At 36.1% G+C, this 123,205-nt stretch overlaps 2 protein-coding genes across 2 annotated transcripts; one reads left to right on the forward strand and one right to left on the reverse strand.

Annotated features, from left to right (window-relative positions):
* Positions 1–42,044: 42,044 nt before the first annotated feature.
* On the forward strand, positions 42,045–49,862 carry CSN2 (casein beta). Its single transcript, XM_061145572.1, has 8 exons — positions 42,045–42,137; positions 44,161–44,223; positions 44,957–44,980; positions 45,083–45,109; positions 46,734–46,757; positions 46,849–46,890; positions 48,178–48,675; positions 49,857–49,862. Exons 1-8 carry the CDS (start codon positions 42,045–42,047, stop codon positions 49,860–49,862), a joined length of 777 nt encoding a protein of 258 aa, XP_061001555.1.
* Positions 49,863–53,313: 3,451 nt separating this feature from the next.
* Positions 53,314–116,301, reverse strand: CSN1S1 (casein alpha s1). Its single transcript, XM_061145573.1, has 11 exons — positions 116,296–116,301; positions 88,223–88,285; positions 85,800–85,838; positions 85,341–85,364; positions 82,052–82,084; positions 81,088–81,141; positions 77,953–77,994; positions 77,050–77,076; positions 76,087–76,110; positions 75,142–75,296; positions 53,314–53,347 (listed from the first exon to the last, which is right to left on the reverse strand). The coding sequence occupies exons 1-11, from the start codon at positions 116,299–116,301 to the stop codon at positions 53,314–53,316; spliced, it is 501 nt and encodes a 166-aa protein (XP_061001556.1).
* Between the last annotated feature and the right edge of the window lie 6,904 nt (positions 116,302–123,205).

Raw genomic sequence — 123,205 nt, forward strand, 5'->3', positions numbered from 1 at the left:
AAAATCACTGCAGACTTGAAATTAAAAAAATGCTTGCTCCTTGGAAGAAAAGCGATGACAAATCTAGACAGTGTATTAGAAAGTAGAGGTGCTACTTTGCTGACAAAGGTCTGTGTAGTTAAAGTTATGATTTTTCTGTACTCATGTATGGATGTGAGATTTGGATCATAAAGAAGGTTGAGCATAAAGAATTGATGCTTTTGAATTGTGGTGTTGGAGAAGACTCTTGAGAATCCCTTGGACAGCAAGGATGTCAAGCCAGTCAATCCTAAAGGAAATCAACCCTGAATATTCATTGGATGGACTGATGCTGACAATACTTAGGCCACCTTATGCAAAGACCTGACTCATTAGAAAAGACCCTGATGTGGGGAAAGATTGAAGGCAGGAGGAAAAGGGGATGACAGAGGACCAAATATTTGGATGGCATCATTGACTCAATGGATGTGAGTTGAGCAAAGTTCAGGAGATGGAGAAGGCCAGGGAAGACTGGCACGCTGCAGTTGTTGGGCTTGCAAAGAGTTGGCCATGATGAGTGACTGAACAATAAGTACAGTTTATTATAAGACAGAAAACTGAAACATACATCTGGATCTCATAAAATGTAGCTCCACATGTGAGATATGAGCAGTATTCTATAGCACGAAAAGAGAAGTGAAGGAATCAGAGATCCTGACAAATTCAGTCTTGTAAGATGATGACAAATGGAAGAAGACATCTTAAGGCAGAAATGTGTAAAGTTTAGACTGCCTTTAACCCCTGGTGGCTCAGATGGTAAAGCATCTGCCTGCAATGTGGGAGACCCAGGTTCAATCCCTGGGTTGGGCAGATCCCCTGGAGAAGGAAATGGCAACCCACTCCAGTACTCTTGCCTGGAAAATTCCATGGACAGAAGGGCCTAGTAGGCTACAGACCATGGGGTCGCAAAGAGTTGGACACTACTGAGCAACTTCACTTCTTCACTTCTTATGCACCAGTGAAATTTTTAAACTTTTAATTTTTGTTGCTTTTGTATTTTCATCTATTTTACATTTGAGGGATTGTATTTTAGTTTGAATTTTTGTAAAGATTCATAAATGAACTTAATAGGATGTTTTTATAAGACGTCTGCAATACAGAGTGATCAAATGGCAGAGTCCATCAAAATGTCAATCCCAGTGTTAGTCTTGATGTGTGTAATATATAGGGCAAAGTAAGCTAGAGTAAACCAAGGTATAAAAGAAATGAAATAACAAAAATGTTTCTGTAGGACATTGTTTATCTTGCTCCATAAAATGGATGCCCTGGATGGAATAGGTTGTGGCAAAAATTACCATCTAATAAAAATGTTACCTTTGACTAATAAATGGTGATAATTGGCATAATGATTTGGAGTCTTCCTTTATCACAAATATGTGATCCTCAAATTATTAAATTGCTTTTAATTGCACTGACTTTAAATATTTTAGGGCTTAATATATATTCAAATATTCAGAAAACTTTGGTGATCTTTTAGGATTGCATACAAAGCATTCCTGTTTGTAAAATCAGATTACTATGGAGCTCAGTACTATATATCTCACCTCATAAATGTTTGCATTTGTGTTGGAATTGAACTTACTTTCTTTAAGTCTGTAGGGTTTTGTGTTCTTCAAGGGAAGCCATGTGATAACATGATTATAGTTGATAATAGAAACAAGTAGTTATCACTAAATACCTAAGGAAATTTGTATAAAATGTAACTTTTTGCTACTGGTTGGAAATCAAATGTTCTCAAAACTGAATATCATAACATCATCTGTAAATTTTAAATAAATTATATATTCTACTCCATTTTCAGTCAAAATATCATATATGAGTCTATCATAATGAGGGTCACCTGAGAGTTTGCTGGAAATGCAAGTTCATAAGTCATACTAAAATTTGAAAAATAATGTCATTACACCATTTATCATGACTTTCTGATTTTGTGTTTTTATCTAAATGTCTAATTCTATGCTTCAAAAGTTTTATGTTTAAAGAACTTAACAAATGATAAGAGGAAATATGAACTCAAGACTTGCAAATGCCTCTTAAGAAGAAAAGAAAGATCCATTTAAATTCTAATGAACAGACCCATAAACATTTAATAATTTTTAAGGTATTAAATTTAAACCCAAAGTCTGAAATGCTTGGTTTTCTCTACTACTTCTGTTGGTTCTTTATTATTTAAGAGACTCATTTACATGAAAGACATAAGGTGCTCCAAAAAGTCAAGTAAAATTGCCTGTGGCAGAACTTGGACTTCTGACTTCAAATTTTAATTTGAGTAAAATGAATCACCAACTTTCTGAGTTCTTGCTTCTGCTTGTTATAGTTGCAGTTTACCTAGTAGCTGATGATTAAATGTTTAAGCTTCAAAACACTGCTTACATTGTATTAGATTTACATGCACAAACTTTTGCTTTTAAACAACAAGGAGCAATTAGTGCATATGGAATTTCAAATCCATCTACAAAATAATTTCTTCTAAAGTCATGTTTCCTGTTATTCACAGGAACATAGCTCTCTGCAGTGATATACATAAGAATCACCAGATTGAAGATACTTAAAAGAGTAGTCAATATTCAATTCATGCATCACTTGGTACTATTAGCACACAACAAACGAAAGTTAAAGTTGGGAAAAAAATAAGAAGCACAACGAATGATAGAAATAGTAAACAAGGATATAAAATATTTATTGAAACTATATTTTACATATTTAAGTAGAGGAGAGCATGAGAATGCTTGAAAAATATTCTGTCTGAAATAAAAGCACAGTGAATGGAATTGTTAACATGTTTAGAAAAAAAGATGAGGGAACTCAAAAGATTACCAAAGAATAAAAGATTAGGAAGCTTTAAAATATAGCAATGAAATGATCCAAAATCACAGGGAGGAAAATTAAGAATTAAAATAAATAGTATTTCAATGAACTGGTTCAATGAGAATCTTAATATGATACTTGTACACTTCGTGTAATCCATATATAATAGATAAATAATTGTACTGAAGGTGAGGAAAAGAAAGAAGGCAACATCTGAATAAGTCAATGGGCAAATAATATTCAAATATTAGGAAACTTGCAAATCATAGAACAAGAACACAACAAATAATGACAGCAAGACCATGATAAAAAGACCACATCAAATCAGTTCAGTTCAGTTCAGTCACTCAGTTGTGTCCGACTCTTTGTGACCCCATGAATCAGCACACCAGACCTCCCTGTCCATCACCAACTCCCGGAGTTCACTCAAACTCATGTCCATCAAGTCGGTGATGACATCCAACCATCTCATCCTCCGTTGTCCCCTTCTTCTCCTGCCCCCAATCCCTCCCAGCATCAGAGTCTTTTCCAATGAGTCAACTCTTCGCATGAGGTGGCCAAAGTACAGGAGTTTCAGCTTCCGCATCAGTCCTTCCAATGAACACCCAGGACTGATCTCCTTTAGGATGGACTAGTTGGATCTCCTTGCAGTCCAAGGGACTGTTAAGAGTCTTATCCAAAACCACAGTTCAAAAGCATCAATTTTTTGGCACTTAGCTTTCTTCACAGTCCAACTCTCACATCCATACATGACCACTGGAAAAACCATAGCCTTGACTAGATGGATATTTGTTGACAAAGTGATGTCTCTGCTTTTAAATATGTGGTCTAGGTTGGTCATAACCTTCCTTCCAAGGAGTAAGTGTCTTTTAATTTCATGGGTGCAATCACCATCTGCAGTCATTTTGGAGTCCAGAAAAATAAAGTCAGCCACTGTTTTGACTGTTTTGCCATCTATTTACCATGAAGTGTTGGGACCAGATGCCATGATCTTAGTTTTCTGACTGTTGAGCTTTAAGCCAACTTTTTCACTCTCCTCTTTCACTTTCATCATGAGGCTCTTTAGTTCTTCTACAATTTCTGCCATAAGGGTGGTATCATCTGCATATCTGAGGCTATTGGTATTTTTCCCTGCCATCTTGATTCCAGCTTGTGCTTCCTCCAGCCCAGCATTTCTCATGATGTACTCTGCATATAAGTTAAATAAGCAGGTGACAATATACAGCCTTGACATACTCCTTTTCCTACTTGGAACCAATCTGTTGTTCCATGTCCAGTTCTACCTGTTGCTTCCTGACCTGCATACAGGTTTCTCAAGAGGCAGGTCAGGTGTTCTGGTAGTCCCATCTCTTTCAGAATTTTCCACAGTTTATTGTGATCCACACAGTCAAAAGTTTGGCATAGTCAATAAAGCAGAAATAGATGTTTTTCTGGAACTCTCTTGCTTTTTGATGATCCAGAAGATGTTGGCAATTTGATCTCTGGTTCTTCTGCCTTTTCTAAAACCACCTTGAACATCTGGAATTCCATAGTTCATGTATTGCTGAGGCCTGGCTTGGAGAATTTTGAGCATTACTTTACTAGCTACTTTATGTGAGATGAGTGCAATTGTACGGTAGTTTGAGCATTCTTTGGCATTGCCTTTCTTAGGGATTGGAATGAAAACTACATTTTCCAGTCCTGTGGCCACTGCTGCATTTTCCAAATTTGCTGGAATATTGAGTGCACCACTTTCACAGCATCATCTTTCAGGCTTTGAAATAGCTCAACCAGAATTCTATCACTTCCACTAGCTTTGTTCGTACTGATGGTTCCTAAGGCCCACTTGACTTCACATTCCAGGATGTCTGGCTCTAGGTGAGTGATCACACCATCATGATTATCTGGGTCGTGAAGATCTTTTTTGTACAGTTCTTCTGTGTATTCTTGCCACCTCTTCTTAATATCTTCTGGTTCTGTTAGGTCCCCAGCATTTCTGTCCTTTATTGAGCCCATCTTTGCATGAAGTTTTCCCTTGGTATCTCTAATTTTCTTGAAGAGATTTCTAGTCTTTCCCATTCTGTTGTTTTCCTCTATTACTTTGCATTGATCTCTGAGGAAGGCTTTTATTCTCTCCTTGCTATTCTTTGGAACTCTGCATTCGAATGGGTTTATCTTTCCTTTTCTCCTTTGTTTTTCACTTATCTATGCTTAAAAACTCTTATAAAGGGGAATATTTTAGAAATGAAGGTAATAATAAGTACATGGTGTGAGTTTTAATAAAGTAGAATTATGCCTCACCACAAACCCCTGGAGGAGGAAAACCGAAGGCTAATATTATAAGATTCCCTAATCCATCCTAAAAGAGATCAGTCCTGGGTGTTCATTGGAAGGACTGATGCTGAAGTTGAAACTCCAATACTTTGGCCACCTCATGTGAAGAGTTGACTTACTGGAAAAGACCCTGATGCTGGGAGGCACTGGGGGCAGGAGGAGAAGGGGATGACAGAGGATGAGATGGCTGGATGGCATCACTGACTTGATGGGCATGAGTTTGAGTAAACTTTGGGAGCTGGTGATGGACAGGGAGGCCTGGAGTGCTGTGATTCATGGGGTCGCAAAGAGTCGGACACAACTGAGCTACTGAACTGAACTGAACTGATTAGTATGGGTGTTAAAAAGAAAATAAATGTGGTTGAGACAAGAGAGAAGAAATTTCTGAGATATTATAGATATATAAATTGGAACCTCTAAGGAAGATATTATGGAATTACTGGAAAAAAAAATCTACCATCCAATTAAATTGTCTCATTTATGAATTATTATCAAAAGGAACTTAAATCAAAGTGTCCAAGTTAGATGTGCCCTTTCATGTTCTTCACATCAGTTTACAATAGCCAAGACTTAGAAACAGTTTGAATGTGGATTGACACGTAAATAGAGAGAGTAAATGTATTATGCACATCAAATAAATATTATTTTAGAACTAAAAAAGAGACAATTTGCATTTAAAACATTATAGGTAGATATAAAGGATATTTTGCTAACTGAAATAATCCATACACAGAAAGACTGATAGTGTACAATCTTATTTATTGGTAAAATTTAAAATTATCAAACACATAGAAGCATGAGGAGAACTGTGGTTGTGATTGGAAAGAAGGTAAAAATTTTAATCATGGACAATAAGTAAGTTCTGAAGGCCTATTATACAATTAGTGCTTATAGATGGCAGTATTGTACCCTCTGAATTCATATATAGGCATCCCAGGTGACTCAGTGGTAAACAATCCTCTTGCCAGTGCAGGAGGTACAGGAGATGCAGGAGACCCGGGTTTGATTCCGGGGTGGGGAGGAAATCCTGAAAGAGCGCATGGCAACTCAATCCAATATTCTTGCCTGGAAAATCCCATGGACAGAGGAGCCCGGAGGGTTACAGTCGATGGGGTTGCAAACTGTAGAACATGACTGAGCAACTGAGCAAGCAGACATATTTATATTATATATGTGAGTTAAATTTGTATTAATGTTGGAAGTAGGACCTACCAGATAAACATTGGTCATACACAGAAAGTGAAGGTCAGTGGAAAAAAACTCAAGGATTATTCTTGTGTTTCGAATCTGAGGAACTACACAGTGAAATGAACTGAAATGGGGGAGGGGCATGACAAAAAGTTCCGTATTGGAGTTGTTCATTTCCAGGCATCTTTCACACAGTGCAGTATGTAAGTGGGGAGTGAAAAGGCAGTTAAGGAGATAGCACAGACACAAGTAACTCAGTATCTACTTCCTTCCCTCACTCTCTGATTCTTTCATCAGCATCTGAGCCTGAGGCCTCTCCTTTTGTGTTCTGCAAATGTCCTCGATCCAGCACTAGGTCTGTCTGCTGTGTGCAAGCCTCTGAAGACTGAAGATTGTCCCTTAGTTTGGCTGATCTTCTCAGGAAGTGAAACGCTGTTTCCATGAATTTTGGTGAATAAAACTTTCTATTTCTTAAAATTATGACTGTTTAATTTGTAGAATTTTAGCTGCCAACATTTACAAGCAATACATAGTTGACATTTTCTTTCAAGCTACATGCTAAAATGAGTATTTCAGAAATAGGTGCATAGATAGAACTCAAATTTATGGTGATAAAAGGGAAAAGGAAGGGGGGTGGAAAACAGGAGTTAGGGATTAACATAGATACACTATTACATGTAATAGATAACCAACAAGGACTTATTCTATAGCAAGGGAACTCTATTCAATATTTTATAACAAGTTCTTAGGAAAAAGAATCTAAAAAAGAATGAATAAAGAACAAATATATGATTATACATATACTCATCCTACACATATATAATATATACATCACTGAATTACAGTGCTGTATATCTGAAACTAACTGGACACTGTAAATCAACTCTACTTCAATAGAGGAAGGAATCAGTTTCTTCTATAAGTACAATTAAACTGAAAGGTGAGATATTGATTAAGATTTCGATGATTTCATGCCAACTGCATGGATTGAAATGTTTTTAGTACAGAATATTTCAAAATTAAAATGACACTGCCTAGATGATTTTCAGCTTTTAGAATTGCCACCCCAATTTGTCATGCTTGATTTCTTTCATAATAAATGTCCCAGAAGATTATAAGAGGGCATTATGTGTCTTTCTTTAGAAATGTTGACATATCAAAAAACTTTATGAATCTAGGCATCATAGGTATAGAAAAATTGTACTGAGAATCCAAATAGACATGGATATTCTCTGTTCAGTTTTGTCCTACCATGAAAGGTGTGATGTTGCTCTCACCTCCAATAATACAGAGTATGATTTACTTCAAAAAATGGGTCACTGCATAATAATATGATAAAAGGAGGGCCTATTAGAATAGGATAGGCACTTAACCATATACGAATGTTGTATTTATGAGAACAGGGAGACACAGCAGTACAAGCTGGATTTGTGACAACATATAGAGACTGAAGATACTTTTACTAACCGAGAAATGCCAAGGGTGGACAATAGATGCCAAACTTAGAAAAACCCAAAGGACAATTATACTCTACATCCATCCAAACTCTGCCAAATATACTGTGTGGACATAAATCATTGTTAATTTTAGCAACCAATTTTCTTACTTTGTTATTGCAATCCAAAAAAATAAACACAATGGGATACCTGGTATGTGCTTAAGGATTAATTTATTATGTATGGTAAGTTTTTAAAAAATTTTTTTAAAGGATAAAACACAATACCCTTTATTTGCACAAACTTCTTAGAGTGAATGTTGTTCTCAATTGCTCAGGGAGAGAGTGAAGGACAGGGAAGGCTCAGTTCAGTTCAGTTGCTCAGTTGTGTCCGACTCTTTGTGACCCCATGGACCACAGCATGCCAGGCCACCCTATCCATCACCAGCTCCCAGGGTTTACTCAAACTCACATCCATTGAATCAGTGATGCCATCCAACCATCTCATCCTCTGTCGTTCCCTTCTCCTCCTGCCCTCAATCTTTCCCAGCATCTTTTCAAATGAGTCAGCTCTTCACATCAGGAGGTCAAAGTATTGGAGTTTCAGCTGCAGCATCAGTCCTTACAATGAACACACAGGACTGATCTCCTTTAGGATGGACTGGTTGGATCTCCTTGCAGTCCAAGAGACTCTCAAGAGTCTTCTCCAACACCACAATTTAAAAGCATCAATTCTTCGGTGCTCAGCTTTCTTTACAGTCCAACTCTCACATCCATACATGACTATTGGAAAAACCATAACCTTGACTAGACGGACCTTTGTTGACAAAGTGATGTCTCTGCTTTTTAATACGTGGTCTAGGTTGGTCGTAACCTTCCTTCCAAGGAGTAAGCGTCTTATAATTTCATAGTTGCAATCACCATCTGCAGTGATTTTGGAGCCCAAAAAAATAAAGTCAGCCACTGTTTCCACTGTTTCGCCATCTATTTGCCATGAAGTGATGGGACCAGATGCCATGATCTTAGTTTTCTGAATGTTGAGTTTTAAGCCAACTTTTTCACTCTCTTCTTTCACTTTCATCAAGAGGCTCTTTAGTTCTTCTTCACTTTCTGCCATAAGGGTGGTGTCATCTGTATATCTGAGGTTATTGATATTTCTCCCGGCAATCTTGATACCAGCTTGTACTTCCTCCAGCCCAGCATTTCTCATGATGTACTCTGCATATAATTTAAATAAGCAGGGTGACAACATACAGCCTTGACATACTCCTTTTCCTATTTGAAACCAGTCTGTTGTTCCATGTCCAGTTCTACCTGTTGCTTCCTGACCTGCATACAGGTTTCTCAAGAGTCAGGTCAGGTGGTCTGGTATTCCCATCTCTTTCAGAATTTTCCACAGTTTATTGTGATCCATATAGTCAAAGGCTTTGGCATAGTCATGCTGCAGTTCAGGGGCTCGCAAAGAGTAGGACAGGATTTAGTGACTGAACAACAATTACCAGACATTTCTTTCTGATAGATCAATTTCCCTTAAAAGTCTCTACTTGTCTTTGTTTATTTTGTTTTACCCGATCAAAAGAAGAGTTTTCTGCTTGCCTTTTAAATCCTTGCAGATTTCTTGGATTTGAGCATTCCCTATATTGAAATGCTTTATTTTGATTAAAGTCTCTTCTAATCTTAAGTTTGGGCTTTCCTGGTAGCTCAGGTGATAAAGAATCCGCCTGCAATTCAAGAGACCCTGGTTTGATTCCTTGATTGGGAAGATCCGCTGGAGAAGGGATAGGCTACCACTCCAGTATTCTTGGAGAAGGGAACAACTACTGGCCTGGAGAATCCATGGCCAGAGGAGTCTGGTGGGCTGTAGTCCATGGGGTCACAAAGAGTTGGATACAACTGAGCAACTAATACTTTCACTTTATCCAAGTTTGGATTTGTCTTTATTTGACACGACAAATGATTTTTTGACCATGCCTATTTAACTTCCTCTCTATATAAAAAATTTAGTAAAATAATTCTAAAATAGTTATATAATGAGACTTCTGCTGCTGTCAATACCACTCTTTCCTAGTTCAAGCTCTTATCTCTCACAGTTATTTTAATAGTGTTCCAATGGACTTTATTTTCTGTCTATACTCCCTCTCACTTGACCTGGCCAAACTCTACCTTATATAATATGCTCACATAAGCCATCCAGTCTTATCACTCCTTTATCACTTGATAGCTTACTTGATGATTAATTGTTTTTACAGCCATATTTAAAGTCATACACTAAGTTGTTTGGGTTTCCCTGTGGCTCAGATGATAAAGAATCTGCCTGCAATGTGGGAGACCCAGGTTTGATCCCGAGTCAGAAAGATTCCTTGGAGAAGGAAAATTTTATGGACAGAGAAGCCTGGTGGGCTACAGCCCAAGGGTCACAAAAAGTTGCTCACAACTGAACCACCTACGCCTTCACTTTCACTTTTTCACTAAGCTGTACAGAGCCTCTGGTTTAATGTTTTTTATATCCCCATTAGCTATCTAACGGCATGCGTATGTTTGGTCACGAAATATCTCTTGAATGAATGAATATAAGCTTCAGTGGGATCCTTCTTTCTAAAATAGTAACACTGTTCAACTGTTCTCTAAAATTCAGGAGAACTCCTATATTCTCATGGCTTCAGTCTCTATAATTAGAGAAACCGATTATAGTTGAAGCTGATATTATTTTTCCTGGTACTTCACAGATTTAAAAAATACTGAATGATTAGTGATAAATTTGGAGAATGATTTTTATCATCTTCCCCACCTCCCCCTGTACTTCTCACATGAGAATCAAAGGTTCAGGGTTGCATTTTAGCTCACTTGGACTTTCATTGTGAATACTATTCTCTTTCAGACTGAACACAGCCAAGGTATCTCCTTTAGCATCCCCTACATAAACAGGCCAAACAAAATCATAAACCATTATTCCCTGGAAGAAACAACAATCAAGATATAGATGTTAATGCTATATGTCTTTTCCAAAAGTCATAGTTCCTAGCACATTTATTTGCTAATCAAAGCCTGACAACTTTCCTCCATTTCTTTTTCCTCCTTCCGTGATTTGTTCATTCATTCAACCCATCACCAAACCTGACTGCCCTTCCTTAGGGCCTCTTTTTCAAATTTCTTTAAAATTTTTCTCTTCCTGACAGATTTCAGTTCCCCAGACTCTCCACTTAAAAACAGACTCCATATTTCATCCATGTTTACCTCAGTCAAGTAATATTTTTAATATATCTTTCCTTCATGAAAAACCTTCAGTGATTACCTCATACCTCAGAAATCAAGTTCAGATTCTCTGTCCTGCACCAGGAAATTCAATTTGAATAAATATTCTCCATGTATATAAAATAATTGAAAATATTTTGCAATTCCAGTTTGCTTGTTAGAATAAACTAAGTGTAGAAATGAAATGAAATGATTAAAATGTTTCTGTAGAAGATCATCTACCTTATTTCAACAAATGCATGCTTAAGATGGGTCAAGCCTATACAAAAAAATGAAACCATCTTTCAAAATTTTATCATTGTCTCATATTGAGGATAACTGGCATAATAAAATTGGAGTTATTTATTTCAAATGTGTGATCTCTAAATGATTGAACTATATTTATATTATTGATTTTAAGATATTTTGACTTAAAATATTCAAAAGTTTGTGAAAATTTGATAATTTTTATAATAGTGTTGATAAAGCAACTCTTATTTTTACAGTCAAATGACCATGGAGTTCTCTACTCTATTTTTCATATAAAAACTGGATGAATTTTTTGAAATTTAATTTATTAATGCTTACTTTGTATATATAGGGTATCATGTTCCTCAGTGGAAGACATGTGTTACCATGATTTTACTAAACAGAAGAAAAATATGTATCATTAACTCTTTAGGCAGATTTGTTTAAAGATATATCTCTTTGCTATGGGTTGGATAATCAAATATACTCAAAACTGGATTTCATAAAAACTTCTGTAATGTTTAAATTAAACCAAGATGGTGCAGTGGTAAAGAATCTGCATGCTAATGCAGGAGATAAAAGAGATGGGGGTTCGACCCCTTGGTTGCGAAGATCCCTTGGAGTAGATCTTTCCCCCAGGAAATGGCAACCTAGTCCAGTATTCTTGCCTGGAAAATTCCATGGACAGAGGAGCCTGGTGGGCTACAGTCCATGGTATTGCAAAAAGTCTGACATGACAGAGCAACTGAGCACAGTGCTTTTTAACTCAAAGTGTGATATATAGGACCATCAGGATGAGCATCACTTAAGAGCTTACCAGAAATACAAATTGGTAGGCTCTGTTTCCAAACATCCTTAATCAGAATCTTGGACAAATAGAAGGAGTCTCACTTTAACAGTATTTCCAGGCAGTTCTTTGTGTACCATAAAGTCTAGAAAGCCACATAGTAGATTCATAAATCTAAGTCTTTAGGTTTGACGCATAAATAGGACTTAAGATTTTATTTTGTTTCAGGTGTTTTAAGGAAATATTTACAAGTGAATCTTCTGTCCTTAATTTTGAACAGCTCCATTGGATGTTACTGCTGTCCTTGGGTGGGTAGTCTACAAAACAATATAAATGTTGCATTAAGCAAATAATAATGTAATTCAAATTTAATTTATATCTTATTCTTTTTTATTGACTTCAAGCATTAGAGATTTATAATTTTTCCACAAATGCAAAGCAAAAACAATCTTTATATATTCTCAAAAGAAAAGTATAGTGTTCACAAACTGTAAGAAGTCTTACTTAAAAAAAAAAATCCTTACTTTATTCCTTTTGAAAATCTGGCCTGATTTTCTTCCTTCATTCTTTTCTTCTTTCCTTCTCCCTCCCTTACTCACTTAATTCCTTCCCTCCTCCATTCCCTCATTTATTGCTCACTGATTAATTGAATTTCCATTCATAGGCACTATTTTAACAGAACTATGGTCATCATAATCTGGTGAACAAAATGTAAACTAATGTTCCAAAGGCCCTACAAAACAGCAACAGCAATAAACACAAACCATTACACTCAAAAAAGAGGCAGATGCTAATATATGCATTTAAACCTACAATTAAACTTAACTCACCTGAATTTCAGATTGGGATGCCAAAATGTAGGCATTATTCCACCCATAATTTTCTGCTTCAACAGAATAGGAAGTTGAGGATTATGTGTGACAGTAGGAAACAAGAATAGAAGACTCTAAATAAAGAGTAGCCCTCTTATGTGATGCTAGTCATTCAGTTGTGTCTGACTCTTTGCCACTCCATGAACTGTAGTCCTTCAGGCTTCTCTGTTCATGGGATTTTTCAGGCAAGAATACTGGAGTAGGTTGCCTTTCCCATCTCCAGGGGATCTGCCTGACCCAGGGACTGAAACTGGGTCTCCTGCATTGCAGGCAGGTTCTTTACAATCTGAGCCTCCAGGGTAGCGCCTAATCCTCCAGGAACTGTAGGTGATTTTGGAAGACTGATGGACTGGATCATGTCCTGACATTTTATTATTAAGATAAACACATATTATGTGCTCTGTAACCAACCACCACACTGCTTGAAAATGGCAGGGTATTTCATTTGAAAGGGAACATGTCTATAAAAGATGGCTACTGCATCACAGGTGTGACATTAAACTGGTGTCATAAGAATGCCACTTGTGAATGGGTATTTTATGATGATTTTATCATTAGATTTTCTTCTCCTTCTCTTGTTTGTCTTCTTCATGTTTGAAATTAGATTTTCCAGCCACATCCATTCAGAAAAAGGAAGTAACAAATTGTATCTAAAATTTATAATTGTGTAAATGCACATATATTTTGCTTATCAGAGAAGGTATTTACAGATTAATTACTTATAGATAATGTTTATAACATATATATGTAAATACTCTTATGTATTTACATCTATGTAAATCTATGTATGTATGTATGTATATGTAAGTATGTATGTAGTGTATGTATATTTTATATATATATATGTATATCTCACATCTGACTATACTGTTAGTGTATGCTATTACCCAAATGGGACTTTTTTTTCATTTATTTTTATTAGTTGGAGGCTAATTACTTTACAATATCATAGTAGTTTTTGTCATACATTGACATGAATCAGCCATGGATTTACATGTGTTTCCCCATCCCGACCATTTGGTGGCTCAAATGGTAAAGAATCTGCTTGCAATGCAGGAGACCCGGATTTGATCCCTGGGTTGGGAAGATTCCCTGGAGAAGGGAATGGCAACCCACTTCAGTATTCTTGCCTGGTGAATTCCAAGGACAGAGGAGCCTGGTGGGCTACAGTCCATGGGGTTGTAAGGAGTCTGACATGACTGAGCAACTAATGCTTTTACCATATTAGTACCTGAGTAGAGTATCTAATATTTCTATTAAACTAGTAACTAAGCAATTAAAAATTATCTCACTTTTGCAATGTATTACAAAAAGATTCACTATTACATATTGTTAATTATACTAATTTTTCCTAGTTTAGTAAGCATCAGAATAGTCTACAATGTGTAATGAGAATAAGTGGACCTAACTGAAATCTTGACTCATTCTAAGAATTCTGCTAGCAAAATAATTTTCAACAAACTACAAGCGACTTCAAACATAATTTTAAAAAGTTATCACTCAAAAAAATAGAACGATGCTAGTCTTTCCCTCCAGATTGCTTCTTAAGAGCCTTGTAAAGATTATAGGTTTCTGCTTGACAATGTCCTACTGAAATTTCTAATTATCCTACAAGAAACATGATGAAAGTATGTTTCTAAGCAGAGAACAAAAAGGCAAATCTGGAAATCTGAAGTTATAAAAGGAAAATTGTCATCAGTAAAGGCAAAAATACAGTGAAGTCAGGAAATTAACCAATTAGAGATCTAGTTGGAAGTTTAAAAGACAAAGGGAGTCAAATCATCTATATCCACAGTAAGTAGAGAAGCAGATTTGGAAATGGAATGAAAACTGACCTTTTCCAGTCCTGTGGCCACTGCTGAGCTTTCCAAATTTGCTGACATATTGATTGCAGCACTTTAGCAGAATCATCTGTTAGGATTTGAATTAGCTGGTTTTGTTCATAGTACTGCTTCCTAAGGCCCACTTGACTTCAGACTCCAGGATATCTGGCTCTAACTGAGCAATCATACCATCGTTGTTATCCAGATTAAGACCCATTTTAATAGTTCTGTGCATTCTTGCCATCTCTTCTTAATTTCTTCTGCTTCTGTTAGGTCTTTACTGTTTCTGTCCTTTATCGTGTTCTTCCTTGTGTGAAATGTTCCCTTGTGTCTCCAATTTTCTTGAGAGATCTCTAGTTTTTCCCATTCTATTATTCTCCCTATTTCTTTGCATCACTCATTTAAAAAGGCCTTCTTATCTCTCCTTGCTATTCTCTGGAACTCCGCATTCAGTTGGGTATATATCTCTCTCTTTTTCCTTGCCTTTTGCTTCTCTTCTTTTCTCAGCTAGCTGTAAAGTCTCAGACCACTCCTTTTCCTTCTTGAATTTCTTTTTCTTTGGGATGCTTTTGGTCATTGCCTCCTGTATGATATTATTAACTTCCATCCATAGTTGTTCACACACTCTGTCTACTAGATCTAAACCCTTGAATCCATTCATCATCTCCACTGTATAATTATAGGGCATTTGATTTAGGTCATACCTAAATGGCTTAGTGATTTTCCCTACTTTCTTCAATTTAAGACTGAATTTTGCAATAAGGAGCTCATGATCTGAGCCACAGTCAACTCCAAGCTTTGTTTTTGCTAACTGTAGAAAGCTTCTCCATCTTTGACTACAAAGAACATGATCAGTATGATTTTGGTTATTGACCATCAGATGATGTCCATGTTTAGAGTCATCTCTTGGGTTGTTGGAAAAGGGTGTTTGCTATGACCAGGTGCTCTTTTGGCAAAACTCTGTTAACCTTTTCTCTGCCTCTTTTTGTACTTCAAGGCCAAACTAGCCTGTAATTCAGGTATCTTTTGACTTCCTACTTTTGCATTCTCAACCCCTATGATGGAAAGAACATCATTTTGGTGTTTGTTCTAGAAGGTGTTGTAGGTCTTCATAGAACCAGTCAGCTTTAGCTTCTTTGGCATCTGTGGTTGGATTACTGTGGCATGGGGTTGGATTACTGTGATGTTAAATGGTTTGCCTTGGAAATAAACTGCATTCTGCCATCATTGAGATTGCACATAAGTACTGCATTTTGGACTATTTGTTGACTATTTGAGTTACTCTGTTTCTTCTAAGGGATTCTTGTCCACAGTAGTAGATATAATGGTTATCTGAATTAAATTTGCCCATTGTCTATTTTAGTTCACTCACTCCTAAGATGTCGATGTCCACTCGCCATCTCCTGCTTAACCACCTCTAATTTGTCTTGATTCATTGACCTAACATTCCAGGTTCCTATGCAATATTTTTCTTACAAAATAAAACTTTACTTTCATCACCAAACACTTCACAATTGAGTGTCCTTTCTGCTTTGGCCCAGCTGCTTCATTCTTTCTGGAGCTATTAGTAATTGCCCTCTGCTTTTCTCAAGTAGCATATTGGACACCTTACATTCTGGGGGGCTCATCTTTCAGCTTCATACCTTTTTGCCTTTTCATACTGTTCACGGGGTTCTCGTGGCAAAGAATACTGGAATCGTTTGCCATCTCCTCTTCCAGTGGGCCACCTTTTGTCAGAACTCTCCACTATGACCCATCCATCTTGGGTTGTCCTGCATAGCATGGCTCATAGCTTCATTGAGTTAAACTAGCCCTTTTGCACAATAAGGCTGTGACCCATAAAGGGGATCTAGTAGGAAGTTAAATAACAAATGGAGTCAAATTATCCGAATCCACACTAAGTTACAGGATACAGAAAACAAAATAAAAAAAAAAAAATGTAGGAGGAGCCAAGATGGCGGAGGAGTAGGACGGGGAGACCACTTTCTCTCCTACAAATTCATCAAAAGAATAACTGAACGCAGAGCAAACTTCGCAAAACAACTTCTGATCGCTAGCTGAGGTCATCAGGGCCCAGAAAAGCAGCCCATTGTCTTTGAAAGGAGGTAGGACAAAAGATAAAAAGTGAGACAAAAGAGCTAAGGACGGAGATCCGTCCCAGGAAGTCTTAGGCGGCATTGCTTGGGGTAGGGTCCGGGCCTGAGTGCCCTGAGGACAATCGGAGGGAGCTTCTGTGATTTGCCAACTTGAACTGTGGGAGACCAAAAGAGAGAGAGTAAATTAACCGGCCCGAACACACTGCCGGCCGTTCGCAGAACAAAGAGACCGAGAAAATCCAGAGAAGAGCTCGCAGGCTGCGGACCGGCCCAGCCCCGCCGGAGGCAGGAGGCAGAGGGGAGGGGAAGGTCGCGGCGAGACACAGGGCGCAGGCACCCGACCGGCGCGGGCGGGGACTGGGGCTGGGGACGCGGAGGGCAGAAGGCGCGCGCACCCGACTGGCGCCAGCGGAAACTGAGACTGGGTCCGCGGAAGGGAGTGGGCGCGCCACACCTGGGGAGAGTGCGCCCACCGAGCCCCTGGCTGCCTGGACCGCTCTGACGGGGAAGGCAGAGAGAGCAGGCGCAGCTTTTCCTTCCGCGCTTTTGTGGAACACCCGAGGGCTGGAACCTCGCGCAGCGCAGGGCGCGCTCCATATAGAACAGCCGGGAGCCTGAGCGGCGCAGACTGAGAGAGCAGCGTCAGCCCCTCCCCGCAGAGCCATGGAACTAGCTACCTGAATAAGAGTCCACCTCCGCCTGCCTGTGTCAGGGCAGAAATGAGGCTCTGAAGAGACCGGCAAACAGAAGCCAAATAAACAAAGGGAACCGCTTCAGAAGGGACTGGTGCAACAGATTAAAATCCCTCTAGAAAACACCGACTACACCGGAAGGGGCCTGTAGATATCGAGAAGCGTAAGCTGGAACGAGGAGCTATCTGAAACTGAGCCGAACCCACACTGACCGCAACAGCTCCAGAGAAACTCCTAGATATAATTTTACTTTTTTCTCGCTTTTTTTTTTCTTTTTCTTTTTTTATTTTTTCTTTTTTATTTTTTCTCTTTTATTTTCCTTTAAAATCCCCTATTACTCCCCCATTACTCCTTAACTTTCATTTCCATAGGTTTTTATGATTTTTTTAATTAGGGGAAAAAAAAATTTTTTTTTCTTTCTTTTTTCTTTCCTTTTTTCTTCTATTTTCTATTTTTCTTTTTCTCTTATTTCTTTTAAAGTCCTCTAGTACTCCTCTACTACCCCTTAATTTTCATTTTCAATACACTATAACCTTACAAAAAAAAAAAAAGAAGAGAAGCCCTATTTTTAAACTGAAGATTATTCTCTCCCAATCTTGACTCTCTGTTTTCTACCTCAGAACACCTCTATTTCCTCCTTTCCCCTTCTCTTCCCAATCCAATTCTGTGAATCTTTGTAGGTGACTGGGCTACGGAGAACACTCTGGGAACAGACAGCTGTGTAGATCTGTCTCTCTCCTCTTGAGTCCCCCTTTTTCTCCTCCTTCTCATCTCTATCTCCCTCCTCCCTCTCCTCTTCTTCATGTAACTCTGTGAACCTCTCTGGGTGTCCCTAACGGGGGAGAATCTTTTCGCCATTAACCTAGAAGTTTTCTTATCAGTGCTGTATAGTTGGAGAAGTCCTGAGACTACAGGAAGAATAAAACTGAAATCCAGAGGCAGGAGACTTAAGCCCAAAACCTGAGAACACCAGAAAACTCCTGACTACATGGAACTTTAAGTAATAAGTGACTGTCCAAAAGCCTTCATACCTACACTGAAACCAACCACCACCCAAGAGCCAAAAACTTTTAGAGCAAGACATACCACGCAAATTCTCCAGTAACGCAGGAACATAGCCCTGAACATCAACATACAGGCTGCCCAAGGTCACACCTAACACATAGACCCATCTCAAAACTCATTACTGGGCACTCCATTGCTCTCCAAAGAGAAGAAATCAAGTTCCACGCACCAGAACACTGACGCAAGCTTCCCTAACCAGGAAACCTTGACAAGCCAATCGTCTAACCCTACCCACTGGATAAATCCTCCACAATAAAAAGGAACCACAGACCTCCAGAATACAGAAAGCCCACTCCAGACACAGTAATCTAAACAAGATGAAAAGGCAAAGAAATACTCAACAGGTAAAGGAACATGAAAAATGCCCACCAAGTCAAACAAAAGAGGAGGAGATAGGGAATCTACCTGAAAAAGAATTTAGAATAATGATAATAAAAATGATCCAAAATCTTGAAAACAAAATGGAGTTACAGATAAATAGCCTGGAAACAAAGATTGAAAAGATGCAAGAAATGTTTAATAAAGACCTAGAAGAAATAAAAAAGAGTCAATTAAAAATGAATAATGCAATGAATGAGATCAAAAACACTCTGGAGGGAACCAAGAGTAGAATAACAGGCAGAAGATAGGATAAGTGAGGTAGAAGATAAAATGGTGGAAATAAATGAAGCAGAGAGGAAAAAAGAAAAAAGGATCAAAAGAAATGAGGACAACCTCAGGGACCTCTGGGACAATGTGAAACGCCCCAACATTCGAATCATAGGAGTTCCAGAAGAAGAAGACAAAAAGAAAGGCCATGAGAAAATACTCGAGGAGATAATAGCTGAAAACTTCCCTAAAATGGGGAAGGAAATAGCCACCCAAGTCCAAGAAACCCAGAGAGTCCCAAACAGGATAAACCCAAGGGGAAACACCCCAAGACACATATTAATCAAATTAACAAAGATCAAACACAAAGAACAAATATTAAAAGCAGCAAGGGAAAAACAACAAATAACACACAAAGGGATTCCCATAAGGATAACAGCTGATCTATCAATAGAAACCCTCCAGGCCAGAAGGGAATGGCAGGACGTACTGAAAGTAATGAAAGAGAATAACCTACAACCTAGATTACTGTATCCAGCAAGGATCTCATTCAGATATGAAGGAGAATTCAAAAGCTTTACAGATAAGCAAAAGCTGAGAGAATTCAGCACCACCAAACCAGCTCTTCAACAAATGCTAAAGGATCTTCTCTAGACAGGAAATGCAGAAAGGTTGTATAAACGTGAACCCAAAACAACAAAGTAAATGGCACCAGGACCACACCTATCAATAATTACCCTAAATGTAAATGGGTTGAATGCCCCAACCAAAAGACAAAGATTGGCTGAATGGATACAAAAACAAGACCCCTATATATGCTGTCTACAAGAGACCCACCTCAAAACAAGAGACACATACAGACTAAAAGTGAAGGGCTGGAAAAAAATATTTCATGCAAACGGAGACCAAAAGAAAGCAGGAGTCGCAATACTCATATCAGATAAAATAGACTTTCAAATAAAGGATGTGAAAAGAGACAAAGAAGGACACTACATAATGATCAAAGGATCAATTCAAGAAGAAGATATAACAATTATAAATATATATGCACCCAACATAGGAGCACCGCAATATGTACGGCAAACGCTAACGAGTATGAAAGAGGAAATTAATAGTAACACAATAATAGTGGGAGACTTTAATACCCCACTCACAACTATGGATAGATCAACTAAACAGAAAATTAACAAGGAAACACAAACCTTAAATGACACAATGGACCAGCTAGACCTAATTGATATCTATAGGACGTTTCACCCCAAAACAATCAACTTCACCTTTTTCTCAAGTGCACACGGAACCTTCTCCAGAATAGATCACATCCTGGGCCATAAATCTGGTCTTGGAAAATTCAAAAAAATTGAAATCATTCCAGTCATCTTTTCTGACCACAGTGCAGTAAGATTAGATCTCAATTACAGGAAAAAAATTGTTAAAAATTCCAACATATGGAGGCTAAATAACACGCTTCTGAATAATCAACAAATCATAGAAGAAATCAAAATATGTATAGAAATGAATGAAAATGAAAACACAACAACCCAAAACCTATGGGACACTGTAAAAGCAGTGCTAAGGGGAAGGTTCATAGCATTACAGGCTTACATCAGAAACAAGAAAAAAACCAAATAAATAACCTAACTCTACACCTAAAGCAACTAGAGAAGGAAGAAATGAAGAACCCCAGGGTTAGCAGAAGGAAAGAAATCTTAAAAATCAGGCCAGAAATAAACGCAAAAGAAACTAAAGAGACCATAGCAAAAATCAACAAAGCTAAAAGCTGGTTTTATGAATAAATAAACAAAATTGACAAACCATTAGCAAGACTCATTAAGAAACAAAGAGAGAAGAACCAAATTAACAAAATTAGAAATGAAAATGGAGAGATCACAACAGACAACACTGAAATACAAAGGATCATAAGAGACTACTACCAGCAGCTCTATGCCAATAAAATGGACAACTTGGATGAAATGGACAAATTCTTAGAAAAGTATAACTTTTCAAAACTGAACCAGGAAGAAATAGAAGATCTTAACAGACCCATCACAAGCAAGGAAATCGAAACTGTAATCAAAAATCTTCCAGCAAACAAAAGCCCAGGACCAGATGGCTTCACAGCTGAATTCTACCAAAAATTTAGAGAAGAGCTAACACCTATCTTACTCAAACTCTTCCAGAAATTACAGATGAAGGTAAGCTTCCAAACTCATTCTATGAGGCCACCATCACCCTAATTCCAAAACCAGACAAAGATGCCACAAAAAAAGAAAACTACAGGCCAATATCACTGATGAACATAGATGCAAAAATCCTTAACAAAATTCTAGCAAACAGAATCCAACAACATATTAAAAAAAAAACACATTAAAAAAATATTAAACATATAAAACATACTAAAAAAATCACCATGACCAAGTGGGCTTTATCCCAGGAATGCAAGGATTCTTTAATATCCGCATATCAATCAATGTAATACACCACATTAACAAATTGAAAGATAAAAACCATATGATTATCTCAATAGATGCAGAGAAAGCCTTTGACAAAATTCAACACTCATTTATGATTAAAACTCTCCAAAAAGCAGGAATAGAAGGAACATACCTCAACATAATAAAAGCTATATATGACAAACCCACAGCAAGCATCACCCTCAATGGTGAAAAACTGAAAGCATTTCCCCTGAAATCAGGAACAAGACAAGGGTGCCCACTCTCACCACTACTATTCAACACAGTGTTGGAACTTTTGGCCACAGCAATCAGAGCAGAAAAAGAAGTAAAAGGAATCCAGATAGGAAAAGAAGAAGTGAAACTCTCACTGTTTGCAGATGACATGATCCTCTACATAGAAAACCCTAAAGACTCTACCAGAAAATTACTAGAGCTAATCAATGAATATAGTAAAGTTGCAGGATATAAAATTAACACACAGAAATCCCTTGCATTCCTATATACTAACAATGAAAAAACAGAAAGAGAAATTAAGGAAACAATACCATTCACCATTGCAACAAAAAGAATAAAATACTTAGGAGTATATCTACCTAAAGAAACAAAGGACCTATACATAGAAAACTATAAAACACTGATGAAAGAAATCAAAGAGGACACAAACAGATGGAGAAACATACCGTGTTCATGGACTGGAAGAATCAATATTGTCAAAATGGCTATTCTACCCAAAGCAATCTATAGATTCAATGCAATCCCTATCAAGCTACCAACGGTATTTTTCACAGAACTAGACCAAAGAATTTCACAATTTGTATGGAAATACAAAAAACCTCGAATAGCCAAAGTAATCTTGAGAAAGAAGAATGGAACTGGAGGAATCAACCTGCCTGACTTCAGACTCTACTACAAAGCCACAGTCATCAAGACAGTATGGTACTGGCACAAAGACAGAAATATAGATCAATGGAACAGAATAGAAAGCCCAGAGATAAATCCACGAACCTATGGACACCTTATCTTTGACAAAGGAGGCAAGGATATACAATGGAAAAAAGACAACCTCTTTAACAAGTGGTGCTGGGAAAACTGGTCAACCACTTGTAAAAGAATGAAACTAGAACACTTTCTAACACCATACACAAAAATAAACTCAAAATGGATTAAAGATCTAAATGTAAGACCAGAAACTATAAAACTCCTAGAGGAGAACATAGGCAAAACACTCTCCGACATAAATCACAGCAAGATCCTCTATGACCCACCTCCCAGAATATTGGAAATAAAAGCAAAACTAAACAAATGGGACCTAATGAAACTTAAAAGCTTTTGCACTACAAAGGAAACTATAAGTAAGGTGAAAAGACAGCCCTCAGATTGGGAGAAAATAATAGCAAATGAAGAAACAGACAAAGGATTAATCTCAAAAATATACAAGCAACTCCTGCAGCTCAATTCCAGAAAAATAAATGACCCAATCAAAAAATGGGCCAAAGAACTAAACAGACATTTCTCCAAAGAAGACATACAGATGGCTAACAAACACATGAAAAGATGCTCAACATCACTCATTATTAGAGAAATGCAAATCAAAACCACAATGAGGTACCATTACACGCCAGTCAGGATGGCTGCTATCCAAAAGTCTACAAGCAATAAATGCTGGAGAGGGTGTGGAGAAAAGGGAACCCTCTTACACTGTTGGTGGGAATGCAAACTAGTACAGCCGCTATGGAAAACAGTGTGGAGATTTCTTAAAAAACTGGAGATAGAACTGCCATATGACCCAGCAATCCCACTTCTGGGCATACACACTGAGGAAACCAGATCTGAAAGAGACACGTGCACCCCAAATTTCATCGCAGCACTGTTTATAATAGCCAGGACATGGAAGCAACCTAGATGCCCATCAGCAGACGAATGGATAAGGAAGCTGTGGTACATATACACCATGGAATATTACTCAGCCATTAAAAAGAATTCATTTGAACCAGTCCTAATGAGATGGATGAAGCTGGAGCCCCTTATACAGAGTGAAGTAAGCCAGAAAGATAAAGAACATTACAGCATACTAACACATATATATGGAATTTAGAAAGATGGTAACGACAATCCTATATGCAAAACAGAAAAAGAGACACAGAAATACAGAACAGACTTTTGAACTCTGTGAGAAAATGTGAGGGTGGGATATATCAAAAGAACAGCATGTATACTATCTATGGTGAAACAGATCACCAGCCCAGGTGGGATGCATGTGACAAGTGCTCTGGCCTGGTTCACTGGGAAGACCCAGAGGAATCGGGTGGAGAGGGAGGTGGGAGCGGGGATTGGGATGGGGAATACGTGTAAATCCATGGCTGATTCATATCAATGTATGACAAACCCCCCCCCCCAAAAAAAAAAAAAATGTAAATACAGTGTCAAAAACAATAATGTGGGACAAGGTTGAAAACACAATGTGGTTAAAATGTATTTGAACATAAGGGATCATCAACTTAAAAATCATGTATATGTTTATGTATATATATGCAAGTTGCTATATATAAGCATCATGATAATGACCAACCAAAAATCTATGAATGAATACCATAAAAGGAAAAAGAATACAATAATAACACCAAAGTATTCATTAAATCATAAGGGAAGAAAGCAAAAGAAGACAAAAAGAAATTTAAAATCCTACAATTATAACTCAAAAATGTTTATCAAATGGAAATAAGTACATACATATTAATACTTCAAATACAAATAGAATAAATGCTCCCATCAAAAGACATGGAGTTGATGAATCAATACAAAAATAAGATCCACATAGAGCTATCTGCATGAGTTCCACTTCAGACTTAAATACACATTCAGACCAAAAGTGAGGTGATGTAAAAGGTATCCCATGTAAATGAAATGATCAGTCATCTGGGGTCACAGTATTTATATCAGACAAAATAGACTTTATAAGAAATACTCTTAACAAGAGACAAAGGAGGCCATTGAACAATGATAAAGGGATCAATCCAATAAGAATATGCTATTATGTTGTATTTTTTTATGGCAACAACTGTTAATTAAACATATCAAGGCAGTCATTTTGTAATGTATAGAAATATATATCACTATGCTGTGTGACTGAAACTAAACAGTGATATAGTTAAGCATCAGTGGAAAAAAAAATAGGCAGACCCTGGAGGGAAATGCATCAAAATACTGACAATGTTTATTTTTGGGTGTTGGGACATATATGTGATGGGTCATTTTACTTTATGATTTTATGTAGTTCAAGTTGTCTGCAATGATTAATATTGATAGTAAAATTAGGGAAAACACAAGTATAATAAAAAATTAAAACTAAAAACGGAAACACCAAAAATAGCAGGCAAGAACGAAAGAAGAAAAATATAACTCACAATGAAGAGAAAAATCAAGACATATAAATAGACTCAGAAGTGAGGCAAAGGATTGAATTAGAAAACAAATGTATTAAAATATTTACCCTAATTGTATTCCATATGATAAGTAGAAGAAGGCATGAGTATACTTGAAAAATACAAGGTCCGGAATGAAAAGTACATTGAATGCAATTATTGCATGGTTAGGATAAAAGATGAGGGAATAGACAGACTTATGGAAACAGGGACAACAAAGATGAAAAAAAGGACAGTGCAAAAAAGCACGGCATCAAGGAGGAGGGGACAACAAATAAACAGTTTTAAATAAACAGAAAGAGTGAAAATTGTCCAAATATTAGGAAAACTATAATCTATAGATCAATAAGCTCAACAAATGATGATGAGAGCATGAAAAAAAATAGTTCATTATAGACAAATTGTTTGCAAGCAGCCTTAAAGAAAATATTAAAAAGAAACCATGGAAAAGACATTATGTACAGAGCAGCAAAGATATGAATGACAACTGACTTATTTTACCAAATATACTAACTAGAAGGGATTGGCAACACTTTCTTTTACTCAAAAGAAAGTATCTGTCAAAAATTTCTATAACCAATGTATATAATATATATTAGTACCTCTAAAATGAAGATAAAATAACTTTTTTCAGATTCACAACACTGAATGACTTAATGACAAACTGACCTGCCTTACTGGAAACTCAAGAAAGTCCTTTGGGCAGAAGTAAACTGATATTAAGCAGAATCTGTATCTATTCAAGGGAAGCACATTGAAAACGGTAAATAGAGAGGTAAAAATGAAATGTGTCAACCACTCATGCTTTACTCTCCAAAAGTAAAATATTTTAAAAACAAACCTAATATTAATACAATGTATATTGCGGATTTCGATGTGTGCCCAATTGCAATACAAGATAAGAAGACCATTAAGGGCATGGGGGCCAAAGTTTCCTGTTGTAAGATTCCCTATTATGGTGGGTATTGTATAAAAAAAACAAAAACCAGAAGACAAGTGCTCTTGAGGCTGTGGAGAAAAGGGAGCCCTTGGTGCACTCTGGAAATGCAATTCCTGTAACCTCTGGGGAAAATATGGGGGTATCTCAAAAAAATAAAATTAGAGCTACTGTCTAATTCCTTCATTCTATATCTGGGTTTTTATCTGGAGGACAGAAATAAGGCTCTCAAAGTGACATCTGCACCCTCATATTCTCTGGCATGTTTGTGTTAGCCAAGATGTGGAAACAACTTAAATCTGACTTCACGAAAGAATGGGTAGAAAATATGAAGTGTATAGATACAGTGAAATTCATTACTCAGCTTTAAAAAGAAAGAAATCTGTCATTTGGAACAACGTGGATGGACCTGAAATTTTTATGCTAAGAGAAATAAGCCAGACACAGAAAGGAAAATATTTTATGGTACCCCTCATGTGTAGAGTCTAAATTTGTCAAACTCACAGAAATATAGAATAAAGCTATGGTGCCCTGGACTGTGGAGGAGTGGAGTATAATAAAGTAATGGTCAGAAGATACTAAGTTTCAGTCACGCAAGATAAATAAGTCCTGAATACCTACTGAATAATGTAATACTCCTTGGAAGGAAAGTTATGACCAACCTAGATAGCATATTAAAATGCAGAGACATTACTTTGCCAACAAAGGTCTGTCTAGTCAAGGCTATGGCTTTTCCAGTGGTCATGTATGGATATGAGAGTTGGACTGTGAAGAAAGCTGAACGCTGAAGAATTGATGCTTTTGAACTGTGATGTTGGAGAAGACTCTTGAGAGTCCCTTGGTCTGCAAGGAGATCCAACCAGTCCATCCTAAAGGAGATCAGTCCTGGGTGTTCATTGGAAGGACTGATGCTGAAGCTGAAACTCCAATACTTTGGCCACCTGATGCGGAGAGTTGACTCGTTGGAAAAGACCCTGATGCTGGGAAAGATTGAGGGCAGGAGGAGAAGGGGACGACAGAGGATGAGATGACTGGATGGCATCACCGACTCGATGGACATGGGTTTGGGTAAACTCCGGGAGTTGGTGATGGACAGGGAGGCCTGGCATGCTGCGATTCGTGGGGTCACAAAGAGTCGGATATGACTGAGTGACTGAACTGAACTGAACTGAACTGAAAGTAATACCTAGAAGGCAATGCTGTATTTTATCTCTAAAATTTGCTAAGAGGGATCTATTGTGTGTTCTTACCACCCACAACCACAGAAAATAATAATAATCAAATAATAATAAAGGATGTGGGTGGAAATATTTCTCGATGTTGGATATGTTTATGGAGTTGATGGAGGTGATGCCTTCATGGGTATATACTTATCCCCAAACTCTTAATTAAGTGATTTTGGTACTTTGCTATCACAGTGCTTGGACATTATACAACAGGATACCCAGTATATGCTTGATAGATCAATTTATTAAGCATGGTACGTTTAAAAATTTTTCAAAATATTTGAACAGAGAAAAGAGAAGCCAATTACATAGTTCAGATAATATCATTATTATGTTTTCAAATATTGATATTTGATTCCAAGTGTGTGTTGTGCAACTACTTGATTGATTTTTTTTTCTTTGTTTTATTCATTTGAAAGATGGGTTTTCAACACAACAGGAAGAGTAGGAAAAATCATGGTGAAAATCTGTGGATAAAGAGAAAGCACTATATTAAATTTGAACTACAGATAAAATCATTAATAATACCATTATGCTTTTTTATTTTTGAGTTATATTAATGTATACATGTTTGTACCTGACCAAGTGTTCACAATTGCCCATTTGTTATCCCCTCCCTTCCTGCCTTCCAAGGTGCCCTGATGTCTGCTTGCCCCCAACTGTGGAAAGGCACTGAATCGGGGAATGTGTCCTCTCATCAAATTATCACGAGTATCAGCTGACCAGAGTGGATACTTTTTCTCTCAGACCTGGCTGATCACTTCCTTCCAGCTACCCAACTTCCCCTAAAAGTTTCTGCCAACTTTCACATTTCTCACTTTACCCTAGAAAGAAAAGTCTTTTTCTGTTTGCTTTCTATCACCAACCGAATTCAATCTCCTTGCCCTTCTGCTTAAACATGGCTTATACACCTCATCCAAAGATATCTTTCCCAAATAATATTTTTAATGCATCCTTCCTTTTTCAAATGTCTTTAGCTATTATCTATACCAAGGGAGTCAAGTAAATGTCTTCGTCCCGTCATTAACAGCAAGGAGGAATTCAATTTGAGTGAAAGTCAGTGGCATAGCAACCAATGAAATGAAGCTCAGCCATAAAAAGGAACAAGTTATGTCATTTTCAGAGATATGGATGGACCCATAGACTGTTGTTGGAGAAGGAAATGGCAACCCACTCCAGTGTTCTTGCCTGGAGAATCCCAGGGGTGGGGGAGCCTGGTGGGCTGCCCTCTATGGGGTCACACAGAGTCGGACACGACTGAAGTGACTTAGCAGCAGCAGCATAGACTGTTGTACAGAGTAAAGTTAAGTCAGAAAGAGAAAAACAAATATCATTTATGAATGCCTATATGTGGAATCTAGAAAAATGGTACAGATTATATTATTTGCAAAGCATAAATAGAGACACAGACATAAAGCACAACTGCATGGATAACAAGGGAGAAAGTGGGGGAAGGGTGAATTGGAAGATTGGAATTGATGGCTACACTACTATGTGTAGAACTTCCCCGATGGCTAAGCAAGTAAAGAATCTGCCTGCAACGCAGGAGACACAGGAGACATGGGTCCAATCCCTGGGTCGAGAAGATCCCCTGGAGAAGGAAATGGCAACTACTCCAGTACTCTTGACTGAAAAATCCCACCGACAGAGGAACCTAGCCGGCTACCATCCAGAGTCATAAAGAGTTGGACATGACTGAATGATTAAGCACAATTAATATACTATGTGTAAAATAAATAACCAATGAGAATATATATATATATATATATATATATATATATATATATGGATTATTCACTTTGCTAAAGCAGAAACTGACACAGCAGTGTAAAAAAGTTATCCCCCCCTGCCAAAAAAAAGGATTATTATAATACCTATTTTGTCCATGGGAAAATTAAAGTTTAGAAAAGATTAGGAATAGTTCAAGGCTGTGAAACTGTAGTTGTCAGGAACAGCATACAAACACAAGGTGTTCTGGTCACCATAGCCCACCTGTCTACCAACCTAGATAGAAGTTTTCTGTTTGAAATAATTAGATAAATACATACAATTTAGAAGACCTATGCTAGGCTGCATTTCTCAAATGGGTTTGATGTCTTATGTTTTTCCTTGTTTTAACTGTCATCATTGATACTTTTGGAGAATATTAAATGTTATCAGCCCTGGCTTACCTCTCCTGTAGTTACTGAGCAGAATTTTAAGGAAATGGATATGCAGGAGGATAATTTATTGGATGTTGTTTATGTGGCTGGTAATGTTGAAAATATCCTCTCTGTATACAAACAAAAGGAAGGAGAAAATTATAAAGAATGAGACAATGACAGTGCAAATAATTTACAATAATTTCCATGAAAAACAGGTTATTAAGGTTGATAGGACCTTATATATTATCTAGGCAATTGTTTTTTCAAACTTTTAGATAGGTTTTACTTTTTTAAAAAAAGAATAATGGTTTTAAAGTACTAAAAGAACAATAATTCATTTATATTTTTACTATTTATCAACAATTTTGTTGTCTCGTAATATACATGGAGCCATTGGGTATAGCCAACCACTCACAAATGGTTCAATATTACTTATATTACTATTTTGCTCAAATTTCTAATTTGCTCATTCTTAAATCCAAGGAGGAAGAATTTACTAACTCCAGTCGAGGTGGACTTGCTACATCTCATTCTTTACTTATAAATGAGATACTGTCTCTTAAAACTTCTGCATTCCTTAATATTCACTTTTGTTAATCCAAATGTATGGCGTCTCTCCCTCTGCATTTTTTTTTTTTGAAGCTATTTGAATTTATCTACTTACTGTATTAGTAAGAATTCTGGAGACCTATCAAACTGATATGACATGTCAAAATAATATGAGACACCAGTGATACATTTCATTAAAAGAAATGTTAAATAGATGAAATTGTCTCTTTTCTTTAACTTGGCCAACTCAACATACATTAAGGACTTCATTACCTTCCAAAAGAACCAGAAAATGGAAACTGACCACATAATATATGTTCTTTCACAGCCTCTATGTTCCTTTAGGTATATATTGTACTTAGTATAATTAGAATTTCAATATTCTTCAGAGGAAGGCAATTATTTACCAAACAAAAATAACTTTACTTAGAAAATAACTGGCTTTATCAGGGTGGCATTATAGGTTTCTATGTAAACAGTAATAGTACAAAAGTCTTTTGGGTCTTTACCTAGTGTATCATAAAAAGATAATTCAATGTATACTTAAGCTAATCATTGTATAGATATATTTCAGAAATAAGTATGTATTCTCTTATAGAATAAATATTCAGAGTAGAAAATATTCTTATACTATACCACATTATCAGAGGAATACATACATGATGCTTTTTCCGTTTCCAGCGACGTTTCTGTTAAGGTAAAGAACAGATTAACATTTTAATACATGTTTCATTTTCAAATGTTCCAGTGAAGGAAAGTGTCTTACCTCTTCAGATGAATCAGCTCCCTGGGAAAAAAGAAAAGAAGAAAATAGTTAACATTTTAATTTCTCAGTTATAAATTGAGTGTAAACATATATTTAGCTGCCTCAATTCTGATTAAACAAAGAGGTAAAGTTTTGGATAATTGATACACTAAAAATTTTTTTTTTTGGTTAGTTGAACAACACCTTTAATATGAGTGAAGAGAAAACTTTTATTATTATTAATTTGCTACATTCAAATAGCGATTCACAGTGGAACAATTTCTTTTTTGTTGAAAGGGAGACAAATGTATCACTGCGAATTGGAGAATAAAATTGAAAATTAAGGTTTAGATTTGCTCAAGTCAAATGCTTTTTATGCGGATATGTTCAAGTAGCTCAAGAGCTACTTAATTAGTTATGCTAATAGGGTCTGATATAAAGTTTTTTTCTGTTTCCTTCTTAAAAAATTTTTTTTCTACTTCTATTTTTTTATAAAAAAATAATCTGTTACTGTGATATAAATAACCAATTTGTTTTTGAAACATCCATGACAACTTGTTGGATTAACAGAAGTCATCTTATTTCTTGAAGAGTATCTCAGTAACTAGACACAAAGAATATCAAAGTGAAAGTTGCCATTGCTTTCACAGAAGGAGAAACAAATTTGGAGGAAGATGAGAGCAATTCAGAGAGGTCGGTTTTGCCTAGTGACCCAAAGCAGTAAATGACACTACAAGGAAGCCCTGACTTTTCATAGATTTAGAGTTTTTAGTATTTAAATGTCTTTATTAGCACCTCAGACTCACATTTTTATGAGGTTATTTTAAAAATTAATTTAATTAATTTAAAATTAATTTAAAAAATTAATTTTCACACTAAGATTATTATACATGTATGTTTCTGTGTGTTTAGTGTTGTGCATGGATGTGACATTATATGTGTGTATATTAAAGATATATTCTAAGTCCTTAATGAATTTATGTAGTACAATTCAAGGAAAACATTCATTTAAAAACATTAAAATTTCTAAAGCATTGTCCAGGTAAATGCATGTGCATGCGTGCTAAGTTACTTCAGTCATTTCTGACTCTTTGTGACCCTGTGGACTATAGCCCGCCAGGCTCCTCCGTCCATGGGATTCTCTAGGCAAGAATACTGAAGTGTGTGGCCATGCCCTCTTCCTGACTCAGGGATTGAACCCATGTCTCTGATGTCTCCTGCACCAGCACATTTAGGCCAAAACACGTAAACAAGACACTCTGGCTAATTTTGAAAACATAGTCTTCAAAATTCCCAGTATACTTACAACCATGGCTAGGATGAGAGCCATAATAAAGACGAAGATAAAGATCTTCATGTTTGGTGGAGTCCTGTGAGAGCATATGTGAAAAATCAGTAGCCCACTCATTTTTTCATTTACACACAAAACATTTCATTTACACATCAAACTATGTTCTAAAGCCTAGTGAAACACACTAGAAATGCAAGGACAATTGAAACACATAAACACATTTCTTGACATCATGGAACTTAGAAACCAGTAGGGATCTTGATAAGTAAAGGTAAGTGTTGTGATTTGGAAATACTAAAGTGCTATAAACACACAGAAAATGAACATCTTAAACAGACCAAGAGAATGGAGATATTTAAGAAAGTAAAAACATAAGTTGTGTTACATAATATAGAGCAAATGGGTAAGTAAAGTGTGGGTGGCCTGCAGATGAGAGAGCATGAAAGTGAATAGTTCAGTCTGCAAGAAGGACAAAAAAGTTGTCAGGCTACCATTTAGATTGCTGTTACATATATATATATATATATATATATATATATAATTATGAGAGGTTTAGGAGGTAGAATGACAAGCAACAATCTACCTCCTAAACCTCTCTTAAACTCTGCCTTAATTATGACCCCAATATCATTTATTGAAATTGTTTCTATTTGCAAAATTATCAATAAATAGCACACATTTTATAAATGGTTTCCAATTCATTCTAGCAATCAAAAAATTTCAAATTACATTATACTCTATTACCCATGAATATGTTAACTTTTTCCCGAAAATGAGACTTACCAGTCACAAAAGTGGAAATTCTGATGCTTCAGGAGATGTTCTTTGCTAGAAAACTGCTGTGTTTAAATACCTTGAAATCCTTCATTTGTTTTTATAATTACATCAGTTATGAGATATTATAGAACTGAAAATACTTCCTAAAGTCTGTCCCCACAGACACTAAAAGTAAACTTAACAGGGTGATTTTACAAAAGAAGTTTGTGAAGCGAGTGGCCAGGAAACCAGTGGACCCATCAAATGTTAATCCCCGTTAGTCTAGACAAGTGTGAATAAGACAAAGGCAAAGTGTGTTAGCATAAGTCAAGTGTAGAAATAAATGGAATGGCAAAAATGTTTCTATCGAACACCATCTATCCTATTTCAACAGATATGTGCCCAACTTGAAATAAGTATATACCAAAAAAAAAAAATCATCTATTAAAACTTTATGTGCTTTGTAATAAATGGTGATAACTGACATAATAGAATGAAGTTACTTCATTCCTCCAAATTACTAAATTGTACTTTTTTTCTATTGATTTAGAATATTTTAAGTCTTCGAGTCAAATACTTGTAAAAATTGGTAATCTCATGGGGTATTGTTCAATAAAATAATTCTTAATTTTAAAGTCAAACGACCATGAAGCTCAGTACTTTCTATCTCTCATAGTAAGTAGATGCATATATCTTGAATGAATTTACTTCCTTTGAGTCTTAGGGGCTCATTTATCCTTAGTGGAAAATAAGCTTGCTAATTAATATCCCTATGTTTTTTTTAGTTGCTCAGCCATATCCAGCTCTTTGGGACCCCATGGACTGTAGCCTGCCAGGTTCCTCTCTTCATGGAATTCTCCAGGCAAGAATACTGAAGTGGGTTGCCATTCCCTTCTCCAAGGGGTCTACATGACTTGGGGATTGAACCTGGGTCTCCAGCATTGCAGGCAAATTTTTTACCATGTGAGACACCATACTGTTACTCAAAATGTGGTATGTGGGATGATCAGAATCATCATTCCCTGAGAGTTTGTTGGAAATGCAAATTTATTAATTTTCTTTACAGAAGTGTTGAAACAGAATCTTGGAGAGGTACTGGAAATACCATTTTAGCAATATATCCAGGTGATTGTGTATCTTAAAGTTTGAGAAACCACATAACAGACTAATAAATGTATGTTTGTCTCTTGACTGGACCCTTTAAGGTTTAGCTTTATATCAGGAATTGAGGTTTACAACAGGAATTAAGGTTTAGCTTTATATCACAGGAAATATTTATTACGTGAATTTTCTATGCAATATTTGACGATCCCCACTAGACATTAGTGTTATATTCTAGGTAACATATAAGGTGGGCCTCTCTGGTGTCTCAGTAGTAAAGAATCTGCCTGCAATGCAGGAGACCTGGGTTTGATCCCTGGGTCAGGAAAATGCCCTGGAGGAGGACATGGCAACCCACTCTAGTACTCATGCCTAGAGAATCCCATGAATAGAGGAGCCTGGCAGAGGGCAGTCTTGCACAGGCTTAGACATGACTGCAGTGATTCAGCAGCAGTAGCAGCAGATAAGATGATACAAAACCTTTTTTAAGGTAAATAAAGCATTAAAATCCAATTCAATTTAAACAATTCTTTCTCTACTTCATTGTTTTTTATTCCTCAGGTATATATGAGGTTGCTTCTCAAAAGCAAAAAGCAAATCCAATCTGTAGTATATTCTCAATAGAAAACAGATATATAGATTAGGAATCACTGATAAATCTGATCTTTAAAATAAGTCCTTTTTTATTCTTTTGGAATTGTCAAATGATTTTCTTATCTTCCTTTATTCTTTCTCTCTCCTTCCCTTACTGCTTACTCCCCCACTTCCCCACTTATGTATTTTTGATTCTTTTAAGTCATGCTCTTAGGCACTATTCTAGTTGAATTATGACACTCAGCCTAGAGAACAAAAAGTGAACTAATATTCTAATGGCCCTACCAAACAACAACAGCAACAAACACAAACTTCAGTTTATAAAAATTGATAGGTGGCAAAACATTGAAAGTTTATGATTAAATTTGACTCATCCATATTTTAGTTTGTGGCACCAAAATGGAGGCTTTATTCCACTCATCATTTTCTGCTTCGATATGGGAGGAGGTGTGGGCACTGTGTATGACACTAGCAGCTCGGAATATTGGACTCTAAACACGGGAGTAGCCCTCATGTGTTACTTATGGCTTCAACCTCCAAGAACAGTAGGTCATTTTAGAAGACTGAGGAACCAGAATATGTCCTGATACTTTGTAAGTGAGAGAGACAGGCATATATTCTCTATAACCACATTGTTTGCAAATGCCATGGTCTTTTGTTTACAAGGAAAAAACTGAGTAAGAGATGCTCCTGTATCACAGATGTGACATTAAATTAGTGGCATAAGGATGTGACCTGTGAAAGGGTATTTATGGTGATATTTATGCTGGAATTCCCTCTCCTTCTCTTACTTCTCCTTTTGTTCTTATTCTTTCCCCTCTTCCTCCTCCTTCGTTCTCCTCCTTTTTCTATATTTCTCCTACACTAAAGCATGGCCTACAGTTTGTTACAAATTTTTTTTTTCTAAACAGTTTATTTAGCTAAAAAATAAACTAAAAAATTTTTTTTGGTGTGTAGATTCCTGTGTGGATTGTTGAAATGAAAAGTACTGCAGCTGACAAATACAAAACAACATATGATGACCTACTAGGTAACACAAACCTTCTGGGTATTGGAAATATACAAACAGATAATCTCCTATTCTTGCCTTTAAGCAGGTTACCTATGTTTTTGACTGTTTGTGTTGCTCTAAATTCATATGTTGAAACCTTACCTTGCAATCTGTTCTATTAGGAATTGAGCATTCTGAGAGGTACTGAGATTTGCATGCTAATTTGCTTCAGTTGTGTCCATCTCTTTGCGTCCCTATAAGACTGTAGCATGCCAGGCTTCTCTGTCCGTGGGATTCTCTAGGCAAAAATACTGGAATGGGTTGCCATTCCCTTCTTCAAGGGATTTTCCAACCCAGGGATCGAACCAGTGTCTTTATGTCTTCTGCTTTGACAGGCGGGTCCCTGACCACTAGCGCCACCACTGAGGTTTAGGTGAGGTCATGGCATGGAAAACCTATGATGGATTAATGCCTATATTAGAAGTGGTAGAGACTCCAGGGCTTTTTCTCTCCATGATGTGAAGATACAGAAGGAAGACACCTGTCTGCAAGCCAGCGAGAAGGCCTATACAATAGAATCCAACTATGCTGCCCCCTGGTTTTGGACTTCCCAGCCTCTAGAACACAATAAATAAATGCCTGTTGTTTAACCCATTCCATAGTTCAGTTATCCCTCTATAACATCAGGTGATTGATTCTAGGGTAACACGGCCAGGAAAAGCCTCACAGAAAAAGTAAGTAGAGACATAAGTATAGAGTGCGGAATGGTCCATGCGATTATGTGGGGAAAGAATCACAGACTGAGCAAACAACCAATGGGAAGATCTCAGGTGTCAGCTCAGCTATTGTGTTCAGTGAATAGCAAGAGGCCAGTGGACAGAGCAGGAGTTAGAGGGAGAATATACAGAACAAAGAAACACCTAATGATGTAAGGTATTTAGGTCATTTTAATGAGTTTTGGATTTTAATCTGAGAGTAAGAGGAAATCAATGAAAGGTATATGTAAAGGTGTTGTTGCTTTGAATGTTAAATAACAGTCTAAGAATGTGGAGATGGATATGTAATGTGACTGCTGAACTTCATTTTATAGTGAGAACAATTGTCATGCTGAGTATTATTTTTCTCAGCTACATTCACAGAGGCAGAAGGTAGAATTTGGATTAATCTGTGGTATGATTTAGGTAAGACAGTATAGTAAAATCAGAGACAAGTAGGGGATTTAGGTATATGTATAAAAAGTGAACTAGTGATTTCCTTGAAATTTAAGGTGGAAAAGAGGGGTGTAGAGGCATATGAATTTAAAGGCATTGAAGAACTGACAGGGTCCTAGGTTCTGATGAAATCAAATAATGTTTTGCTTCAGATATAAAAGAGGGCTATTAAGTAGATAAGAAATGGTATAGGAGAGTAGGAAGGATGAAATTATGGAGTGGGGAAATTACTTTCATGACAAAGTATAGTCATATGTGCTTTCACATTTATGATCTAATTACAAGCAGCAACCACAACATCTACATCTTTTTTTCCATTGTGTGACCTTTCTAGTCTTCTAGCATAGTCATTCTAAATGTGAGATGATTTTTCAACTCCCTGCCTCAGGAGACTTTGGGAAATTTCTTGAAACATTTTTGATTCTAAAAGTTGTGCAATTGGTGCTACTACCATCTTCGTGGTAGAGGCCAGGGATGCTGCTAAACATCCTACAACACATTAGGAAAACCCCCACAAAAAAGAATTCTTCTGCCCAAAATATCAATAATATGAAGGTTGAAAAATACTGGTCTAGCTTGTAGTATATGTTCAATAGCAAGGAGAGATAAGAAAGCTTTCCTCCATGATCAATGCAAAGAAATAGAGGAAAGCAATAGAATGGGAAAGACTAGAAATCTCTTCAAGGAAATTAGAGATACCAAGGGAACATTTCTTGCAAAGATGGGCACAATAAAGGACAGAAATTGTATGGACCTAGGAGACCAGAAGATATTAAGAAGAGGTGGTAAGAATACTCAGAAGAACTATACAAAAAAGATCTTCATGACCCAGATAACCATGATGATGTGATCACTCACCTTTAGCCAGACATCCTGGAATGCAAAGTCAACTGGGCCTTAGAAAGCATCACTATGAACAAAGTTAGTGGATGTGATGGAATTCCAGTTGAGCTATTTCAAATCCTGAAAGATGATGCTGTGAAAGTGCTGCACTCAGTATGTCAGCAAATTTGGAAAACTCAGCAGTGGCCACAGGACTGGAAAAAGTCAGTTTTCATTCCAATCCCAAAGAAAAGCAATGCCAAAGAATGTCCAAATGCCCACATGATTGCACTCATCGCACATGCTAGGAAAATAATGCTCAAAATTCTCCAAGCCAGGCTTCAACAGTACGTGGACCATGAACTTCCAGATGTTCAAACTGGTTTTAGAAAAGGCAGAGGAACCAGAGATCAAATTGCCAACATCCATTGGATCATCAGAAAAGCAAGAGAATTCGAGAAAAACATCTACTTCTGCTTTATTGACTACGCCAAAGCCTTAGACTGTGTGGATAACAGCAAACTGTGGAAAATTCTTAAAGAGGTGGGAATACCAGACCACCTGACATGCCTCTTGAGAAATCTGTATGCAGGTCCAGAAGCAACAGTTAGAACTGGACATGGAACAACAGACTGGTTCTAAATTGGGAAAGGAGTACATCAAGATTGTATATTGTCACTCTGTTTATTTAACTTATATGCAGAATACATCATGTGAAATGCTGGGCTGAATGAAGCACAAGCTGGAATCAAGATTGCCAGGAGAAATCTCAATAACCTCAGATATGCAGATGACACCACCCTTATGGCAGAAAGTGAAGAAGAACTAAAGAGCCTCTTGATGAAAGTGAATGAGGAGAGTGAAAAAGTTGGTTTAAAGCTCAACATTCAGAAAACTAAGATCATGACTTCCATTCCCATCACTTCATGGAAAATAGATGAGGAAACAGTGGAAACAGTGACAGACTTTATTTTTTTGGGCTCCAAAATCACTGCAGATGGTGACTGCAGCCATGAAATTAAAAGACACTTGTTCCTTGAAAGAAAAGCTATGACCAACATAGACAGCATGTTAAAAAGCAGAGACATTACTTTGCCAACAAAGGTCCCTCTAGTCAAAGCTATGGTTTTTCCAGTAGGCATGTATGGATGTGAGACTATAAAGAAAGCTGAGCACCAAAGAACTGATGCTTTTGAACTGTGGTGTTGGAGAAGACTCTTGAGAGTCTCTTGGACTGCAAAGAGATCCAACCAATCAATCCTAGAAGAAATCATTCTTGAATATTCATTGGAAGGACTGATGCTGAAGCTGAAACTCCTATACTTTGGCCACCTAATGTGAAGATCTGACTCATTGGAAAAGACCCTGATGCTGGGAAAGATTGAAGGTGTGAGGAGAAGGGGATGACAAGAGGATGAGATGGTTGGATGACATCACGGACTCAATCGACATGAGTTTGAGTAAGCTCCAGGGGTTGGTGGTGGACAGGGAAGCCTGGCGTACTTCAGTCCATGAGGTTGCAAAGATTCGGACATGATTGAGGGACTGAACTGATACTGATGTGCTCAACAAACGTATCTTGAACTTGAGTGAAGTTCTATGGTCATATATAAAGGAATAATAATCAGGATTAGCTGTGTGTCCTATGAATCAGGGTTCTGGATTTTATGCATTCATAGTATCTGCTGACTCACAGAACATTTTTCTTATTCTCTGGTTCTTGATTAACTTTATAAACTAATCTTCACATAAATAGGATATAGTTATACTTCACATAAATAGGAAATTATTATATTTGGATAATCTCCTGGAAAGGATTAAATACTCCATCTACATGAGTAATGCTGAACTATCTGCTCCTACTTAATAATTTGTCAGAATTCACTAATTCTGTGTTATATTGTTTCTAAATCTGAATCATTATATGAATCCTCAGTATTTTATTTTCCTCCCCTCTATATTTTGGAATTTATTAAACAGTACTTCAAATAATTTTTAGGAAACTGAAGTTTTTAGTAACAGCTCTCTCTCTAAATAGCTTTAGTATCTTGAAAAAGTAATACAAGTTCTCATATTCTCAATTTCCTCTTCTCTAAAATAAACTTAAACTATTCTATGGATGATATCTCTTAATATTTACTATTTTGGCCATCCAACACAGCTTATGGGATCTTAGTTCCCCAATGAGAGATTATGCCCACTGCAGTGAAAGTACAAAATCCTAAACTGGACTCAACCAGGGATTTCCCAATATCTCCTCTAGTTCTTATTTCTGAATATTTTTTGGTCCCTTTATTGTACTCGTCATCCAGCTTTTCTATTGCTTGCTTGCTTTTTTTTTTTTCCCCCTTGCTTTCTTTCTGAGGATATTATTTACATGGTTTGAGCTAGAATATATCCAAATATCAGGACTGCATATTTCATATTCATCAGCCAACATGGGAAAAACACTTTGGCTGAACAAATCATGCTTATAAAAATTAGTACTAGAACATCTTGCTTTGACTATATCTTGCTCCTCACCCTGGGTTATCTAATAAAATTTTCCCGAATGAAATTCTTTTGCCTTATAAAAATGGCAACTCTTAGGTAACATTGCAAAAATTTGAGTTGCCCACATGGAACTTAGCTTCTTACTGGTCATTGTGTTCTGAGGCTTACCTGGACAGTGGTACCTGATGCCATCTTAAATTGTTGGCTTTTCAATTTTCCCTTGGACAAGCTTCTTTCTTTAGTATATTGTTAAGGATTTCCTTGATCAAGATTTTACCTACTTTTCTGGTCCAATTGAATCCATAATTCTATCAATTAATATAATGCAAAATTGGCAAGAGATAGTCATAAGGAAATGCTGTGTTTATTGCACAATATGTAAAGCATCTTCCTGAGAAAATAAAAGGAAAATGTTGAATGAGAAGGACATGCTTTCTTTTGTGTTCCTTTTCTCAGAAATCACATTTTTTTGCCTGTGACCTTGGCAACCAATAGCTAACACATAAAGGAATATGAAGTAGCCAAGGCCTTTTCTAGTTATATCTATGACACCGAGTTCATTTCATCATTTATTTTCCTGACTTCCTCCTGGGTCCATATGAGCAGTCGCAGAATGAATATTAGCTGAATAATCCAAATACATAGTAGATGTTAATTTGGGTTTTCTAAGCAATACAAAACTTGTGTGACAGTGAGATGTATTCCCATCCAACACACATCTTAGCATGATATAAATGCAAGGTATATTGTGAAGAAAAATTATTAATTATGTCAAAGTACTTACTTTAGAAGGGCATCTATCTGTCCCAAAGCCATGAATAAATATATTGAAGGCAATGAATAGAAGAAACAAACCTTGTAAAAATGAGTAGTGTGAAATACAACTACATTTGTGAATATCTATCACTAAAGAGGCAAAGAAACTTGAAGACTGCTTTTGTAAATGGGCTCCTATTAATAAAAAGTACTTTTGAGGTCTGGCTCAGACTCTATTGTAGTACTTAGGGTAAGACCCTCCTCCTGTCTGGGCTTTCGTTTTTTTTCTTCCTTCCCTCATTTACCCTTCCATGAATACTAGCTGATAAACATTGAGTCACTATAAAAGATATGAGGCCAAACTTGAGCTGTCCCATTTTAATAAATCTGTACAGATAATATTTGTTCTACATAAGTATTCTCTAAATAAATGTTACTTTCTGTCTTAGAACCCCTCAACAAATCCCCACTATCTAGAGAATAAGATTGACATTCCTTAGAGTCACAGCATGCTTAGTCTGCCATTATCTGACCCCATTCTCTTTCTCTCTTCTCACCTCCATCCCTTTTCCTTGCAATCCATGACCCAGATTCACTGATTTAGCTTGCATGTGTGTGCGCTGAGTTGTGTCTGATTCTTGTCAACTCCATGAATGGTAGTCCACCAGGCTCCACTGTCCATGAAATTTTCCAGTCAAGAATACTGGAGTGGATTGCCTTTCCTACTCCATTTGCTTAATTTACTGACTTTTTTTCCCCCCCTATATTTAGGAGCCTATTCTTCCTTTCCTTTTAGTCTATACTCTCTTCGCTCTTCAGGTCTAAGCTATCATCATGTGCTTGTTAGCTTGTCACTTTCTCCATTATAGCATAAACACTGCTTGTCACTTTCTCCATTTAGCATAAACACTGCTTGTCACTTTCTCCATCATAGCATAAACACTGCTTGTCACTTTCTCCATCATAGCATAAATACTGCTTGCCACTTTCTCCATTATAGCATAAATACTGCTTGTAACTTTCTCCATTGTAGCATAAACACTAACAACTACTCAGGTTGGCATGAAATTGTGTTCTTTGTGTGGTCTGTGTATTGCTGGTGTGTATTAGAATTTACCCCAAGGTGTCAAAAACCCACCAAATGTTAAAGAGACCTTATTGTGGTTACAATCATTTGGGGACTGGGCCAAAACTTCCATGTGCCCCAGCCAAGGTCTGTAGCTACTGGACAATTTCATTTCCTTTATCATATTGTGAATTATTCCCTTTAAAATGCTCCCCAGAACTTCTGGGGACAGGAAAATAGGAAGAATTCATTTTCTAATCATGCAGATTTCTAGGAATTTAAATTCACTATTGGTTTTATTTCAAACCACAAAATTAGCATGCCATTAAATACTGTATATAAGCAGCCACAAAATCAGATCATTATCCATTCAGGTACTCCTTCACTTCTTGTCCTCTACTTTGGAAAAGAGGTAAGAATCTCAGATATAATTTCAGTGTATCTGCTACTCATCTTCATTTCAGACTAGGTTAAAATGTAGAAAGAATATAATTGCTTAAAATAGATCTTAAAAATAAGGGTGTTTAAGATAAGGTTTACACTATTTTTAGCAAATATGTTAAAAAATAGAAGTGACTATAAAGATTTGACAAAAATTATAGTGACTGCACATGTTTTAGGAATCTAAAAAGACGTAGTAACAGTGGTTTCTATTTTCTTTAGCACAAGACTAATTAACAGGCTGTATTAAAAGATCTTTTCTTGAATTAAATATTTTCAATTTGATTAAACCTACCTCAGCCATAAAGGCAAGCACATTTAATTTATACTATGGGGATTTGAATAAGTTTTACTGAGAAAGCTCTAACAACGAAAAGGTTATAGAGGTAGCATATTTAGTCAAGAGATAAAGACGGTTGTTAGGATACATGTGCTATTTGAAATGTTTATAAATGGCATTTGTAAAAGAAGAGTATATTTATCAAAATTGCTTAGAACATCCAAATTTCCAGTTTATCATTTAGCTTACAATATTTCAAAAATATTAAAATGGATACATGAAATACATAAGTAAATTAAAGAGAAAGTATTTTACTTTGTAAAAAAAAAAAAAATCTAGGTTGGGCAAAGAGTACCAGGAAACAAAAACAATGAAAAATGTGGCCTGACAGAAATTATAGCTCAAAGTATAGTAGTCAGTAATGAAATGCCTTAAAAATTGGTATATAAAATGCTAATTATAAAATAAACAAAATTTAATAATATCCTCCCTACATGTAATGAACTCTGAATATTATACTCTTTTTTGGTCTTGACAATAAAAATTTATTTAGAAGTTTATAGACATCTTGGATAAAGTAAAAAAAATTAAGAATTAGCATCCATGAGAAAAATATAGGAAAAATTTCTTAATTTAGTTTGAAAATCTGGGATTGAAGATGTGTGTCAAGGGATGTTGGTGGCATGAGCATTTTTTTCAAGAACTTATAAAAATGCAACAAAACACACCATTTAATACATTTTGGTCAAAAACAATAAGGTATTTTATTTTGTACTCCAAGGAAAAGTAGTGTAACGTGGGGACTGGGCAAGAGAAACTGACACCCTGGTAGATCACCAAGAGATAAGTACATAGTTCTATGTAGAGAAAATAAGCATAGTGTATGGTCTCTAAAATTATGTGGGACAAAGGAGAGATGACATTAGGCATGTGGGGATGAAGACTGAATAGAGAAGAAACAATCCAATCAGTCCAAGAAAACATCTGGATCAGTGGAACAAATAGAGAAAATGCTAAAATGAAAAAGAAGTCTTACTGGAAATAAAAGATATGAATAAGGCAAACATTCATGAAAATCACTTAGTTTAGTAGAGAAAAGATAAAAATAAAGTATGACCTTCTTCATATACATTTTATTTGATCAGATGCCCCTCAATAAAACTGAGTCTCCAACAGAACTGAAACCTTAATATTTTGTTTACTGCTCTAATCCCAGAATCTAAGCAATATCTGGCAATAAAAATTACTAAATACATATTTTTTAATAAGTGAATCAACCACTTAATTTTTCTGTAAATATTTGTAACTTCTTTTCTGTCTTTCCAAAAAACACTCATAAGTACTGTGAATACAATGAAAAAGAGTGAAGTAGGATATAGGCTGTTAGCTGAAAACATCTGAATGGCTGGCTGTGAAACATCAACTTGAAATGTAAGATTAAGGAGTCATAGTAAATTTTAACCTTGGCCATATGATAAAATGTCTATCAATATTTTTCTAAAATACAGGGCTTTTTGTTTTTGCCACGAGGTTTGCAGGATCTTGGTTCCCTGACCAGAGATTAAACCTGCACTCCCCTGGAAGCATGGAGTCTTGGACATTTTTATTATATACACTATCTTTGGTTCCTTTTAAAGGAAAGTAATTCTACTAAAATAAGAAAATATATTAGACTGACAAGTAATACACTGTTTCCTCATCTTCCCATTCACAGGAATTGAAAGCCATGAAGGTCCTCATCCTTGTCTGCCTGGTGGCTCTGGCCCTTGCAAGAGAGGTAAATACAGAAGAAAATGTTGAAATAAATAAGACTAGTACTGTCTGCCTATGTGTAGAAAATCATATTACCAACATTGTAAATGTATAAATAATGCACAATCTCAGATTTTATTTTATTTTTTTAATGCTAAGAAAGTAATTTATGTTCATCCACTATCTCAACAGTACCCTATAGGACCACAACTCTGGGTAAAGTGATTTCTATAGTATTGTGCCATCTGTAACATCAATCCCTAAAGGAAAAGAAAATAGACCAACAAGAAGGAACACACACAAGAACAAAAAATGAGCAATATTGCACAAATACAATTGCATGCATATACAATCTAGATACATATATCTTATTACAGTGATGAAATATTTGTATCTCTTACTCTAGGGTGCTAGGTTTACCTGTATCTGTTCAACACAGGATGATACTCCAGAGGATGACATATCAGACAACAATAATAAATATGTTCATAATTATAATAAAAAGAGTTCAGTAAAAATTAAAATAACTCTTTTTTCTGTTACCCATAAAAACTTTTCATTAAGGTAAAACAAAAATATACCAATGAAAGTTACTAAATTTAAAAGACTCTCAAAACATGTATAACATTTTTATTCTTCAGATTTGTGAAATAGATAGCTCTGAATAAAGCAGGTAAAAATTAGGTAGGAAAAATATTTAATAATGAGTTGAACTAAAGTGGGAACTAAAGTTTTTCTTTTTTTTTCCTCTTTTGAAGGAAGAACTCAATGTACCCGGTGAGGTAAGATATTTTTATACAAAGAAAAAAATTAACTGTAAAATAGTAACAGTCTGATAATCTAGAAGACTCAGCTAATTGTCAATTTTTATTTTTCCTTTACAGATTGTGGAAAGCATTTCAAGCAGTGAGGTAAGATAGTGTTCATTCAGAGGCAATTTCCCAAATTTAGAACAATAAAACACTGTATTATCTTTTTGTGTTACATTAATGGCACCCCACTCTAGTACTCTTGCCTGGAAAATCCCATGGACGGATAAGCCTGGTAGGCTGCAGTCCACGATGTCGCAGAGTGGGACACTTCGGAGCGACTTCACTTTTTACTTTCATGCACTGGAGAAGGAAATGACAACCCACTCCAGTGTTCTTGCCTGGAGAATCCCAGGGACGGGGGAGCCTGGTGGGCTGCCGTCTATGGGGTCGCATAGAGTCGGAGACGACTGAAGCGACTTCACAGCAGCAGCAGCAGGGCAGTTAAGGCTTCCCTAATAGCTCAGTTGGTAAAGAATCTACCTGCAATGCAGGAGATCCTGGTTTGATTCCTAGGTCAGGAAGATCTGCAGAAGGGATAGGCTACCCACTCCAGTGTTCTTTAAGCCAATGTGGCTATGTACTGACCAGTAACTATGGTCAATTTCCACTGTATATATTTTAAAGGAATAAATGTCTAGAAGGTTTAATATCCTAGTAATTTCTAAATGGGTTTGCTATCTGAAATTGTGTCACTGTGCCCTGCTTTTTACCTTAATTAACTGAACAGTCCTCTTTTCTGTCATGAACTCTCTATGGTAACCTCCTTCCACGCTTTGGCATTTATTGAGCACTTTCTGTTTCAGACTTTGACTAGGAACTGCAGTATGAACTGGAAAGAGGGATGCCCTTTGTAAAGTGTGGGCAAACATGCAAATGGACATATTTTATTATTATACCAGCAATCTAGTAAATAGGAGGCAGTGAGAATGAGTGCAGTCCCAAATCTGCCTGGTAGAGTGAGGTAGATAATAACCCTACGCCACACTTTTTGGGTCTGCCATTAGCTGTTGGTTAAATAGTGCATCAGTATACTTTGTCTCTTCACAAAGGTCATAAGATCCTTATAGGAGCGTATGTATTTCTTATAATTCTTTAGAAGTCTAAACATAACCCGGGAACTAAGAATGATTAACAAGTGCATTAGTGATTATTATTATATATTTTCAATGACTATTATTCTTTTAGAACCAGATGAAAATATTAGAGATCATTTGTTTTCCTAGGGAGAGAACAGGGTGATTGAGAGACATGTATGCATGCAAAGTTGCTTCAGCCCTGTCCAACTCTGTATGATCCTATGGACTGTAACCTGCCAAGTTCCTCTGTCTATGGGATTCTCCAGGCAAGAATACTGGAATGGGTTGTCATCTCCTCCTGCAGGGGACTTCCTGGCCTGGGAATTGAACCCACATCTCTTATGTCTCCTGCACTGGCAGGCTAGTTCTTTACCACTGGTGCCACCTGGGAAGCCCAATTAGCATCTATTAAATGCCTCTTTTGGTACTATGCTCTCTAATCTTCTTTTTCTTGACTGCATCATCTTTCTTTTTATACAACAGCTTTATTCAGAATAGTGGATCATAAACTTTCAGCCACAAAATAATGATATTATCAAATGAGTTATCCATATTAGCCTATTAAATGCCTTCATTTTCTGATTTATGTTGACAAATAAGAATTTTTCTTTAAAGCTAAACCTGATTTTATTTTTATTTTTCCAAAGGAATCTATTACACACATCACTAAGGTAAAACCTTCATATTTAAACATACATTTTAAAAAATTTCATGCTTGATTTTTATAAACAGCATTTCTTTATGTGTGATTTTTTTTAGCAGAAAATTGAGAAGTTGCAAAGTGAGGGACAGCAGCAAACAGAGGTAATTTGTTCATTATGAGTATATTTTGAAAAGTATTATGAAACATAACACATAAAAAGATTTATAATAATTATGTTCAGTCTAAAGAATGGTAATATAAATGTCAGTGTAAGAAATGAAAACTTTGACAAAGTGAAAATATTTTAAAGATATAAAGACATTTTTAAACACATAATCAAATTTCAGAGTATAGAATAAATACCTAAGAATAACTATTGATATATTCATTTTACTAATGTATACCTGGTTTTAATAACTGCATATTAGTAGGAACATTTCCGGACTAGGGACTGTGATCCCCTGATTCTAATGATGGATATGCTGATGGAAGACAGTAGGGTGACAGTGTAGCACTAATCCTCATTTGATGACTCATCAGCTGTATCACCTTGGCTCAATGTTTCTCTGTACATCAGTGTCTTCACCTGCAAATTGAGAATATTCATAATTACCCAGAGTTGATGAACTGGCACACAGTGAATATTCAATGGTTTTATATTACATACAATAGCTTTTATACTCACATTTATAAATGTGTGCAGTTCTAAAAAGTATTTCCATTACCCAGATGAGAGAAGTGAGGTACAGAGTGAGCAAATGTGTGACCATACTACATAGTTATTAAATAGCAGAGCTTGCTTAAAAATAAGGATTTGGGGACAACATAAAATTCTTTCATTAAGTTACTTTTGTGGTAACATATTTATCTAATTGTGATATTTAAGCTCTCCTGTTTTAGAATTGAAGATTGATTATTTGGCACTTAGGTCAAATATTTTCTAAATCAAAATGAATTTACAAATTAATGCCTTTAAAGACTCAAGATTACCACCTTCTACCAAAAGAAGTAGTGCTAAAAGTTGGCCATTGTTAAGGAACTCCTTGAATTAAAAAATTACATATTAAGACTTAGTTTTCATTAAAACAAACAAAACTAAACCTCAGAGTAACTTTTTGTCTTTTTAAAATAGATCTTCCTTCCTTATATGAAATCAGTTGGGACTATTATCCAAAGCCACTCTGCAGGCAACCCAGGAAGAGGCAGAATAAGTGTTGAAATCTCCAAACACTGATTTCATTTGACTCTCTGATTTCACCTCTGAAGGAAGTGGCTTAATGAGAAATCCTTCAGTGAACATTTTACTCATTAGTCTTCATATGACCCCAAACAATATTTTTCTTTCTCTCTCTTCACTGAGTTATGTTTTAAAAAGAGGAGGATAATTCATCATGAATAACAATTATAACTGGATTATGGACTCACAGTTTTTTTTTCCTTCTTTCTAGGATGAACTCCAGGATAAAATCCACCCCTTTGCCCAGACACAGTCTCTAGTCTATCCCTTCGCTGGGCCCATCCCTTACAGCCTCCCACAAAACTTCCTGCCTCTTCCTCAAACCCCTGTGGTGGTGCCGCCTTTCCTTCAGCCTGAAATAATGGGAGTCTCCGAAGTGAAGGAGACTATGGTTCCTAAGCACAAAGAAATGCCCTTCCCTAAATATCCAGTTGAGCCCTTTGCTGAAGGCCAGAGCCTGACCCTCACTGATGTTGAAAAGCTGCACCTTCCTCTGCCTCTGCTCCAGTCTTGGATGCACCAGACTCCCCAGCCTCTTCCTCCAACCGTCATGTTTCCTCCTCAGTCCGTGCTGTCCCTTTCTCAGCCCAAAGTTCTGTCTGTTCCCCAGAAAGCAGTGCCCTATCCCCAGAGAGAGATGCCCATCCAGGCCTTGCTGCTGTACCAGGAGCCTGTACCTGGTCCTGTCCGGGGACCCTTCCCTATTATTGTAAGTCTAAACTTACTAACTGTGCTGTTTAACTTCTGATGTTTGTGTATTAGAGTAATTAAGAGCCCTACAAAAAACGAATAATGAATGGTTCCAAAATAAGCATAGCTGAGGTTAATGATTCTCAGCATTAGCTATAAACAGAATAAGCTGGAGAACCTTCACCTCCCTCCACCACCAGATCTCAATGTCTAGGCTTACCCATGGAGATTCTGATGTAATTGTTCTTTCTATGTAGAAGGAACTGAGTATTGGGAAGAAATAATATCATGAACTATGATTTAATTGGTCTGTTGAGAACTTAGATGAAGGGGATTAAGGAACAATAAAGCCAGAATTGAATTTGATAATCTCATTTGGCTAAGAATAACAAACCTAAGAAGGTTCGCTATTTTCTGCAATTTTTAAGTTTTCCTTATGCAACCACATGACTCATTTCACATCTTGTTTTTGATATATGAGCATATGAGGGCAAAATACTAAGATGCTGATTTCAATACTTGGGGAAAATTTTCTTGCCAAAAGGCAAGAATTGTATAATTCATTCACTTATTATTATTTTTTTTTTTTAATTTTTAAGGTCTAAGAGGATTTCAAAGTGAATGCCCCCTCCTCACTTTTGGTAAGCTTTAGGAGGCTGGAGACAGACTGATCATTTTTATAGTTAATATCTTTTACATTTCATTTTCCTGGATAAGCCCCAATAGTAGCAATTTCCATCAGTATACCAGCTTAAAGATTAATTATAAATTTATTCTCAATGATTGACTATTACCTTTTAGAGCTTATTTTAAAGATCAACTGCATTCACATTTCTAATCAAGTCATTATGAGCTTCAATTATTTTATCTCACTTAAAATTTATATATTGTCTTTTAATTCATGTGTCAAAATACAATCTCACAGTCCAGATATGGGACTTAAAAGAGGAATAGAATATAGTTTTGATAATCTTAAGATACACATCCTTTTGTGAACATGATTCAGCAGACATTTTAATAAAATGATTCCAAGTGAGTTGATATTTGGCCCTAGAGGAATTTTTATAACCTTTAAGATAGGGCACAGCATGGTGTTTTTGTAATATTTCTTTTATGAAAAAGTCACACCAAAATTGCAAATGGGGTGAGATGAAGAGTTATAACATATAACTAAATCTATATTTGTTCTCTGTTTCACAGAATTGACTGCAACTGGAAATATGGCAACTTTTCAATCCTTGCATCATGCTACTAAGATAATTTTTAAATGAGTCTACATGGAACAAAAAATGAAACTTTATTTCTTTATTTATTTTATGCTTTTTCATCTTAATTTGAATTTGAGTCATAAATGATGTATTTTCAAAATTTTAATTCAACATTAGCATAAAAGTTCAATTTTAACTTGGAAATATCATGAACATATCAAAATATGCATAAAAATAATTTCTGGAATTGTGCTTATTATTGTTTCTTTAAGAATCTATTTCCTAACCAGTCATTTCAATAAATTAACCCTTAGGCATATTTAAGTTTTCCTGTCTTTATTATATTTTTTAAAATGAAATTGGTCTCTTTATTGTTAACTAATTTATCTTTGATGTTAAAAATAGCTATGGAAAATTAAAATTGAATAGAATTCTTTGAATTGAATACCAAAGGATATCAAAAAGTAGAGGGAAAAGATAGGATGAGCCTATGCTGCATATGTCCTTAGAAAGTCTTGGTTTATATCTGTTACCTAAGTTAAACAATTACACTTGTTCCTTTTGCTCTCGAAAGTACCCAGCATCGGATGTTAAATTTTATGGTCATCCTAGACAAAAAAAAAAAAAAACAAAAGCAAACAAAAAAACACCTCAAATGTGATATCTGAATCACAGCTCTACAGTGTGGTAGCAAGTGGGGCTGTGTAAGTTAGTCTCTAAGAGATTCCATTTCTATATTTATAAACATCAATTTAAGGTGTTTTATTGAAGTTTTAATGTGAAAAGTGCACTATATGGTGCATGATAGGTGTTCTGTTTGAATCTCATTTCTGACTTCACTGACACCAGGGCAGCAAGGGTTAGTGTTAGAATCAGAAGGGGCCGAGTTGTGTGATTTTAGCCATTAATGCCCAAGAGACTAGAACTTATGCGAAGCTCTGATATCCATTGTCTCTGTCTGTGGAGTAATTATTTCATTGCCATGAATTATCTGTCTGTCAAATCCTACAGTTTTATATGTGATTCAGTTCCTTTCAGTTCACACAATGGCTTGTCTAATTTCATTTTTCCTGCATCCTCCATGTTTTCCTCTCTTCAGGATCAAGTGAAGCCGTACTTAGACACAATATTTCTTATCTTTAAAGAAAAATTCCATCTTTGAGAGTTCTTTAGGTTGTTGTTGTTCAGTCACTAAGTCACATCCAACTCTTTGTGACCCCATGGACTGCAGCATGCTAGGCTTTTGCTCTTTCCTGGAGTTTGCTCAAACTCCTGTAGATTGAGTTGGTGATGGTATCCAACTATCTCATCATCTGTTGTGCCCTTCTCCTCCTGCCCTCAATCTTTACCAGCATCAAAGTCTTTCTCAGACTCTTTAGGTTATCCTATAACAACTATTGTAAAAGGAGTATCCAAATGTCTGTGTCCATTATTTCACATGTTATTCTCTCTTTAACCTGCTCCCATCCCAATTTTATCCCTATGGGAACTGCTTTCTTGAAGATCACCAACAACTTTTATTTTACTAATCTGTTCGTTTTACCCAACCTCTCTGTGCTATGAGGTAGAGTTGACTACTTCTTCGTTTTTGAAATTTTACACTTCATTTCATTTGGTATCCTAAACATGATGAAGCTTGGTTTTTCTCTTAACTCACTAGGTACTTCTTTGAAGTCTCTCTTCTGGCATTTTCTCCTTTTCCAAAACTTTAAGGGCTGGAGTACCCTAGATTTTAGCCTTACTTTGGCTGATGTTCTTTAGTTCCATTCTCATCCTCAAAGCTTCCACTTGTATGTCTCCAAATTTACTTGTTTCCTGAACCCCAAACTCATGCACTCAAAGGCATTCTTGACCTCCACACTGAGTATCTAGTTAATGTCCCAAACCTGGCATGACCAAGCATAAATTTTTGTCTGAATCTAGTCCCCAACTTGCTCAAAATCTAATTAAGCATATTTCAGTAACAAAGGCAACTGATATTGTAGGCAATAGACCTGAATGGGGACTTCACAAAAGAAGTTATCTTGTCAGTAAAAATATGAAAAGTACTCTACATCATCAGTCTTCAGAAAAATGCAAATTAAAGGTGCCTAATAATATCATAACACAACCATCAGAATGACTGAAATGAAAAGAACTGTAATACAGTTCAGTTCAGTTCAGTTGCTCAGTTGGGTCCAACTCTTTGTAACCCCATGAACCACAGCACGCCAAGCCTTCCTGTCCATCACCAACTCCCGGAGTTTACTCAAACTCATGTCCATCGAGTCGGTGATGCCATCCAACCATCTATCTAATCCTCCATCATCCCCTTTTCCTCCTGCCCTCAATATTTCCCAGCATCAGAGTCTTTTCCCTATGGAAAAACCATAGCCTTGAATAGACGGACCTTTGTTGGCAAAGTACTGTCTCTGCTTTTTAATAAAGAAAGCTTATTAAACTTTACTTCCAAGGAGTAAGTGTCTTTTAATTTCATGGCTGCAGTCACCATCTGCAGCGATTTTGGAGCCCAAAAAAATAAAGTCAGCCACTGCTTCCACGGTTTCCCCATCTATTTGCCATGAAGTGATGGGACCGGATACCATGATCTTAGTTTTCTGAATGTTGAGCTTTAAGCCAACTTTTTCACTCTCCTCTTTCACTTTCATCAAGAGACTCCTTAGGTCTTCTTCACTTTCTGCCATAAGGGTGATGTCATCTGCATATCTGAGGTTATTGATATTTCTCCAGGCAATCTTGATTCCAGCCTGCGCTTCTTCCAGCCCAGTATTTTTCACGATGTACTCTGCATATAAGTTAAATAAACAGGGTGACAACATACAGCCTTGACGTACTCCTTTTTCTATTTGGAACCAGTCTGTTGTTCCATGTCCAGTTCTAACTGTTGCTTCCTGACCTGTATGTAGATTTCTTAAGAGGCAGCTCAGGGGTCTGGTATTCCCATCTCATTCAGAATTTTCCACAGTTTATTGTGATCCACACAGTCAAAGACTTTGGCATAGTCAATAAAACAGAAATAGATGTTTTTCTGGAACTCTCTTGCTTTTTTGATAATCCAGCGGATATTGGCAATTTGATCTCTGGTTCCTCTATTTTTCCTAAAACCAGCTTGAACATCTGGAAGTTCACGGTTCACGTAATACAAAATGTAATACAAAATGTCTGCAAAAACAAACAAAGGAATAAAAAGTAATGCTAAAAAAATGTTAATATTTACAGAGATTTTTATAGTAGTAAAGAATTCACCTGTAATACAGGAGACCCGGGTTAGATCCCTGGGTTGGAAGACCTCCTGGAGAAGGGAATGGCTACCCAATCCAGTATTCCTGTCTGGAGAAGGCAGGAATGGACAGAGAAGCCCAGCGGGCTATGGTCCATGGGGTCGCAAAGAGTCGGAAGCGACCTTGCACACAGCAAGCATGCACACACACACACATGCTCTAAAACATTCACCCAAGGTTCTCAGCCACGTTACTGTTGACGCTGCAAATTAAAATCAACATAAGTGTGAATTAATAGTATTTTGTATAAATAAATTATGGTATACAATGCGAAGAGATATTATAATTAATGTGAATGAGTTACTGACACAGAAAACAACATGGATAAATTTTTTATAAATAATATTGAATGATAGTAAATGGACACAAAATATAATGCAATATTTAGTTCAGTTCAGTTCAGTCGCTCAGTCGTGTCCAACTCTTTGCAACCCCATGAATCACAGCACGCCAGGTCTCCCTGTCCATCACCAACTCCCAGAGTTTACTCAAACTCATGCCCATTGAGTCGGTGATGCCATCCAACCATCTCATTCTCTCTCGTCCCCTTCTCCTCCTGCCCCCAATCCCTCCCAGCATCAGGGTCTTTTCCAATGAGTCAACTCGTCGCATAAGGTGGCCAAAGTGTTGGAGTCCAGCTTTAGCATCATTCCTTCCAAAGAGCACCCAGGACTGATCTCCTTTAGGATGAACTGGTTGGATCTTCTTGCAGTCCAAGGGACTCTCAAGAATCTTCTCCAACATCACAGTTCAAAAGCATCAATTCTTCATTGCTCAGCTTTCTTCACAGTCCAACTCTTACATCCATACATGACCACTGGAAAAACCATAGTCTTGACTAGACGGACCTTTGTTGGCAAAATAATGTCTCTGCTTTCTAATATGCTATCTAGGTTGGTCATAACTTTCCTTCCAAGGAGTAAACGTCTTTTAATTTCATGGCTGCAATCACCATCTGCAGTCATTTTGGAGCCCAAAAACTAAAGTCTGACACTGCTTCCACTGTTTCCCCACCCATTTACCATGAAGTGATGGGATTGGATGCTGTGATCTTAGTTTTCTGAATGTTGAGTTTTAAGCCAACTTTTTCACTCTCCTCTTTCACTTTCATCAAGAGGCTCTTTAGTTCTTCACTTTCTGCCATAAGGGTGGTGTCATCTGCATATCTGAGGTTATTGATATTTCTCCCGGCAATCTTGATTCCAGCTTGTGCTTCATCCAGCCCAGCGTTTCTCATGACGTACACTGCACATAAGTTAAATAAGCAGGGTGACAATATACAGCCTTGACGTACTCCTTTTCCTATTTGGAACCGGCCTGTTGTTCCATGTCCAGTTCTAACTGTTGTTTCCTGACCTGCATACAGGTATCTCAAGAGACAGATCAGGTGGTCTGGTATTCCCATCTCTTTCAGAAATTTCCACAGTTTATTGTGATGCACACAGTCAAAGGCTTTGGCATAGTCAATAAAGCAGAAATAGATGTTTTTCTGGAACTCTGTTGCTTTACTGATGATCCAGCAGATGTTGGCAATTTGATCTCTGGTTCCTCTGCCTTTTCTAAAACCACCTTGAACATCTGGAAGTTCATGGTTCATGTATTGCTGCCCCCAATAAATAGAATCATTTAGAATTGATGAGTAGTTAACATCCTATGAGGTAAACTAAACTACTGGTTATCTGAGAGAAGGAAGAACTTGACAGGGAATGTGAGAAAGTTCTCTCAGGTACTAGTGCTGTTATTGCCCTTAGCCTGGATTATGAATATTTTGTGGTAATTCATTTTAATGTGGTGATGTTTAGTTGCTGAATCATGTCTAACTCTTGTGACCCCAGTTACTAGAACCCACCAGTCTTCTTTCATGGGATTTTCCAGGCCAGAATACTGGAGTGGGTTGCCATTTCCCTCTCTAGGGAATCTTCCCCACTTCCCAACTTAGGGATAGAGCCAGTGTCTCTTAACATCCTCTGCACTGGCAGCTGGGTTCTTTACCCCTAGTGCCACCTGGGGAGCACTCAGTATGTGGCCTGGTGGCAGTGGTTTAGTCGCTAATCCATGTCCGACTCTTGCTACCCTGTGGCTGTAGCCTGCCAGGCTCCTCTGTCCATGGGATTTTACAGACAAGAATACTGGAGTGGGTTACCGTTTCCTTCTCCAGGATATCTCCCCTACCCAGGGATCAAACCCAGGTCTCCTGCATTGCAGGCAGATTCTTTACCAACTGAGCTGTGGGGGAAGCACAGTATGTGGCCTACTTTCTTCCTCTTCTCCATGGTTGGGCCGTCACCAATGCAGAATCACTTCTTTGCTTTTGAGCTTGAATGTAATTACATACTAGAGTATAAAAAATGGTTTCCTAAGAAGCTATGGAATAATTGGTTTTTGCTACTATAAAATGTGGAGTTTTAACCCCCAATGAAGTAGAATTTTTAAAATGAGAAACAGGAGATGAGAGAGCACTTGCAGATAATTTCTCCCTTGTTTTATTCTCTGTGTATTACTCAGAGGTGGACATTGCACAATAATCACCTTCCATTTTTTATAGCTAAAAGAATTCAGAGGACCCAAACAGGTTTTACTAACAGGACAGCTTTATTACAAGCAGAAGACAAAGTACAATAACAGGAGAAGGATATGCATAGAAAGAGGTACTGAGATCTCAGAGACAAATTTTGTTTATTCTGCTACTGCTTAGTTGTTGTTCAGTCACTCAGTTGAGTTCAACTCTTTGTGACACCATGGACTGCAGCATGACAGGCAGCCCTGTCCTTCGCCATCTCCTGGAGCTTGATCAGACTCATGTCCATTCAGTCAGTGATGCCATCCAACCATCTCATTCTCTGTTGTCCCCTCCTCGTCCTGCCTTCAATCTTTCTCAATATCAGGGTCTTTTCCAATGAGTCAGTTCTTCACATCAGGTGGCCAAATAATGGAATTTCAGTTTCAGCCTCAGTCTTTCCAATGTATATTCAGGACTGATTTCCTTTAGGATTGACAGGTTGGATCTCCTTGCAGTTCAAGGGACTCTCAAGAGTCTTCTCCAACACCACAGATCAAAAGCATCAATTCTTTGGCACTCAACTTTCCTTATAGTACATCTCTCACATCCATAAATGACTACTGGAAAAACCATGGCTTTGACTAGATGGACCTTTGTTGTAAAGTAATGTCTCTGTTTTTTAATATGCTGTCTATGTTGGTCATAACTTTTCTTTCAAGGAGCAAGTGTTTTTTAATTTCATGGCTACAGTCACCATCTGCGGTGATTTTGGAGCCCCCCAAAATAAAGTCTATCACTGTTTGCATTGTTTCCCCATTTATTTGTCATGAAGTGATGGAACTGGATGCCATGATCTTCATTTTTGAATGTTGAGTTTTAAGCCAGCTTTTTCACTCTCTTCCTTCACTTTCATCAAGAGGCTCTTTAGTTCTTCACTTTCTGCCTTAAGGGTAGTGTTATCTGCATATCTGAGGTTGTTGACATTTCTCCCAGCAATCTTGATTCCAGCTTGTGCTTCCTCCAGTCCAGCATTCCTCATGATGTACTCTTTATATAACTTAAATAAGCAGGGTGACAACATACAGCCTTGACGTACTCCTCTTCCTATTTGGAACTGGCCTGTTGTTCCATGTCCTGTTCTAACTGTTGCTTCCTGACCTGTGTACAGGTTTCTTAAGAGACAGGTCAGGTGATGTGGTATTCCCATTTCTTTTAGTATTTTCCACAGTTTATTGTGATCCACACAGTCAAAGGCATTGGCATAGTCAATAAAGCAAAAATAGATGTTTTTCTGGAACTCTCTTGCTTTTTTGATGATCTAGCAGCTGTTGGCAATTTGATCTCTTGTTCCTCTGACTTTTCTAAATCCAGCTTGAACACCTGGAAGTTCATGGTTCACATATTGCTGAAGCCTGGCTTGGAGAATTTTGAGCATTACTTTACTAGCGTGTGAGATGATTGCAATTGTGCCAGAGTTTGAACATTTTTTGGCATTGCCTTTCTTTGGGATTGGAATGAAAGCTGATCTTTTCCATTCCTGTGGCCTCTGCTGAATTTTCCAAATTTGCTGACAAATTGAGTGCAGCACTTTCACAGCATCATTTTTTGAGATTTGAAATAGCTCAACTGGAATTCCATCACATCCACTAGCTTTGTTTGTAGTGATGCTTCCTAGGTCCCATTTGACTTCACATTCCAAGATGTCTGGCTAAAGGTGAGTGATCACACCATCATGATTATCTGGGTCGTGAAGATCTTTTTAGTATAGTTCTTCTGTATATTCTTACCACCTCTTCTTAATGTCTTCTGCTTCTGTTAGGTCCATACTTTTTCTATCTTTTATTATGCCCATCTTTGCATGAAATATTCCCTTGATATCACTAATTTTCTTGAAGAGCTCTCTAATCTTTCCCATTCTATTGTTTTCCTCTATTTCTTTGCACTGATAACTGAATATGGTGTTCTTATTTCTTCTTACTATTCTTTGGAACTCTGCATTCAGAAAGACGTCTTAAACCATAATAGAGGGAATGCAAATCACCTTAATATCAGGAAGCTCAAAAACATTTGCTGTGAGGATATCCTATAATACACTAATTATGCAGGTATAACTAGTTACATGACTAGTCTTCACCATTGAATGCCAAACCACAATTTATTCCCTCATTCCTAGATTCCACTGAAATCTTATGCAAACCGTAAGCAATTATTACTAAACAAGGCTGATGGACTGATCTATCCTTGCTAGTAGCAATTCACAGACATATGGTTACAGATATCACGTACTTTCAATTATTAAATGTCATAGTGTTGACAAAGTGTCAGTAATTCTGAAGACATGCATAGAGTAAGCACAGAGTAGCTGAGATTGACCCACTGCATGCACAGCCTTTCTGGAAAAACCTTCTGTGTTGATGAAGCATATCTGCTGATTAATCTTCAACTTGTAGTGAAGTTGTTCTTGCATTGCTTTCATCTTTCCTTACCTCCATTTATATAGAGTGCATGTAATCACATAATCCATAATTGCTTCCGAACAAATTTCAGCAAACCAGCAATCTAAATAGAAGCTGAAGCTATAGACATATTTTTGTGTGTATGTTTCAGTCACCAAGTTATGTCTGACTCTTAGTGACCTCATGGACTGCAGCACACCAGACCTCCCTGTCCCTCACCATCTCCTGAAGTTTTCCCAGTTTCATGTTCATTGAATTGGTGATGTCATCCAACCAGCTCATCCTTTTTGCCCTTTTCTTTCTGTCTTCAAGCTTTCCCAAAATCAGGGTCTTTCCAATGAGTCAGTTGTTTGCATCGGCGGCCAAATATATAGACATTTATATATATTTGTTATATACATATGGGACATTCCCAGTGGCTCACTGGTAAAGAATCTGCCTGCAATGCAGGAGATCTGGGTTTGATACCTGGATCAGGAAGATCCCCTGGGGGTGGGCATGGCAATCCACTCCAGTATTCTTGCCTAGAGATGCCCACAGCCAGAGGAGTCTGGCAGGGTACATTCCATAAGGTGATAAGGAGTCAGACACCACAGAGGCAACTTAGCATGCATTATAAAAACACAAAATGAATGCACTATAGAATATTGTAACAAAGTTGATAATTGAATTTAAATAAGTATTTTAACATGACAAGAATGTATTTTCTTTTTAATTATTACTAATTGGATTGAAGAAACACCTGAGTCTTTGAGAGTCTATGAAACCCAATCTAACTATATTATGAAAAATGTTGAATTTTCTCTACCAGTGACTATAGTGGGTGGAAAACTTTCCCCTCAAAAGATATGTTCAAATGCTAAGTGCCGGGGTCCAGCCTCAGCAGGATCCAGGGGTACCCTCAGGGTGAATGGCATCGGTGAGAGAGAGAGAGAGAGAGAAAGAGGGAGAGAGAGAGAGACCAGACTGGGGGTGTGCAGCAGGTTCTGGCAATGCTTTATTTTTTTTTTTTACCATAGCTTTTATATTTTAAATTAGTCCATTTTTAAGGGGAATATAGTTTAACATTACATCAGCTTGTCCTTCACAAAACCAGGGTGTTTTATGCATGCTTCTTTGTTTTTGAGAGTATTGTACATTATCCTCTGTCCATGGGGCCTATCGACATTTTATGACCTAGGTGAATGCAAAGCTGTTTTCCGTAACCTATTGTTTAATGTTCCATTTTGCCTTTAACAGAAAACAGAGAAGTTGCAGTGTCATGGCACAGCAGGTTGCAATATAGTAGAAATTCAATCCTGGTAACACAAAGGTCAGTCCTTTTGCAGAAGTTGTCAGTTAAATTTATCTAAAAGGTTTACCAGACAAAGACTCTGCAGCTCCAGTGAGGCAGCCCCTGTTTAGCACTCCTGGTTAAAGTTAACAATTTTCTTATTGTTTCCACACTAGGGCTAAACTCTTATTTTTCTAAATCTTTAACTATATTAACAATAGTTTCCACTGCATAACCTCAGCACATTAAGAGCAAAAACACAGCAAGCATCAGAAAGACAGATATCATCTTCAAGGTGAGTGCCAGGGCAGCTATTTGAAATCCCTGAAGTCCTGATCTGCCTTGCTTGTCAGGTCTTCTCCTCATGACCTTGTCATGGGTGGGATCTCATGTGCTGGCTCCCAGCATGTCTCCTTTTTTTATTTTTTAAGACAGCCAAATGGATCTCAGTCGCGAGCTTCTGAATATTCTGCCGGAGAGTTCTGACAAGAAAGTAAAGCAAGAATGGCAATAAAGACTCTTTCAGGGGAGGACGGAGATCCCTGTGGGGACGCTGTCTCCTGTGCTTGATGACAGAGTGTCTTAATTTGCCCCATGTGGGTATGGAGGCTTGTTGAGTTGCCCGCACAGGACGTCCTGGTTGCAGGTCATGAGGCATCTGATCTTCATCCAAAGATAGATTACTGAGATAAGCTTTAGAAACAAACTTAGAGTGTCTTTTTAAATAACTTAATTAAATATGTTAGCAATGTAACATAACAAGGAACTATCTTAGAAGAGAGTCTTAGTTAACACTAGACCTTAATTAAAAAACTATAAACTTAGTTTAACAATTTACAAAACTTAATATTCGGTGATTTTTTTTTTTTTATTATGGATACATTAACCCTGTAGCCAGGGGAGGCTTTAACCCATCAAATAAAAATGAGGTTTGTCAGGGAACTGGGAAAAGCCAAGTGGCCGTCTTGGATTTTCTATAGCCCCGACTCTTTGATTTTCAGCTATTGTTCACCCATTTTTAATTTCCCGATTTAGGAGTAGACTGGTGCCATGTTTTAAGGACATTAGGATCTTGAAGAACTAGCAGTATTTTTTTTTTTTAAAGGCATGAGAGCGAAACCATATAAGGCATGTTTAAAATCTAATTAAATTTTAATTAACAAAGTCGCCTGCTCATTGCTGTGACTTGTAACACTTTAACATGATAACTGAAATGATAACTGACAACATTTTACCAGGACATATCAGATTTTTATGAATTTCACATAATTTTTAGGATATCTATATAAGTAACATCAACCATACAATATATCTTGAGAAGATTTATCACTCCTCCAACAATATTTCCCATGTAATTTAACATGTCAAGTGAACTCAGGTAGTTTAATAGCTCTTTGGGATGTCACAGGGGCCCTCTGAAGCAACCCAAATTCAGCTAGAAGTCAAGCTAGTTAGGCAGTTTTGTCAATAAATATCAAAAGAGTTTATAGTACTCTGTCAGGTAGAATCATATAGATCACTGTGAAATAATATATTTACTTAGCCAAAGTAAAAAAGAAGATTTTAAAGGTAAATATAGAACAGATCACTTTAGAGGTAAAGAAACTTAAAATCTATTATCAAAGGCAGTTTAACATCTCAAGAAAACTTTTATTTATACACAAAATTCTTCCCTTGGGGCCCAGTTTTCATAAAACCTTTTTATCACTTTTTTGTACCCATTTGTTCTCCCATCCTGGAACAGCCAACTGTAAGTCAGACTTACTTCTTTTTTCTTCATAAAATGTATCTTCATTCTTCATACCTTCTTTACTGAACACACACATCTTACTTTCCTTGAGCAACCAAGAATTGACTTTTATATTAGCATTCTATAGATGGGTGAACATAAATACCAGTGATAATTAAAAAAAAAAAAATTTAGCGAACATCTCAGGATGGCATCAATTATTCATTTGTAGTCTCAAATCTCTTTAGTTTTTCTGTAAAAGGAAATCAGTGTTTAGTAGTAAATGTTTTAAAATCTTATTTTATTTGGAATGACCTATTTATTTAATAGACTTTCAATACTTAGTTTAGCACAACCCTTAGAAATTTAAGTTACTCCAATCTGGAGAGACTATTGTAGATAGATATTCTCAAAGAATAATTATTTTTAATAGAGTTTATATACAAACTCATATCTCATTTACATTTTTTTAGAAGTTTCTTCATTTGAGGTAATTTCCTTGTTGACAAACTTGTAACAGATATAATATTTAACTTATATTAAACCTAGGTACAAGGAAAATATTTTACTTGATGTTAATTACTCTAAGACATGTCTATATTAGATAGGTCAACAAACAAACATTAATATCAGGTATTTAGTACTGAATATTTCCCAGTTCGCCTGAACCTGGAATTTATTGTTTAACTTAGAATTATTTGATTTGTAAGAGCTTACCTTTCTTTAAGCCAATTAAATAGAGCTCATTTACAAATTAACCTAAAAAATATTACCCAGAGACAAAGACATACCAAGACATATTCAGACAGACACAGTGCAAGATCTAGCTTCATTTTCTAAGCTTGGTCATGAATTAGATATTACAATATAAAATTTACTAGTTTATAAAAAAAGTTGAAATAAATAAAATTTTTAAAGGCTTTTCAGATTCCTGCATCCAGGACCGGGGGACTAGAAAAATGGGAAAGATAGGAAGGGCTAAGGAGAGGAAAGAGAGAGAGAAGGGGAGAGAGGTCAATAAAGTCTCTTGTTCCTTACCGGTTGGGGCACTCTGGCCAGCTGTCCTCGTCAGGAGGAGACCATGGACAAAAGGGTCCCAGTTGCGGCCGCTGGGTCTGGTCCATTGGCAGGCAAGCTGGCCTCTGAGTACCCCGGGTGGTCAGGATGTCAGTCTCAGCGAAGAAGAGTCCCCACCAGAGTCTCCATTTGTTGCAGGAAGCGGGACCCCTTCCAGGGCCCGAAACTGGGCTCTTGTCTAACACTCGGAAATGAATTGTCCAAGGAGACACATGTGCTGACAAAGCAAGAGACTTTATTGGGAAGGGCACCCGGGTGGAGGGCAGGAGAGTAAGGGAACCCAAGAGAACTGCTCTCTTCTGGAAATCAAGGACTTTGCTCTTGGACAAATGTAAAAAAGGACTGAACACTGGTCTTTTTAACTTTAATTCCTCTGCGGTTAAGAAGTTGCATTATGACTCTAATAAAAAGCTGCCTTTCTTTTAACTCACTGTTACCCATTTTTGTTAGCAATTAGAAGAAGAAAAAGGAGAGGATCTTAATCTTAGAAAAGAAGGAACCTGAATCCTACCCACCTTGCTTACCCTACCTTTCTTATGCAGGGGGGCCTGCAGCGCCCTAGTGGGGTCCTCAGTTCAGTTCAGTTCAGTCGCTCAGTCGTGTCCGACTCTTTGCGACCCCACGAATCACAGCACAACAGGCCTCCCTGTTCATCACCAGCTCCCGAAGTTTACTCAAACTCATGCCCATTGAGTCGGTGATGCCATCCAGCCATCTTATCCTCTGTCGTCCCCTTCTCCTCCTGCCCCCAATCCCTCCCAGCATCAGGGTCTTTTCCAATGAATTAACTCTTCACATGAGGTGGCCAAAGTATTGGAGTTTCAGCTTCAGCATCAGTCCTTCAAATGAACACCCAGGATGATCTCCTTTAGGATGGAATACTTGGATCTCTTTGCAGTCCAAGGGACTCTCAAGAGTCTTCTCCAACACCACAGTTCAAAAGCATCAATTCTTCAGTGCTCAGCTTTCTTCACAGTCCAACTCTCACATCCATACATGACCATTGGAAAAACCATAGCCTTGACCAGACGGACCTTTGTTGGCAAAGTAATGTCTCTGCTTTTTAATATGCTATCTAGGTTGGTCATAACTTTCCTTCCAAGGAGTAAGCGTCTTAATTTCATGGTTGCAATCACCATCTGCAATGAGTTTGGAGCCCCCCAAAATGAAGTCTGACACTCTTTCCACTCTCTCCCCATCTATTTCCCATGACATGATGGGACCAGATGCCATGATATTAGTTTTCTGAATGTTGAGCTTTAAGCCAACTTTTCCACTCTCCTCTTTCACTTTCATCAAGAGGCTTTTTAGTTCCTCTTCACTCTTTGCCGTAAGGGTGATGTCATCTGCATATCTGAGGTTATTGATATTTCTCCTGGCAATCTCAATTCCAGCTTGTGCTTCCTCCAGTCCAGCGTTTCTCATGATGTATTCTGCACAAAAGTTAAATAAGGAGGGTGACAATATACAGCCTTGACATACTCCTTTTCCTATTTGGAACCAGTCTGTTGTTCCATGACCAGTTCTAACTGTTGCTTGCTGACCTGCATACAGGTTTCTCAAGAGGCAGGTCAGGTGGTCTGGTATTCCCATCAGAATTTTCACACAGTTTTTTGTGATCCACACAGTCGAAGTCTTTGATGTAGTCAATAAAGCAGAAATAGATGTTTTTTCTGGAACTCTCTTGCTTTTTCAATGATCCAGCTGATGTTGGCAATTTGATCTCTGGTTCCTCTGTCTTTTCTGAAACCAGCTTGAACATCTGGAAGTTCATGGTTCACATATTGCTGAAGTCTGGCTTGGAGAATTTTGAGCCTTACTTTACTAGCATGTGAGATGAGTGCAATTGTGTGGTAGTTTGAGCATTCTTTGGCATTGCCTTTCTTAGGGATTGGAATGAAAACTGACCTTTTCTAGTTCTGTGGCCACTGCTGCATTTTTCAAATTTGCTGGCATATTTGTGCAGCACTTTCACAACATCATCTTTCAGGATTTGAAATAGCTCAACTGGAATTCTGTCACATCCACTAGCTTTGTTCGTAGTGATGCTTCCTATGGCCCACTTGACTTCACATTCCAAGATGTCTGGCTTTAGGTGAGTGATCACACCATTGTGATTATCTGGGTCGTGAAGATCTTTTTTGTACAGTTCTTCTGTGTATTCTTACCACCTCTTCTTAATATCTTCTGCCTCTGTTAGGCCAATACCATTTCTGTCCTTTGTCGAACCCATCTTTGCATGAAATGTTCCCTTGATATCTCTAATTTTCTTGAAGAGATCTCTAGTCTTTCCCATTCTTTTGTTTTCCTCTATTTCTTTGCACTGATTGCTGAGGAATGCTTTCTTATCTCTCCTGGTTATTCTCTGGCACTCTGCATTCAGATGGGAATCTTTCCTTTTCTTCTTTGCTTTTTGCTTCTCTTCTCTTCACAGCTATTTGTGCACAGGAGGGCTGAGAGGAGCTACTGCACGTTCAAGGTCAGGAGGGGTGGCTATGAGAAGATACCCCTCATCCAAGGTAAGGAGCAGCGGCTGCGCTTTGCTGGAGCAGCTGTGAAGAGATACCCCACATCCAAGGTAAGAGAAACCCAAGTAAGACGGTAGGTGTTGCGAGAGGGCATCAGAGGGCAGACACACTAATACCATAATCATAGAAAACTAGACAATCTGATCACAGGATCACAGCCTTGTCTAACTCAATGAAACTAAGCCATGCCATGTGGGGCCACCCAAGACAGTCGGGTCATGGTGGAGAGGTCTGACAGAATGCGGTCCACTGGAGAAAGGAATGGTAAACCACTTTAGTATTCTTGCCTTGAGAACCCCGTGAACAGTATAAAAAGGCAAAATGATAGGATACTGAAAGAGGAATTCCCCAGGTCGGTAGGTGCCAAATATGCTATTGGAGATCAGTGGAGAAATAACTCCAGAAAGAATGAAGGGATGGAGCCAAAGCAAAAACAATACCCAGCTGTGGATGTGACTGGTGATAGAAGCAAGGTCCGATGCTATAAAGAGCAATATTGCATAAGAACCTGGAATGTTAGGTCCATGAATCAAGGCAAATTGGAAGTGTTCAAACAGGAGATGGCAGGAGTGAATATCGACATTCTAGGAATCAGTGAACTAAAATGGACTGGATGGGTGAATTTAACTCAGATGACCATTATATCTACTACTGTGGGCAGTAATCCCTTAGAAGAAATAGAGTAGCCATCATGGTCAACAGAAGAGTCCGAAATGCAGTAGTTGGATGCAATCTCAAAAATGACAGAATGATCTCTGTTTATTTCCAAGGCAAACCATTCAATATTACAGTAATCCACGCCTATGCCCCAACCAGTAATGCTGAAGAAGCTGAAGTTTAACGGTTCTATGAAGATCTACAAGACCTTTTAGAACTAACACCCAAAAAAGATGTCCTTTTCATTATAGGGGACCGGAATGCAAAAGTAGGAAGTTAAGAAACACCTGGAGTAACAGGGAAATTTGGCCTTGGAGTACGGAATGAAGCAGGGCAAAGGCTAATAGAGTTTTGCGAAGAGAACGCACTGGTCATAGCAAACACCCTCTTCCAACAACACAAGAGAAGACTCTACACATGGACATCACCAGATGGTCAACACCGAAATCAGAATGATTATATTCTTTGCAGCCAAAGATGGAGAAGCGCTATCCAGTCAGCAAAAACAAGACCAGGAGCTGACTGTGGCTCAGATCATGAACTCCTTATTGCCAAATTCAGACTTAAACTGAAGAAAGTAGGGAAAACCACTAGACCATTCAGGTATGACCTAAATCAAATCCCTTATGACTATACAGTGGAAGTGAGAAATAGATTTAAGGGACTAGATCTGATAGACAGAGAGCCTGATGAACTATGGACAGTTTCATGACATTGTACAGGAGACAGGGATCAAGACCATCCCCATTGAAAAGTGGAGTCCTAGCTGTCCCGAAAACTGAACAATGAGAGATTTACCTTTGGGTTCCTGTTCGTGGTGTCACTTGCCGGGGTCCAGCCTCAGCAGGATCCAGGGGTACCCTCAGGGTGAATGGCATCGGTGAGAGAGAGAGAGAGAGAGAAAGAGGGAGAGAGAGAGAGACCAGACTGGGGGTGTGCAGCAGGTTCTGGCAATGCTTTATTTTTTTACCATAGCCTTTATATTTTAAGTTAGTACATTTTTAAGGGGAAGATAGTTTAACATTACATCAGCTTGTCCTTCACAAAACCAGGGTGTTTTATGCATGCTTCTTTGTTTTTGAGAGTGTTGTACATTATCTTCTGGCCATGGGGCCTATCGACATTTTATGACCTAGGTGAATGCAAAGCTGTTTTCCGTAACCTATTGTTTAATGTTCCATTTTGCCTTTAACAGAAAACAGAGAAGTTGCAGTGTCATGGCACAGCAGGTTGCAATATAGTAGAAATTCAATCCTGGTAACACAAAGGTCAGTCCTTTTGCAGAAGTTGTCAGTTAAATTTATCTAAAAGGTTTACCAGACAAAGACTCTGCAGCTCCAGTGAGGCAGCCCCTGTTTAGCACTCCTGGTTAAAGTTAACAATTTTCTTATTGTTTCCACACTAGGGCTAAACTCTTATTTTTCTAAATCTTTAACTATATTAACAATAGTTTCCACTGCATAACCTCAGCACATTAAGAGCAAAAACACAGCAAACATCAGAAAGACAGATATCATCTTCAAGGTGAGTGCCAGGGCAGCTATTTGAAATCCCTGAAGTCCTGATCTGCCTTGCTTGTCAGGTCTTCTCCTCATGACCTTGTCATGGGTAGGATCTTGTGTGCTGGCTCCTGGAAGCTAAACCCTGATATCTGTGAATGTGAGCTTATTAGGATAGAGGGTGTTTAGATGTAATCAATTTAAGATAAGGTCATACTGGATTAGTTGTTGTTTCTTAGTTGCTAAGTGGTGTCCGACTCTTTTGCAGCCCCATGCACTGTACTGCCAGCCTCCCCTGTTCATGGGATTTCCCAGGCAAGAATATTGGAGTGGGTGGCCATTTCCTTCTCCAAGGAATCTTCTCAACCTAGGGATCAAACCTGTATCTGCTGCATTGGTACGCAGATTTCTTTACTACAGAGCCACTAGGGGAGACCCATACTGGATTAGAGTGGACCTAAATCCAATGACTGTGGTTCTTATAAGACAAGGGAGATTTGAACAGAGATATACAGAGAAGAGAGAGCCGTGTGAAGATAAGCAGGAATTGGAGTGATGCAATTTTAAGACACAACCACAAATTATAGAAGGTTGGGGATTCTTGGCAACCAACAGAAGCTCCAAAGAGGCAAGAAAGGCTCTTTAGAGCCTTCAGATTGAGCATGGTTCTATCAATACATTGATTTCAGTCTTCTACATTCCAGACACTGAGAAAATAAATTTCTGTCATTTTAAGCTACTCAGTTTGTGTGTTTTATTTGCAGCAACCTTAGGAAACAAGGAGTGAGATATAAAATTTTTGGTTACATTTTGTTCAAAACGCAGTTGAAAATCTTTGATCAAATTATTTAACAAATGGAGAACCAGAAAAATTTCTGCCTTACTAAAATTATAAGAGCAAAGCTTGCAAATGGGAAGATATTGACATTTATTTCTCATAGAAGACATTTTTTAAAAAAATAATGAAATATCAAATAAAATACATAATTTAATTTTAAGCTTCTACAATTGCAATTTGGTATATCTGAGAATGTAGTCAGAATATTTTAATGGCTTTTGGATGAAGAAATGACTGTATGTTCCAAGTCAAGGATTATACCACAATCCCTTATCTCCAATGGGAGAGGTTCTTGAACCAGCTAGAGCCAACTAACTTTCCTCTACTGATACATGGACACTCAGGGAAACTGCAATATAGTCACTTCCTCTTGGATTAGGATTTGATGATGATAAACTCATGGGGTTTGGGTCACCGCCTTCTGCAAAGTAAGTTAGTCTATGGAAGAATGATAGCAGAGGTTGAACAAAAGTGTTAATGACCACAATCAAGTTCCTAAATACAACTGTTCCATTCAGTTCAGTTCAGTCACTCAGTCGTGTCCAACTCTTCACGACCCCATGGACTGCAGCATGCCAGGCTTCCTTGTTCTTCACCAATTCCTGGAGCTTGCTCAAACTCAAGTCCATCAAGTTGGTGATTCCATCCAACCATCTCATCCTCTGTTGTCCCCCTATCTTCCTGCTTTCAATCTTTCCCAGCATCAGGGTCTTTTCCAATGAATCAGTTCTTCACATCAGGTGGCCAAAGTATTGGAGTTTCAGCTTCAGCATCAGTCCTTCCAATGAATATTCAGGGCTGATTTCCTTTAGGATGGACTGGTTGGATCTCCTTGTAGTCCAAGGGACTTTCAAGAGTCTTCTCCAACAGCACAGTTCAAAAGCATCGATTCTTTCGTGCTCAGCTTTCTTTGTAGTCCAACTCTCACAAACATACATGACTACGGGAAAAACCATAGCTTTGACTAGACAGAACTTAGTCAGCAAAGTAATGTCTCTGCTTTTTAATATGCTGTCTTGGTTGGTAATAGCTTTTCTTCCAAGGAGCAAGCATTTTTTAATCATAGCTGTAGTCACCATCTGCAGTGATTTGGGAGCCCCCAAAAATAAAGTCTCTCACTGTTTCCATTGTTTCCCCACTTATTTGTGATGAAATGATGGGACAGGATGTCATGATCTTAGTTTTGAATGTTGCATTTTAAGCTAGCTTTTTCACTCTCCTCTTTCACTTTCATCAAGAGGCTCTTTAGTTCTTCTTCACTTTCTGCCATAAGGGTGGTGTCATCTTCGTATCTCAGTTTATTGATATTTCTCCCAGAAATCTTGATTCCAGCTTATGATTCATCCAGCCTGGCATTTTGTATGATGTACTCTGCATATAAGTTAAATAAGCAAGGTGATGACAGCCTTGACATACTCCTTTCCCAATTTGGAACCAGTCTGTTGTTCCATGTCTGGTTCTAACTGTTGCTTCTGAGCAGCAGATTTCTCAGGAAGCAGGTAAGGTGGTCTGGTATTCTTCTCTTGAAGAATTTTCCAGTTTGTTGTGATCCACAAAGTCAAAGACAAAGGCAAAAATCTAACTGTACACTTGCAATTTTTGGTTGCATGAATTAATAAATCTCTTCCTTGTTGGCTCTGACAGTAATGCAGGAGACCTGGGTTTGATCCCTGGATTGGGAAGATCCTCTGGAGAAGGAAATGACTATCCACTCCAGTATTCCTACCTGGAGAATTCCATGAACAAAGGAGCCTGGTGGGCTGTAGGTACACATGTACTGTAGGTACACGAGGTCACAGAGAGTTGAACATGACTGAGCTATTCACACTTTCACTTTTCTTCTTTCCATTCATTTGTGATAAGGTTTATTTGTGTCATTTGGAACCATAAGATTCTTGACAGAATCCAACCATGTTTCCATACCTCATAGTTCTGTGTTAATGAAACTTTCACCACTCATGGCCATAATAAAGCTTATATTTTTGGAAAAAAGAATCCAAGGTCTAATTTTTGAATTATAAAATTAATGTTTAGTTCAGCACTTCGAAACAAAATACCACATTCCAAATGGCTTAAGCAACAGGCACTTATTTTTCACAGTTCTAAAGACTGGCAGTCCATGGTCAAGGTGCCAGCAGATCCTGCAAATAATGAAGAGTCACTTCCTAGCTTTTTTACTGTATCCTCACATGAGAGAGAAAAGATCATCTCTCTCATATCTTTTCTCTTAATGGAACTAATCCCACTCATAGTGATTCCACTCTTATGACCCAATTAACTCCAAAGTTGCCACCTCCAAATGCCATCACACTGGGTACTAGAGCTTCAATATATGGATGGGGGGGGACACAAATATTTAATCTATAGTAATTAAAGTGACCTGATTCACAAACTGGGTAGGTATTGTGAAATTTATGAAAGTAGAATCCCAACTACTGAAAGTGAAATACGTTGGAAGATATGGAAAATTTAGAGAACCTCCAGATCCCAAATGCTCTTGAAAGTCTCCCTGTAACTCTTTTTCATGGTAAAATTATGATTTGTTTACTGCAGCTAATTGTTACCTTAATTTCCAACCTCTCATTTTTCTTCATTATAACCAAGATTCAACCTTGATATGAACTGGAAGTAGAAATCAGAAAGCCTGGAAAGTTCTTAACTTAATGCACAGCATAGTAAATAGACTAGTATCTTAAGGGATGGATTTGGCCAATAAAAAGAAAGGGGCTGTGTAGTTTGTATTAAAAAAGAAAAAAAAACAAACAAACATGTTTTTTCCGTGTTAGACCATGTTAAAAAATTAGGAGATCTTACACACCAATCCGTGTTTCTAGTTTCTTCTAGAGTCTCAATATTTGGTCACATGTAACTTGTGCATTCCTTTCTACATGCAACAGTGGAATGGAGGGAGTAGCAGAAGAGGAATGCATACATTTGTCAGTTCATTCTTAGAAAGATTTTCACAATCATTTCTTTTACTCACTTGTATTATTTGTGAAGTTCTAGAGGTCAGTTTGGTAACCACAATCAAAATGGAAACATTTAAGCATCTGTAAAAAGCTGTACTTAGAATGAATGGTCCATCAATTCCCTGTGTCTATAGCAAAAGCATCAATACCTCTCCTTTAAACTTTTCCATGAAGGATAAATTCTTACAAAAATATTTACTGCCTAACTACAGTTGACTGAAAACTCTAGTTGGAGGTGCAAATTATTGAAATTGCATTTCCTACCTCAGGGAAAGTGGAACGAGACTAGTGTCACCAAACTTACTGGTAACTGGTGATATCACTCCAAAGCAAGGTGATAATTAAAAATTTCAGAGATATAGTGAATAGGGCAATTATTTCATGAGAAATGGTCAAACCAGATGTGATCTCTGTGTGAGGCTAATTATTACATCCTTAGGAAAATTTAATGGTTGTGTTATCATGCTGGTTTTTGATGTAGCAATACAAAAATTTTCTAGTGAACATCATTTGCTGAACAAAACTCTGGCTCAAGCTGCTATCAGAGCAAGTGGTAATTCACCCCACCTGCTATTTACAAATAAGAATCAATTTATGGAGCTATACTCCTAGAATGAAAGGGACATCAAAATTCTATAGGAAAGATCATACTATAACATCATATTTCCAACTCTGGTACTTGCCTTCAGATTATGAATTTGAAGCATTTACCTGGATAAAAGGAACTATGTAATCTTCTTACAGACTCTGAGATCCATGCTTTGTCTTATCACTCATTAGTTGGATGGAGAAATGTCCTGATAATCTATTGTTCATGTTGAGATTTCTTTGAATTGAGTAATAATTTGTGTTGCCACCCGAGTTTGCCTCCTTTTAAGCCTAGTGATATTCTAAACCATTTATGGTAAGTCATCAGTTCAGAGTGTAATGTTTGACTGGATACATTTAGACACTCCTCTAATCCCCATATTATCCCCTTGACCTATGGAATAAGGAGATCAAAAAATGCTAACTAGAAGCCATTCTTGTGTCTCTTTCTATCATAAAATCATAATTTGCATTTCTGGGGGAATTACAGAACACTGTTGAACACTAAAAGATGCAGACTAAAAGATAGTGAATTACATCATTATTCCACTTCATTTGGCCTTTAAAATAGCTTCTTGGAAGATAACAATAGATGATTTCAAATTTAATGAGGTTATGACCCCTATTACAGGTGGCATTTTTAATATGCTACATGTCAGGCAAATTCCTGATATTAATTTCACAGCTATAAATTCATTTTTTTCCCATTCTGACTTAGCTAAAGAAAAAAAATACCAGAAACAGTTTCCTTTCATCTTAAAAACAGAACTTTCTCTCTCATGGGACAGTTTTTAAGAACAAATTTGCTTTAATCTTGTACTACAGTTTAATCTACAGACAACGTGACTTTTATCATGCTACTGTTCATGAGACATTCATTAAATGGATGGCATTATTCCTATAGGATTCACAACACATGAATTTGTGTTTTGCTGATTCTTCGGGAACTGACATGGTGACAGAAGCTGGGAGGTATATTTTATGAGGACGTATGAATCTGCACCCTCTGTTAACTTCTGCCAGATCCAGTATTCTGAGTATGTTGACAAACCTTCTCTAGATTGAATAACAAGTTGTTGCACCCTGTACTTCTTAACATAGAGGAGGCAGGAGACCTAATACTAAGTGGATTTTTGAAAAAATTTCAAGGCAAAACTCACATGCTTCAATGTTATGTATACATATATACATAATCAGTAAGAAACAGAACAACTGATATAAATGGTCTAAGCTGTTGTATAAGAGACTTTGTCACCTGTGTTTTGTGACCTGGGTTATGCAAGGTTCTTAAAAAGTCATGACAGATTGAATTGGTTGGGAATCCTAGAATAAAGCCAGGAAAGTAAATTTCACCCAGGGCTTTAAAGATATCAGAGTAAGCAACTATTGGCATTTTGAGAAGTAATTCCTCATTAGAGTTTTGGAGGACACTGAACAGCTCACTGTGAATGCTCTGTTACTGCATGTCCTGTGTTAACCTTTACAATGGTTATTTTGTAATCTACCTAGTTATAAATTCAAGTATGATCAAATGGATTGGGCTCCAACAAGTCTTGCATAATTAAATAGTATAACCAGGTTGTTCAAATTCCCAGTGCACCCACAACTACTACAGTGTTGTTCTCTCTGAAACCATACCTATGTTCTCATGGAAAATATTCTATAAACAGTTGACTTCAAATGAAAAATCTTAGACTCAGTTTATAATCGACCAGCATCAGCTAGAAGTTAACATTTGAATTTTTTCTTTAAAATGTGGGTGAAAGTGTCATAAAAATTTAGTGAAAGCAAAATGTTATACACATACAAACTCACAAGATTGTGTAAATTCCTCCCAATGGAATAATGACAAAAAAAAAATAGGAATAGTGCCTTAAAATGTAATTTATTGAAAAGAAGAAAGACAAAAGCGCAGTTACTGCACACAATTATTTGAAATGATGGCACTTACAGGAGAAGTGATTCAAAGGCTTTTAAAACAGATTTTCCATATAGAAATTTAATGAAGACTTTAATTCCCTTTGACTCAGTGGCCTTTATACCAGCATGATACTACTGGAATTTAGGTAACAAGCTGTTAGGACAATTTCACTTAAGGATGTTACATTATCTAAAATACAGTAGAGAACTCAAGAAGAAAGAGTGCCTTCAATTTGAGATTGCCCTATTCTAAAATAACAGTTGAAGCCTTTGGATAGAATGGTTTGACATGATAGATTAAAGACATGTAGAGCATGGAATTTTCAGTCCCATCTGTAAATCAAAAAAGAAATATGTGGTTAGCTATGTTACATGTTTTGAAGGGAGAAGGTACTGTTATGATGAGATACATTTTAACAGTCATTTTCTCTTCATCTTAAGATGAAGTTCACAAAGTCTCCTGTTACTAACACATACCCACTGTTCCTGATTTTTAAGTTTTACAGGGAATTTATGACTGGGCTTCCCTGGTGACTCAGACAGTAAAGCGTCTGCCCGCAGTATGGGAGACCCGGGTTTGATCCCTGGGTTGGGAAGATCCCCTGGAGAAGGAAATGGCAACCCACTCCAGTACTCTTGCCTGGAAAATTCCATGGACTGAGAAGCCTGGTGGGCTACAGTCCACGGGGTTGCAGAGAGTCAGACACGACTAGGCAACTTCACTTTTTTTACGACTAGGTTGCACTTTCTTTTGCAGTAACAGAAAATATGGCAAAGTAATTCAAAGCAAAAACTCCCAAGTACATCAGACTTTTATTTCCCTTCTTTTGATCTGTTGTAAGGCAAGTTTCCACCACTAGAAATGGAACATACATACACACACAACTACAAGCTTCAATATAGTAAATTGAAGTAATCAAAACACATCTATGAACATTTAAATCTGTTTTCTTCTTAATAGACAAACACTTGATTTCACTATGTAACTTGTTAAGTATTTCTATTTCAGTGATCATAAAGAATAGGATTCCACTGTTGGGATCACCAGAATTATTAACACCCACACTCCTATACTTGTATAGAAATTTCAATATAATAAATTATATTAATTAAAATTGGCTAATTTTATTGCTACTTAAACTTGATATTATTATAATACAAAAAATGTTGAAGCCAATTTAATTATTGATATTATCTAAGTGTAGTGTGTCTACATATAGCTAGACTACAGGACCAGCAAAACAACTTTATAGTCTACAGTTGTATCTTTGTACTGAATTCTCATATGAAAAGAGGATCAATGATTAGACGAGCAATTTCCAACTTACCAAAGACTGTAATTGTGGAGTTCCTCAGAATTCACTTGACTCTTCTGAAGGAACAAAAATTGGTAAAATGTGAGTAAGGTAGTTAGTAATAAAATTTTGCTAAATCAAAAAATGAACACTACTTATTTTCCCAGAAGTACACTTAATAGATTATTATATTTAATCACCTTCAAGGTTATAAAAACAAGCATCATTATATTATCTCAAGTAAGCAAAAAAGAAAAAAAATCAAGATTTCAAGTTAGAAATTTAAGAATGCCAAAATCTGTGCTTTATCCCCCACACTGCATTCTAATGTATATCATGGGTATAATCAAAAGAAAGGTATTTAAAGATTAGCAAAAGTGCAAGGAGGATAAAGTTGAATTTTTACTTTGGGGAGAAAATTTTCCTCCTAATTTCATCAGAATGGATATCACTTACCAAATAGATAGCACTGCTCCACATGTTCCAGAGTAATGTATTAACATTAGCCATATATCAGAAAGTTATCACCAATTTCCCATTTCAGAAAATTCCAGTATAGGACACTTAGTATTTGTGTGTCAATGTTTATTCTAAATCTATTTTTATGTTATGTTTTCTTTCATTCCTTTGATAAGGCAACAATATGCAGTCATTTAAATGAACTTACCACCACAGTGGCATAGTAGTCTTTCCACTGTTCTCGGAGCCAATGGGGTTAGGGATGTCAGAGAGTGATGGGGCATCAGTGTATTGGATGCCTAGTGGAATGTAATACCAGGCACCAGAAGGATAGGCATCCAGCTGGTAGAATTGTCTGAAAAGCTAGAGAGAAAGACCATTGAAAAAGCAACAGTGTATGAGAAATCAGTTTTGAATCTCTGAAAATGAATCATTGCATTCATTTCAGACACGGCTATTCGCATCACAAGAGATGTTTACTCTGTGAGGAAAACAGAGAAATCAAACTCTTCCCTATGGTAAATCACAGTAAGGAAATTTTGAAAAGGGCTTTTCTTAGGGTACCTGAGAGGTAATGAATAAATCACTTCTTTAAGATCAATAGTCAGTATCAAACTCCAAGAACCTGCATTACTAACACAGGTCCAGTTACCAAAGTCCAGAGGAAAGTGGTAATATGAATTTAATTATTGTATAATTTATAAACTCATGGGCATTTGGACTAGAGAAGGTCATTTTTGCCTTTCTGTTCTATAGTTTAGTTTTCCATGAAGACAGCTCAAAAAAAGGGAAGGTCCTCATCCCAGAATAATACAGGGTTTTCAGAAATGCCAAGAATAAAAAGAAAAGAATTCTCTAATTCCTAGCCCAGTGCCCCTTCATAACCATAAGGTTTTGGTGCAAAAGCATTATTTCTTTTCTGAAATTTTGGAATAGGTACCTCTGTTAATCTATCATGGCCTTTTACTTGTTTCTGTGTATTAATATAATTCTTTATATATTCAGGTGGAAAATATATGCTTTTTGATGGAATTAGAAAAGCCAAAGAAAGCATTTCAAGTTTTTCTGTGGTTGCCTATCCTAATGATTATAATAAGTATGATATCTGAGATTTTTTCTTATTAGTATTAATATAAAAATAAAATAAATTCACCTGAGGGTAGAAGTAGGCCAGTTCCTTAAGGGAGAGAGAGAGAAAAAATAGTTTTGTGATTTAAACCTAGTTGAATGTCATAATAGACTAAAGTATCACTACCAAATGCTCTTATTAAGATTAGAATGATCACCCTCTTTTTTTTTTAAATTACATGGAAAGATGAGGATGGTGTACTCTTTAGAATTCAATGAAGTACGTAATTGTCTTTTCTTTTCTCTTACTTTGGTCCATGAGTGAAGAGAGAATTTTAGAAGAATTTGAGAGCAAAATATGATTCACATGAAAGAATAATTATCATAAAATCAATTGATGACTACTATGTTTTGAATCTTGTTTAATCCCTTATCAGATTCATATTTATAAAACTCCATGGTTTTCTTTGTACGGTTTAATTTTTTAATTAGCATACTATATATAAGCTCAACCATCAAAGGCCCAAAAACACTGAACTGAATGCAGTTACCACCTTTAAAAGTGAAGACACAAAAGAACATTGCAAAACTCAAGATATGTGAGTGTGGGAAGAAAATAAATTGTTAGATTCATATTAATTTTCCAAATAAAAGAGCAAGGCTCAGAGAGAACACAGCTTGCTCAAGGTCATAAGATTAGATCTAAGACTGAAAACTTAAGAAGATCTGACAGTGCTATAGATTAATAAAAAGTCAAATGTGAACAACTTGAATAGTTGGTTGAGGTTGTTCTAACTTAAAAGTTGACCAGAAGCTGTCTTCACCCAGGGATGGCCATTTGTTCTTTCACTTCTTTTGGCAACTTAGATCTGATCTTTCATAGCAATGTTAGAGCCAGCAATGTTAGAGTCCAACACCAGTCAACAACTAAGAAATACTAGCAGAGCACTACTTCTTGGTGCAACTAGTAAAATAATTTCCAAAAAACAGTGGCTACCAATAGATAGTTTGGGGTAGTATTAAAACACACACACAGACACACACTTACCTGACTCACTCCTTTCATAGGCTTTTTCTGGGAAAAAAAAAAAAAAAAGAAGAGTCAGGGTAATCTTTTAAGGCTGAATAAAACCAAAAAATGTAAGAAGCAAACTTTTTGAAATGCTTTTCATGTTAAGAGATCTGGGAATTCACACTAATAATTTTGCCAATTGTATTATCTAGATGCTATTTCTTCTAAGACATATGAAACATACTCAACAATCCTCATAAGATTCACTAAATGGAAGAAGTGATTGAAATTGGCATAGCTTTTGATAGGAATCAGAATTGTAATAGCAGCACATATTTCATAGTATCTGGTTGTCACCTTAAAAATGAAATCAAAAGCCCCAGGAGCACTACTGAATCAATGGGATGCAGGGCAGAGGAAGAATCAGTTTCTATTACATATTATAGATAAATACACTGTACAGATGGAAGAGAAAACAGAGGATCAGAAAGGTTTTTTGACAGAGACATTTAATATCTCTCCAGTTTCTTCTAAAGGTTTCAATTAGTATTAATAAATCTCCAAGTGGCTTGCTTGAAATAGCATAATTATGAGCTTGAATTTCCTAAATCTAAGTTGAATTTAAGAATCAAATCATGGACATAAAGACATAAAATTTAGGAATACCTTAAAAGAGAAATTAACATTTCATAGTGTTGAGAATTACAAAGGTGCTGCTGTCAGGTGAGACCGACAGAACAGAACAGCTCCCATTCCAAAGAATGGCAAATAGTTCTCCTTTCTCAGATTGATTACTACAAATTGTTTCAGAAAGTTGGGAGTGAAAAATAACCACTTGAGAAAAAGAAGTCTCTTTAAAATTGTGAAGCTATTTAAAAGCAAGCATATTTAAACTTTGCAACATATTATCATTATGTAATTCATTAAGCAAAATATTACCTGTTGGGCATGGCTTCCCTCTTTCATACTGTGAAGTTGTTCCTAAATAGAAGGAAATATATTCTAAGTTACTTAGATATCTTCTGATATAACACATTCATTTTACAATTACCACAAATATATTATCATTTATGAAGATTAGGATAAACTGTATACTCTGCCAAAATTTTGCAAATTAGCAATATATCTTTAATTCTCCAACTTTAGAAAAAATATTCAACTCAATGTTATATTTATTATAGTTTGGAAGGATAAAGAATCTATAAGTTTCATATCTGGGGGAAAATAATCTAGCAATTCCCTAGGACTACATATTTTCTGTTCATGAATATTAATCACTTGTTTACATTTTATCTTTCATAAATTTTAAATAAAACATTTATCAGAAATGGGTAGTAGAAAAATTTCTCCCTTGGATTATATTTATTTCTGTTAAAAAAAGAAAGAGGAACACACATTATAAAAACAACACATGAAGAAAATACTAAAATATTCTAGATTTAATAAATAATCTTATATGGTCATGAATAGCTTCCTCAGAAAGAGAGATCACTTTATTTCAGTACATTGATTTTACTCATGTGTGAATCACAGACATTTGCTAGGTACCTCCATTCACTGCAGGTCTATGCTAAATGCTAGGGACCATCTATGAGATAAAAATTAATGAACACTATGAGCAGTGAACACTATGAGCAGGACCATATAGTTCTAACACTTGTGGAGGTTACAGCCTAATCATATCATAACTAAGGTGCCAAAATATATTATTCATGTAATTTCTTAGATTATTAATAGATTTGATTGTGGTACTGATATATCTAAATTTATTTGGATTCTAAACCCAAAGCAACATAAGCTACTTGGAACTGAAGCAAGAATGACACTGAGATCCAAATTAAATTCATTATTGACTTCCTCCTTCCTACAATTGTAACAGAATAAAAATGTGAAAATGTAATTTTGCTAAATTAAGTCCTTTTCCCTAAAGTCCTAATTAATCAAGCTTATTTGGCATAACTAAAAGAAAAATTTATGACCTCCCAAGTGAAAAGCTATGATACTCAAAAGGATTGATACTACTAAATAGTGAAGCTGGACTGTGCTAATAGATACTTTTTAGATGTATCCATACTATCAGCAGATAGTTTATGACTTCATAGTTCAAATGCACATCTTGATTAAAACAAAAAACAAAACCTTCATAATATTGTCAGAGGTCTGATAAACATAGCAAATTTTATAGTCTAGGGATTAGGGGAAGGAAAAATTTTTTGAACATTTTATTGTACTTGCCACAAGCTAGCCTCAGGGATAACTGTGTAAGAGATTGCTCATTCAATATTCAAAACAACATCAGGAAGTGAAAATAACTGTATTTCCATTTCACACATAAGAAAATGGATCTAGAGACAATGAGATCAATCAACTTGCCAATTCTTTCTGAGAATTTTGACAAAAGCAATTTGAATGTATGGGATCCCTGATTCCTTCTATAGAGTCTACATTGTTTTCTTAAATGGAAAGTCTATTTGGCAATAATCTGTGCTTTCACAAGGAGGCATATATATGGAATCACCACCCAGAACTGAATTTGTGAAAATAAATAAAGAATAAATTCCAGAATATAATGAATCATTTGGGAGGCTCTAAGATGATTTGATGTAGAATTTAGTCAAAGTAAATTTCATTTAATTATTTTAATTCTGTAGACCTAATTTTGTATTATTATAATAAAATATTACCAGCTGGGGTAGGTTGTATTTTTGCAGTTTGAGAAGCTGTTCCTATTCAGAAAGAAAAAATATTGTCAATTTCATGGATCCATCCTTCATGGTATCCCTTTCCCAGGAGTAAAGAATGAGGAGCTGATAATCTTACTTCAGTGTTGTTTCTGCCACAGAGAATTTGGGTTAATCCAATGATTCTTTTTTTTAAGAAAACAATAGAAAAACTCCTTTGTTATCTTATTTTTAACTTAAAATTTATTATAATGCAGTCAGATATAAATAAGTATTCAGTCAATTCTAAAAGAAATCAGTCCTGAATATTCACTGGAAAGACTTTTGCTGAAGCTCCAATACTTTGGCCACCTGATGTGAAGAACTGATGCATTGGAAAAGACCCTGATGCTGGGAAAGACTGAAGGCAGGAGAGGAGAAGAGGACGACATAGGATGAGATGGTCGGATGGCATCACTGAATGGACATGAGCTTGAGCAAGCTTTGGGTACTGGTCATGGACAGGGAGTCCTGGTGCGTTGTGGCCCAGGGGGTCACAAGGAGTTGGACATGTCTGAGGGACTGAACTGAACTGAACTGAGGCGGTTTTGCTTACAGTGTATATTATATCAGAATTGCTAAGAAAATTGAAAACAGATTTGCTTTCTGTGCTGTGCTAAATCACCTCAGTTGTACCCAACTCTTTGTGATTCTATGGTTATAGCCCTCCAGGCTCCCCCGTCCATGGAATTCTCAAGGCAAGAATACTGGAGTGGGTTGCCATGCCCTCCTCCAGGGCATCTTCCCAACCCAGTGATCAAGCCTGAGTCTCCTGCATTGGCAGAAGGGTTCTTTACCACTAGCACCACCTGGGAAGCCCCATTTGTTTTCTGATTTTTTCAAATTAAATCAGAATATTCAATGAAGTGGGGAAAAATGATGTTTCTGATACTAGCCACATTTACCGAGGGCTTACTTTGCACTATGGCTTGCTTGTATTAATTGCTCTATATGCTTAAATATTTATTATTATTTTGTCACTGTGGAACTTAGATTACAGACTTACAGCAGATAAGGAAACTGTCTAATATCACATGCTGGTAAAAGGTAGAGCTTAGAGTCAAACTCAAGTCTGGTCAAATCTATAGCATGCCATTTCAATACTGCGCTAATCAGATCTGAAAGTAGAATACAATACACAAATATTCAAATGACAGTATGAATTAAATATCTGGGATTAAAAAAGTTGTCAGTTTTATTTTCAGAAGGGATCAGTATACTGCAAGAATCTGTTAGATTGCTTACTTTGTTTTAAGTTTAGCAGATATTGAAAAGGAGAGATAGTTTATCAATACAACATTCTTACTCATTCCCTGATACATTGGTCTTTGGTTAACTTTTAATAAAATTTTACCAGATAACCCAGGTAACGCTCAGAGGGCACATCTTCCTTTTGAACCTGTTTCTGCTAAAAAATTCAAAAAATAAAAAGTTTAATTAAATTTTAAGATATCCTGGATGATGTTAATATATTTTAAATTTAGTAAATATATCTCACCTCAGCAATATTGGAAACAATTTCCTTAAAAAATAAAAAACATGTATTGTTAGTTTTATGACATTAATTTAACATTAAAGATAAAAAAATGCTCATTAACCATACACATCATAGCTTATCTGTGGTAAACTGATTTTAGCCACAAATTCCTGGGTAATTTAGCTAAGATGAACACTCAAAAAGTACATGTGGTATTCAAGGTTCTCTTTTCTCTTCTCACTGGTTTCACCAGGGAAGTTATTCAGAATGTTGGAGGTGATTGTGAAGTATTCACTTTTAACTGAATTCACAGAAGCTCTGCATAATGGAGCTGGGTTTATTCTGTAAATTGGATGAAGTTCTGCTTCCAAAGTTTAAGGACTTCATCACCTTGTATACCTTCTCTTTTTCTCCTCTAGGTTAACAAATAGCAAAGAATTCCAGTCTCTTTAACATAGACTTGACTGAGTTCCACAAAGGATATATCATGTTTATATTTCACAGTTTAGAAGCATAGCCATTATTGTAATTTTCAGTGACAAGATTTAGTTCTACCAAAATCTGGGAAGGAAAAAAAAATTAGAAAAATAATGTTTGGACACCACAGATATCTAGATAGGATTATTTGCCCAGAAAGAAATCTGTAATTTTATCTCTGACAAATAATTGTTTTCTTACATTTTTTGGGTTGATAGCCTTGTGTGTTAAAAGTTAGGATAGAGCTGCATACATAGTGCCTTGTACAATGAAACCTTATGGGACGTGTAAACTTTATGGTTCAACAAACTTTCACAAACATTGTCTAATTGGGATACTGAAAATTAACATAAAAACGATATACCTCACTTGATGAACTGCTTCCAGATTCCACTTGCTAAAAGAAAGAAAATCATTGTTACTGCCTCTGAGACTTTTAGAATTAGAAAGAAACTATTCCACACTTTCATACTGGGTTGCTAACTAGTTTTTAGTGAAAACAATTGGGTATAAAAAGATTTAGGGCCAATAAAATGTACTTTTTTTGTATTGTCAATTTTATTTAAAATATATTGGAGAGGAGAGTATAATAACTTACTTTGTAACTTAAAACCTTTTATTAAAACAAACATAGATACTTTTTTGAGTAGAATGCAAATGTATATGAATTTTTGTGATAAAAATGAAACCTGGAATGAAGAATCCTATTGAGCTGGGCTACCTGAAACCCTGGGTTGAGTTAATATACTCACATACACTTGGGGCAATTTTGATGTAAATAAATTGGGAATATTAAAATAGAACAATCAATTTCAGCATGGAACTAAAATTACATGAGCTTTTAAAAGTCTTACTCTATGAAACATTTAGTTTTTTTCCTAAGTCATAGATGTTTATATTTACATATGAACATGATTTCTGTTCCCAAGTACATTCTAAGGTATTGATTCTAATATGCAGCAAAATATTCATCTCTTGGGAGAGTTGAATAAAAAGTATTGTGGGCTAATGAATTTTGTCCATGTTTTGAGATTAGGTAGCATAGCCCATTGGAAAAGGGAATGAAAAACCACTTCAGCATTCTTGCCTTGGGAACCCCATGAACAGAATGAAAAGGTTAAAAGATATGACACTGAAAGATGAACTCCCCAGGTCAGTAGGTGTCCAATATGCTACTGGAGAAGAGTGGAGGAATCACTAAAGGAGGTCAATCCTGAATATTCATTGGAAGAACTGATGCTAAAGCTGAAGTTCCAATACTTTGGCCACCTGATGCAAAGATCCGACTCTTTAGAAAAGACCCTGGTGCTGGGAAAGATAGAGGGCAGGAGGAGAAGGGGATGTCAGAGGATGAGATGGTTGGATAGCATCACTGACTGAATGGACATGAGTTTGAGCAAGCTCTGGGAGATGGTGAAGGACAGGTAAGCCTGGCATCTCCAGTCCATGGGGTCACAAAATTGGGCACAACTGAGCAACTGAGCAACAGCATAGCCCATTGATCCTATATAATTGCTGCAATAGATTCTTTCTGCCCAAAGACTACCCTCAACACACAAGAGAGTGAACTCTTACCCTGGGATGACAGAAGCAGGGTTTTAATTTTTTGAGTCAGATGTTTCATTTTTAAACAATCATGCACATTTTCCTTTTTACTCTTGATATTAATAAAGAAGCAAAGTTTCTCCTGATCATGTAAATGTCAAATTTCCTCTCCTGACTTTATCTGGCACAACATTGTACATTCTTGGGTATGATAGCCCTGCTTGAGGAGTTCAATCGCACAATTGGAGTGGATAGCTTTCTTAAAGTGTAGAGCATATCCTATTTATGATATATAAGTGTAGAGTTTATTAAAATAAAGATCTTACCTTAGCGTCTTCCATGGCATGATCCTTAGAAAAGAAAAGAGAATTAACTTTATTTTTCATGACAACCATTCCAATGTAAAATGATTACCAAATAAAATGGATGCCAAAGGAAATAGAAATGGGTGGCAATAGTGAAGTGGTAAGGAAAATAAAAAAAAAAAACCTACCTACCAGGCTAACTGAAGAGTTTGCCTCTTTAATCTGCATTTCAGAGTTCAATAAAAAGTACTGTAGATTTTTGTATGTTTTGATAAATCAGTGTAAATATCCTACATTTTCCTTTAACTAGCCTAACTTCTTTTTTTCTTTAACTTGGCTTTTGGATGACAAACCAGAGCATTGGATTAAAGATTATGTGAAAAATAAAAGTGCACAAAGCATTGGTTCAGTGATGTATAAATATTTAAACAAAATGAATTTTCTCCATGTAGTGTGTTGTGTTCAGTTTCAGTGGCCATAGCAGTATTGAGAACAGTGAGATGATACATAGAATTTAAGCTCAAAATACTATGTTGGTTTAGTTATCCAGCCAATTTTGGTCATCATACATGTTGCATCTTTTTTTCTTTGAATTAAAGATATCTGTTTTAGTTTTGGCCTTAGAAAATTGTTCATTCATTTTGATTAGAATATTTAAAGGGTATTTGATTAGGATATTTTTTACTTCTTTCTTTCCCTTATATTATACTTAATAGTTTTAAAATAAAGAATCTTACTTCAGTTGATTCACTCTCCAAGAAAAGATGCTCAGTCAGGTATGAAGAATAATTAAGAAGATGCAAATTTTTAAAGACCTGTATTTTTTTTAATAACAAAGCTATTAAAACTTTGAAAAACAACCTTGATCAAAAAATTGTGTTTAAAAAAAGTAAAAAATCAATTGTGTCTATGTAAAACCTTTTTGGAGCAGATATATTGCTTTATGTAGTACTCAATAAAACATTCTTTCTGTTTTGGTGATAAGTGAAAATAGTCTGTCAGTACATAATTGCACTAATTCATTCTTTCATCCATTCATTCATTTATACTAATGCCTTGTCTCCTCACAGTTGCAAAGTTAAATCAATAAAATCAATGTTTAGAATTCTCAGTAGATCTCATCAATCCTTTTGAAAGTTCAAGAAAACTATAAATGTTGCAGGAAATTTTTTTCTAAAATGTTATTCCTACTGCACAAAGCATTTTTGACATAACACCTTAAGAAAATTTTCATATTTTCATTACCTTGAGTTCATCACATTGTTTTTCCCTTAAAAATTCTCTTTGTCAAAACCAATAAATTGTAGGTTGCAAAATATGATCTTGAGATAACTTTAAAATAATTTAACTATCATTTATGTTCCTTACCTTGCTCAGTTCATTGATGCTCTCCTTAAGGACAGAAAAGAAGAGAGAAACATGAATGAATGGATATCTGTAAGAAATGTATCTTACATTGTGCTGCTGCAAATTAAAAAATAAATATGCTTTTTGTGAATGCACTAATATTTCTTGCTGTATCATTTCTTGCATTATCTCCTTGCTAAGTTTTCTTTATTTAAGCTGTCAGTACATTACTGTGCACTTAAAAATGTTTAAAAACTTTGTTCCAGTAAATTTGACTATTATTATCTTTCATCTTGTTTAAGTCATAATTCTGAGTTATCTTGATCTCTCTGTCTGGTTCAATAATCTAGTGTCTATTTCCATAAAAAGGCAATAAAGAATTGGGATAACACCATAAATAACACAGAATAAAATGCTTTGTTAGTTCTGTAGTATATTCTGTTCAGAATTTCTTACCTTTCCAAACACTTCTGGAAAAGGCTACAAGGAAAAAAGATTATGTTAAAAATCATTCAGACCAAGTTGGGTTGCCTATCAAATCTTTTAAATAGTGGTCTTGAAAATTTCTATTTGTGTTCTATTTGACAATTCAGTCGTGAAATTAGAGGAGACACAATACATCCAGGATATTGTAGAGATAGAACATTCCATCATAATGAGAATGGAAATTGTAAACTTTACATAGATTATGCACAAGACAGCATAAGTGTTTTACAAAGAGTCAAATGTATAGGTACAGATTAATATTTAAAGCAGCTTTTTAATATTTGCATATATAATTTCAGTATTCTTTGTGGTTGCTTGGGTGAGCAAATGAAGAAAAAATTTGACCAAGTGAAAAAAACTTATAAAGAAAAATTAAGTTGATTTTTCCAGAAAAATACATTTGTCATTTAAGAAGTGGATAACACTTACCGCCACAAAAAGCCTGAGTAAATTTTCATTGAGGACTTCCTGTAGGAATTAAATTGTGAATTGTAAAAGTGAAAAACAGTCAAAAAAGGAGAATGTTTTTCCATTTGAACACAAGTTCTCCATTTATTTAGGTAAACCAAAATATTTCTTAGGTAAAATAAGAGATAATTAGTTTCAATTTTATGATCTTATTTTAAAATTCTGAAGGAGACACCATATTTGGTTCCTTCTTTACCAGGCTTATAGGTTTAGTCACTTCATACTTATCAAGTGCCAAAGGAGGCATTAAATAGGAATGCAATGAAAACAGAAAATTGAGAGAGTAATCAACTATCTGAGTACCTGGATACAATTGAAATGAATCTATACAAATGAAAATTGAAATGAAGAAGACATTCAGTATTTATCACAGCTAACTGAAAGAGAAATTAGTTGGGGTAAAGAAAGAACCTTACCTCTCTGCTATCTGGTTCATTCTATAAAGATTAAAAAATGAATTAAGCAGTGGATAGGGTGGAAGATTAACGACTCTTGTAGAAGTGCATGGTAGAGTATCTAATTTAATACTCAGTGTGTGAACTGAGATCAAGTTGTAAATCATATGTTTGAGTGCAAGGAGAAGAGATAGAAAGAATCAGTAATCCATTAAAATAGACCACATACACATATTCTGTTTAACTAACTACAGCTCTTGAATAATAACATTTTTATTAATCCTAAGTACGTTAAGTCCAAATGCCCTCTTCTCTAAAAAGGTTTGTGAGAGCAGATCAATATTCAACTCAATAGTTGAAGATATTGCACCTCAGAGAATGTGAAACTGGCTGTTTTCTAGAGAAGGGAGGAATGGGACTGCAATCTATATATTAGCAATTTATCATCACTTAAGCTACACAATTACAGTGAGTTCTTGGAACATAGTGTAGAGCACTCACTTGAGGGAGTCCTTGGTGCCCGATAGGATGTTTCTGTTACAAAAAAAAATGCAAGAATTGTAAAACCAAAAGCACTCAAAATACAATAATAATAATATCACAAGGCACATGGAATACTATACATTTAATACTGCTGTTTAAGCAGTTTGTATTTTAACAGCTAAATTTGACACCAAGTTCCCCCGGGAGGGAAAAAAATGATTTTATTGACAAAAGTCAAAGAAAAATAAATTATCTTCTATTTTTAGAATATGGTGGAGCAAAGTATGTAAAAAGACAAAAAATAATCTGAAATATTGTTTGTCTGGATTTTATTTTTTATCATAAATTAAATTATATAAAAGTTTAACTCAATCTTAACTGTTTTTAACTGTTAGTTTTAACTGTTTGTTTTAACTCAACCAATTTTAACTGTTGGAACAAGATTTATGTTTGTTAAATGTTATCACTAAAAAATGATATTTTCTTTTGAAAAGGATTAAAGAATCTGTTTGCTGGGGGGTCTATATCTGTTTCATTGATAAAAGCACAAGATATGGGCTACTCCGATGATACATTTCTGAAGAACTCGGATGCTTTTTTTGTAATTTATTGTCAGATATTTCCTTCTTTTGATGCTTATGGTTTAGCACAGACAGAACTCTATTGGTTAAGAAGCTGGATTATTAGTGATCCTTCATTATTCAAAATTTAGAAAATAGGAGTTTAACAATAGAATATCTCAGCATTTCAGAAACTTTTGCATCTATATTTGATAGTTTGAGTGTCCAAATATCAATGACTATTATTTTATTTGAATCGTTTTCTTGTCAGTTGATTCCTCTTTATTTATTTATCATTATCTAGAGGTCACAAAGGAACAGAATAACTTTTTGTTTCACATTAGTAACTGAATTTGTTTTTTGAGAAGAAACTTAAGTTACTTTACATTATCTAGTTTTTCTCCCTACAAGGACCAAATTATTAGATCTTTGAATCAGCTGAATGAGCCCAACTTTCTGTACCTTGGGAAATATTGGTTGGCATGAGCCATCTCAAATGAGAGTTTGATTTAGGTTCCAAAAGTGGATACATTGGAATATAGAGCTTAATAGCACATTTGGTAATACAATATTGGACATATGTATGTTTACAAATATGTTAAGCCTATAATGGACCCAGGCAAGGAGACTAATTACCTTCTTTGATGCTCTTTATTGTATTATTAATTACCTTATTTTTTTTTTAATTTTTAATTTTTTATTGTGAGGTGTTTATATTTCAAGTTAGAGATTTTATTTGGAGTTAAGTCTTTGAATGAACTAAATAATAATGATCAAAATGCAAAGGATCACCATAGCTTTAATATCAACACTTTAATAGCTAATTAGAGACCATCAAATTCTTTACTACTACAATATCTTGCACTTGATGAGACTTGCATCAAATTGCATTTGAGATGACTTCAAACAAGAATCTAGAATCTTCTAAACTCTCTACTGTACTCACAGGCCTGGCAAGAGCAACAGCCACAAGACAGGTAAGGATGAGAAGTTTCATGGTTGTCAAGATCTGTGTAAGAAAACAAAATAGTTAGGTCTTATAATAAAATTTGATTCATGAAAAAAAAATTCTTGATTTTTCCAACAAAGGAGTATATTATGATAAAAGTTGTTTCACTTGAAAGTAATATTTTTATTCATTTAGTTTTTAATTTTGCTCTTAAATATAAATATTTACCATTGAAATTATCTTGCTTAGTGCTTATGTGAAATAAAAAATACCAATATCTACTACACTTTAAAGTAAAGCATTTGATCCTGAAAGTAATAATAGGGTTTTGTCAGAGGAATAGAGAAGCATCAGTATTTAAATATTACAAATTTTAAAATACTACTATAAAAACTAAAAAGAAATTTCCTCTTAGATCATTGTTAAAATTGATAAACTAAAACCCACTGGTAAGTTACATTTAATTTTATCTGTAATTTTTTGAAAATGTCTTTATCTTTTACCCTGCTCTTTCAGAGTCTTCATGAAAAGCATTGTTTGTGCATTATGTAGAAGCTATTAACCTTCATTAAATTTTTAAAAGGATCTAGCTATTACTTAATTTTGCTATGTTGATATATCCATGACATGACTCTATGAAGATGATTGAACAGATTCATAAGTCAAACATATCATGTTTGACTCCTAGAGTTCCATTAAATTGCAAGACCCCAAAATATATACATTTATATGTGCTGGAAAAATGAGTTTCAGATAAATAAGGAAAAATTAGATTATACATGAAATTTGTTTATACCCTAGTCAGCGAACTAATGACAGATTATTTTATATAGGTTGCTTCAGTTTACAAACTGCAGAATCTACCTGCATTTGTTAAAAAAGACATATTTATAAGCCCCAAACGAGTTTACTGTTTTCATCCATTTGTATCCTTATAAATATCCAAATTTAATCATGTTTATAAAAGCAGTCATTTATATCTAATTGTCTATCACTGATGTATCCTTTATAAAATTAACTTTATTAACCTAATTACATGGAATAAAAATGGCCTTGAAATATTCTACCAGAAATGACCTTCACTATGAAAACAAAAATATTATAAATTATTCTGTATGACAACTTTTTACAGAATTTGACAAAAATGATTCAAATTATTTTACCATAAATCTATACTGAAGTTATGTATCTACATTTCCAGTATATAAGAATTTAGTTTTAAAAATTATCAGAAAATTTGGTCTTTATAAAAATATTTAATTTTTTATCTATAGCTCTGAGACAGATGGTATCAACAGTTGCAAATGTATTTTTAATCTAACAGTGTATCATAGGAACGTACCAATACTTGCAATCACATAGAAAAGTTGCAACAGCATATTAGTGAAGAATGAAAGATGAGATAGAGGAAAATCATAGAAATTTTGTTATATGTATACACAATACCTTGAATCCAAGACTGGGAAGAAGCAGCAAGCTGGGTTGATGATCAAGGTGATGGCAGACTTTTGCTTTTAAGCTATTTAAACCTAGTGATTAGTAAAATGCTAATTTTGTGGTTTCAGTTTAACCAATAGGTTTATTTAAATTCTAAGAATTCTCTCACATAGGAAATCAATGTTCTGTTCAATTTCTCTCCCAAGAAATTCTAAGGAGAGTTTACAACAAAGAAGTGATTCATGCTCTGGTACCAAATTATACAGGAAATGGAATGGCATTGTTCTAAATTAAAATGCAAAAAAAAACCAAACAAACCCTAGATTTATGGTTATTATGAGAACATGCATTTATATCAATAAAATTTCCTTTGTAACTTTTGAAAAATTCAATACCTGTAAAGGAAATTCTTGGGACAAAATGGGGGTCTTCAAAAATTTTCAATTTTTATTAACATACAAGACCATGAGAAGAATTCATTATTCATTTCACTTCTTAAAACTCAATTAATCCACATTATTTATCTTAATTATTTACCTTGTGGAATAATTTACATTATGTGTGGTCTGACCTTTTTGTACTGCAAAAAGAAAATATAATTATTGTATAAACTTTGGTGGCATTTTAATTATACTACCAAGCAATTTGTTGTTTGTTTAGGGTGTTCTAGTTGTGGTAACTAGTTCATTCATTGCAGTATAAATTGTTGTTTAGTTTCTAAGTTGTGTCCAATTCTTTGTGACCCCATGGACTGCAGCCTGCCAATCTCCTCTGTCCATGGGATTTCCCAAGTAATAATATTGGAGTGGGTTGCCATTTTCTTCTGCAGGGTGTCTTCCCTACCCAGGGATCAAACTCAGGTCTCTTGCATTGGTAGGCAGATTCTCATTACAGATTACTTAATTAAAATTAATAATTATTCAAGAATTACAATTTTAAAATATTGCAAAAAATAAACCATAACTCTGATTTTCTATCTTTTAAACAAGTAAAAGAAAAAAAATTCTATCTCTCCAGTTCTTAATTGTACTCCTAGAATTAACTGGCATTGTACATTTTAGAAAAATATTATGTGCTAAATAAAATATACAAGTGAGGGTTTTAGAAACTTGTTGATTGCAACTCCTTGTTTATAAGAAAGGAATCATATTATATACTTAAAAAAATCTATAGTGATATTTACAGTGTATTCACAGTTATATGACAGGAACATTATCTTGTATTAAAAGAAATTTCAAAACTGTTCAGGCTCTCCACTTTGAAGATAGAAAAGACTATAATTTCCCATATTGAAGTTTTCTTTAGATATTATCTTCCTTACTGTCTGTTTCACATCAATTTCAACAAGATACTCGTGTTTTCTATTGACTCGGATTTATTCAAGGAGCTGAGAACAAAAATCCTTGCTGCATTGTAATACTCTACGTCATCTTCTCCCAGGAGTGTATCTGGACTTTCCAGGTGGCACTAGTGGTAAAGAACCTGCCTGCCAATGTAGGAAACATTAGAGATGCAGGTTCGATATCTGGGTTGGGAAGATCCCTTGGTGGAGGAAATGGCCACCCACTCCATTGTTCTTGTCTGGAGAATCCCATGGACAGAGGAACCTGGCAGACTACAGTCCACTGGGTCGCAAAGAATTGGACATGACTGAAATGACTTAGCATGCATGCAAAGGCGTGTATCCACCACAATTTGAAAACATCAGTCCTTTGACCTCATCCTTCTTCATAGTCCAATTCTCACATCTGTATATGGCTACTGGAAAAACCATAGCTTTGACTATAAAGACATTTATCAGTAAAGTGATGTCGCTGCTTTTTAATACGCTGTCTAGGTTTGTCAGAACTTTCTTTTCAAGGAGCAAGTGTCATTTAATTTCACAGCTATAATCAATGTCTGCGGTGATTTTGAGTCCAAGAAAATAAAATTTGACACTACTTCCACCTCCCCGTCCCCCTCTATTTTCCATGAAGTGATGGGGCAATATGCTATGAACTTAGTTTTTTGAACACTGAGTTTTAAGCTGTAGATGATAGACTACACAACTGTGGCTATCTGGGTCATTAAGACCTTTTAAATACAGTTCTTCTGTGTATTCTTGCCACCTCTTCTTAATTTCTTCTGCTTCTGCTAATTCCTTTTTATTTCTCCCCTTTATCATGCCCATCTTGGTTGGGAAGATCCCCTTCTGGAGGATCTTGGGAAGTGGGAAATATTCCCTTGTGAAATATTCCCATGACAGCTGCAGTTGTTTTGAAGAGATTTCTAGTCTTTCTCATTCTATTGTTCTCCTCTACTTCTTTGCATTGTTCATTTAAGAAGGCCTTATTATCCTCTCTTGCTATTTTCTGGAACTCTGCATTCGGTTGGGTGTATCTTTCCCTTTCTCCTTTGTATTTTGCTCTCTTCTTTTCTCAACTATTTGTAAAGCCTCCTCAGACAACCACTTCAACTTCTTGATTTTTCCCCCCTTTGGAATAGGGTTGGTCACTGCCTCTTGTACAATGTAATAGACCTCCACCTATGGTTTTTCTGACACTCTGTCTACCAGATCTAATCCTTTGAATCTATTCATCACCTCTACTGTATAATCATAAGGGATTTGATTTAGGTCATAGTTGAATTGTCCACTGGTTTTCTCCATTTTCTTCAATTTAAGCCTGAATTTTGCAATCAGGATCTCAAGATCTGAGCCACAGTCAGCTCCAGGTCTTGTTTTTTATTGACTATATAGAGTCTCTCCATCTTTGGCTGCAAAGAATATTATTTATCTAATTTCACTGTTGATCATCTGCTGATGTCCATGTACAGAGTCATCTCGTGTTGGTGGAAGAGAGTATTTGCCATGACCAACATGTTCTCTTGACAAAACTGTTAGCCTTTGACTTGCTTCATTTTTAACTCCAAAGCAAAATTTCCTATTACTCCAAGTATTTCTTGACTTTCTACTTTTGCACTCCAATCTCCTATGATGAAAACGGCATTGATTTATTTATTTGGTGTCAGTTCTAGAAGGTCTTGTAGGTCTTTGTAGAACAGGTCATCTTCAGCATCATCAGTGTTAGTGGTTGGGGCACAGACTTGGATTACTGTGATGTTGAATGGTTTGCCTTGGAAACAAATGGAGATCATATTACTGTTTTTGAGATTGCATCCAAGTACTGCATTTCGGATTCTTTTCTTGCCTATGAGGGCTACTCTATTTCTTCTAAGGGATTCTTGCCCACAGTAATAGATATAATGGTAATCTGAGTTAAATCACCCATTCCTGTCCAATTTTAGTTCACTGATTGCTAAGATGTTGATGTTTACTCTTGCTGTCTCCTGCTTGACCATACCCAACTTGCCTTGATTCATGAACCTAACATTCTAAGTTCTTAATCAATACTGTTCTTTGCAGCATTGGACTTTACTTTCATCACCAGACACAACCAGTCATTTCTGCTTTGGCCCGCCTGCTTCATCCTTTCTGGAGCTATTAGTAACTGCCCTCTGCTCTTCCCTAGTAGCATATTGCACACCTTCTGACTTGGGGAGCTCGTCTTCTGGTGTCATATCTTTTTCCTTTTCATACTATTCATGGGATTCTCATGATAAGAATACTACAGTGGTCTGCCATTTCCTCCTCCAGTGGACCACAGTTTGTCAGAACTCTTCACTGTGACTTGTCCATTTTGGGGAGCCCTGTATGACATGACTCATAGCTTCATTGAGTTATTCAAAGCCCTTCACCACAACAAGTTTGTGATCCGTGAAGGGACTGAAGATTTATATAATACCAAATCATGCAAAATGATAGCCTACATTTATTTGATTTATATTGATATTTTCAATTTGCTTTATCACTTAAAATTCTTCGCTTCCAACTACTAAACAAGGCTTAAATTTGAGACACATAGTTAGACCATTTGTAATCAAATGGGCCTTTGCCTTGTGAATAAAGAAAAATATTAATTTTCTGATGTAACAGAGTCACACATAGGGTGACCGTAAATTTGGTCATTTAACATTGATCATCTGTGATAGTAAAAGGGTCTACTCTTAATAATTATAACAAAACAATAAACATAAATTGGACTAATTTAAGAGCTCAAGGGTATAGATATTCTAGTGATATCACAACTTGTTTTGAAAATACAACAAAATCTCTAAAGAAATGAAACTGGAAATAGATCAGGTAAGGGAGAACTAAGCTTTCTTGACTTTCAAATTTCAACAGTGAAAAAAAAATTGGATTTAAATTTATTAGAAAAATTAGCAAAAAAATAAAAAGAAACATTATTAACAATAAACATAGATTTTTGAAAAACAAAACTATGAGATAAGGGACACACTCTCCTCTGCAAGATTATGTACACTGTTGCTAAATATTCTAGTCCAGATTTGAACCTCTTTGGAGGACTGACTTTGTTTGAGACAGTGAATAATTCAGAATTTGAAGTTTCAAACTGGTTTGTCAAAATTCTCCCAGGAACATCTGACTGGTTAGTCTTCTAGGAAAGTGTTGCTTAATTATATAACAAACAGTCAACCTTCCAGAAGGAAAGTTACTGAGAAATGGGAAAGATATTTTTGTTTTTCTCTAGAAATCCATATGCCATGTGGAATCTAAGAAAAGATACGCAATAAGATTATTAATGATAGTTCTTGCTGCTGCTAAGTCACTTCAGTCGTGTTCGACTCTGTGCGACCCCATAGACGGCAGCCCACCAGGCTCCCCCGCCCCTGGGATTCTCCAGGCAAGAACACTGGAGTGGGTTGCCATTTCCTTCTCCAGCCATGAAAGTGAAAAGTGAAAGTGAAGTCGCTCAGTCGTGTCCGACTGTTAGGGATCTCATGGACTGCAGCCTACCAGGCTCCTCTGTCCATGGGATTTTCCAGGCAAGAGTACTGGAGTGGGGTGCCATTGCCTTCTCCTAATAGTAGCTCTAAGGTATTGTATAAAAAGAATTTTAGTATCCAGAACTAAAACAGAGTTCTTTTCAGGAAGTTTTATATAATGAATATATGATAGTACTGGAAATGTGGAACCTCTGCTAGATTTTATATTTGTATTTAAAACAGTGTCCTTTTTAACATGCTACTCTGTCAACTGGTCTTTGGAAATCTTAAGTGAACACAGTTTAAGTAAAGAGGTAGAATGTAGTGGTTGCAAGATAATGCCTCAAGGTCAAATTGTAAGTTTAATTTCTGGCTTTCAGTGACCAGCAGTGTAATTTTGCAAACTCATTTTGTCTCAATGTTTAGTAACATCCACTTCCTATGTGATTGAGAGGAAAAAGGTCACACACTTAGAAGAGTGCCTGAAATAAAATAGGTACTCGTTTAAAATTATCCATTATTAAAACATGATCTTTGAAGAATTCCATCTAATTATTTTGTGCCCAAATTATTTTCCTACTTCATGGACTTGTTAACTTTTGAGAATTTATGAATTATATTTTTACATTTATATATGCATAAAAAATGTACAGAAGAGTAAAGACAAAATTTCTAATAGTGACCACAATTGAAGAAAACTTGGAAAGGAATATGAAAGGGGAATAGAAAGGAGAACTTTTTATTTTTATTGATGAGATTTTTTATTAATGAAATCTTACACAATTTGATATTTACACAAAATAGTGAACTAAGACAGTGCTTATTAAACTTTAATGTGTTTATGAATCACTAGGATATCATGTTAAAATTCAGATTCAGATCTAGTAGATCTGAGATATGTCCTCTCTTTCTGCATTTTTAACAAGTTCTCAAGTGATATCACTGCTGGGAATCTATGTGACACTCTTTGAGTAGCTAGGAACTGAGAGATTTGAATATGTAAGGTATAGTCCTCTCTTTTAAACTTACACAATAATGAAAGTTTGTACACAAAATACCATTGAGAAATATGTAAAAACTTGAAAATTGTAACAATGTATAGGAGTAATAATGACATTAAAAATACTGAGTTGTGTTTCCATGAAAGTGTTCATCTTTATAACAGTGTCTAAAATAAAGCATTTCATTATCCAACCCTAGATTCTGTAAGTAGGATATCCCTCTAGTAACAGTTTATCTGTCTATGTTGTACTCTCCTTTTACCTCCAGCCAAAAATTCATTCATTTTGCACTAACAAGGCATTCACCTACCTAAGACAGCTGGGAAAAAATGGACTAAAATTTAACTCTGTTAACTAAATCCTACCTAATGAGTTCTTTCTGAAAGACTGTATTTTGGTCGGTAAAGAGATTTTACCTCTGAAGAATATTTCTTCTGACTTGACAAAATGTGGTTTTCTTGATTGGTAAATCTTCCTAGCTCTAGTCATTGGTTGTCCATGTTTAACAGTGTTAATATGAGGATATAATGTATTTAGCATGCCTTACTAACTCCAGGAGATAGTGAAGGACAGGGAAGCCTGAAGTGCTGCAGTTCATGACGTCACAAAGTGTCAGACATGAATTAGCAACTGAACAACAGTAACAACTAGCTATCAAAACTAACTATCTTATCCTATCAGATGGGATAATAAACCATCCTTCTGCAGATTGGAATGTATGCATTTATTAATCAATTTTTACAGTTCTTTGCATTGTTTAAAGTCTTCTTTTAATTATGAATCCATTTACTCTCTGTGAGAATTGTGTAGTGAAGAGAAAGCAGAAATTATTCTTTCTTTTGTAGATAAGGAAACCAAACCATCTGTAAGTTAAGTAAATTAATTTCTGTACAAGGTCGTGCATCTGATAACCAGGAAAGGATGAGTCAGATCTTCCAACACCAAAACCTCTGCTCTTTCTAATATACCCTGCTGCTCATTCTTTTACTCAACAAAAATGCTTAATATATGCAAGATGTTGTATCTTTAGATAAATCATGAAGAAGGCAACATTCTAGCAAGTGGAGAATGCCTAAAATGCATAAAAGATGAACTGATTTAAGCCATCAGGGGTAGTGTTAGAGTAAGAGGAACTAGCGGTATAAAAAGGACTCACATTGTTAAAGACAAACTTTACAATAATTCTGCAGAAGGCTGCATACTTTCAGACATGTGATTCCCTAAATCCAATATGATCCAACAACAATCTTCTAATGCTTTTGTCTTTCACTAACTACAGCAATATCAATAATAACAATGCTTTTTCATTCACTAACTAATCTTTAATGGTGGGTAAATGTTTGCACTCTTATGGAAGTGCTTAAGTGTTAGAGCAGACAGAGAAAGACATTGGGAATTTGACTGGGTCATTTGAGTGGGCACTGATATTTTCTAGGATCATGGCAGTTTCAAGATGGAACAGAGAACAAACTGTAGGATCAGGATTGTCTTAGGGAACCCTGAAGGACAGTAAATGGTAGCTGTGAGATGAGGAAGACTCTAGAATAACAGAGATTTTAAGGTAAGGAGGCCATTTGACTAAAACTAGTAGAAAAAGTGAACAGGAAGTGGAAAGAGAAGCAGAATGACCATTCCTTCCCCTCCTGGAGGTCCTTCTGACCTCCAGATACAGGTGATAACACAGAAGGGACACCTTCTTCCCCCTACCCACTGTGAGAAGTTTATAAAATGAGATATTTTATCTGGGAGATTCAAATTCAAATGTCTGTCTTTCTTGGAAGTAAAGAGGATGAAAGGAGTTAATGGCAATGTGATTAAATTTTTACAGACACAGCAAAAAGGATTATTGAGGGAATGTGGAGCTGGTATGCTTTAGGCTGGAGATTCTTAGAACATGGTTGTTGATTAAAATTTACTGTGACAAAAGATATAGTATAGTAGGGAAGATTTCACAGAGGCACATGAAAAGTCATGTAAAAGCTAACAGGTAGAAGTAATTTCAAGATTTAATTCCTAAATGGCTGATATAAAAAGCAAAGGACAATGAAAGTCCAAAAGACAGGCAGCATATGATGGAATGATGTGGCTTGAAATTTGAAATGACTATTAATATTTGGGTAAGATTTGGAAAGTTGAGAAGTGAAAGGGAGATTTACAGATGAGGGAAGAGCTAATGGCAAAGGTGTAGAGGCATCAAATTAAAACTAAAATAATTCTGTTGGGGAGACAAACCAATACATTAATAAATTTTATATACTGACAGGCACTATAATTGTTGAGGAACACAAGAACACTGAAGGTGCAAAAAGGGAAGTATTAATCTCAGCATGAAAAGATTAGGAAAGGGGTCTTGAAAGATGAGTAAAAGTGTATGAACTAAAGTGAGGAAAAAGGGAAGGGGGTTAAACATGGAGGTGGGAGGGAGGTCTTGGTCTGAAGTGTACCATAATCACCAGGGAAGTGATGAGTGGCGCAGGTGAAAAGGAAGGCAGCAAGCAGAACATGGAAGACCATCAGTACAAGGAACAACTTGAACTTGATTTTGAGAATTAGAAATTTTCCTTTGAGGAAGGCAGATGCCTGAAATGCTGGCATTCTCTCCTTAGAAGGTGAGGTGAAGTTCTACAGTGCTCTTCAACTCTGCCCCACGTCTCCCCACCCCAGCTCTTCCTGCATGTCATCGCTTCCTCTTGCTCTTTCAAATCAGGATGGTCATGGATTGTTTCAGTCCAAGTATCTCTGAGACCTTCCTCTTCCTCTGTCTGGAAGCCCTCTGAGAAGGTTAAAGGAAGTATTAATAGAGCCCTCTCTGCTCCAACAATTCACAGCTATGTTCCTGGCCTCCAGCGTCCCTTGTTCTGAGCGGTCACCTGAGGAGAAAAGGAAGGTCATCTCCTCAATGTACTGATTATTGTAGTGCCAACACTCAAATGCAGCCATAGTCTTCCAAAAGAAGAGCAAGCTGTCATTTAACAAGCACTTTTTTAAAAAAAGATTAATTTATTTATTTGGCTGTGCCAGGTCTCACTTGTGACACTTGAGATCTTTAGTTTGTGACATATGGGATCCAGTTCCCTGACCAGGGGTTGAACCCAGGGCCCTTGCAGTGGGAGCACAAAGTCTTAGCCACTGGACCAACAGGAAAGTCCCTGATCAAGCACTTTTAACAAGTCAGACATTCAGGTACTGTGTTAGTACCTTTAAAAGATTTTCTCATTAATATGATTTTTCTCATGGTAACCTCCAAAAGTAAATACCATTGTTATTTAGATTTTAGAGATGAAGAAACTAAGGCTTGCAGTAGTTAAACAGCTTTTCCAGGCTAATACATAAACGGTTAACTGGACTTTGAACCAGGCCATTTTATTCCAGAGGCTCTACTCTAATGCACTGTGGCTCTTTTTTTGGTCCCACTGAGCAGCACATGGGATTTTAGTTACCTGGTTAGGGATCAAACCCATGTTTCCTGCCTTGGGAGCTTGGAGTCCTAATCACTGGACTTCCAGGGAAGTCCATGTGCTTTATTTTTAAAATGTACCCCCAAAGACTTTCTGTGTCCTTGGTAAGAGTCCAAACACGTGGCTTTATCATGTTTATTTGTTTTATTATTTAAATGTATAATCAAGTAGATTACTGAAACATTAAGTTCAATTTTAGAGTTTCTGATATTTAACTTGTAAAATGAGGCAAAAGGTTTGAGTCACAAGCTTTACTTATTGTAGAAGAGTTGTAGATTTGGGTTTAGTGACTGAATATTTACACAATTGTTAGAAATCAATAAGAGAAAAAAAAAGAAAAGATAATTCATTAACCTTCAACCCAAAGATAAGAAGCCACTGGTAAAAATGTGTAGTGTATTTTTTATCTATACACATACAAGTGTATTATATTGATTTCATAAACTACTTGTTCTTCTACTTTTTGTTATGTTGTTGTCACATTTTCCTAGTGGCATTTTTATAATTAGTAATAATTAAGAAATTTTAAGCGATGGATCCTGTTCTTTAAAATTCAAAATGTAAAAGAGGTAAATGTATATTCCTTTGGTTGCAATATTTCCTGATGGAATATGGTTTTTTAATTCCCTGGGGCTCTTTTCAGTTTCTATGAGCGACAATTTCCCACATTTTAGATACATGACAATGTATTTAGCCTCCATTTAAAAGTAATTTTTTATTTTCAGAGTTTGATTTTGTTTTCTGCCTTTTACATATGGCCGTAACATGTACACATGTACATGGGTTTTATTGCATACCATCTAGCGATGTCTTTTGCATATAATTGTGAAGAGCAATTGGAAATTCATGAAAGAGTGTATAAACATTTCTGATCTTTGATTCAGATTTTCAAATACCTTTCACAACTGGTATTTTCAATTTATAAAGGCATAATTAATGTTTGAAAGTACTTGTTTGACCATTAGCTTTATGCCAAATACTCATCTGACTTGGAAGTTTTACATCTTTGTTAATTTCATAAAATTATGAACAAAAAATTATATTATTTAATATTAAGTTGCATCTTGATTCTGTACCTTTTGCCTTTTTCTTGAGAAATGCTTTTATATTTTTGCAAATTTTATTCAATCATAAATATATTTATCTTGCCAGTCATTAATTTTGTGGACATATTTTCATAAATGTTATTTTCCTTTTAATGTTATGATGGGTTTGATATTGAGATGTATTCAACCTCTAGATAATCAAATGAATCACATTTTTACTGTATGGAGTTTCTTTTTTCTATATTTATTATCACTGAAAGTAAAATAGTTATCATAGTTTTATGTCCTTTTATTCACTAGGTTGATATAATAAATGCAATTTGTTGTAATGCATTGAAAAACTCATATTTCTACAGTGTTATTTTTTTCCAAAATCCAAGGAGAAAATTCTAATCATCAAAACCTTCAAAAGGAATATCATTAGCTTCACACCCAGTTTTGATCCTGGCTTTCCTATTTTTAAGTTTCAAATTATTATATACATTATTTGCTCTAGTTTCAGTCTTTACATTTATTTCTGAATTACTAACTTTTAAGACAAAACAGGAAATCAAAATAGCTCGATCTCTGTTTAAGGAGACATTAGAAACAGATGTCAAGGACATTTAATTGACCTTAAAGCTATTGCATTATCTTGGTCAATACTGACAGGTCACTCAAGGTAAGGAAGCATCCATCATCTAGAAAACAATGGCTCTTCTGTGGTATGTCAAATGCAGGTTCTTAAAAATGTCCTTGTCTCAGTCAGGTAGGTTGTACAGTTTACTAGAGTTCTTCAAGACAATGAAATAGTTAGTCTGAACAGTATCTACTTTATTTAATTTAATTAGAATATTGGGGCTTTTTTTAACTTATAAAGTTATAAAATTTGTTGACAACCAACAAATTTCTGTAATACAGTCTTTAAATTCAATAAAGCATCACATAATTTTTGGCAAGGTTTAATTTAAATTGTTCATTTGTAATTTATGTTATACATAAATCTTTATCTTAGATTGTACTATATATGTGATTTAAACTTTGGCTTTATCAGTTTCTTTTAAGCATAATACTTGCTTTATAAAGACTTATTTTAATGTCATGCTCCCATTTTGGAGAGAGGGTAATACAGGATATAATATTTACCTTATATCTTCTACAGGTATAAGGGCAATGGTTTTTCCATGCTCCCATTTCTCTTTTTTTCAAACAGACAAACAAGAAACATTACTGTTGCTTTATCATAACTTCTTTTACCAGTTTATACTGGAAAAGAAATGTTGGGAACCTTTGTTATATGCCTAACAAGCAACTGTTTCTATAAATTTCTTACAAATCAATATTAAAATCCAGAATTCATTTTGAAAGAGAATATATGAAGTTAAAAATAAAAACTAGTTTAAAAATGAGGGGACATTAGAAATGCCCTGATGCTGGGAAAGATTGAAGGCAGGAGGAGAAGGGGACGACAGAGGATAAGATGGTTGGGTGGCATCACTGTCTCAGTGCACATGAGTTTGAGCAAACTCTAAGAGATGGTGAAGGATGGGGAAGCCTGGTGTCCTGCAGTCTATGGGATCACAAAGAGTCGGACACAACTGAGCCGCTGAACATGTACAGAATCTATCTTCACAGAAGCATTTGGATACCTATGCTGGCCCTTCACTGAATATTGAGAAACAGTCCCCCAATCTTGCTTTTCCTCATGTCCTGCAGATAGAATCATTGACTGCCTTTGTTTTGGACCATTTTTCCAAAGTTTTTTTTTTTTTTTTTTAATAACCATACTAGATAGACAGAGATAGTGTCACTATTCAGGGCAAAGGATATATTTTCTGTCCATTTGTAATAAAGATCATGGTTCTTTGCAGGGTAAAACTCAGGTAAGCTGGCTGTTCATTATAAAAAACTGAGTTCCTTACATTTAGAATTCTTCGCCATGGTACAACCCACTGTGTATACAGATCATCACCTGGCCCTCTTCAGACAGCACTGTAAGAACTGGGGAAACTAATGCAAATGCCGATACTCTCCTGTGGTTGCTTGTGTCCAATAAATCTTTTGTCTTATGTTCAGTATTTGCAGTCTTCTGTTGGTATCTGTGAAACTGTGGCAGGCTATTTCTTTACCTTAAGTCACAGACCCTTAAAATTTCTGAAACTTAAGTCCTGACATTTTACAGTATTTCAGTGTCCATTTACGGAAATATTTTAATCAAGCTCAGTTTGCAGATTTTGTTTGGAGCTATTGATTTTGGGAAAGAAGGAAATGAGGAAGGAGATGAATATCAAGGGAACCATCAGAAAAGAAGTCAAGCTTTTCTCTGGTGAATGATTCTGGAAAAAAAAATAAAGAGAAAAGCAATGAACAAGAAAGCCAAACACAAGAATGAAGGCATCGACTGAATGGAAAGCCAATGCTCTTTTTCACTGATTAAAGTATATTTACATTGGAGAATGAAAATTGTCATAGACATAATTTCCCTAAGTGTTTTGGAGTATTATTGACATTACAGCCTTAAATCAGTAACTTTTGTAAAGGGGTTTTGAAATAATAAGAAATTGTCACTCTTTTGGCATCTTGCAACCAATATGGTAAATATGACAATTTGATAAGATTTTTTAAATATGAAAGCACTTTATATCAAACAAGTTATCAAAACTTTTCAAAAAGTAATAAATCAAGACTTTCAGTTTTACTGATAATTATATCATATTTCAGTCAGTTAAAGTTTAAGGTTTTGAGACCACCTGCCCATTAGGTTTGATCATTTTGAAGACCAATATTAACAGTATAAGAAAAGAAAATTTCTAAAATGAAGGATAGAAAGAAGCAATGAAAGAAAAGATGGGGAGAAATGCACAAAGGGGAATAAAAAGAAATAAAATGAATTATGAACATACATTTGTGAAAAGAAATTTTTCTATTTTTTTTCCTTCCTTAGTTGTGGATTTTACTCTTACTCCACCATACGTTTGGATTAACTCAAAGTCCTTAGTTTTTTCATCACTTTCAGTTACTTTGCTTAATTTTGTGATGTTATTCTCTTTCTTCCAATATTCTAAATGAAAGTGTTTATAAATGTGTATATATATATATATATTTTACTATTACCGAAGATATGTAAGACTCCAAAACTTATGAAACAAGCAAAAGACATATAACAGAGAATTCCTATGTAGATATGATTAGGTGAAATAATAATGGGTGTTTTACCAAAAATCATAACTTCATCTTTTTTAAATCTTAAGTTTTGGTAAAGACAATTTGTTTCACCTAATTACCACTATGTTAGTCCCTAAGTCATGTCTGACTCTTTGTGACCCGATGGACTGTAGCCCTCCAGGCTCCTCTCTCCATGGGATTCTTCAGACAAGAATACTGTAGTGGGTAGCCATTCCTTTCTCCAAGGGGTCTTCCCAACCCAGAGATAGAACCAGGGTCTCTCGATTTGCACACAGCTTCTTCACCGTCTGAGCCACCAGGGAAGCCTCTAATTACCCCTATCAAGCTATAAATTGATTTTACATACTCAATAAACTTTGCTTTTGTTTCAGACTCAGTAACTTAGAAGATTTTAGAATTATGCAAGTAAAAGACATAAGACAGACAGAATTTGGTGGACAGGAGGAAAGGGACTGGATTGTGTGTATTTGTATGGGGTGTAGTGCCATGGGAGGGCCTCGACAACATAACATTATTCAGTTCTTGGTGGTATTGGTGAATACCAGCTATGTGATCAGAGGAAATATAGATAAGTGCCTAACCATTTCCAGGCTCATGGCCATTGTTTCTCTCTTTCCATCTAAATTCTCTATTTTTCTACTAGAACTAAGGAGTTAGAGACTTTTCAAACACTGCATGTTTTTGGTTCTTGATTACAAACCCTTGAAACAAGCTCTGACTATCTTAAGCAAAAGGTTATTGGAAAGGAGGAATCAGAAGGAGAATTTGAAAGATAGCTCTGAATGGTATAGAACAGAATAGCAAGGGAAACTAACTAGAATAGTCTGAACCTACACAATAGCTGGGCCATAATATCTAATATCATGTCTTCTCTTGGAATTACTCAATAAAGATTTATCATTCCAGGAGAGAAGGTCTCATTGTCAAGCTTGGGTCATGTTGCCCATAACAAAGTACAGAGAACTGGGATCTGGTTCTTTGCACTTCCGTAGTGAGAAATCAGGTGTGTGCACATGCCCTCTCACAAAGACTACATACAGTGGAGAAAAATCACTATCTCCAAAAGGAATTCAGAGAGCTACTTAAAAGTAGAAATTTGAAGATGTTCATAATATAAACCCTACTCAAACATGGATAGAAATTATCTCAATTCACTGTCCTAATAAACCAAATAATTAGTAGCTTTATGATCTGTCAGTCATTAATTTTTGATGCATAGTAGCAAATCAGGATGCATAGGCTATGAATAGACTTCCATTTATTGGTAAAGGGGATGCCTAGCATCTGAAACAGTTCTAATGCAGATAATACACATCTACGTGTTACTTATAGTCTGGTGCTTCCCAGGGGGCACTGGTGGTAAAGAACCCACCTGCCAATGCAGGAGACGTGAGACATGGGTTTGATCTCTGGGTTGGGAAGATCCCTGGAGGAGGGCATGGCATCCCACTCTAGTATTCTTGCCTGGAGAATCTCATGAACATGGAAACCTGGTGGGCTCCAGTCCACAGGGTTGCAAAGAGTTGGACATGACTGAAGTGACTTCCACACATGTAGTCATAGCACATTTTTATTTACTTGTTTATTTTCTGACTTTTCCATTATAACATGAACAAGAATATTTTTTTCCCATTTATTTTTATTAGTTGGAGGCTAATTACTTTACAATATTGTAGTGGTTTTTGTCATACATTGACATGAATCAGCCATGGATTTACATGTGTTCCCTATCCTGATCCCCCCTCCCACCTTTTTTGGTCTTAATTTTAATGCCTAGTACCATGCTTGGAGGTGTGTTTATCAGATACAGAAGTTAATGTATCCCCCATAGGAAATGAATAATATGTTCTGTGAATTTTGTTTTTTGAGTTTGTTTCATATTATACAATAATAATGCTCATATAATTAATTACTTTGAGACTTGAAGTACTCTGGAATCAGACCTATTTTTAAGATTTTCTGGCTTTTGATCACATAAGAAACATTGCTCAGGAAGTGTTTAACCTGAAAAAAAAAAAAAAAAAGACTTCTCAAATCTATGAAAAGAACTCAATAAAAACGTATTTATATATTGCATGCACCATGGAAGGTGTTCTTATCCTTATAACTCTGAAAGTAATTAGCATTAGATGGAGTATTCTTCATATTCCAAGAAGACTGAATTAGAAATTATAACTTCTGGAGACTTACACATTTTGACACAAGAAGGACCTCCTTTCTTGGCACTGAAGGTTATTCCACCTCAAGAATCCTAAATAAAACAAATTTGAAAAATTGTGTGACAATCGGTGGTTTTCCAACAGTCCTGAGATTGTTACCTACATTTTCCCCTGCAGTACTCAACTGATAAATCTGAATCTGCATTTTTGCAAACTAAAAACTACTGTGCAAAATGTTACCAGGTAAGGAGGGGAAAGAGAACTATGATCAAATATATATGGAAAGTGTCGGTTAAAGATTATTACCCGTTTCTTTTAAACTGTAGTTTTCAGAGCCTTTAAGTCACTAAGGTGTTTATAAATTTCCTAGAGAAAGAGTATAGAATGTAGTATTTCAAAAGCATATTTGATAAAGGAACCTTTTCTTTTTTGACATAATTATGGCTCCTTGAAAATTTTGGAAAATATTAGAGCAAATAGTTAGAAAGAGGCCTTGTTGGTGCAACTCAGATTTTTAAAAAATTTATTACTCTTACATATTCTCACCTTCTGCTGCTACAAGTTCCACACAATCTTCATTTTTTACAGTGACTTTTTGGCTCTTTAGTGGTATATATTGTCCATATCTAGGTCCATGAATGATTTTCCACTGGCTATTCTGAAATAAAATGTCTCCCCAGTAGAGAGAGGGGTAGTTTTTATTAGTAAGTTGAGAATTACCAAGATAGAATATTCTTCGGTGATATAATGCAAATGTGTGTAAATGACACAGCAAGAGTTTTTATAACTTGTAAGGCATGATATAGAACTCTACCTTTCCAGGATCTAGTGCAGTTCATTGGCTATATTATCTCATAGCTGAGAAAATTATAATTTGGATGGTAATAAAAAATAAATTAGCAATTGATCAATAGACACCTATCACTATGCAGAGAGACTGAACTAATATGATATTTTTAATGAATGAACAAACACATGAAAAAACACCAGTTAGAATACTGAGATCATAGTTCCTAAGAACAGAATCAAAGATGCTTTGATAAAATTTACAGCTTGTCAAGATTTAATATTCCCGTACTTATATTGTGTCCCTTAAGTTGAATATTCAGAAGAATATTCTGGCTATAATAGCATAATAGCCACAGAATTTTATATAATATCACTAGAGTAATAGAATTATTTATGTAATACAGCAATAAAATAATGTTGTTCAGGCAGAGTGGATTAGAGGTTGTTAATGCACATAGAATCTTCTTTAATACTTAAAACATATCTGAGTAGTATCTGGCAAATAGTGCAGAGATGATGCTGATTCGGTTCACAGAAATAATGTCCATAAACTCACACAATACAAAACATTGTACATCGATCATACTTTTCTTAGAAAAAACTCTGTGACCTACCAGATGCACCTACGTTGCCAACAGAAGTTTAGGAAATTCAGGCTCTCCACAAATTATGAGTTAGCTAATTTTAAAAATGTGGAATTTAGTTTATAATTTAAATTGGGAAGTCTTACAAAAGCCAAGAGATCAAGAGCATATTTGTCTTGGTTGACTGGTAGGCCCATATTACTATCGTCTTCAAGTAGGAAACAAACAAAAAATATATATCCTCTCTTAGAAAAATACTTTAGCAATACCTGAATAGGTTTGTCTAATCTGATCCAGATATTTTCATTCTGTTGGAAGTGTTTTTTATCAAAATAGCTATGGCAGAGTCTTCCTAAACATTCTGGATGGTGAAAAGATGAAAGCCATATTGTTGACATAAACCCTGGGAAGGAAAAAGCAGAAAATGTAATCCCAATTATTTGTATGATTGTGCACATTTTGCTGAAATAAAATAAAACAATTCCATCTCCAATTTTTGGTGTGATAAGTGTACTGAAAGAAGCAGAGCATGAGGAGGAGGACTTAAAATTATAAGCAAAATCATGTATACATACCTCTGCCTGAGCCCAGTTCAATCTATGGTTAAAATAGGTAAAGCAACTGGACAAGTAATATAATGAACCAATAGGGCACACAGAGCCACTCTGAGGAAAACTAGAAGCCCTCCTGAGAAGACGTAAGAGAAAAGCCAAAGATACTTTCATCTTGGATGCCTTCCTGAAAACCTGTGGGAAAAAGGAGAGCACATAGTCAGAAATTTAATAAATAAATTGACTAAACATTTAAACACAATAATTTAATGAAACTTTTCTAAAGATAAGGCACACTCTTTTGTTGTTATTTGATTTTCTATCCAAGGCATTTGGGGCAGCTGGTCAGGGCAAATGTTGGGCAGTTAAGGGCAATCTGAATCCTGTAGTCTACGAGGACAAACAGTGAAAAAGTGTCAGCCGCACAGCTGTATCTGACTCTTTGAGACTCGTGGACTGTAGCCCACCAGGTTCCTCTGTCCATGTAATTCTCCAGGCAAGAGTATTGGATTGGATAGCCATCCCCTTCTCCAGGGGATGTTTCTGATCCAGGGATTGAACCCAGGTCTCCTGCACTGCACGCAGATCTGTACTATCTGAGCCACCAGCAAAGCCCCAAAACAAAGGCAGAATGGATAATAAACTCAGATGTGAATTTTGAACTCATGTCTAGACAACATATAGAATAGAAAATGCAAAAGTTGGAACGAAGACTCAGGGGGAAATGATGAAGGGAAGGGGTTGTTAGGGAGTTTGGAATCAACATGTACACACTGCTAATATTTAAAATGAACAACTAACAAAGACACAACTAAAATGAACAACTAACTAATGTGTAGCACAGGGAACTCTGCTCAACATTATGTGGCAGCCTGGATGAGAGGGGAGTTTGAGGGAGAATGGATACATGCTTAAGTATGGCTGAGTCCCTTTTCTGTCTGCGAAAGTGAAAAGTGAAAGTTGCTCAGTCGTGTCTGACTCTTTGCAACCCCATGGACTCCAGCCTACCTGATTCCTCTGTCCATGGAATTCTCCAGGCCAGAATATTGGAGTGGGTAGCCATTCCCTTCTCCAGGGGAATCTGCCCAACCTAGGGATTGAACCCAGGTCTCCTGCATTGCAGGCAGATTCTTTACCAGCTGAACCACCCGGGAAGCCTTTTCTGTCTACCTGCAACTGTAACAGCATTGTTAATCTTTTATACTCCAATGTAAAATAAAAAGTTAAAAGCAAAAAGAGTTAGAACTAAGACAATGGGATGGATAGGCAGTGATATAGGAGACTGCAGATGAATAAGTAATTGTTGCAGGTTAGTTATATGGACATGACTGACACAATTCCATCTTCAATATGAGGCTGTGGAACTTGTACTTGCTTCTTTTATCTTCTCAACTCTCCACTTTGTCAGTCACATGGTACCTGGTGAATTGTGTCCAAACATCTTACTATTAATTATTCATATTTGGAGTGAAACAGAATCATCTCTCTAATCAATCTTATAACACTCTCCTTAACTCAATCTGCACTTCATTCAATAGCTGATTGCTTCTTCTCAAACTTACCTTCAGTTTACTCACCTCTCTGACTTTGCGACCCTCTTTTCAAACCTACTGAAATATACTCACCTTTATGTGAAAGAAACATGATGAAAAAATGAGCTATGGGATAAAATAGACCTCAGTTTAGCCTCAAGCTCCTAATACTGACATTCTCAGGCAAGATGGAAAATTTGTCTTTGATATAAAATAAAATGCAGATGTTTCTTCATTCTTTTGTCACTCCTAAAAACATGTTTAGCCTTATTTATTTTTACAAAACCTTAGCAAAATCTTAACTGGAAGGGTTTAGCTTGAAGAGGTGTTGAACTGTAAAAGAATATACTTTACATGTGAAAAATGTTTACCTAATAGTTGATTTTTGGCTTCTAAAAATTGGGAACCTCAAAATAAGGATCTGGGGAGCTTGAATATAGCTAGATATGACAGATTATGGGTAGCTCTGATTTTAAAGGTGGCAAATTACAGAATACAACAGCAGGTTGAGGTCAAGAAAAACAATGTAAGATTCTGTTGGAGTTTAGCTGATAGAATTTAGGGGTAGTTGTAATAATATACATATTAAGTGCTTTTATTTTTTCTTTCCCCTACACTGAAGTCCTCTTCTGAAATCAATAAGTAGCGACAAAATCCTGACAAATTCAACAACCTTGTGTAAATGCCCGTAGGGAGGACAGAAGAAGACAATACATTCACAAGAATTTAAGATGAAGAAGTTTAGCTACAATTGCCAGAGTTGATCCCAGGAGCAATTGTTTAGAATGAGGACTAAAAATGTTAAGAAAAGTCATCAACAGTAATCTAGAGAGGTCTCAATTTTCTATTGTCACACAGGCTGTGATTTTATGATGTCTCACTAAGATATTCTCATAGAATAGTAGTCTCTGAAGAAGAGAAAACACACTGTGTGATTCAGGAGAGTTATATTTTGTGAATTTTATTTACTGAAAGGTGGAGATGAAGGTAATGATGACTCCTAGGGCTGTTATAAAGGGGAGTAAAATTTGAAAAAGAAAAAGACCTAGAAATATATCTGAAATGTGGAAGTGCTGAAAAACTTAAAATTCATTGTTCCTTGGTATGTCCTCATCCACAAAACTCTCCCTGTTTGTTTCACTTCAAAGTAATTTATACTATTTCTAAACACTCATAGTACATTGGACTTCTATTAAGGTATTTAAGGTATTATAAGGTTGTAATGTCTATAACAATGAATTTTGTGCAGCCTGTCTCCCTTGATATGTACCTCTTCTTCCCTCCCTTCCTTCTTTCCCTCCTTCCTCCCTTTCTTTGACAGGTTAAGCATTAATATTCATTCTTATAACACTCAGGGTGTGCTACACCTAATAGGGATGCAATATTTTTAAATAGATGTGGATATAAATATATATATTTAAAACATGAAAATATTTTCTTGGATTGAAATATATATATACCATTATTATTATTATAATTTTTTACATCAGGGATAGCAACTTCCAATTTGTTATTATGGATGAGCTTATAGGTCTAAAATAAAAGTGCTAATACTGTGCAAATAATAGTTATTTGTGTATATTTGTCCTTCCAGTGCGTATTAGTCCTATCAACCAGACTCCTTTAATGATTCTATCATTCAAAGATGAACAACCTGAAGCTTGGTATGCATGTTAGCCAATAAGAGGGTATAGGAAAATAAAATAAGAAGATATGAAAAGAAAAATAGGAAAAGAGGAGAAAGAATTTATAGTATACTATAGTCTGTAGTAATCTTTTGAAGTTCTAGGCAGCTTTCTGTGGAAAACATTTAACTGTTTTGTTGTAGCTGAACTGCAGAGATAAACCCAGCTGATGATATCGTAATTGAAATGTGACTTGAGCTCTTGGCCAAAAATTTGCCATTCAATATTACATTCAAACTGTGTCAGGATGGTATGTAAACAGGAATAATCTTTTAGTATTTGTCTAAAACCAAACAAACTATTCCATATGCATATGTCATAATATTTCTTGGAACTTGAAAATAACAAAATAAAAATTATAAACTTTGAAATGTGTCCAAATGATCAAATCTATTGTTTTATAAAATATTATTTACACTAGTGTTAGACCTAATTTTACAGAAATACTTTGTTTCTTGAAATCATAAATAAATTGGTAACAAAGATAATTACATGTGCCATTTAGCAAATGCGTTCTCACAATGAGGCCTCCTCAGCTTTATTTTTTCCTGAACATCTCAATATACTGGTCACTTTAAGCCTTCTTTCTTTTCCTTTCTTTTCTTTTTTTGTCTTTTTGATGGCCTGTACCACTTCTAACCTAAAGTGTAATTTAAATATGTCTATCAAAAGTTTACAGTCTGCCCACATTTGCCTAGAATGAAAGTGCCAGAAAACAAGCATCTTTGTCAGTGTTCATCATTTAATGCACCCTAAGTATCTAGAAGCCTGAAGTTTTGGTCTGATAGTTAAAAGAAATAAAATATGATTACCCAAAGTAATTTAGAGATTCCTAAATAATAAAAAAGCATGCATTACACCAAGACGCTGAACTTCTTAGGGCTATTTTTAAGAAATCCATTCTATTTTTCTCATTTTGGTTTCTACTACCTCTACTAATATAAAGTTAGTGTTTGGATGTGTGAAGTTCAAAGCATACTAATTGCTTTATGATCTCTAAGCATGTAAAACTTATGGAAATTTCTTTATAAAATGATGTTAATTTTAAGAAAAAGGGTTAAAATATAGATAAATGGTGGCAGAAACAGTTTATGTTTTTGGCATAAAATCATAAATTTGAAATAATAAGGAGGGTTAAAATGACACATTAGGAAATCAAGATGTCACAGATAAAATGCTTGGAAAATGAACACAATGCACTTCCTATAAATTTTCTGAATGCACTGGCAATTATTTAAAGATAGATTTAGAACAAGGAAATTATTTGTTAGGTGTATTTCAGTGACATGAAGTCTCCAATATCAGTATCTTTATTCAGCCAAAATTAAATGGATAAATGTGAAAAAAAGCAAACTGTTGACTGATTCTATAACATAGATTAAATATATTTTAATCTAAAGGGGAAATGTAATTATTTCACATGTTTTAAGTTTGAAATCTTACAACATTGAAGAGAAAAGAGATAGAAAAATACCTAATTAAATTACATAGCCTAAAAAAAATTAGTCTAATAGAATTCAATTCTATTGCTGAACTGCTAATAATGATATCGCTAGCTCACTACAGTTAAAAACATAAATTGGCAAACTCTAATAAACTTAGTCTTCTCAGAATTTGAGGACAAAATAAGCTCATAAAAATTAAATTTAATTCTTTAATATTTTGAAAAAAAACAAAGAAAGTAAAATTATTATCATAACAGATAGTAATACTATCATGCCCCTTTATATGAATAAGGACATGGATCGATTGTTGTAGATAATGAGAAAAAAATGACACTTCCATTCTGAACATTTAATTCTAAATGTGGTAGTTGAAATTATATTTACATAACAATTGCAGTTATTAAATATGGTTGACATGTCTATTAGCAACCATAGATCATACCACACCCATAAATGACTGACAAGGAACCACAGCAGCTGTTGAGGACCATAGCAATCTTCACTGGAAATCAGTTTCACCAAGGTTTTCTCTTGAGGTTAGTGTTTCCATCTTAAAATGTATTTTTGTCTTGATCTCATCATGTGTCCCATGGAGTTCAAATCCATTCTTTCCTTTCACTAACCAGATGACATTGGTACTATGCCTTGTCCCTCAAATTCCAAAATCCTCATTGATCCCTTAGGCTTCATCCTCAAATTCCCCTTCTATAACTACCTGTTTATGGATCAGTTATTTAGTTTGCTGAGTAGCTGAATTGTGATGACATCCTGAAATAAGCTTTCCTCTCCTTTTGGGCCCAAACCTGAAAATATGGGAAATGGGAATAGAAGGAAAGGAAATTCAATAGGTAAGAAGATGTAGGAGTTTTGGGGAAGAAAGCAAAGGTTGAGGAACAGGGAAGTTTGGAGTATCTGCCTTATTCAGCACATGCTACTACATCTGAGATGCCTAATACTGACAGTATTCAAGAATTATAATAAGATGTAGAAGTATCCTATGCATACAACTAGCTGGTCTAGAAGCCCTTTGTAATTCCTCCTGAGCCTGACATTTTTTAATTCAGCCTTCCTATATAATCTTTTGAGAAAGCTGAATGGTAATTTCTCTCCAAATCATCTGTATGGTAGCAAATTCTTACATCTTGTTCAGTTGATCAAAATAATCCTTTTTCAAATGAAAATTCTAATCTAGATGCATAACATTTCCTCCTTACACAATTTCCTCTTGCTTAGTTTTTGTTTATTTACAAAGAAAACTTTAATCAATTTAGAGATGTTTCTACAATAGTATCATCTGCATCAAGTCTTCCTATTTTACAATTAATAATTACAATTAAGGTTGCTCACCTTTGTGTAGGATGTGGTCTTATGGCTCAGAATCTTAATTTGTTTCACATTGGACTATAGTGTGATGAAGTGGAATAAAAACATAGGTTTAAATGATATATAAGGTGTTATAATCAAATGGTTTTCTATTTTGTATACTTCTTCTCTAAAGGAAGATTCCCTTATTCAAAACATTTACAGTTTAATATGTGGCATGTTCTGTAAAATATGAGAGAACAAATAAGTGCTCTAAGAAACTTATCTGTGGACAAGGATGGCTATGACATGAGGGAAATGAACCTTGGGAAACCACAGATCTGGTGCACGTGAAGAACTGCCGTTCAGAGCAGGACTCATTCTGATACACAGCTCAGAGAATGTACACCTGAAACTAATATACTATTGTAAATCAGCTATATTACAATAAAAAAATCTCAGAGTGCTCAAATTCTAAGACAACTCTAAATAAGCAATTTATTGGTCTGAGTATATATTTATGATAGATTGATTCAAACAGAAGGCCAATTTAGTTGTGAAAGTGATCAAGACAGAAAAAAAAGTATTACATTTAAGCATCAACTAAGAAGAGTTGAATTATTTATAAGGAAATCTTTCCTCCAAATAAAGAATATTAAAATTATAAATATAAACATTAAAATTAGAAAATTAGATTTCATTTATCTATGTAATCTCATTGTGAGAATGTTTCTAAAATAGTTAATTCATCTAACTATAAAGATATAGACTTTGTCTGAAGGGAAGATGTTATCTTTTGCTACTAATTTTGTTTCCTTTTCTCTCTCTAGTTGCTATGAAATTCTCCAAGGAAAATATTATAAATTCAGAAAAATTTTCCTGTGTTTTGGTTGGATTTTCAATTCTGCTCTCATCTGGATGTAAACTTGTCTGTATAGGATAAGAGCAATTTGTCTTATAACTTTCTTAGAGTATGATAGGAATATATTAACACCTTGAAATTGTTTTTAAAACTTTTCAGTGATCATAAATGCCTTTCTAAGTATTAAAACACAGTTATTTTTACATACTTGATCAAAAGTATATTTTTACTTATTATGTCAGTAGTTACAAGAAAAAAGGTGAAATGGTATTGAAAATGCTTCTTTTAATGATAAGCATTGTGTGGTCTATGATCCCTTGATTAAAAGAGGCTTTGCTGACATCTACAGCCTTAATTGATTCTTTACGTGCCCCAAAGTTGTTTTCTTTTTTTTTTCCCCAGTTTTGGAGAAATGTTCCATGGTTAGATTTGGACTGGATGTAAGTATGCTTTATTTTCCTTTAACTAGAAAGAATGCTACTGTGAAAGAGTAGATAAGAAAGAAAGACCAGCATGATAGGTACCTCCACTATGTGTTCTGAATGGAGCAGTTTAAGGAAGTGTATATTTGAAAACTGAATATCTAAAATATATTGATTTCTTAAATGTGCCTGTGTCTCATAGCCCTCAGAACATGTTCATGAACCCCTAGAGATGTATCTATCAATTTGAAGACTGCTGCTTCATGCAATTTCATGTTAAATATAAATAACCTTCCTTTGCTGTCCACATTTAAATAAATGCCCTGAAATACTTTGAAAGAAATCTGATTTTCACTAGAAGGATACACGTTTCTCTTATAATCCACCTAAGGCAGTATAACTATTCTTTTCATGCATGATCCAGAAGTGGGTTAGCATTTTCCTCACTTTCTAGTATGCTTACAAACTTATAATTTTTCATTTGGTGTCAAACATCTGATCCTTTGGAACTTACACCATATGATAAGCGACTATTTCACTTTTGTTATCTACTGAACTCCCAACTCTCCTAATATCTTAAAGTAAACTAACTGAGACTGATGACCTCTTTATAAAAATCCTCCTCTTGCCTCCAAATTCTATCAAGAGTTAATTCAATATTCCTACGCGACTCATCCAAAATCCAAGGCATTGATTCTCTATGAGAGTCCTATTGACATTATGAAAGCAAACTTTATACTTGAGTCTGTTTTGGTTATCTCAAGGCACTGGGAATTTTTGACTTGCCCTTAAATGCAAGTAGTGACCCCTCCCCAGTCCTGTAAATAATCAAAACCGATTCAACATGCTCCTAACTCTCAACAGGGAGAGTTATCCAGTCCAGACAAGAGCCACAATTTAAATTCTTCCACCTCTTCATTACCATTTCCACTTCACTTTTTTTCTAGATTTTATTTTATTGGAAGTATAGTTGGCTTACAATGTTGTGCTAGTTTCAAGAGTACAACAAAATGATTCAGTTATATAGATAGATAGATATTCTGCATCAGATTCTTTACCCATGTGTTTTTACAGAATATTGAGTGGAGTTCCCTGTTATGATAGTGTGTGTACGTTAATCTAACCTCCAAATTTAACCCCCTGATACATTTCCCTTTTCACTTCACTTCTGTAGCATATTTGTAAGGTTTACCTCTGCTTTAAGACAATAAATATTAATTACCTAGAATTCCTCCACTGTTAAAAGGCTAACTTTGAATAGGTTAGCTTTGTATCTTAACCTCCTCAGCTTCCACATAACCTTTTTATTCAGCTCTTTCCACAGCTGCAATTGTATGCTAAGGGGCCTCTTCTGTAACACCGCTGTTTCACCTTCTTTCCATTAACTACTTTCTAAGTCACCTAGAATCCATTATCCATTCAGCCATTCTATGGCCAATATTCTGAACTTCCTAGTTCCACTGTCCTTTCAAGCCATATTGCAAAATTCCAGCTCTCAATCTACACAGCATAATAAACTAGCCCCTAGTTGTGTGTGGTTATTTAAGTCTTAAATTTTAAGTAATTAAAATGAAGATATGAAAAACGTACCTCCTCTGTCTAGCTACATTTCAAGTACCAAATGCCACTTGTGGCTGGTGGTTGCTGTATTAGGCACAGAAAAGAACATTTTCATCTCTACAGGAAGTCCTGTTGGGCTCCCCTAGGCTGAATGTTTTATACCAACAACTAGACTACTGAACCCTCCAGAAGAGAACCATAAGACCATGCAGCTGATGGCCTTGTACATTTCTTTGCTCCAAACTTACCTGCATTGTGGGTGTTGCCCATAGAAATAAATATGCTTGCTACTCTCCAATCCTCTATTTCCAACACTCTCCACCTTCTATTTAACAAAAGCCTACTGTACCAAACCTGCTCTCACTGTTCCTGCCAGCAAATCTGCAAATTCATTCATCCATATTTCTTTTGTTCCTTCCCTGCCTTTTTGGTAGAACATGTATCCCTCCTCCTCCTTGAAGTAGGGTCTTCAACCTCTGCTGAGCATCACAACAGGGACTTTCCCCTACTAATATCTTCCTTTCTGAACATTTTCAACCGTTCTGCTTTAATGGGTCCATTTAACATGTTGAGATCGCTCCCTTCAGGAAAAGTGATAACAGCAAAGCCTTTTTAATTCCGTAACATGTTGCTAGTTCTTCAATAATCTTTTTGAATAACATCCTACATTTCCTTTGTATTCTTACCTCCCACTCATTCACTAATATACTACAATTTGCTTTCTACATCATTATTCCCGGAAACTGGCCCCTCCACGGTGACTAACGACCTCCTGGCTGGTCCTCAATGGATACTCCTCTGTCTGTACCCTATTAAATTTCTCTGTAGCATTTGAGATTACTGATCCTCCTATTCAAGAACACTCTTCTCTGGGACTTCCCTGGTGGTCCGGTGGCTAAGAATCTGCCTTGTAATGCAAGGGATGCAGGTTCAGTCCCTGATTATGGAACTAAGATCCCACATGTTACAGAGCAACTAAATCTGTGGGCCACAACTACAGAGTCCATGCACTACAGCAAATGGATCCTGCATGACCCAACTAAGGCCTGGGGCAGCTAAATAAACAAATATTTCAAAAAAGAGCACTCTTTCCAGATTTTTGTCTCTAGTGACACATCTTCCTGGTTGTCCCCTTGACCCCTCTGTTTATTTAGATAGTTCTGCTTCCTTAACTAGGGATATTCTCAGCAATTCCTTCTGAGCCATCATAGCATGTATTTATTTGTGGGAGGGGAGTACTTATTTTCTTTGGACTGATATCTCTATATTTATATAATGTCTTATATTGCAACTTATCAAGATAATGGCCTGAACATTTATTTTCTGTTTCCCTTGCTACTGCAGTGAGGCATGTGAGTTAGGTGAGGTTATGCCTATCAGAAACACTTTTGAGGTGCTAGAATCGTAAATTCAGTGAAGATGAGGAAGCAGGTATTTGGGGCATTAACCTCCTGATGAGGACTCTAGCTCTGTGCCGACTGGAGTGGCAAAATTTCTGGTGTTTATTTTGGTGTCAGTGGAGTGGCAGAATCTGTGTGAACTTCAGTATTTCCCTAGAAATCCCTCATTATAGTCTTTAGTGCTGTTCCTGTCTATTTCCAGGCCTGGATCCCTGAATTGGATTCTCTAAAACACACTGGAAATTTCTAGAATAGATTTCTTTCCTGCTTAAACACAGATTATGTTTCTATAACAACTAGAACAGTGATCAACACAGCCTTGAGTTTCTTTCTTCCTTCCTTCTCTCCTTTTCTTTCTTTTTCATTCTGTGTGCATTTCTTAAGTGATCTGATTCACTCCTATAACTGCAATTATTATTTTTATTCTAAAGATACCTGAATCATATGACCCACTCAGGCTTGTTTCTTAAGCTTCATATCTATACATAAAGTGTACTACTCTGCTTATATTTATTCTTTCAGGAAGTTAGAAGTATCTATGCTCCCAATCTGCCAGCGTCAGACAAGGTTCTGGAAACCCAAAGGTGAGTTAAATCAGAACTAGTCTTTAGTCTTGAAACCTGAAGCTTGGTAGCTCAGGAGATGCGATTGTAATTGCATATACACGTGCAAAAGTGCAACTTTGACAACTGCAGGAAAAGAGGGGTGTAGTGCTACGGGGACCTGTGAAAGTGTTTGAGCTAAATAGGTTAGGAAGAGCTTTTTTCCTAAGGAACTGGTTTGTAAACCTGTGGCCAATAGAATGAGAAAGAGTTGAAACAGACAAAGCGTGATGTTCAGAGCATATTGAAGGAGAATGAGGATACTGGACTAAAAGAAGCCAGTGTTTGTTGGAGTGGAGGAGAAAGGGGAAGGAGTAGAGAAAGATGATACCTGTCACTAGAAGGGCAGAAATGAGGTCATTCAGGGATTTGTAGACTAATTTAGGGATTTGGTCTTAATCTTGAAAACAATGAGAAGCTATTGAAAGGTTTTAAGTAGCAGGACTATGATGGGAGGTGACAAGATCAGATTTATGTACTAAAAACTCACTCTTGCTTCAGAGTAGAGAAGAGATTGCAGTAAATGGAGAATGAAATCAGGTACACTAGTTCAGAGCCTTTTGCAGTTATCCAAATAAAAGAAGACATCGAGAAGGCGAGGGTGGGATGTTTTGAGAGAACAGCACCGAAACATATATATTATCTAGGGGGAAACAGATCACCAGCCCAGGCTGGATGCATGAGACAAATGCTCGGGCCTGGTGCACTGGGAAGACCCAGAGGAATCAGATGGAGAGGGAGGTGGGAGGCGGGATCGGGATGGGGAATACATGTAAATCCATGGCTAATTCTTGTCAATGTATGACAAAAACCACTACAATATTGTAAAGTAATTAGCCTCCAACTAATAAAAATAAATGGAAAAAAAATTTAAAAAAAAAATAAAAGAAGACGTCTTCCCAGTGGCTCAGCAGTAAATGAAGACTCTTCCTGCAATTCAGAAAAAGCAGGTTTGATTCCCGAGTCAGGAAGATCCCCTGGAGAAGCAAACGGCAGCTCGCTCCAGTATTCTTGCCTGGAAAATCCCCTAGACAGAGGAGGCTGGCAGGCTACACTCCGTGGGATTGCAAAGAATTGGATACGACTGAGTGAGTGATGGAAAGTGCGAGTTGCTCAGTCGTGTCTGACTCTTTGCGACCCCATCCACTATACAGTCCATGGTGTTCTCCAGGCCAGAATACTGGAGTGGGTAGCCTTTCCCTTCTCCAGGGGATCTTCCCAACCCAGGGATAGAACTCAGGTCTCTTGCATTTCAGGCGGATGTTTTACCAGCTGAGTCACAAGGGAAGACCAAGAATACTGGAGTCTGTAGCCTGTCCCTTCGCCAACAGATCTTCCAGGAATCAACCCGGGGTCTGCTGAATTGCAGGTGGATTCTTTACCAACTGAGCTGTCAGGGAAGCACTGAGTGTCTAAACAACAACAAATAAGAGATAATAATGTTTAAGGGGGGTTGGTGGGGATGAAAAGAGCTGAATAGTTTCAAGAGGATTTATAGAGGGATTTACATATTGAGCTTTGTAATCCTTTGGATATGGAGAGTAAGGCAAAAACGCATGCCTGAATGCGAGTGCCTTTCACTGGGATGAACTCCAAGGTGAGGGTCAGGACAGCCATAGAGGCATCTCACATTTAGTAGGTCTAAAAGGAGCATCTTGCCTTCTGCCTGAGACTAGCCTTGTTTACCTAGATCATTCTCTCCATTGCTTAGTCCAGGTGTCTGCATATCATACCATCTCCTTCCTCAATAGCCTATCTAGCATTAACTATTTTTGAGTCTACCTACCAAATGTCCCATTCCTAGGTGAGACACCATCAACTTACTGGAATAGTCTAATCTCTTCACGCCTCTCACTGCTTCTGATATTGTTCCTATCCAATCTGTGTTCCCTCACACTTCAGCCCAAGAAATCACGTAAAAAATCAAAGCTAAGTATAATATCTGTCTTCTTGAAACCAGGAGCCAATGGTGGTGGGGGTTAGGAAGTCTGCCATGCTGCAGTCCATCCATGGACTGCAATGAATTGGATATGACTTAGCAACTGAACAACTTTTTGAAACCCTTTTTTTCATTGGCTCCTCATTGCTTATATGATACTAGTCAATCATCTAAACTCACCTACGAATCCCTGCATGATTTGAGCCTCATCTCTCACCACTTTCCACACCCATTCTTTTCTCAAGGATACAGCCACAACACATTTCTTTTGATTTCAATAACTCATGAGACTCTTATTCCTGCACCCCTATGTATGTTATTTCCTTCAACTAGGTTATTCTCATTTTATATTACTCCACTCCATCCCAGCTCTGCTGGCCTACCCTTGCTTTGACATCACTTCTCCTCTGCTATCTGTCGACTTATCCTTTTCTGAGGTCTTCTGGAAAGTGTTAAATTTTCATGAGATCAGTGTTATATTTTTTCAGCAGCCTATTTACATTTTTGTCTTCCCTCTCAATTTTGAATTCTTTGACAGCCAGGATAGCTATCACTGCATAATCAGTATCTTGCAGTGCTTGAAATATGAAGTGAAGTGAAGTTGCTCAGTCGTGTCCGACTCTTTGCAACCCCATGGACTGTAGCCTACCAGGCTCAACCGTCCGTGGGATTTTCCAGGCAAGAGTACTGGAGTGGGTTGCCATTTCCTCCTCCAGGGGATCTTCCTGACCCAGGGATCCAACTGGCTCTCCTGCTTTGTAGGCAGATGCTTTACCGTCTGAGCCACCAGATACTTGCCCATAAATTGATAACATTTAATTGATTGAAATTAAATTAGCTGCTCATACCTAACCTCATGGCCTCGACCTAAACTTAAAAAACAGAGACACGCATGTAGATAGAAAATTTATTTGTGCACTCTTATGTCTAGTATCTAATGATTTAAAATGTCCGGGACCTTATCCATTGATGATACAAATGTCTGAACAAATGACATTAGCAATGCTATTTTTCAACAAAGATAAACTAATTCACATGATAAAGTCGTATATTTAATTATGGAATTTATAATTGAAGCATTTTGCTATGCTCTTTAATGATTAACAAGTTATCCTTAAAGAAGGTTAAAAGATCTATGTAATATTATTTCAATTCAGATGCAGAGTCCTCACCCCCTCACTAAGGAAAGCTAATGTATGGCATGACCTTTTTAAGTTTTTCTCTGACTTTGCAGTCATCTAAGCATATTTCATGGAGAAGGCAATGGCACCCCACTCCAGCACTCTTGCCTGGAAATCTCATGGACGGAGGAGCCTGGTGGGCTGCAGTCCATGGGGTCGCGAAGAGTCGGACATGACTGAGCGACTTCACTTTCACTTTTCACTTTCATGCACTGGAGAAGGAAATGGCAGCCCACTCCAGTGTTCTTGCCTGGAGAATCCCAGGGATGGGTTCGCACAGAGTCGGACACGACTGAAGTGACTTAGCAGCAGCAGTAGCAAGCATATTTCATAGCTATTTGATGCCACCTACTGGTCAGAGGTGATATTTTTCCTGAAAAGAAAAATTGAAATTTAAATAGATCTATTGTCCCTTTTCAAACCTATAAGGTAGAGAGGGGATTGACTCTTTCTTGGCTGTGTGTGTGCGAGTGAATATGTGTATGTGTGTGTGAGTAAATGAGTGTGTATGAGAGAGAGAGAAAAGAAGAAGGATGAGGAAGATGTGGGGAGGAGGGGTGGAGGAGAAAGACTGGAGGAGAGGAGGAAGTAGAATGATACTTTGAGGTTGCCCCCAGTCCATACGAGGACTTTTTCCTACACACAAAATTCAAATATTTTCTTTTGGAATGCTCAGAAAATACCTAACCTAGAAAGAAAACTTTGAATTTCCGTAACACTTGGAATATGTTTCAGAAAGGTGTTCAGAGTTATAATAAATCTTGAAGTCTAGTTTTCCATTTAGTTCTCAATGTTACTTCTTTGCTGCTCTGCTGCTTGCTTTAAAAATCCTTATAGGTTTTAGCTCTGCTTACTGGAATCAATGAGAACATAACTTTTAACACCGTTATAAATTTAAAACAATATTAACGAATATTTTTTCTTTGCATGTTTAATAGACATCCCCTGTAAAATAATTAAATCTGATATTTGTTTTGTGTAAAGTCTTAAATTGTTTATTAAACTTATTTAATAGTTGTAGCATTATGTAAGTGCTTATTAAATTTCTTTACATTGTAACAGTATAGTATTTAATAATCATTAAAGAAATTTAATTAAAACCTAATGCTTTGATATTTTTCTTTGTACTTATTGATTAAAATTATATTTTGTCAAAACTGTCTCAATTTAATCTATTTTAAAATCTATTGGCAAAAAAGGTATTCATAGATGTCTCATCTCTTCACAAATCACTTGTTCTCATATCCAATACTGTTTATGTGTGTGATATTTTTCTTAGTTTATTTTGCTTGTCTTCCTCAATTTTAATCTGTCATGTCAAAAACAAAATTAAAAGACCTTTTCTCTAAGAATTCTTCCATTTTTTTGTTTGTTTGTAATATTGAGTTTTATACACTTTGAGCTTATTCTGACATATTATTCTCTTTTTTTCCTAACTTTTAAATTCTTATTTTGTTGTTTACTTCAGTAGTCTTTTAATTTGAGAACATTTGTAAATGTATTTACTTGTTTGTTTTTGGCTGTGCTGGCCCTTATTGCTGCACCGGCTTCCCTCTAGTTGAGGAGAGTGGGGGCTACTCTCTAGCTGAGGTGTGCAGGCTTCTCATTGTGATGGCTTTTGCTGTGGGGTACAGGCTCCAGGGCACATGGGTTTCTGTAGTTGCAGCATAAGAGCTCAATAGTTGCGGCTCCCGGGCTCCAGATCACAGGCTCAATAGTTGCGGCACACAGGCTTAGATGCTCTGAGGCATGTGGGATCTTCCTGGACCAGGAATTGAACCTGCATTGTCAGGTGGTTTCTTTACCTTTGAGTCATCAAGGAAGCCCTAGAACAGTTTTATATTTACAGAAAGATTGTGAAGAGAGTTCCCATATACCCCGTATCTAATTTTCTCTGATATCTTTCTTAGGGAAACTAAAATGGAAGCAATCTTGTTCAGGCTTCAGAGGCAAGAAAGCAAAATAAGCCTTTGATCTCATTCTGATCTGTCTGAACACGTCCCTGATGACTTGCTAGCTTTCTGCTGACTTGTGAG

The sequence above is a fragment of the Dama dama genome, chromosome 6 (assembly GCF_033118175.1).
Source record: "Dama dama isolate Ldn47 chromosome 6, ASM3311817v1, whole genome shotgun sequence".
NCBI classification, from domain to species: domain Eukaryota; kingdom Metazoa; phylum Chordata; class Mammalia; order Artiodactyla; family Cervidae; genus Dama; species Dama dama.

Coding starts and splice junctions, on each gene's coding strand:
- CSN1S1 (XM_061145573.1), bottom strand. Junction 85,365..85,799: donor TACTCAGGCTTTTTGTGGCG/GTAAGTGTTATC, acceptor TTTTCCTTGTAG/CCTTTTCCAGAAGTGTTTGG. Junction 75,297..76,086: donor TGGCCTACTTCTACCCTCAG/GTGAATTTATTT, acceptor CTTTCTCTCTAG/CTTTTCAGACAATTCTACCA.
- CSN2 (XM_061145572.1), top strand. CDS start 42,045: ATGCCATTAAATACTGTATATAAGCAGCCACAAAATCAGATCATTATC. Junction 45,110..46,733: donor AAAGCATTTCAAGCAGTGAG/GTAAGATAGTGT, acceptor ATTTTTCCAAAG/GAATCTATTACACACATCAC. Junction 46,758..46,848: donor CTATTACACACATCACTAAG/GTAAAACCTTCA, acceptor TTTTTTTAGCAG/AAAATTGAGAAGTTGCAAAG.